Below are 107,261 nucleotides of genomic sequence, written 5' to 3'. Positions count from 1 at the left end.
TTCTCCTTGTTTCCAGGTTAAATCTCTCCTTGTTCAGTTTCCATCCATTATTCCTTGTCTGGCCTATAGGAGCTTTAGAAAATAAGGAGCTTTAGACCCCCTCCTCCCTGTGGCAGCCCCTCAAATATTGGAAGACCGCCATCATGTCTCCCCTGGTCCTTCTCTTCACTAGACTAGCCAAGCCCAGTTCCTGCAACCGTTCATTGTATGTTTTAGCCTCCAGTCCCCTAATCATCCTGGTTGCTCTTCTCTGTACTTTTTCTAGAGACTCAACATCTTTTTTATAATGTGGTGACCAAAACTGGATGCAGTACTCTAGGTGTGGTCTTACTAAGGCTTTATAGAGTGGTATTAGTACTTCCCTTGATTGTGACTGTATCCCTCTGTTAATACAACTTAGGATTGCATTAGCTTTTTTGGTGGCTGCTTGCTCATATTTAGCAAGTTGTCCACTAAGACTCCAAGATCCCTCTCACAGTTACTGCTATTGAGCCTGGTTTCACCCAGTCTATACATGTACTTTTGGTTTTTCTTGCCTAAGTGTAGGACTTTACTTTTCTCTATATTGAATTTCATTTTATTAGATATGGCCCAGTGTTCTAGTCTGTCACGATCCATCTGGATCTTGAGCCTATCTTCTTGGGTGTTAGCTATTCCTACCAGCTTAAGTATCATCTGCAAATTTGGTAAGTTCCCCTTCTAAGTTGTTAATGAAGATATTGAAGAGTACTTGGGCCTAAGAGGGAGCCTTATGGCACCCCACTGCTTACTTTCCTCCCTGTAGACTTAGACCCATTAAGAACTACTCATTGAGTACGATTTGCCAGCCAGTTGCGAGTCCATCTAGTGGCGGTGCTATCTATTCCACTTTTTTCTAGCTTACTAAGAAGTAGGTTGTGGTCTACTTTATCGAATGCCTTGCTGAAATCTAAATATATTATGTCCACAGTATTTTTCTGGTCTACTAATTTAGTCACTGTGTTGAAGAATGAAATAAGATTGGTTTGGCATGATCTGTTTTTAACAAACCCGTGCTGACTGCTAGTTATTACTTTACTTGTTTCTAGATGTTGGCAGATCTGTTTTTTTATTATCTTTTCCAGTATCTTCCTGGGTATTGATGTTAGGCTGATTGGTCTATAGTTTCCCGGGTCTGTTTTTTGTCCTTTTTTGAAGATGGGAACCACATCAGCTCTTTTCCAGTCCTCTGATAGTTCCCCGATGCTCCAGGATTTTTGAAAGATATGGTGCAGTGGTTCTGAGATGACCTCTGCCAGCTCTTTTAAAACTCCAGGATGTAATCCATCAGGCCTCGGTGATTTGTTTTCATCAAGATCGGACAAGTGTTCTCTTACTATTTTTTTGCTTATTTTAACTTTTATTTCTGGTCTGTCTTTTACAGTTATGGTTTTGGTGGGTTGAGCTATAGTTTCTTTTTGTGTGAAGATGAATGCAAAGAATGAGTTAAGTAGTTCTGCTTTCTCTCTGTTGCCTGTTACTTCCTTGCCTTGAATAGTCTTCCTGGAAGAAGGCAATGGCATCCCATAATACCAAAACACTTCTATAGTGCATCCAAGAAAGCAGCATACAGGTCACCCTAAACTTTTGACCACAATTGCGCCCAATGTTTATGTCCTTAAGCAAGACAGCTGTTAAATAGGTTTCATTTCTGATTGCTCTGCTCTCAAGGATTAACACTGCTGCTTCATGGAAAATTGTGCTGATTCAATACAGTTAGTCCTCAAGTTACGAATGGAATGGAGCCTGCCCATTCCATTCATAACCTGAGGATTCATGGGAGTGAATCTTGTACCTTGAATGGGATCACTCCCTCCTTTCACCCTAATCTAATGCGAGGGTTGTTAAGTGCACATGAGGTATTTTTTTTGCGGGGGAGGCTATGGCGGGGCGGGGGGACTAGTGATGGAAGAGGCCTGCTGCCTAAGACTACCCAAGGCTTCCCCGACCCTGAAATACATCGTGTTCTCCACAATTGCTCCCCCACAACTTGCTGCGCCAGGTCACTTAGCATGCAAAAATCTAGCAAGCAGTCTCCCCTCCAGCCTCTCAATCGATCCATCCCTCCAAACCTCCATTTTGGCCTGTAACATGAGGGAAAACTGCCACGATGCTGGAAGATTCGTTAGTTTCAGGACTTGTTCATAAACTCTAGGGGCTGCTTATCACGTAATTCCAAATGTTCACTAAGGGAACATTCGTAACCCAGGGATTACCTGCATTTGAGGAATAGGGCTTGCTGAAAATATTTATTTCAGGTCTGTTGAATGTTGTACTCAAACAAAGAAGGCCTTGGGATTTTGTAGATCAGGGGGGTCAACCTCGCCACGTCACATTGCCATCACGTGACATATTGCGACATTTTTCCCTTCATGGAGCTGGGGTGGGCATGGCCCGCACATAATGAATCCAGTCTATGGACTGCCAGTTTGACACCCCTGTTGTAGATGCTTAGGTCCTCAACAAAGTCTCAATTATGGTAAACGAGTAGCTTTGAAAGACATCTGGATCATCACTCTCCGCTAATGTTCCTTTGCTGGGGATTTCCTGTCATTTTTCATTTCCCCCTTTGATAAATACAGAGCGTCTACAAGAGCAGGTTAAGTCTCCATTTTCACCATAAGGGGGAACCATTGGCTTAGGAATGAAACAGCTGGTCATTGTGGGAATCCTATTCTCAATGTCTAAATGAATTTGGTCATTGCTGTTGCTACGGACATATTCCTTTCATGAAGAAAAAGATGCACAAATATAAACCAAAATTAAAAATGGCTGCTGTTTGAATTGCTACGAGTTCCCTACAATCTAAAGAAAAGAATTCTATCAGCAAAATATAAGTAGAGGGGGAAAAGAATGTTGGGTTTTTGCATAAAATTTGCCCTGTGGTTTAATTAGCTCAAGATGGGAAGGTAAAATCCCCAATGGAAAATAAAATTTGCTTTTCTACAGGGAAGGTATATCACAAAGGAGAGAAGCTGGAATGCTTTTTAAAATTTTGCTTAAAATACCCTCAGCCTTATGTGTACAAAGTACAGGAAATTTTCAGGTCCCAATTAGCCATTTTATTTGAATGGAGATTTCTATTGAAAAGACATAACCAAGGGAGATTGGGACACTCATCTTTTAAAAATCCTCTAAGATGTCATTGTTAAATGGCCATTCCTAATTTTCCTCCTAATTTTCTTCCTGGATTGATCATTCAATCATCACATAGAATCTGTATAATGTCATAATGCTAAACCATAAATTGGATTTGATCATGAAATGATGTCACCAATGGTAATTTAAAATAAGGCTAAATCAATAGCCATTTATTCTTTTTGAAGTAGCCCCAAAACTAGAAAATAAAAAATATTTTGGCACTGCCAAAAACGTTCACATAAGTACCACGTTGATTTGGCTATCCTTGGTTGATCCTATAGCCATTTATTCTTAACATAAGAAATGTTTATCCAGTAAATTTCAAGAACAAGCAGTTTCTGACTAACAAGCTATTCCATCCATTGTGCTATCATTGATTGGTAGCTGTCAACATTTATTAAGACAAATAGTTGATTGTTCACAATCAGCTTGAATGTCCAGGTTCAACCTTCTACAGCCCTAGGTATCTCTCAGTGTCCTTAATAATTCATCGTGTCTTGGGTAAATGTTGATGTTTAATCATTTATTGAATACAGGTTGTGGTTCTCGAGAGTTATCAGAAAGCCTGTTGGACATTGAGTTAATGGGCTTGCTTTGAATGCTTACCAACATGTCTTGGCAAGTAATAACATTCAACAGTAAATAATAATAACAAAATGAACCATGGAAGAGATGCATGTTTTATTTACTATGCCATTTATAGATTTTGCAGGTAGGGAGGGGTCCCCGCAGCAGGAAAAGGCAACCCTGTAGACTTGAATCTTGGATGGCCAAAGCCTGATGTTTTAGTGGATCCAGCCAGGCATTTCTGATCCCGCCTGGGAGCTTTTTCCATGCATTGATTTACAAGCCATATCACTTTATTGCTAAGTCTGGGAAGATAAAAATAAAGGAATGGAGGGAATTTTTTAAAAAGACAATTAAAAACTTAATGGAGTAATTAATTAAAGAGAGGGGTGAAATCCACAAAAATAGAAAATTGTATCTTTATACATTTATTCTCTGATTACTTTTCTCGTCTGTCTAGCTCTGTCTTTCCAGCTGTCCAAAGCACAATTGGAGAGGGACACTCGAGATCAGCCAATCCCAAAAGGGCAGGGGAGGGACTAGCCCTTGCCTCATTTTCAACACATGGTAAGTTGCAAAGACCCCAGGGATTTTCTGGGATCTAGATTCCTAGCCACTGATCTGGGAATAATTGAGTGGGAAAGAGGGAGAGGAGGAGGAGGACGAGGGGAAAAAGGAGGAGGGAGAGAAGAAGGGACAGGAGATACCTTGACCTTTCAACATCCAGAAGACAAGAAGGAGGAAAAAAAGAAGCTAGCAAATGAGAAGGAACAAGCTAACATAAAAAAAGATGCAGAGATGCCCAATTGCAATGTGGTAAGTTGTTTCTTTGCAAAGTCATGTAAAAAGTAATGTGTGATGCCGCAGAGGTTGACAGCAGTTTGCGAAGCATCATTGGACTTGGTATCCCACCCAAATGGGCCAATGTTGGAAATCTGGATATAGTAATAATGCAATAATAAGGTATGAAGCAGTTTGGAGCTAGGAAAGAAACAATGTTAATAGAATGTATAGACAGAATCAATTTTAGTAGATGCACCAGATAATAGGATGAAACAATTACATAGAAGCCAAAAGAAATTTATCTTTATTAGGTGAAACATTATGAGAGTGGTTAAAGAGGAAATAATCGATGTGATTGTGAGGGACAACCTAAAGAGCTGAATGTGTGAAATATGACAGGATGAGAATGATAAACTTTATTTGAGGAATAAAAATTTGCTCTTCTGATTGGGGACTTGGAGGGGCTCCAAAGACAAGAAGCTTTATGTTACACATTGCTTAACTTTAAGATGTAATTGGCCATTTATTGCTAATAGATTTATAGAGTTGAACTTGTTTTTTTCTATTGTAAAGTGGTCACCTGTTCAATTGGAATTACCTGGATTTTTAATGTATCTATTTTGTATGTTGCTCTATTCTAACTAAATTTATATTTTATTACTGTTTTGTGTTTAGTTCTAAATATAATATAAACGTTAATAATTGCATATTTATTAGCTATTAAAGTTCATTGCATAGTCAACCAGATCTATGGAGTTCTTTCCAAGGATCTGAAAGGCAGATGTTGTTTGATGGTGTTAAAAATGTCATCATAAAATTAATTTTATTAATAACTATTATTATTTGTATAGTCTGTAAGCATAATCACTAATATCAATCATTAAATATAAAATAATAATTAATAATAATTAATTTTATAACAATTATTATTAGAATTAGAGTAAATCAGAAAGTATCAAGATCTGAAAATTGAAGTTGAAAGATTATGGCATAAACCAGCCATGGTGGTCCTAAGTGGTTATTGGCACGCTGGATACCACACCAAAAAATCTGGGATAAGACTTTGAAAAATCTGTGTATTTACAAAATTTCCATCAGTCAATTGCAATAGGTCACGTTACTTGGTTCCACAGTATTCCATAAGGACATATTACAACTTTTTAAAATCTTGGGAAATACTTAGTGGAGATGAAGGCCAAAACCAGCTAAAGAATAGGATTTCACATTGTTGTGAATGGATAATAATAAAAACATTTAGAGATATATGTTTCTGAGTTTATTATGCATCTGGAAAGCAGATAGAGAAATACAATTCAGGGAGTGAGGAAGGAGAATAGAGAAAGCAACATTGAGTTGCATTTCAGAATAACAGAAATAACAGAGTTGGAAGTGACCTTGGAGGTCTTCTAGTCCAACCCCTTGCTATACCATTTCAGACAAATGATTGTCCAATCTCTTCTTAAAAACTTCCAGTGTTGGAGCATTTCATCCTGGTTTACAAAGATTAAGAGAAATTTGCACCCACTGCATTGCCATTGAAATGTTCCCATCTTAATTTGTTTTCGTCTTCTATATTCTTCTGCCGTGAGGCAGTATGTTATCTAAAGCTTCAGAAAAATGTTCTTGAAATTGTCCTTGCCTATTATCTAGAGACTTCAGTTATGGTGGCCTGGTGTACAATTTGCCAGATAATGTTGCTAATATTATCACTCTTGCTGTTATTTAATTTCTTAGCACAAGGTGACTGGTTTATTTTTATTGTATGATAAAATTTATCCCATCTTTTTGATGCATACTCATTACTCATTCCTCTAATGTTGCTATATGTTAGTTCCTGCCTTTAAACACCACCCCCAATCTCCAAGAGTTTAATCTTTCTGTATTCAAAACCACGCTTTCTCCTACACAAATCTGTCCAAATGCTGGATTATCCCTTCTCCATGGTCCTTCAAAGTTTGAAGTGTGACAGATGGCAATTGCCTCTTGTTTTGATACTCAGCTGCTGCATGCTCTCTCTGTGAAATTTCACCTGGCATTGGCTTTTTGATGCTAATTGCAGAACTGTTTCATTGCCCAGGCCATTAAGTTAATTAAAAAAAAATCTTTCAGGGCTGAGATTTCTCTGGTGCCGCAGTTTTCCTGCATTGGGTGCTAGCCAGGCTCTATTTTAAACTGCTAGCAGTTCTGACTAAAGAGAATGATAAAGAAATGTGTTTAATTCAGAAATGCAGTGATATCAAAGATCACCAGCATTTTCTATTCTAATCTATGGCCTACTTTAATTAGACAAATGGTCTTGATGCTATCCACAATTATGAATACAAGTAGAAGATTAGGAGTCCTATAAACTAAGGATCCCATGGGAGTAAAGCTTGAGGTATTCCTGTAGCCAGGGGCCAGACATGTCATTTTCCTGCCCAAGCGCAGGTGCTTAAGCTACCTTGTGGTTCTCAGATGTCAGATTTGATTCTCAGTTGTAACTAATTAGAAAAAGAAGAATTGCTTATTGCCCTTGGCAAGAACCATACAACCAGGGAGAAGAAAACTCAGAAGATGGACTTGATCTCATGTTAAATTTTGTTGCTGTGAAGAAATTTTTACTTCCTCTGGTTTATAAGATTGGATTCCTAGATGACCGGAAGTTGCTGAAAGAACTTGTGGTTCTGTTTATTTACCCAAGTCCTCTGGATTTATTTGCAGTCATCTAAGCAAAGGACTAGAAAGAACAATAAGATGCGGGATAAAGATGCTGTGTTTGATCAAGAGAATTAGTAGAATTGAATTGGATGACATTTGGATCCTCCTTGAATAAGAGTTCATTGGAATTACACACAAAACAGAACATTCAGGTTTCTGGTTTGTCAAGCCAATATTTTCAAACAGCTAAAAGTTATTTGTTTTCAAAATAAAACACATCTCTTCATTTTAGACTTTCTTGAAGTAGGCTTATGGATCTCAGTAATATATGTTTTGGCATTTTCTTACATCAGGTTTCAGAGTTCAGGACCAGTAGATGGCTATTCATCGTCCAGTTTCCTTAAATATTATCTCCAGGTCTATCAGTGGCAGATTAAGGCTCACTGGTGCCCTAAGCACTAACAAATCTTGGTGTCCCCCATTCTTTGTACATACAAGAATTTTTACAAATCTTCATTGTTTTTTTCTTTCTTTCTCAACTTTATGGTGCCCCCTTTGGGCCTGGAAAACATGTGCTTAGTCTGCTTAATGGTTAATACACCACTGCACGTCTTATAAGAAAGTCTGGAACAGTTGTTTTTGAATACCAACAGGTCCACTGATCGATCATAGAGATATTGTAGTTTATTTTCCACTTCTCAATCACTCAGTCTGACTTTCCATCACGGTCATTGAAAAGGTTAAACGACACTGTGAAACCTCTAAATTTGAAGGTTGAATTCCACTACAGGTGGTCCTTAGCTTATGACCGCAATTAAGCCAAAATTTATGTTGCTATGTGAGAAATTAGTTAAGTGAGTTTTGCCTCATTTTATGAATTTTCTCGTCACATTTGTTAACTGAATCACTGCAATTGTTAAATTAGTAGCATGGTTGTAAAGTGAACCTGGTTTCCCCATTGCTTGTCAGAAAATTGTAAAAAGTGATCGCATGACCTCATGACACTGCAACCATCATATATATGAGTCAGCTATCAAGCATCCAAATGTAAATCACACGACCATGGGGAAATTGCAACTGTCATAAGTGTGAAAAATAGTCATAAGTCACTTTTTCAGTGCCATTGTAACTTTGAACAGTCACTAAATGAACTGTTGCAAGTCGAGGACTTCCTGTAAATATCTGCTTCTAAATCTAGGGAATGATTTGTCATGGTCTGTCAACTTCCTAGGCTGATGTCATATTATCCTAGAGAAGAACTATCTATGTGGTACATAAGAGTGCTGCATTTTTTTAATGTACAGTGATGTCATCTGCTAATGCACCATGGTAATTTAGAATTTTTCTTTGTTCTGGTAAATTTTTTGGACTGGATTTTGTTATTGTTTTATCTACTTGTTGATATTTGTTTTAATACCCTCACAGAGAAAAATAGATGATTGGGGAAATAATTGTGAGACAATCATCTACTCTTTTTGTTTGTTCAGTCCTATTTCACTGGCTAATAATCTTTTGCTAACATTCAATAGAATTATTAAAAGCTAGCAGAATTAAGAGCAGGGATTCCAAGAATACCAAGGAGCCTAAAGGACATTTTTGAAATACTACCCACTGAGTTTTAGTCTAACTTGCTCCCCAAGATTTTAGTCAAAAATATTTTCATTGAATGCTTCTAATAATCTTGGCTTTACAAACTTACAAATTTTCAAGGGAGCTTGTTCCAGAAATGTATGTATGTATTGGAAATTTAATACTTTATCTAACTGGTCAGAAATGTAGATATAAAAATGAATTGATGTGGTCTGAAATAAATAGGATAACTCAAATAAATAGGATAACTCAAGGAAGAAGACTGTTATTGGGCTACCATCAAGGCATTTCCTCCTCCTATGTAAAAACTGTCCTCCACCCATCCTTGAATCAGTAGAAGACAATCCCAGTATAATCTTTGCTGCCCTTTGGTTGATCCCTGTCCTGCCTCCACAATCTCTGTTCTGGCTTTTGGTCAGCTGGTGATGTGTTCCTGATGCAGCTACATGATCGGTTAAGCGAAATGATTGGTTTAACCCCCTGGGCTTGCTGCCCTTCTTCTGAATGTCACCAACTGGCAGGAAAACATCTACTAAGCATAACAACACTCCTGGAAACAGACCTGTTTTCATGTCTGAAGTCTGACATCTTCAAGCTTTTACGCCCTTTCTCTCAACAGATGAAGGGTAAACACTGAATGTTGACCAGATTCACAAAATAACAGAATTGCACAAACATGCACAATCCCATAGGCACCCAAAACACACAAATGTAGATTTCATTTCACACTCTGGGCAAGAGATCCATTTGCCCAAACACTACCAAAACCTGGCCATCATCTAAGGTAACAGATGCTGGCAGGAATGGGTTAGGATAGAAGTATTAGTCTTCCCAATTATTCTTCTTGAGCTTTATTTTCTGATTGTGTTGCTCCATCGCCTATATGTGGTGGGCTGATGTCCTCCCGTATGTGAGAGAATATTGTCTTTTCACTAGTGCAAAATACCGTAACATTCAACTTCCTGTCAGGTGACAGGGATGTCTTCTTCTTTTTCTCTACTAGTGAGATGACTTGGGCAAGTCCAAATAGAGTAGTCCTTACAGCTCAACCTGGGTTTTATGAAGGAGGTATTCTTCCTTGTAACATCCCCCCCATAGGTCTTACTGGACCAAGAATACTACACCAGTATATTGACGAACTTTGTTGTCATAAAAAGAGATGATGGTCACTGTTTTAGATGGCTTTAAAATGGGATTAGACGATTAGCTATGCTGGCTGGAGGATTTTGTGAGTTGGAAGTCTTAGACAAATTCACAGAAATCTGTTAATAGTTGGAAAGCAAACAACCAATAGTGGCCCTGAGTTTTCCTCAATTTTTTTAAAATTTAATTTGCTTTTCTGGGGAACACAGTTCTCCAAGATCATATTACCAGATGCAAGAAAAATACTGTATGATCAGCGGTTTAGGCCTTACAGAAGCCACAAGTCCATACAAGGGATTCTGTAGTTATTTGCTCTCACATGACGGACAATGAAATATTACATCGGCCACTCTTGTGCTTATCTTATCATTTTGCATTTTGAAAAGATAATGATGGTAAACACAGCAGTATTACAGGGAAGAATATAGTCACTAATTCCAACAGGGCTTTCTTTGTTTTTCCTTAAAGATGTTTCACTTCTCCTCCAAGAACAGTTCAGAATTGAAGAAGCTTCTTGCAGGAGAAGCGAAACATCTTCCAGGAACAACAAAGAAAGCCCACTTGCCTTTTGAAGAAGTACATTTGGGACAACCATGATCTGGGTGGCTGAGAATCTCCATAGACAAAAAGCAAATTATGTCTGCAGTGCTGCTAAGAAAAGCTACGGAAATCTCAACTCAGGGGAAACTTTTAGCTTCATTTGAAAACCAGGGCTGACAAATGGATCTCTGTTCTACCGTTGATTTGATTTGGGAAAAGCCAGTTTTAACTCTTGATGAAACGCCCCATCAGGAGACCAAACATCTCTTCCAAATGCTAATTCATCTTAATCACTACCAACTGGGAAAGCATTGAACAGTACAAAAATAGACGGGAATTGAAAAAACATAGTAGGCTTCATTCAACTCAAATGAAAGGAATTCTAATTTGAGAAATAAATGCATTTTCATATGTGCAAATCATGCATAAAACAAGTGGTTCAAATGTGCAAATCATGAATTGCAAAGACCATTAAAAAGATAAAGAAATATTGACCAAGAGACGGCTGGTGAGATACCCCCTGGCTATCTGCACTAACGTGCCAATTTTCCAGTCTACTAAACTAGTTCTTACTATTACTATTAAAGACACCCCTGTTCTAAATTGGTAGTAGCATCCATATTTCTACAGAAGAACCTGTTGACCACAAGTCCTGGAGTTTATTCAGCTCCAAGAGACTTTGTGGTACTTTTATTCTGATACATGAAGTTCTTTTTGTAAGCTATCTTAAATTGTGTTCCCGCCTTTTCCTTTTTTCCTTTTTGTCCTAAAGCTAGAGACTTTATAGTCTCTATAGAGCTATTTTTATAAATATGTCCTCATATTTTCTCCACAAAAAGAACACTGTGAGGTGGGTTGGGCTGAGAGCGACTGGCCCAAAGGCACCCATCTGGTTTTCATAGATAAGGCAAGACTAGAACTCACAGTCTCCTGAAAAATGGTCCAAAATCACCCAGTCAGCTTACATGCATAAAGTGGGACTAGAACTTTCAGTCTCCTGGTGATTCACTCAAAATCACCTGGCCAGCATTCATGCCTACGTCGAGTCTAAAATTTGTGTATTTAGATGCTCATATGTGAAAATGAAGGTAAGTCTCAGGTATATTCTGAACAGCAGTTCCAGTCTTGACCTCTTTTTCAAAAGGAAAAAAACATCATTTGGTTGCTTATATCTATGTAGATAAATTAACTTAACTGCCGAATGTAAAGTACAAGTATTCATTGACATACAACAGTTCATTTAGTGACTATTCAAAGTTACTATGGCACTGAAAAAACTGACTTATGACTCTTTTTCATACTTAACAATCTTTGTAGCATCCCTAGGACCATGTGATTTAAATTCAGGTGCTTGGTAATTGGTTCATGTTTATGACAGTTGTGGTGTCCCACAGTCTTGTGATCACCTTTGGTGACCTTCTGACAAGCAAAGTCAATGGGGGAAACCAGATTCACTTAACAACCGTGTTACTAAATTATTAAAATACAGCGGTTCACTTACAGCTGTGGCATGAAAAGTCGTAAAATGGGGCAAAGCTCATTTAACAAATGTCTTACTTAACAAGAGAAATTTGGGGCTCAGTTGGTCATAAGTTGAGGACTACCTGTATAAATAGTGTGGGAAATAAGGGAGGTCAGGAGATCATCCTTGAATAAACGTCATAGATGAGGATGCTTGAAGCATTTTCTTATTTCCCTTATTTCTTGGTTAAGCACAGCCTTCTGGGTTGAGGTGGAGATATTCTGCTCCCGTGTCTCTGATTGGAGGCCAATACACACAACATGGAAGAATTGCTTAGCTAAGAACTGCTTAGCAGGTGGCTCATTGCACATCGGCTGCTTGGCAAGGGGCTGTGGACTTGATAAGGATCAGAGGTTGGAAATCTAGGGCTGGCACAAGAACAGAAGTCAAAGGTGCCAATTGTGAGACTCCCAATGATTCTAAAGCAAATTAATCCCCTCTTAGGAACGTTCGGTGAGTTTTTTTAAAAAAGCTTTTATTGTTATGACAGACAAGAAAAGAAATAGAAAAAAGAAGTAAAAGAGAGCAACACACACACACACACACACACACAGGTGTGTGTGTGTGAGTGAGTGAGTGAAGAATTGCCCAGATATAAAAACTAGATGTGAATTTACCAGATACTGAAAGAAAGAAAAATCACCATTATTCTTTCAAGGAAAATTGAACCAAATGAAATATTAGTTTAGTGTTCCAAGGGCTAAGATGAAAATCAGAAAAAAACAGTCATGATCCTCAGAATTAACAGACAAATGAATAAGAATATGATATACTTGTCTTGAGCAAGAAATTCGAACTAATCTGAGGCTGTACCTCTATGGCCAAACACAATGTAATATTTTAAAAACTTATGTCAAAAGAAATTGTGACAGAAATCTTTGAAATTATAGTCCATATATGGTTTCCAGATTGCATTAAAGTTAGCATCAAACCTATTTTTAGATAAGAATTTACTTTTGACATGGATTCATGCTCCCAAAAATTAATGTGCCATCTTTTAATTATTCCTCATTAAAAAGTGGCACATTAATTTTTGGGAATATGAATCAGTACTGATCAGCATGAGGTGTAGAATATCCTAAATCTATTATGTATAGAAACAAGTCAGAATATTTAGTAGGAATGAAACAAGGCTTGGTGATATTGTATTTAAATACTATAATATAGCATTTATTTAACCAAAAAATAGGCACCTATCAAGAATGAGAAGTAAATATTTAAATTTTGTTTGTTGCTCTGATGAATCATATTTCATACATACTTTGGCACTCAACACTGCAATTATATTCCAACAAAAAATCTTTTATCCATTTTTAATGTAATATTTATATTGAGTTTTATTTGTCTTCAGTGATATTCCTGTTGTTGTATATCAGTTGCATTGTTGATTTTTTTCTGCATCCATTCAAACTTGCAGTCTTTCAGTTATTCAGCTTCTGAATCAAATTTAATCACCAATGTATATAGAAGCCCTAACATACGTTCTACGTTTTGTGTCATACACATTTCAAATTCAAATTCATAGCCAAACCCCTAAGTATACCACTTATTTCAAGTTACTGAAACCAATTAGTTGTTTCTAACCATTTCAAGAAAAGAATCTAAAATATTTCACCTTTGTTTTATTAAAGGATAAATTTACACGAACCATTATTTCTCCGCTGATTAAATTGTGTATATGTTAGTGGTGGGATTCAGTTTTTTAATACTGGTTCTGTGGGCGTGGCTTGGTGGCTGTGGCTTGGTGGGCATGGCAGAGGAAGGATACTGTAAAATCTTCATTCCCACCCCACCCCACTAACCTGCTTTCCTGCTCCTTTCTTCTGTGCAGGACAACATAAGAAGACCCAGCTGATCAGCTGGGACTTGGGAGGCAGATGGGGGCAGGGCCAATCAGAGTTGGTATTTTCCGGTTCTCCAAACTACTCAAAATTTCTGCTACTGGTTCTCCAGAACTGGTCAGAACCTGCTGAATATCACCTCATATATGTTCACTTTCATGAAATGAAATATTTATATTGAAGCAAGAGGCAAGACACTAATTCTTTTTTTATATTTAGTCCATTGTTTATATACGTGATTTGTTTTTGAATGTATTTTTATGCCCCTAAAGTCTTCTATAAGAATCACAATAGAAATATTTATAAAATTCTTCTGGGAATCCTGCTCCTTCCATAGAAGTAAACCAATCAGAGGTGGTATTCAGCAGGTTCTGACCAGTTCTGGAGAACCGGTAGTGGACATTTTGAGTAGTTCTGACAATACCAAATACCACCCCTGACTGGAGATTTTACAGTATCCTTCCCCTGCCAGGCCCACCAAGCCACCCACAGAATTGTTTGTCCCCTGTCGATTAGATCCCATGTAAACAAGACCAACTGAGTCTGCTTCAACTGGTATCCTGTTACTACTACATACCTTATGCTGTTCTATAAGTTCCATTGTCAATTCTAATAAATTCTTCAGCTGAGTGCCCATGGGTTCATAATCAGCATATTAATTTTGATTTAGCCTCTTCACTTGATGAAATTTTACTCTCTTGCCACATCTTTGTTAGTGGTCTCACTTCTAATCAAAACAGAGAAGGAAAGAATTATCTTATCTTATCCCTTCCAAAATGGCACTTCTGGGGGCAAAACCCCATTTTCTTCTTTTTTGTTTATAAATACTCTTTTTCTCTGGGGAAAAATTTCAGCTTCAGTAAACTGCTTCAAGGTCATGAATATGAATATCAAAAGCTTTTTCCAGATCAAGAAAAATTATAACCCCTTTCTTATTTATTTTTCTGATTAATGTTGTCTGAGACATTCAAAATAGATTTGTTATTGTCTCTCCTGTGTTAGACAAATCCAGTTGGATCAGGGTGAAGAGATTAGTTAACCTCTTTGCAAGAATAGCCTTAAAAAGCTCCTAGCCTACATTCAAAATGCCTAGGAGATTCTTGATGAGTTGGGCCACTCCTCTCCTTATAAATCAAAGAAATGAATGTTTCTTGTCATGAAGAAAGAAATACTTGATTTCATTGTATAGTATCTCATTCATTACCTGACTTAATGGTTTTGTCAGCATTCCTTTGAAATTCTGCCTCTGGAGATTTATTCAGTCTAAACTTCTGCCTTCCTTTCTTTATTTCATCTTCTGTAAAGGTCTTGTTATTCATTTGTTATCTAGAAGACTTATTTGATTACCCATCTTTAGAAACACAACTCCAGGCACTTCACAACACTGATAAAAACAATAAAGTGAAAAATGTGGTGCCTCAACCATCCTTCTCCCAATATTCAACACCACCATCCCTGGGCTCCAACCTCACCTCTTCCTTTTTAAAAATCTAATTGTAGAAGCAGGATCATAAGAGCAAGTCTATATAGAGAAGATCAGAACTTACAGTATTATTTATATTTAGCTAGCAGGAGAGATACTTTGATCATGAAAGACATTTTTACCAGATGAAAATTTTCACAATGTAAGGCTCATCCACTGCACTCCGGGTGTACTTATCCCTCTGGGTTCCCCAGATGTAGGAAGCTCAACTGCATAATTTATGGTAGTATAGCTTTGCTTTTAATTATGGTTTATTAAATGTTTGATTGCGAGCCGACCAGAGTCATTTAAGGGTGATGGGTGTTGTAGACATTTGATAAATAAATATACTTCAGCAGAATGAACAGAAGTGGATGGTCAATGACATTTTGAAGGAAGACCCTTCCTCACTTAGGGAACTTCCATCTATCAGAATGTGTACCATATCTTATCTGACCTGGTAGAATACACTCATTCTGGTACCACATTTGGGTGAGAAAGAAGTACCCTGAGAATGAGTCCGAAAGCTCAGCACGAGTCCGAAAGCTCAGAAGACTAAATATCTGGTCTCAATGACCGACCCAGATTGGATCCTGCAACATTATCCTGGGGCATGTACGTTTGCCTTCATTCATGAAAACCCTTTGCCCCATTAATGGTAATCACGGAAGAATTGACATAGCTTGATTTGAGGAAGTGGGCACTGCTGTATATTCAGAATTTTCTCTGTGAGTTCTCAAAAATAGCTGCTTGTGGTTTTCTTTCTGGTCTTTGTTGGAGATTGATGAACCACAACAGTTATGATATTTGTCACATAGTATGGAGTGGAGTCAAGAATGAAGGGGAAGCCACTCCGCTTGCTGGCATCATATTCGGTATCACTGTTGTGTAGATAAATCATGAAAATTGTACCATCATCCCTAATGGGTGATAATGCCAGCGTTGACGCAGTGGGATCAAAGAAGGTTTCAAAATCAGCTGCTATTCAGTCTTGTCTCTTAAAACAAGCAAAAAAACAAAACTGTTGGCAGGGTAAATAACACCTGGCTTCAAATAAGAGGTTACAAAAGAGTAAATACATGTGTAAGACTCTTAATCAGGTGTATGTTAGGGCAAATTAAAATAAAAGGGCAGGGGAGGATGCCAGGAAAAAAAAAAAACAAGAACAGGGTCATGATGCACATAATAATTTTAGAAATGTAAAAAAAAAGTCATTTCACAATTCATACCAAATGCAGGTTGTATAAATAGCATGAAAATGCTGGCCAGAAAACGAAAGCTCCGTAGGCTCTGTCTTTTCTCAACCACTTCACCTTCTGTAAACTCTATTGTCTTGTGGCTTCTTTTTCTTTTTTCTTTTGATCAGCCCAAAGGCCATCTCTCAAAAGCGGCAATTTGTTTCTGAAAAGAGATCTCGGGATTCAAGCCTCACCTGTTAATCTGGTAATCAAGCACTGAAGTTTTGCTGCCTCCTGATTAGAAAATTGTGCATCAGCCATTGTTCCTTGGCTACCTGAACATACTAACCTGCTTCCAGTTACTGTTGAACATTTTCCTGACTCTGTCCTATTTTCCAAGATTTGAGGTCCAATCTGCACATTGCATTTTCTGAGATGAGATTTTGGAAAAGCCTTTTTTTTTTATTTAAGTTGCTTTTAGAAAGAAACGTACAAACGTTCTTACCACACTTGAGTTTCCCTGTAAATGTAACACTTTTCAGACAACCGTAAGCTTAAAGCTACACAATACATAATGGAGGCTCTAAATATGGTAAGTGAATTCCTTTGGGTCAGGCTCAACTTCTGGTGACTGCAGGACTACAATCTTACAGGATTTTTGATAGGTCGTTGTGTTCTGAGGTGTTTGCTTCAATTTCTAGCCTATTCTACAAATCTAATATTTTTTGAGAAATCTCAGCCAAGTACTGGCATGGCTTGACTCAGTGTAGCTTCTGGGCCTATCTTAAGGACGGGAAGAGGCTACTATCAAATATGATGTTTTCTTTTAAATCTGATATTGACCAGTACAATACTGTAAGCATTTTTCTGTAGTCTTCAAAATTTTGAAAATAATGTTTGATTGGCAATTATTTCCCTGGGGATCCTGGTTGTATATTCCTGAAAGAATGATAATTCAATCCCCAGAACCTGATCCACTAGTATATGTAGGGTATACTAATATATCTGTCAACCTGGAAAATAATTTCAGCTGAAGCTTTTCGCTCTCTCATGCTTACTCCTCTTTCGTTTCTTCGTTGCCATGGGGGGAGGAATGGGGAAACTTAGGGATGTGGTGCCTCAGCTGCAGTCAAAACATTTAACAGCCAGTGTGTGAACCAAGGCCATGCTATCAGACACCTGTCGGAGTTGAGTGGGAAGTTGTAGCTGGCATGGTTGGCCCATGTAATCTAATAAACACATAGGGGTGGGAAAATCCTATTCTTTTGACTATCTCTGAGCACGGGGACTATTTAGAGCTAGCTTCACCTTTCCAGGTGCTGAGATGATGTATTCAGTAAAGGGTTTTTTGAACCAGTGCACTGTGTCAGAGTCCTGACTTCCCTGGATTCATTACTCAGAACGATGACAATATCTGAGTATATCCTACAAAAGAGAAGCTATTTCAGATTCTGAATCATCTCCAGTTTTGGAGAGATGGATGCTCTACCAGATTCTGACCTTGAAAAGAATATTTTTCCTAAGCTTAAATAATGTATTCAGAGGCAATTTAAAACTTCCAACAGTGATTTGCTTTCTACTTCTGTGGATTAATTACAGATTAAAATATGGATTTAAAGATCAACTAGGGGTTTACCTGCATAGGGAAGTGAGCTTACTCTATTAATTTGGCAGGGGATTTGCTATAGGCGCTCAACTCTCTACTTAAAGCAAAAATGTAAAACAATGTGTGTTTCCAAATGTAGAGAGGAGGGAAAGAGAAAGGTCACAGCCAGATGGTCAGATTGAAATGCTTTCATCCACCCTGGGAGCCAGCTAAAAAGTACACTAGCATCCTAGTGCTGTTGTCATTGCAAGCTCTATTTTGCCAAGAAATTGTGCTACTGTGGTGCTTTAAGGAAAGACAAGTTAATGAAAGCAATTGACAGATTCCTTTGGCTTTCTTTCCCTCTTATCACTCCTGACAGGAATACCAACCATCAATTGGCCTTCATAATGTGTGGCTTGGTTAGATGAGATGGCTTGTCCACTTATTAGAGGTTCAAATGTCCAGAAATATCCACAGAATCCAGCAGCTTGATAAAAAAACAGCATTGTGCTGTGCTGATACAAATTCCACTCCTTTGGTAAATCCATGCAACATCACGACACATTATTATGGAAACAGACATCCTTGGCATTCTGTGTCTGAAGACAAAATGAATGGGCAGGGCAGTGTGTTGAGGTATTCCCTGTTAGGAGAATGAGTGTATTTAGGCAAACGTAGTGAGAGTGGTATTGAATAAAACACGACCAGCATACAGATACACTGAATAGTAAAATGTAGGTTTTACTTCCAGTAAACGGGTAAACAAAGTCCAACAAACAGTCCAAATCATACACGGTTAAAGCAGTTAGTATCAGTCCAGGGATAATCCAAAAACAAAGTCCAGTATCATAAGTTCAGTAAACGAAGTTTGCTAACAGTTGCAAGACTCACAGCAATCCAAGCAGAACGAGGATCAGGCAAAACGTCAAAACAGGAGATGCAAGAAGAGTGAAACCAGGTTTCAGCAAACCTCAGACCATCACAATTACAGCATTCTCTTAAAGATACAACAGTCTTAAATGACTATCCTGGTTTATATATTTCCAACCGAACTGTTAGGTGACTATCATTCCTAACACAGTGATTGATAGCCAGAGGGTCATGCCTTGTGGCAGCCTAAAATGGGCAGTAGGGGCTGCTGTGAAAATTCCAACCGTTGACCACCTCAACCATGAAGTGTGCTAGATTGGCCCAAAAAAACTGTTGAGAGAAGAGGGAAAATTCTATTTTCAAATTGGGACAGCTAAAGTCAACCTGTAGGTTGGGGCTGAGTTGAAAGGAACTTCAGGAGGGCATGACATAAGAATGACCACTATAGCATATGTCAAATTTATGTTCATGCTACGCTTAGGAGAGGAAGAGTTGAGTGTAATGTCTTCAATGTCATGACACTATTTGAGAAAGAAAGAAATATTTAAAAGACACTCCATCAATTAAATGTTTAATCTGTTACACATCCACTTACCATATTCACACAAGGTGAGTATGTATATGGGTACATGCTTGTGATGGAATGTAGTCTGGATTCCCAGGAGGTAGAGGCTGGCAGAGGAGAAAGTAAAATTTAGATGATTAATTGAGAGGAAGAGGATCCAGATAGATTCTCTCTAGACATACTTAGAGTGCAAGTAGTCCTCAACTTACAACCATTTGTTTAGTGAACATTCGAAGTTACAATGGCACTAAAAAAAGTGACTCACGATTTTCACACTTACAACTGTTGCAATATCCCTGTGCTCACATGATCCAAATTCAGACACTTGGCAATTGGTTTATATTTATGACAGTTGCATTGTCCCAGGCTTATATGATCACCTTTTGTGACCTTCTAACAAGCAAAGTCAATGGGGAAGACAGATTCACATAACAATTGTGTTACTAACTGAACAACAATGATTCACCTAATGTGACAAAAAAGACCCTTAAAGTGAGGCAAAACTCATTTAACAACTGTCTTGCTAAACAACAAAAATTTTGGGCTCAGTTGTGGTCGTAAGTCAAAGACTATCTTTAATGTTGCAAATAATTTGCTTTAGTTTGGCTAAAGGCGAGGAACAATAAAGGAAACTGCTTAAATGCAACCTTTATGTATTTGTTTTGGAGCCTGATATTGTCTGTCTGTGTATGTGTGTGTGTGTGTGTGTAAGTGTGCATCACTCACACACACTCTCTCTCACACACAAAGAAATTCCTGAGTAAGACTACAGCTTTAAAGAGCCACAACTGAAAATGTAAATCAACTCCACTGGGAAAAAAACCCACAGGGACAGATGATTTAAAAGTCTTTCTTGCAAAATCAACAAGACTGCAGTGTCTATCCAAAAGATAAATTACAATGGGAAATATTTTTACTGACCCAAGTAGGTTCCCCTGATTAATCAGTGAGCAATTTATATATTTATATGCAGTCACATCTAAGCTTGTGGGTACATAATCTATAATGAAAGTTGGCTGAATGTAGTCTCTGACTTAAGACCACAACTGAGCCCAAAATTTCAATTGCTAAGCAAGGCAGTTGTTAACTGAGCGGTGCCCATTTTTTGCCATAGTTATTAAGTGAGTCACTACAGTTGTTAAGCGAATCAGGTGGTTATTAAGTGAATCGGGCTTCCCCCATTGTCTTTGCTTGACAGACACTTCCTGGGAAGGTTGCAAATGAAAATCCCCGAAGCCTCGGATGCTACAACCATCAGAAATGCTGCTTGCCAAGCACCTGGAATTTGATCACATGTCTGTGGGGGTGATAAGACAGTCATTAGTGCAGGGGCTACTCATAAATCACTTTTTTTCAGTGCCATTATAACTTTGAACAGTTATTAAATGAATGGTTGTAAGGCAAGGACTGCCTGTAATTGCTCCAGTCCTGGGAATAAAGGTTCTTTTCTAACTACAGCATAATCATATCTAGTAGTTTTCATATCTTACTGGCCCTCATTAGTTTAACAATCAGCTACCTCAGGGAGTGGGGTTTGAGGGAAGATATACCCTTCACCAGTGGTGGGATTCAAAAAATTTTACTATTGGTTCTGTGGGCATGGCTTGGTGGGCATGGTAGGGGAAGGATACTACAAAATTTCCATTCCCTCCTCACTCCACTAACCTGCTTTCCAGCTCCGTTCTCCTGTGCAGGGCAACAAAAAAAGAGCCAGCCGATCAGCTGGGACTCAGGAGGCAGAGAATAGATGGGGGTAGAGTCAGTCAGAGCTGGTATTTGTGGGTTCTCTGAACTACTCAAAATTTCCTTTACTGGTTTCTCCAGAACTGGTCAGAACCTGCTGAAGATCACCTCTGCCCTTCACATCTTGAGACATGGCTGCTGAATTTCACCGCAGATCTCTGCATGCTGCATTCAGCCCAATCCTCACCCTTCCTATACACTGTAGCTCTAAATTTTAGATCCACCACAGATCAGAAGAGTGCCCTTTGCGCAACTGATCAAGGGCAGCTGGTCTCTGGCACCAGCAACAAGGTTTTACTTCAGCTTTCTGGCCCCAGTTATTAATCAGACCAGGAGCTTGTCATTAGGAGATAGACAGATGGTTCTCCCTCTCTTTCACACAGATACACAATGCAGAGGCACCAAGCAGATGAAATGCAATTCAATTAGCTTGAATGATAGAGTGGGAGAAATCCATAAAATCCTATATTTTAGGATAACTCTCTTGCTTCTAGATTTTATATCTGGAATACAAAAAGATTAGATACACGTGTACAGTCAGAAAGATTGCATGTAACTATGCATCAGAGTGCTTGTTTACCAGTAATTTATTAAATCATTTCCTTGGGTGGGTGGGTGGGGGGAAACTTTCTGAAATAAAAATAAATACAGCCTTAAAAAAAAGTAGCAAGTGTAGAAAGATGTTAATCAATAAAGAAACCAGCCGCACCAAAAATGGGAAGAAGGACAGAAAGGGAGGATAAATGTCTGAAATTAGTTTATTCTGTACTATGGCACGATTAATTTTAAATCCCAGATTTTGAGCATAGCAATTGTTATCCTAAATAAAACAGATCTTCAGAAAGATCCAAAGGTAACCAGGGACAACATATGGACAATAACATGTGCCACTGAGGTTTCTCCCAAAGAATATTTGATATAGATAATACTGTATTTACGAGAAAAATCCAGCTAAACATAAGTATCGTAAAATCCCATGAAATCGAAAAGACCGCAATATGCTCCCAAGGTGATTTCATAGATAGAATGCTGAATACATAAACATTAAGATCCAGCCAGAAATAAGTACTTGAAAGCAATGGCATATGATTCGATCTTATTAGATCTTATTGAAAATAGATGCAACTGTCTAACTGAAATGCAATTAAAATGAAAGAAGAGATCAATGGCACAACATTTTAGGCTATGATGTATGCATTATTCAGCATGCATTTCTATATACTGCACTATTTGGCAGAAATATTTTTTATTTCCAGATGGAAAGAGCTTTAGTTGCTGCCAGCCAAAAGACACTACTAATCCACTCTTTCTGTGGCAGCAAGAAAGAAAAGAAAAAAAATGCAAGTCCAAGATAGTAAAAAACAAAATATTTTTTATATCTTTATTTTTATCCTACCTTTATGGAGCCGTAGTAGTCCAGTGGTTAGAATGCAATAGTGCAGACTAATTCTGCTGACTGCTAGCAGTTCAATTCTCACTGGCTCAAGGTTGATTCCGTGGTCAGTAAATTGAGGACCCAGATTCCAGGGAAAATATGTTGATTTTGTAAACTGCTTAGAGATGGCTGTGAAGCACCGTAAAGTGATATATAGGTCGAAGTGCTATTACTATTTATCATTTTTAATTTCAATAGTTCAAGGTGATGAAAATAGCTAAATTCTTTCTTACTCCAATTTTCCCCACAATAGCCCTATGAGGTGGGTTGGGCTGAGAGAGAGTTACTGTCCCAAGGTCACCCAGCCAACTTTCATGCTTAAGGCGGAACAAGAACTCATGGTTTCCTGGTTTCTAGCCCAGTGCCTTAACCATAAACTAAACTAGCTAGGGGAGCTGATATCTGGACATTGTGGAGAATTAAGTGAATGTCTGCAATCAAAACCTCATCTAGAAGGACTACCTACTTCTCACAGATATTGGACATAGAGAAGGAACTCCTAAGATGTTAAAACATGGCAAGGTTCAAATGTTCTGGAAAATATCTGGTTGGGCAACTACCCACTAATGTTTAGATGGACAGGGAACTATTTACCCTATTTTCATTGTGTAATCTCCACCCGACTGAAGTTCTTGAAACAGATCAATAGAACATTTTTCCTTTGAGATGTCTAAAAGAAAGTAGGCAATCAGAATGTCTTACAAAAAGTGGACTTTTGTATATATTCTCTCCTATATGCCTCACTATTAAACTATTGCAAACTTTAGTTTACACAATTATCTGAGTGTTTGTGTCTTAACAATAATAATTTTGTGTCATCAAATCAGTCCTGACTGCTGATAACTACCTGGACAAGACCCTGTAGTTTTTTTAGCAATGTTTTTACAAGTGGTTTGCCATTGCCTTCTTCTTGGAGCTGAGCAAAAGAGATTGGCTCAAAGTCACTCAGCTGCTTTGTGCCTTAGGTGGGATTTCTGCTTTCTAGCATTGTCTCCTTAACCACAAATTTATATCTTAGCTATCATCATCAAAATTTAAAAATCCAGTTTCCAAATAATCTGTCAAAGATCTAAAAGCTACTTTGGGAGATTCAAACAGTTAAGCAGCCAAAGCTTTGGGTTTTGGTCCTAGTATTACAGGAAGCCGTTCTTGAGGGTTTTTTTAAACCACAAGACCAAAAATGATTTTAAGGTCTCATCTGACAGATATTAATGGTCCAAATTTACCTTGGACAGCCTCAAATGCTCAGCATACCTGGGGAAGACTTCTTGCCATTTGTAGATGGATGGATTGTGATTAGAGGCTCTCTTTGTCAACTTTTTTTCTCACACTCTTGCACGTAGGCACACCTGGGGCAAAATGTTCATCTGCTCAACACTCAATCAGATTTCTGACAGATGTGTCTTTGTTCTTTATCTCCTTGAGAGTGAACAATGAACCAAAAATGTAGACCTTACAATATTCTACCCAAGAGCTCTGCACATTGGCCGGTCTCAGAAAATGGAATAATGTCCACCTAACCTCAGCTGAGAAAGAAGAAACTGGAATTTGAAGAAAGAAAGATATTGGGGGGGGGGAGTGGAGCTGCAAGACCAGGTGATTTTATTTAAGCCCCAGGGGAATCCTTTTCTTGGAGTGTGAAAAACAGCAAGGGAAGTTGGGAATTATAAGCTACTTCTGTTGAGCCTTGAATGACTTCATCAGATATTAAGTCATTACCCATTTCCTGCAAACTCTATGGTTTGGATCCAGGGGAATATTGCACATTTAGACAAACTCTTCCAATTTCTCTGTTCCTCATTCTACATGATTCTAGATTCATTGTCAAGAGATTTTATTGAAATCCACCAAACTTAATTTAATGATCTTCTGCAGATCCTCACTCCTCAAAACAAGTTTCAATCCTTCACTGTAAATCCGTGACATCTGATATGAATGTGGTATCTTGGGAAAATCTGGAAATGCCTAAATGAGTATTTCTCTATCGTGGCAAATTTAAGATGTTTGGACTTCAACTACCAACTCCTCCTGGCTGGAGAATCCTAGGAGTTGAAGTCCTTAAAGTTGCCAAGATTGAGAAATACTGGTCTAAATGCATTCTACTTTCAATCTCAAATACATGTATAGGGCTAATTTGACCCTTAGAAAACATTCTCCGATCTTGAATGGGGTCGAGGAAAAAGTCTCTAAATGTTGTCGGGAAATAGCAATAGCACTTAGACTTATATACCGCTTTATAGTGCTTTATAGCCCTCTCTGAGCTGTTTACAGAGTCAACCTATTGCCCCCCACAATCTGTGTCCTCATTTTACTGACCTCAGAAGGATGGAAGGCTAAGTCAACCTTGATCCAGTTGAGAATCCAACTGCTGGCAATCAGTAGAGTTAGCCTGCAATACTGCATTCTAATTGCTGCACCAACACAGCTCAATGCTATGTTGTTGATAAGGTTGGTTAATATTTTGCAGTTCACATTTTAAAAGACAGTGTTTGAATTACAAAAACACATTCCAGTTAGGATTAAGGCCCCATCCAAACATAGATACATGTGGTAAGGTGAGGCAGTTGTCCTCCTTTTGGGAGGACAGTCCTTCTTTTGTAAGTTCTGTCCTCTCTCAAAAAGTGTCCTCCTACATGTCCTCCTTTCTGATATTTGAAGAATAATCTGTAAATCTCCATATTTGGTTGATGACTATCCGATCCATTGTGTGTGATGTGATGTATTTGTATGTGACATGGCGATTCGTCAAGATTCGGTACAGTGCGGCGAGATGCGATTATGAGGTGCATGTGCTCCACACAGGAGAATTGTTTTGAGAGAGTGTGCTGCACGCAAGAATGTGCTGTGCACAAAAGTGCACCACATGCAAGAGTGCGCCATGCACAAGAGTGCACGGCATGCAAGAGTGTGCCACGTGCAAGAGTGTGCCACACGCAAGAGTGCGCCATGCACAAGTGGCTTTGGTTTTTTTTCTTCAATTTATTTGTGTCCTCCTTCTCATTGTAAAAAAGTTGGTCACCTTAATGCAGACAAAGGGGGATCCTCTCTAAAATCCGTGCACATGTCTCTGTGTAGTTTTCATAACCTGAGCTGAAGAACTCCCTTTTTACACTTTTCAAATACTTGAAAGCATGTAGACAAGAGCGAACGCTCCAGTTGTTGCTCTGATAGTTATACCCAACCTGATGTCTTCGGTATGTATTCGGAATACAATTCCCAGTATTCTTCAGTAAAGAAGATCTTGATGGTTGCACTCACAATATGTCTACAGCATAGTAACATGTGGCAATGCAACTTAGCTGTAAAGCAGTGCAAATATACACAATCTTCAAGAATGCTGGTTTCCTGCAAAAGTCATAACCTCTCTGACTGCAAATGAATCATGGAAAACGAATGGGCCATCCTCTTCAGTCCAACCCGAACTCTCTTCTCTGCCTGATCCATCCTGACCTTCATACATTGCTATGAAGGTCTGAAAGATTTTCAGTCCTCTGCAGCAATTCTGCAGAATAACACTGATTTGTGCTCCAGCTGATAGCTATTTTGATAACATCAGAACATTTCAGTGCATTTGAGGTCTTCAGCCATTAACTCAGGTTCTACCAGCTCTTAAAAATAGGATTTTTTTAAAATTTCAGTGCTACAATGGGGGTAATTAGGCTAATTATGACATGTTCTAAGGATTGAATTGGTCCTGCTGTGAAATATGACTCCAAGGGTTGGCCCTATCTATATCTTTACCTCCAGCTAGTCTTTCCCAGCTATCATTACTTTAATCAGTTAGGTTTTCCTCTTCTTGCGGGATATGTTTATCACTTCTCTTACATCAAGTTATCTATGTGTGCAAACTAAAAGGCACAACATGTTTCCTTCTTGCCAATCAAGCAGTTGTGTCTCAGGCAAAAGGGCTATAATGGTATGAAACTTGTGTGCATATGTGTTTCTTTTTTCTTTCTCTCCAACACTATATTTTTCACCCATTCCCAAATCCTATGCTTTTTTGCAATGTTGCAAGAAATACATGCAGCTCTGAGTGTAGATCTATTTTCTTTTATCAGGAGCTTGATTGCATTCTAATCCCAAAGTTACTTTTTCTAAAAGGCAACTGGAGTTTCTTGGGTTTTTTCTTTGAAAACATTTTGCTTCTCATGCAAGAAGCAAAGCATTTTCAAAGAAAAAAAAAAACAAGACAGTGCAATTACTTTTTGGAAAAAAGCCCCTTTGGGGCAACCATGACCTAGATGATTGAGAAGTGGGGAGCCATGGTTCCTTTATGACTTGTGGACTTCAACTCCCAGAATTACTCAGCCAGCATGGCTCAGTCGTAAAAGGGCCATAGTCCCCATCCCTGCCATAGGCAGATATCCAACCAGCAAATAATAAAAGAGGAAAGGGAGGGAGGAAGAGTGAAAGAGACAAAAGTTGAGTTGTGGGACAGAAATATTGCCAAAGATTATATATTTCATTTGTTGTGAAGTTCTATTTATTTAAGCACTAAGCCCAGCATTGGCTACATCTGGAAGTATAAGCTTTCCACATGTGTGTGGTTGCCTGCAAAGAAAAACAAGACAAAATAATTGATGGAGCAAAAGTTGAAAGTTATAACATAATGGAAGCCTTGGAAGTCTTTTTTTCAAGTCATGTGAAGGTCACCTTCAAGAGTCATTTCATCTTTCCAACAGAAATCCAGGAGCCAGAAGAATACTTTTGATACACACAGAGTATGCTTAGTCACAGTACTAATAGGCAAATGTGTCCATCCATCTATCCATCTTTCACTATGACTGAAAAGAGATAGATCACATCCATTTTGAAAACAGACCGATCATATTCATATTGATATGGATGTTGCTAGTTAATACAGATACTCTCTGACCTATTATCAGTTGCTTAATGAAAATACAGTGAGCCTGGACGGGTGCTTTACAGCCTGAAACTTTCTGGGTGTTGTAAACTGTCATAGCATCTCCCCCTCTCATGCACCATTTCAGGCACTTGGCAACTGGTTCACCTTTATGACCAGTTGCAGCATCCCTCAATCACACAACCACAATTTTGCCACTTTCCAGCAAAAAATGCCCATTTGGAAGAATGGGTTCATACTTAGGAGGGTGGCATTCACTGAACAATTACAATGATTTGCTAAATCACCACTGCAAAAATCTTGTAAAATTGGGTCCAGTCATGGGGGCCTTGGCATACAACTGTAATGACTTACAACCATAAATCTAGTTCCAATTGCAGTCATAAAATCAAAGATTACCTGTAATCCAACAAGAATATCTGACAGTTCATCAATACTTTTATACTCCTTTTACCCCATCACGTACACAAAGGCAGTTAGTTACATGTGGTCACTACAAGAGCTGGGCAAGAGCAACTAAGATGTTTAATGGCCTGGAGACTAAAACATGTAAGCATACAGCTGCAGGAATAGTATATTTATTCATTATTTATTTAATTAATTAATTTATATTGCTGCCTATTCACCCATGGCAACTCAAGGCGGCTTACACAGTGTAAAACCATGTTTAAAACAAAAAAATAAAATAAAAATAAAAACAATAAAAACTAACAAAAAGAATCAAATAAATTAGTAAAGTACAATAGAACAAAATTTGGAAAAAAATTTTTTTAAAAAAATTAAAAACCAACTCCCACCCCGCTGCCCTGACAGCAACAGATCACACTAGCCATCTGATGGGCTCCATCCCTCTCTGGCAAAAGCAGGTCTTTCAGAAGAGTGCTAGAGTTGGGGCCATTTTAATCTCTGGGGGAATGATATTGCTAGTCTAGAGAAAAGAAGGAGTAGAGGTGACATGATAGCAATATTCCAATATTTGAAGGGTTGCCACAAAGAGGGGGTCAACTTATTTTCCAAAGCATCAGAAGGTAAGACAAGAAACAACGGATGGAAACTAATCAAAGAGAGTAGCAACCTGGAATTAAGGAGAGACTCCCTAACTGTGAGAACAATTAACCAGTGAAACAGCGTGCCTTCAGAAGTTGTAGGTGCTTCATCCCTGGAGGTTTTTAAGAAAAGACTAGACAGCCATCTGAAATGGTATGGGACTGGGGCTACAACCCTGGGCCGCAGCCCACTTCCTGCCATGGCCTGTTTGAAACTGGGCAGTGAGAGGAATGGGCAAGCATGCACATGTGAAGCTCCACTTGTATGATCAGAGGGTGCTTGCACTCGTGTGTGAAGCTTCATTTGCACAAGTGGAATTGCACAAGTGCAGAAGCTTCATGTGCAAACACAAGTGCCCTCTGCTTGTGTAAGTGGAGCTTTGCAGGCGAGCACAAGTGCCTGCCGTTCAAGAGATTGGAGCTTCATGTGCGAGTACAAGCACCCTCCGCTGATGCGCAAAGCTCCATCCATGCAAGTTGAGGGCACGTGTGTGCTGCTCACACAAATGGAGCTGTGCATGTGTGTATGAACATGCCACTCGCATGCCCCCCACTGCACTGGACTGGGATGCCAAGCTGGAAAGGTTGGGGACCACAGGTGTAGAGTCTTCTATTTAAGCAAGGGACTAGCAGACCTCCAAGGTCTATTCTGACTGATTGAACTTGATAAGGTTGTGGAGCACTGTCCTATATTATTCTCTCTCCATGATTTTCTTCTTAGATGTGAAATGGGCTGTCATGATCTGATCCTTGTCCTGTATTGCTTTACAAGTTTGCCTTCAGAAGTTGTGATTGTTTCATCACTGAAGGTTTTGAAGAAGAGTTTGGACAGACACTTGTCTGAAATGGTATAGGGCAGGGGTGTCCAACCTTGGCAACTTTAAGACTTGTGGACTTCAACTCCCAGAATTCCTCAGCCAGCAAATTCTGGGAGTTGAAGTCCACAAGTCTTAAAGTTGCCAAGGTTGGACACCCCTGGTATAGGGTCTCCTGCTTGAGCAGGAGGGTGGACTAGAAGACCTCCAAGGTCCCCTTCCAGTATTATTCTGATTGATCTATAGTAAGTGGATTTGATATAAAGGAGGAAGGGAAGCATCACTCATTGGAAAAAGAGAAAGCCTTATAGCGATTACCCAATGGATACATTCATGTCTTCTTGGCAGTAATACAGAAGTGATTTGCTTCTGTGTAGTCTCAACATGTTGTTTTGCTTCTCACTCTAGCCTACAATCCTGGTATTTCCAGATGGTGCATTCATGCCATCAGTGTGCATGGCACTTGATAATGCAGTCCAAAGCTGTTTTCAGGGAAATTAAGGCAGATGAAATTAGGGACAGAGTGAGAATCCACATTCAACTTTACTGTATGAGATTTTTACCCTGCCCTTCTTCAGAACCGCAACTCAGTATATCTCCTTTTAATCAACACAAGAATATTCTAGCTTCAAAGAGGAAGACTGATCCAATTTAAAACTATGACCCTGACGGTTAAATAGGGATTTTATTCTCAATCCATCCAGTCTTAGTCTATGCTAACCTCTTCTGGGTTATCCATACTTTGATTCAGTTTTCATAGGACATTGTTTCCAAAGTCTGATCTGGGGAAATCTCGATGTGTCTGACCATTTAGGAGAAGATTCGTAATGTTCAGGAAATAAATATTCCAGCAAAATGAATATTAGAATATACAAAGTGAATATTAGAATTGCTTTCCTTGCTCAGAATAGAAGGAATTTTTATGCAACTAAAATAGAAGTGAACAGATACACAAATTACTTTAAATCATCAAATCTGTCAAAACTTATACCTTCTCATATATTTCAATCGTTTTTAAAAATTCAAAATTGACTTATTTCTGGGATCCCAGGAGCATCTAAGAGGGGTCCCCAGTGTGCTGTGGTACCATCAAGTGCTACATGACTCAAAAGCTTTCAAAGACAAACTAGCATCTGCATAAACTAAAAAAAAATGGCTCATGTATTGCAGAGGCAGAATTGTAAGGAGTTGTTCAAATGCTTCACAGAAAAGGGAGGGTTAAGGAAAGATAGCAAGGCAGATTTTAAGAGGTCCGGGAGGCAAGGGACACAGTGAGGGAACAAGATGGAACTGATGACATTTGCTCGGGTAACTTAGAATATGAGAAGCAAAGGTCATGCAATCACAAAGAACTATTGGGATAAGAAGAATAGAGGTATATGAGGGCACAATAAGAACTGGATATCAATGAAATACAGGGCTACGCTTTAGATTTTTTAAAAGTTGGATCCAGCCAATCTCAACAGTACAAGCTCTCTGTTCCTTTCTTGAAAAAGAGAAAAAGAGCTTTTTAGAAAGATGAAATAGGCCATTTTTTTTCTAAGTGTGCAGGTAGTCCTCAACTTACAACATTCAGTCAGTGACTCTTTGTCACTGAACCATTCATTCAGTGACAACAGCACTGAAAAAAGGGACTTATGACTGGTCCTCACACTTATGACTGTCACAGCATCTGGTATCATGATCAGAATTCGGGCATTAGGAAACCAGCATGTATTTACAATGGGTGCTCTGTCCCTCAGTCATGCAATTGCCATTTGGGAAGAACTATAACAACTGCCATAACAACTGTACGATTCACTTAACAATCAACTTCCTTAGCAACAGAAATTCTGGTCCAGCTGAGGTTGTATGCTGTACTCAGGTTTTCTCTCAGACAAATTTTTATTTATTTGCAACCTTAGTTTCAATGGGTAAAATAACTATGTAATAACTCTGTAGGTTTACTGTTCTGTGAATGTACAAAATGACTTGCTACTTGCCCACCATTGCATAAATTTTTTATTAAATTTTTACTGATCACCAAACCAAGCAGCAGCAGCACTGTAATAGAACTATATGATGATTTTCAAAATTAAGCACTGGATTATCATGTTGCAGTGAAAATGAATAATCAGAGCGCAAATTGGCCAAAAAGCCACAATTTAATGGATCTTCTGCCTGCCATCTAATAATTTATGATATTTATTGTGATAATTTTCATACTCCAGTATCACATAAAATGTTCCTGCCCTAATTGTAACAGATTTATCTCAAGTAGAAGACTAAGACAAAATTAACAACTTTATTTTAAAAATGCTACCCCGCCATCATTATTTTCATTGGAATTCTGCCTATAATTCCCTGTGTATGTGGAACAGGACAGAGCAAATTATTTCCCTGAATGGGGTCAGTAGCTTCTCTGCTTCCCTCCGATAATTTTTCTCTCTTCTGAAGGAAATCAATTTGGTTTCCCTCCTTCCTGTTGCATTCTTCTTCCCTCAGGGTGCTGAATGTGGCTTTGGCTGGTTTCTTTGCCCTGAAGGATTAACAATTCATCTTGAAAGACTGTTGGCTGGAAAGTCTTTGAAGGCCTCACTCTTGAGGAAGAAGCCAATCCTATTGATGGGTCTGGCCACACCCTGGGCTTCCAGATAAATAAGCACAATATCCCTCACTTAACGCAAGCCACACTTTCTAGGCGAATACCCTTGTGCCTGCAACAGGAGCTAGGTAAAAGTCATTCCTTGGGGGCTTGAAGGCTTTCTTTGCTAATCCCATCTTCCCCAAAAAGGGAGAGAAGCTTAGGAGGAGAAATCAAGACATGCCAGATAAATCAGGTGAGTCCTGTAGAGGAGGAATATAAAGCACATTTTCCACCACAAAGCTTGTCCTCTACCGTAGGGAGATGATATTTTTGGACAAATCCATTTTCTGGATACAGTGGAGAACCCTTTGAAGTGAAGGAAAGTAGTATAAAAAAATCAGAATTGTGAAGTTGTGAGGAGCCATCCAGTCTAATCGTTACTCGGGTCAGTGCAGGAATCTGAATTAATGCATCCTGGAATGATGGCTGATCGGATGAAGGGAAGTCCTCACCATTTCTCTGAATAATTAATTCCACTGCCAAACTGCTCTTATTGTTAGATTGTTTCTTAGTTGGAACATTTAATGTGAGAAGAGAACCAGTTCTTTTTACACATATTGTGTTCTTTTTCATTGTTTATTTTATGGGCCTATTATTTTGATTCTGTTCTGTTTACACTCTTTTCATTTTCTTCCTTTTCATTATTGTAAACTGCCTAGAGTAGCCCCACAGCAAGATAAGTCAGCAACTAAATTTAACAAGGAAATAAATAAATATTATTCCCCCACCCCCATGCCTGTATTCTTAATAATTTGGGCAGCTTTCTGTAGAGGAAACTTCATCATTTCAACAGCATGACAAAATAATAACAATAACTTTCCCAAATTATCTTTTGTAGCTCTTGAAGAGAAACGTGTATATGTCATGTATTGTGTCTTCAAATCAGTGTTGATTCCTGGTGACTACCTAGGGCAGTCCTTGCAGTTTTCTTGTTTTTTACAGAAGTGGTTTGCTCTTTCCTCCTTCCTAGCGCTGAAAGAGAGTAATTAGCCCAAAATCATCCAACTGGCTTTGTACATAAGGCAGAACTAGAACTTATGGTCTTCCCATTTCTAGCCTGGTGCCTTAACCAAACTAGTAGAGAAGCTTTATTAGAAAGAAAGAAAAATAGCCATCGTTTTTTTCACTAAAAGATAATTGTATTGATGTATTGTGTATGTGCATTTGTATTTATATTCAGTGTGTCCATAAACATTTTGTATAGTTGTACATGTTCATATATGTGCAGTCACACTTATCTTTGTGTGCTCATCTACATACATTTTGCTGTGTTTTTCATTGACCTATTCTTAGATGCCTTGCATATTTGCATACATATATTTATATTTTAGTGTTGTTTTGCACTTCTGGATAGATGCTAACTGCATTTCGCTGCCTGTATCCATGGCAATGACAATAAAGTTGAATCTAATCTAATCTAATTCAGCTGAATAAGAATGGAAAATGAAAAAGAGGTTGAAAATCATTCTCATTGAAGCTATAAATAAATGTATTATGGTTAAATTGTCAGCTATAGAAACGTGGAGCATTTCAGATACGGAGAGGAAGGAATGGTGAATGCACTATTTTCTGAATGCTTTTTTCAATACTTAGTAGAAAACAACTGAAGATATAGATTGGAGATAGTAGAGCTGTTTGGTTTGAGGAATATATAACTGCATAGAAGGATAATATCATTGGAAGAACTGGCAAGGAAGCTTGTGAGTCCAATAAAATCATTCAAGAACATAGATGTTAAGAAACAAACACTAGGAGTTGATAGGAGGGAAGTTCAAAAGTAATGTTAGAAAGTATTACTTCACAAAAAATAATAAATTATTATTTATTAAATTTATCAGCTGCCCTGTTTACCATAGAGTAACTGGTAATGGAAGTTTTGAAACAACTTTCAGTGGAGGTAGTGGTCAGTCATCAGTAACTGATGCCTGGGATACACATGTGTCTATCAAATTAAAAATAAATAAATAATAACATAAATAAAATTATCTAAATATAAAAAATATCTAAAATATAAATACATAAATTAAGAGCAAACAAACTCAAAGGGCAGACTCAGTGGACCCCTGGGTCTTTTTCTGCTGTCTGGTTTCCTATGTTTCTATGTTTGTGAGAGCTCAGGGTGAGGAATCAAGGAAAGAAAAACATATTTTATTCTGAGACCTAACAAATTCTCAATACCTTATTTGTGACAGTTCTAAAATCAAATGAAAATGATGTTGGAAAGACTTTTGCTTTGATCCTATCTCATTCGCTCTCTGATTTATGGGGTTTATCCTCAGGCCAACATGCAGAAAATTGCAGCCTTAATGAGGTCAACCATGACAGCGGTAGACAGAAATAAGTGTGTGTGTGTGTGTGTGTGTGTAGTCTTTAGTGCTAACTGGGACTCATAAGAGTGAAAATTAATAAGACTGTTGTTATATTAGCAAAGCTAGAGATTGATTTTAAGTGATTCACTGGCAAGAGAATCAATGGAGAACCAGATGGGAAATGGCAGAGAGAATATTGATTGCCCAATAGGCAGTCACTCCCATTAAGTGCTAAAAAAGACAGCTTTCTGAATCCTAGCATTCCATTCCTACAGGTTCCAAAAGATTATTAAAACAAATGAAGGATGTTCACCTGAAAAGAAATAGGCTACAGTAAGCCAGAACATTGTGGAATTTTAAACTTAATTTGAGTGTCCTCCAAAACCGATTTAAAATGGAGACAAAAATCCTCAAATCACAATAGCATAATATTTGTGGCCAAAGGTCACAAAGCAATCAGGGCTTTTCACAGATGCTCATTTGCCAGTTTAATATATATATATATTTTCATCATATTAGGTCCAGTTAGCTTTGGCTGTTCAGAATTGCAATCCCATTTTATGCCTTAGCTTCAGCCTGGCACATGGCTTAGTGCACTTTGTGTTCTACCCTCTACATTTAATAGTTCCAGGCTTATCCCGAGGCTTGAAGTAATGTTGGTTTCTAGATAGGTTTGACTTCTGTCCTCTCTCTTTTTAGAAATTAGGGTTAGAATCATAATAAGCCACAATAAAATTATGCAAACTTTGAGACACTGAAAGAAAGTAGGCTCTCACTCTGTTAAAAAAAAAACTGTCTTCAATTTGAGATCCTGTAGGAAAGCAAAGTATCTTCTAAGACTAGAAGTATTTTACAAGCTAGGAAAATACACCTTTCAAAGGAATATGTTCAGTGACTAAAATGTTGAACAAATTTCTATCATTCAGCTTCCCACCATTCCTTTGAAAAATCAAGCATTGAAGTAAATGAACTTTTTTTTTTTTTGCATTTATGCCCATGTATAAACTGATTGTATGCATTGTCTCCTCTTTCCACTTCTAGGTTGACAAAAACTTATAAGGAACTCCTGCACCGTAGTCTCTCCTGTTAACACTTCCTGAGGATTGGCTTGTTTTGCACAGCATCCAGGCTGGGCCATCAATTCCCTCTAGTTGACCTCACCTTGGCCAAGGCAACACCCCATACCTCAGAGATGGGGGTAGCCAAAGTCATCCGGCACTTCAGTGGGGGCAGTGGGGAAGGAGAACTCCAAGAAGACGAGTCCGTGGAATCCCCCAAGAACTGCCACAATGGCAAACTTGTCACCATCCAGCCACGCAGCCGTTTTGTGAAGAAGGATGGCCACTGCAACGTGCAGTTTGTCAACATGAGTGAAAAGGGTCAGCGGTATCTCACCGATATCTTCACCACCTGTGTGGATATCCGCTGGCGCTGGATGTTCCTCATCTTCTGCCTTTCTTTTGTGCTCTCCTGGCTTCTCTTTGGCTTCACCTTCTGGCTCATTGCTGCACTTCATGGTGATCTTGCACCTGACCAACCTCCCAACTCAAGGCCTTGCTTCTCCGAGGTCACCAGTTTCATGGCTGCCTTCCTCTTCTCCTTGGAGACCCAGACATCCATTGGATATGGTTTCCGTAGTGTGACAGAGGAATGCCCCTCGGCTGTCCTGGCTGTGGTCTTGCAGTGCATTCTGGGATGCATCATTGATGCCTTCATCATTGGAGCCATTATGTCCAAGATAGCCAAGCCAAAGAAACGCAACGAAACCCTTGTTTTTAGTGAGACTGCTGTGGTGGCCATGAGAGATGGAAAGCTATGCCTTATGTGGCGTGTGGCTAACCTGAGGAAGAGTCATCTGGTAGAGGCCCATGTCCGTGCACAGCTGTTGCAGGTAAGGAGAATATTGGTTAGAAACCTATCAGTAACAGGGAAGAAGGCAGTAAGACATCTGGAAAAAATTTAAGATATAATCTTCTGTGATACCTGGGATACATATATAGGAAAGGATGAAAAGAATCTAGATTGGGAAGAGAGTGAGAGAGCAAGTTAGAGAAAATTTGGAGGAGACAAAGTTGGCTGGAAAACTAAGAGCAGCGGCTACAGGAATACTAATATTGGATGGATGGATGGATGCATGGATGGATGGATGCATGGATGGATGGATGGGTTTAAGAAGTGAGAAAGTGAATTATGATGGATCTGGAAGGACTGATGAATACAAGGTTGGTTTCTGAGTGGCATAGAGCATGTTCATAATATGCTGCTTAAGTTCTACATGCCATGTAACAATCATGCAATGAAACCTTGGGTTGATCTAGGCTGTACACTGAGAGAGCCAACAACTTCAATTACATTTTTTCCAATCATCAGAAATGGCAGTTGGCTCCACAAGATGGATTTTACGCCTTGTCCTATAACCTTTCCACCTTCCTTTGTTTCCTTTTCACACAGCCTCGTGTGACCCCCGAAGGCGAATACATTCCCCTGGATCACATCGATGTTAATGTGGGCTTTGATAGTGGCACTGATCGCATTTTTCTGGTCTCCCCTGTGACCATTGTGCATGTGATTGATGCAGAAAGCCCTCTGTACGAGTATGGTCCTATGGAGCTGGCCAACGCTGACTTTGAACTGGTGGTCATTTTGGAAGGTATGGTAGAAGCTACTGCCATGACCACTCAATGCCGTAGTTCCTATCTGCCAAGTGAACTGCTCTGGGGACACCGTTTTGAGCCTGTACTCTTTGAACGGCGTGGGCATTATGAGGTTGATTACCAGCACTTCCATCGTACATATGAGGTGCCTGGAACCCCAGCATGCAGTGCCAAGGAACTCAGCCAACATAAATACAGGGTCTCCCCTGTGGGAACCACTGCTGCTCGTTCTTCCTTCTGCTATGAGAATGAAGTGGCACTTACAACCTGTCATGAGGAAGAGGAGGAAGACGAAAGCCAGGGAAAACAGAGGGTGAGTGTGGAGAATGAAACAACCACTACCACGTGACGTGATCCATGTCCCTCAACTGAGGAGAGCTGAGGAAAGAAGGGGTAGCACCCACACCAGACTTCACATAGTTGGGCTGTTAAAACAATTGGCCAAAGGACCACATTTTCATACTTTGACTGACTGTCCCCCCCCCTCCCCCCAAAAAATTCAAGCATCTCAGTTTGGTCGTTGCTAGAAGAAATACTATGGAACAAATGGAAGACTTTTCTAGATCATTTGTCTCTGAGGACAGTTAAGGAGTTATTGATATAAAGTACGTCAATGTGAGGGGAAAGGGAAAGTTTAAGCACAGGGAAACTTGCAAGAAAGAATACCTATTTCATGGGCTTCAAAACTGCCCATGCTGATGTTTGTGAGAATACAAATTAAGTTAATAGTAGTTAGATAGAAGTCTGATGATACAATGTTTATTGTAAAGAGATTGAAAGCTCTGTAAGAAGATGCTTTATGATGCTGTACTAATGGCAATCCCATTGTAGTTGTCTCATTTATGAAGCTCCAGGAAGTAAATGGAGAAGAAACATTCTGTAAATAGTGAAAATGATGGTTAGATGAAATTCTACAGAACTGGAATATGTCTGGTCTATAATGAAAATGCAACAGAGGGAGGCAGTTCTGCAGAGTTTAAAAATGTGCATTTCTTTTCAAGGCCATTGAGATAGATACGATCACAGGGCAATAACCTAATCATGCACCCCAGGAATAACCCTTTCTCAAGATCCGATGTGGAAACCTTTTCCAATAGTCCTGCAAAAGTAACTGGAAATTCTTAACAAGACATATGCTGGGAAGTTTATTATTGTGGTCTAGTAATATTTGGAATAAAGGAGTCTTTATAAGAATGAATAATGTAGTGTACTGTATAACATAAATGTGGAACTACCAAAAAAAAGTGTTTGCATTAAAAATGCAATGTAACTTGTGATAGCCATATGAGTTTTTCACGCTTGTGGAATACATACTTATAAATTTTCATATTTCCATAGATATGAAAGGCTGCCTATTCTAAAAATTAATTTTTGAAAGGCAAACAAAGAGAACTATAGATTTAGAGTTAAGTATGTTCTGTTCTGCTCTCTTCCCCCTGTTGTACATGAGTGATAACAAAAATGGTCAATATTTCATCTTCTGCTAATGTACTCCATTGATTTCAGTGACAGATTAAAGCTTGTTAAATAGTTGTGGCACCTGGATCAGAACTTTTAAACTCCTATTTTGCTGAGCTCGGTACCTCTATCCACCCACTTGCTCTATAGCTAACTTTGAGGAACAGCCAGAAAAGAAAGGTAGATTGGGGAGGAAGGAAAGAAAGAAAGATTATCCTAGCATCACATTAAAAATCTCAATCGTCGTCTGCTCCACAAAGCTTGATGCATATCGGAGCTGTGAAAAATCCTGACACAAACAGCTGCTACCCAAGCTGGTGGATGGTAGCAACATAGGCTGAAGGTCAAAGAGGTGATAGCGGAGATTGGATTTGCCACTGGGAGCTCAGATTAATATGACACAGTTCCATCGCTAATCTCGTTTTATGCCAGTAACACGGGCGGGTAGAGGCAAACACATTGGGCTGTACCCTCTTCACAGTTTTCATTCCTCTCCTATCACCCTGGACCTCAAAGCACTGGCACCCAATCCTCATTTGGGTGCCAATAATGTGACAGAATGTCAAGAGCTCCTTGTCACCAACATAAGCAGATGACAAATTCATGTGATAAAGCATTCTCCTTAAACTTAAAATATCCTCTCATGGGTCTCTAATCTCCTGACCAAGGGCATATTTTAGATTGAAATGTGAAGGTTACCCTCAGATTGGGGCAGAGGTCAAATACGCATTTTTATCATGATTCTTTACTGATTGACCTATGGTCTACCTAAGGATACTTCCATACTGGTGATGTCCTCTATCCTGACCAGCCAACCTTGGTTTAAGATTTCATCCCAATTCTGTGTCTAGAAATAAAATAATAACTATCTGTACTTCATTCACCTTTAACATCACAGCTTATTCCCTTTCTTCTTCCATAGGTAGGAATATTTGGTGCATCTTGACAGGCATATTTTTGAGATACAATTATAGAAATGTAATTTATCAGTCATCATTATCATAAGCACCAGCATCTTACCACATGTTTATGTGTGGGGGGAAGGATCCTACCTGTATTTTTTTTCTGAGCTTCAGATTTGGGCTACCTCTTATACCAATAACTGGCTATGAATTATGTTATTTAACACATTTCTTATTATATCTAGAACATATATTTTCTTTAAGTTCAAGGCTCATAGATATGTGAAAATCTTCCCTCATTCCATCATACCTTTTATTATCGCATCAACCTTGGGTGAAGATTGGCTGAAAGAAACCAAGTAGTTCTTTAACAATCCTTAAAAACCAAGTAGAGATTGGAACCAAAGTCTTTTCATTCCTATTGTGATATGATCCATGCACTAGTATCTGTTCTAAGTTTCTTAAAGAAATTTTTGTCCCAATTCTTTATCCTTCATGATACAAAGAGGGTTCTGGTCTTTTTTTTTTTTTTTTTGCTTAAAGCCAAGTCTCCCCCTAATTTGTGACAACTCTAAAACCAGTCCATAGTCTAAAAACTACTTAAGTATCACAAATGAAAATGCACAAGACTAAGTTAATCTTTGAATAAAAGAAGATTTGTATTGGACAAATGAGAGCCATCCTCTTGAGATTCACATATAGGAGATTACCTCAGAAACGATCTCATCCCAATTATATCATCCCATCCCACCCAGTCAGGCAGAGAGGATTTGTAGTGAATCCCTTTAGTTACATTATTTTTAATGGTAGGATCCAGGATGAGAGTCTTCCCTGCTGTGGCCCTATCCTTTGGAACACCTTATTTCCAGAAGTGAGATGTGCCCCCATTTTTCTTGCCTTCAGAAAGAGTGCTGAGGCCAAGTTCTGCCAATTGGCATAATGTCAGGTGCAATAAATCAGGAGCCCAGAGTTCAAAAGCACTGTGAGTTTATTTCATGCAATCTGTATACAAGAATCTGATCTACTAATGGACAAAGAAAATTGGCAGCAGATAAGAGTCAACAGATTTCAAGGTGGGGGGGGTGGATTTAGATTTCTTATGGGGGCGTGGTGACTCCCATCTGATTATGCTTTTGATCCCGCCCTCGGCTCAGCCTAGTTATCTACACACAGGGTTGAAGCGTGTTCAACCTGGGGATGATTGGGGCCATGAGTATGCGATATCTCCCTTTTTAACACTTGATATTGTAACATTATAATTTGGGTTTTAATTTTGTTCTTATTTATGCTTTTATACTTTGCAACATTGTAAGTATTTTATTGTAAGCTATCCAGAATCACGTAGGTGAGGCAGGTAGTATAGAAATGTGACGATTGATTGATTGATTGAATGAATTGAATGAAATAAAGATGGAGCCAGGAAACAAAAAGGTGCCCACTAAAGAGGAGAAGCTCAATTGAGGAAGAAAGATGCCTGGGGTTAATTGGGAAGAAGTAGAAGATGACACAGCAACCACTAAAACCAACCAGAAAGCAAGGAGCTAACCCTATGGATTCCCAGCCTTTTACTTACTTTGGGGACCCAGAGGAAAAAAAGTAGAAATACTAACATTTCCACTCAAACCCTAGTACATGAACAGCTAACTTCTTGCACCTCTGCCACTCATGTTCTCCAAGCTGAAAAAATGTATTGATCAGGTCCTCATCCTGCTCAAATGCCTTGCATTCTCCTGGAAACCCCAAGGGAAGGTAAAGTTTTGAAAGGAGCTATTCTTCTCCTCTTTTAATACTTTCATATAAACTGAATTTGAAGATTGTTTGTGAAAGAACTGAGCAGAGATACAGATGCTTAAGGAAAAGGATACAGCAAAGTGTATCACATCTCCAAAGAAATATTTTAACAAGCTTCATAAACTCATGAAAAGAGCTAAGATTCACTGGAAATGGGCTATAGTAACATGGTCCATCTCTGTTCTGTATTAGCGCTAAATCTATCACTGGCCAACTTGCTTGGCCAATGGCCAACTGATGAGCATCCATAGAATAATTTGACATAGGTGATTCAGAAGCGACCCGTCCTCCTGCCCTGCCTCAGGCTCAAAAGTCAACACTCATACATTTTGCTATCTGAGAGAGCCTTTTTTTTTTTCTCAGCTCTGTCAGTCCCCCCATTGACAGCACTGCAGTTTATTGTCACCTCATCCATTCGTTTAACAGATTCTGGCAGAAGAAATGGAAGCTTCAAGCGAGATGATCAAATCCCACTCTCTACTGTCTATCACTCGAATTGCAAGCTTGCAACAGCACTGCATTGGGGGTTTTTTTATGCAAGAGTCTCATCAAGCTAACTCAGTCCTGTATCACTTTAACAAGTAAGAAACATTGTACACTAGACATCCAATAATTTTTTGTAGAGTTGATCAATTATTTCCAACATTTATGATCCAACAGATATTTCACCCAGACTGTAAGTCAGCAACTGTTTCTTTACATTTCTTTACATTTATCTCAGCAATAAAGAAATCTATGAAATATTATTCTGAGTTACAGCTGCATATACCCCTGTATTTGATGCAACCAAGTTTTATAATTCATGAGGAACATTACATGCATTTCTGTGCTGCAAGCGTTCAAAGCGCCATCAGATAGCAAAGAGTTTCAAAATTCTATATTTCGCTGCCTTCTAGTGATTGTCTGGATTTTTGCAGATAGAAATAGAGATGCTTTTTTTAAAAGGATGCACTGTATTCTAGATGCATTGGACAGCAGCTCCCAGGGATGTCCAAACATACACTTTTGAGGGGGGGAAGCATGCATCAGATTAGTGGGAGGCTATTCTAATACATCAGGTAAGATTAAGAGTGACTGCTAAAGCCTTACCTGGCAAATTGTTTTCTATGTAATTCTAAACAGGGCTGCTCTGAAGGATTGCATACAAATCCTTATTTGGAAAAGATTGTAAACCAATAAACAATTCTCCCTATCTGGCATTCATCTTCTTCTAAGTAGCAATTAAGTACATAAGTAAGATAACAGATAATTTTCTGCTACAAAGCTTTACAAAGATCACTGCACCTACTAATTAGTAAGGGGTCCTTAAGTGAATTACCAGGTAAGGATACAAGAAAGACAAGCAACTGTCTAGATCTCTCTGCTACTCCCTTTCTTGTCTGCTTTTGAGGCCAGCAAAATAACTTTCTGCCAACACAGCCAGGTGGTTGTATTAAAGGGCAACAGAAAAGAGGCCAGCTGCGATGCCCTGCCTTGAAAATCAAGCCCTTCTCTGCTTTAGTTACAAGGCCAGCAAATGGGCCCATCTTTGCTTTTAACACAGAACAAGACAAAGAAATCTCTGGCTTTGCTTCTCCAATTGCTCTCCCTTATAGGTGCATGTGGGGAGGGGGCAGAGTGGGACAAGTGGAGGAAACCATCTGGAATGGCAGTTTCACCAACAACCAAATTATCCCATTATCAGATGACAGGAGCAGAAAGGCTCTGTGACTTTCACCTGTCAAGTGAGCTATTTTGGAACATGGATCCAGCACTCTTCTAAAATAAAATGTAACACATGTCCCAAAAGAGCCCATGTCACAAATAACAAGACTGATGAGTAGTGCAAGTTAACACAAGGGAGGGAGCAGCATCTGATAATGAGCAATCTTTGTCCTTGACTGATTCTGCAAGGGAACAGCAGTTCTAGTTGTAGCAGCCACAACCAGCAACATCCAGAAAGAACCTGAGAAGTAGACAAAATCTGGCATTCCTTCCTCAACAAGCAATAGACCTTGCTGACAGAAACAGCAACAATCTTATATAGGTAATCCTGGCTAAAATATGGTAATTAGGGCCATGAATTCTGTCACTGCACAACATTAATAAAGCATGATGTCATATGACCATGCTGGCTTCTGATGGCAGTTATGGCGGTTCCAGTTGTCATTGTGTTGGAAGAATTATCCTTCTTGGTTCAGTCCCAAGTGGGGAAAAAGACACTGGAAACATGGAGGCTGTTTGAAAAGATGGTTTAATGGTGGACAGGACCACATGGCTTGGAGCTCTAAAATGAAAAGGATGATCACATGTTGCAAGATGTTGGGTGAAGGAAAAGAAGGGCCAAGATGCTGAGAGACCCTTATATACCCTCTGTTGGGTCCTACCTTAGTGTTTCCTGTTCCTGTGCAAGAAATGTATCCCATTGGCTGTCAGATTCCCGGAGGTGGGGGTCTTAGTTAACTTTGTAGTCTTTGTCTGGACCAGTGGTTGCCAACCGGTGGGCCGCAGCCCACTGGTGGGCCGCAGAGAAATCTCACCCCCAGAGCACACCCCAAAGCAATTAATCCAGGCTGCGCAAAAACACAAGCCTACGCCACCCACATGGCCCGTGGAAACCCTCCCTGCCAACTCACTCCTTACCCAGCAAACTTGCTATTTTTCCTTTTTCCAACCATCCGGTGTTCTGCTGTGTCGGGAGATTTAGATTAGCTAGTAAGCAGGAAATTGTTGGATTTCTTGCTTTCTAGCTAGTCTTTAAATCTTCAGCTCTGCTTTTAAGCAGGGCCGAACCTCCCTTAGGACTGAAGGTTCTCACGGCAAGCAAATTTGAGAGACTGAGCTAGTCAATGGCAGATAGATCACTGAATGATTTTGTGAGCAACTCAATCTGCCTGCCTGCTTCGCCTGATTTTGGATAAAAGTTGCTCTTGTTTTAATAAAAGATTCAATATTTATATAAACATTTATAATATTTACATACAAGCCATGCCCAGCCAGTCACATGACCACAAAGCCACACCCACAAATTAGGTCACGCCCACAGAACCAGTTAGTGGTCCCTGGGATTTAAAATTATGAGTTGGGTGATCCCTGAGGTCCAAAAGGTTGTCGACCCCTGGTCTGGACCACATGGCTTCACCTGAGTTCCAGGCTTGGTTGAGCCTTGCTGGATGATGATGCATTGAAAGGGCTTTTGGCAATTTCTATAGCTTTACCTGGAGATCTTTGTTATGTAAAGTATTCTGGCCCAGGCCATAATGGCCCACCCATTAACAAAGGTGGGGGTGAGCTTCTGCTTCTGAGGTGAGTTTCTGCTTCTGTGTTTCTACTCTTTTAGGGGAAATATTCTGCCTTTTTATTATTTCCTAGGATATTTCATTTTTCTAGGAGGGATGGGTGCTAACTTCCTACAATGGTTAACCAAATCCCATGTGATTGCAATATCATGTAATTCCTGTTTGCAATTTCCTGCTCGTTTCACCATTGACCTTGCTTGTCAGAAACAAGCAATGAAGGTCACAAATGGCAATCACATGACATTGTGATGTTCTAATTGCAAGGTATTTGCCAAGTGCCTGAATCGTTCTTACCTGACTGGGGGAATGTTGTGAAGGCCAAACGTTCAAGGGAAAGTTGCAAGTCTCAACATTTGCTATCATAATTGCAAACAATCGTTGAACAAATGGCGCTCATGGGGATAAAATCAGCAACACTTAGCTGGAGGTGCCTGTTTCTCCCAGTTGAAACTCATCTTTGTGCTTTGGGTTCAGTTCGGTAAACATGGGTCTAGTGTTAGCATTCAACCTGGGTTTCCAAGTGATGTGCTTGATAGTATCCAAAACACTGTCAAGAAAAAAGGAAATATGGGGTTTTAACAGCAGAATAGCAAGAGATGATTTAAGGCACCTCAGCGGCAGGATGGAGGGAATAAACGGTATAAAGCAGCAGGATAAAGGGAAAACCCTCAGTGATGTGGCAACTAAATGTACTAGTGGCCATGGAGACAACCACCCTATGATTCTGGCAGGCCTATGGAATTTGGGCTGCAAAAGTCTAGCTGACGACAAGATGGCAGCAAAGAGTCAACACAAAACTCAAACGTTTGTCAACCTGAGCAACCTGAAGACTTGTGGACTTCAATTCCCAGAATTCCCCAGCCAGCATATTCTGAGTATCTGGGAGCTGAAGGGAAACACGTCTCAGTTGCCCAGGCTGAAAAACCTTGTCCTCTGCCGCATCTCCTGACGAGCAGGATTTTTTTTTTTTTATTTTATTTTTGCAGTCCGTATACAGTAGCCGGTCTCGATTGGGTTGCTTACGCTTCCCTCATCTTGATTGACAGTTGTGGGATGAGGGCAGGGCTGGAAGAGTGACGTTTAAGACGTTCGGAATGCATAAACGTACAAATAGAAGAGGATGAGATTTGAATATAATTTGTTTTTCCTGGGACAGAGGCAAAATACCCCGCCCGTTTATGAGAATGGCAAGTTAGAATAATTGGAAATGAACTACAGGAGCAAAAATAGGAGCAGCTGCTGTTTGGATCGAAATCGCTGAATCAGACAAAGGAAATATGATCCTTCCCCAAGTCAGTTGAATAAAAACTCTAAAGGACTCTATACGATTTCTATATCTTCGTTGAAATGTGCACAGAACGAACCGGCTCAAAGTACGCCGAGTACAAGGCCACAAAAATGAGTGGGCTAGTGTAAGATTTCATTGAACAACTCACCTGTCAATATCATGCTGAGGATGCCTATTGGTTGCTACAATAGTGTACGAGTGTATATGTAATTTATAAGAATTTCCTCTCTATTGGCTGCTTCTCCTGGCTATTAGGTGGCTATTCTCGAGGTTTTTCTTTCCTATTGGCTACGCTTTTCATGAGAGGCGGAACGTTCCTTTCAGTTTAGAACCCGGCTGCTGTAGGAGGGCATTCCTGTTGCAGCACCGAAGAAAGGAGGCAAGGAGAAGCTGGGGTTCCCTTTGGCCTTGTTTGGGGTCACTCTGGTCGTCATGGAGGACGGTATCTATGGTAGGGCTCCCTAAAACTCTTCTATTGGGAACTTAGAGGGAAGATAAGAGGGGCAGATAGTGCCATTACGAGACCCGCCCAATAACTACAATAGGAAAAAGAGTGGGTGGACTGAGCCATTCAGTACCAGTTGCGTAGGGGGCGGGGCCGATCCTTACAAAGAGGGGTGAGGCTGGAGTAAACCATGCGAAATGGAAGGGGAATGCCGGGTTGGCCCGTTCCATAATAAGGAAAGGGGGAAATCTGGATTTTATTCATTTAACGATAAGGCGTGCGACGCGTTCCATCCACTAAGATATACCATTACATGAATCGGGCAGGGAGTAGGGTGGGATTTTTAGGCTCTACCATGACAAGAGGGAGGGTGGAATGCACCATTGTCTGTGACTTCAAATTAGATAAAATGGGATGGGGTCTGTTTAAGTGGTTCTCGAAAGAGATGGAGGAGGGTGAGAATTGGCAACCTACTTACTAAAGGAATTGATGAGACGGCTCTAAAAAGCACCGTTATAATTTAAATAGGAGGCTGTACCATTCCTCGGAGGGAAGGGGCAGTTTGTGGTTGGATCCAACCATGCTGCGAGGGGAAAGGGGCGAGAATTATATACTGTAAATCATAGACTCTCATCCTGTTTATTTTTAACATGTTACCCCTGCTACTAATATTACATCTTATTTATTAATATTATTTTAATAATAATTTTCTTCTTTAAATATATGTGAGCTGCCAAGGAATGGTTTAAAAAGAGTTAAAAACGGTGTTGGGCATAATTCGTTATAATAATCGTTTTTAATAAGGTGAATTGGCTGTTCAGAATTGCTCAGACTGTGAGATCAATAGCATATACATTTAATAAGTATAATATATATTAATATGTATTAGTATAGATTAGTGTATATTAATATTATAATATTTATTAATATATATTAATATTTCAGTTTTTCATTGCCTCTGGGCTCTTTCATTTTCAATAAAATAATTAAGCAACTCCCATTTCTTCTTTGAAACTGAATTAAAGTTTTTGTAACTCAAAAATATTTTGGCTATTATGTCCTTCCCCTAATTGCTTTTACAAACAAACATGAATTATTCAGAGGACTGTATGTGCATATGCCCACACCTGCAGGCTGTCTTCAGTATAAGTTCTTGTGGGAGTGCCTCTGAGCTGAAAGCTGGACATCTTAGACCTAGAGGAAGTGGCTTTTGCAAAGGTTTTTATTATTATGATTTTATATATCTTGCTTTCCTTTGCAACATACCTGATTCTCTACTCATCTCATTTCCTGCTTGTAACAACCCTGTGAAGTAGATCATGCCAGTGTTAATGACTCAAAGGCACTATCCAGAGATCAACATTTGGACCTGTGAACTTCAGGTTTTTTGACAGTTTGGTTCCTCTTACGCACACATTGTAAATGAATCTTGAATAACCACTTTAAAGCTTGCATCTGCTAACAAGATTGGAATTGTTTTAAGACGGTCACAAGTCCTAGCGAGAAGGAGGAGTTTGATGTAAATAATATGGACGATGAAAGAATGATAATAAACATTTATGTAACATTGAAGATTGGCATTGCATGGACTTGTCTTGCCCAAAGAAAGGATAGATTCCAACTGAATGCTAGGAAAAGTTCCTTATAGCGATTCAATAGTGAAATCAATTGTCAAACAAGACAAGGGGTTTCCCATCGCTGGATGTGTTCAGACAGTGACTTAATAGCCATCTGTAAGGGGTGCTTTTGTTTGGATGTGGGTATAGACTAATGTTTGTTGACCTCAGCAGCTTTAAGATGTATGGACTTTTCCCTTGCTGGGAAGGGAAGATAAACTGACAATAATAAAGTTGCTGAGATAAAGAAACACTAACATAAAAAGCTGAAAAGATAATTTTAAGGACACAGGTGAGATCATATATAAGCAAATAAGGTTGAAACATTCCTTAAGCTTTGAGAAGCAAGACAGTATTGGCAAGAGATTCAGGCAGGTTTGATACACTAGGATATAAGAGGGAGAAAAGGTAAAACACAGCAAGATGCAAGATTCTATTCTTAAGTCTATCTCAATAAAATATAGTTCTAAATTTTCTGTTTAATCTTTTTTTTTCTATTAATTTAATTGAAGTTTTTAATAAGCATAGTAAAAACCAATATAAACCAAATTGGAAGAAAAAGGAAAAGAAAAACTCAGAAGGTGCAGGAAAAATAAAATAAAAAGACAACAAAGACAATAATTAACTATCACATGCTAATATACTAACTTTCTTTTAAAGTTACAAATAAAAACAAAAGCTCACACCCTAACTTTTATTAATATGCAATCAAGAAATCTTCATCTTTTCAATCTTAGCTCAGAAAAAAAAAAGTCCACTAGGACTCAGTAAAAATATCAGAGTTTATCCCTGGTCAAATAGTCAACTTTATGTTCCTTCTTTTTTGCTCTCGGTAATCTTGACCTTTAAATCATTCGTACGGCATCTTAGATTTGATGATCACTTTTTGATATTTAAAAGTTTTCATAGTTTCCATTAGCCTACTTTGAAAATCCCATAAAGAGAATTCCAAGGATTTCTTGCCACAACTGTTCCAATTTCAGGTCCTTTTTAAAAATTTGTCTTAGATATTCCCATTTTGTTAATACCAGTTTTCTTATTTTCCATGACTTCAAACTCTATAATACATATGTTAAGTAAAGGGCTTTTAGAAAGTTTTTCTCATCATCTAAAAGTTTCTCCGTTAAAATTTGTATCTTTTCTGAGGTATTGGTTATTAATATTTCAGTTCATGCTTCAAAAATCTTTAAGATTTAAGTAATTTCTTCCTGGACTTTTATTTATTTATTTACGTTTATATGGCCTCTCATCTCATAAAAGTGACTCTGCCAGACTTACAGCAAACTGCCTCTAGTTTTCATTTGCAACCTTCATCAAGCCTCAGCTCCTAATATGGGTTTAATTTTGTATCAGTCATTTCCTATGAGTATATTATTTAATTTATAGACTTGTTTTCAAATCTTATAGCAGAAATAAACTCTGTGGCCTCCTATCTATTTAAAACTTTTTTTTTTTTGCTTTTTGCCAATAGTATATTATTTTAAATTCTCTGCTTAAAATTTCTTAAATCCAAAGAAGGTAAAACTCACCAGGTGTCAAATTAGAAATCAAAATTGCCATTTAGAAGGTCTCCAATATCCATAAAATGGTGAAATGAATGTAATTCCAAAGTGAATTTGATTAGCTTAATGTCTTTAGGAAAAATTCTGCTGCTACTTGAGAGTGCTCAAACTCAATGAGAGACCATTATTATATGGTCTCCTCATAAAGAATTCTTGTGGCCAAACTGAAGCTCTTGTTCTTCAGTGAGATTCGAAGAACTAGTCTACCCATTCTTTACATCCTTGTTCATGAACTTCAGTCAGCCATGACTAAAGAAGTCCTGTGGAATCTGATTCTGAACTGGTCTACCTTGATCAGATATATTACTTAAGACATAATATATATATTGATTGTTCTTCAACCATAATAGATCCTGCCCATTACGGTCATAAGTTGTGACAGTCATAAACCAGTCATCATGTGACCGGACCAATTTTATAACTCTTTTTTATTGCTGAAAACCAGAAGTAAATGTTGATTATCAACAAAATATCATAAATCGCAATGGGAGGGGGAGAACCAGCCACTGGAAATGGGTCATAAGTACCTTTTGGGGGGAGGTCCGTTGGGACTTTGAATAATTGCTAAGCAACTGCTCAAAAATCAAGAACCACCTGTATATTCCCTTTTGATTATGTGACACTGTCACAAATTCCTGAGATGGAGGCAAAATTTGGATTTGGACTCATTGGAAAAGACACCTCTGGTTTCTCTAATGATTCAAAGTGACAAGAAGAGTATGTTTTCTTCAGTCTGCTTCCTTCCTTCCATTGCAGTGCCTCCAGATCTGACACCAGAAGAGAGGCTAGAGTTGGAGAACATCCGGCGACGGAAGCAGGAGCTCTTGGTGGAAATCCAACGCTTGAGAGATGAACTCAGTGAAGCCATGAATGAGGTGGAGGGGCTGGAGGCCAATGAGGGAAGGTGAGGGATTCCTTCTCCCTAGAAAAGAATATCTAAAGCAGGGGTTTCCCTTGACAATTTCACAACTCCCAAAATTCCCTACCCAGCTATGCTGGCAGAGGAATTTTGAGAGTTGCCAAGATTGGGAACCACTGGTCTAAGGTCTGCTTTCCTCTGAAGACATTAAGGTTTCAGCACAGGCTTTTCTGAGACTGTTCCAGTCTTCTCTGAACATACGAGTCTCTGAGTCATCTCAGGATATGTCTGTTCTAATTATCTGCTGTTTCCTTGACTTCTGAGATTTTCTTTTAATATATAATACAAATAATGTGGCTTCCATTGATACTAGAGTATTTTTGAAATCTCTAAAATTTGTGTGCCTGTGTTTGAAGTCAGAATCTTTAATTTTTTAAAAGATGCTCTTCATTATTGAGCAACAGTTTTATATAAATGTCATTACAACCACAACTGGGACTAGCAACTCACTTGTTAAATGAAGTGGTTGCAAAGTGAAACCACAACTATGCTTACAGTCTTACTTCAACTTTCCTTTGCTTTACAGACCTGCAAAGGTTGTGAATCTGATGATTGGACATAAAACTACTTTTTCATCACTGTTGTAGCTGTATGAGACAGTTGTTAAGTGAGGACTATCTGTATCTTATGTATTCTGTTCTTACTTTGGAGACACCCTGTTTCTCCAACAATACGGCCTCCCCCAATAGGAAGTCCCAGCATGTTTTATAGGCATGAAATGAAATTAAGCCCCTCCCCCCAAATTAAGGCCTATATTAAAACATGGGGAATGGTGGGGGGCTTGCCGTTAGAAAGAACTTTTGTTGCACACCCGGATATGGTGCTGCCTGCGTTGACCCCAATATGAAGTGCTCCACTAACACCAAGGTCAACATCCAAGCCATTGCTGCCCGCCCAAAGATGCAAGGGGGGGGGGGGAATTAAGTCACCCCTGAAAAGACGGCCTAGCCATTTTTTCGGGGCTCAAAAAAAAAAAAAGACCTGGCCTTATTATATGAGAAACATGGTAGAAGGAATGTCCTTGTAGAAGAAATGATTTTATAAAGATAATGCCTATTACTATTTGTGTGAGCACAGATGAAACTCATTAAGTATACTACTTTCTTCAGCTGCATGATGTGTAATTATGCAGTTTTAATTGGTGGAAGTTAATCAGTCAAATGAAAATATAAGTCAATGACAAAAAGTTGTTTTGTAGGTTGCAGCCTTAATTGTAGGAAATATTAGTCTGAACTTCTTCCCTTGCCTTGGGGGAATCATGGTTTTTTTGTAAAGGCAGCTTTCTCTGTTCTGGATTTGGGAACTGAATTAAGTATACTCTTCATGGCTACTTGTATTATATTATGAGAACAAAGGGGTATTGTGAGATAGCATCATTCTTGAGAGACAGAAAATAAATGATTCCCAGAAAGGAGTTATTTATTTTAAATAGCAGCACAAAGCCTTTGTTGCTCTGCACTCTGATAGCCCTGCCATGCCCACCTAACCTTCACTTTCTTCTTCCTTCCACTGTTGATAAGGTGGGTTAGCCTTGCCCTGTGGGAGGCAGCTTCTGGCTATGCCAGGCCGCCTTCCCAAGGTCAAATATACCCTTCTCTAAATTTGGAGTGTCTGTCTTGCAAATGCTTCAGAAAACCTGAGTTGGGGCTGAAATAGAGGCCCAGTAGTGGCTGGCTGGGGCTACTGAAGGCCCCAGGCCCCTGCTTTATTTGCCTTTGTGCCACCACTGCCACCACCTCTGAGAAGTGTCACTGTGCAGGATGGCCAAAAGAGCAGAGATGGAGGGAGAAGATAGTCAATTGGGGAAGCTTTGAGGGGAGGCTACCCCCTACCTTCCAAGGCTCAGGGCTGGGAGAGACTAATCTGGGAATGGTTTGAATCAAGTGGGTCCTTGCCTAATGATCGGCAGGATTTTATTAAAGATGGCAACGGAGCCTGCTGGTCATGTATTGCCATGCTTAATTAGTGTGTTGCTTAGTGATGGAAATTGTGGTCCCAATTACTATAATTTACCGAGGTCTACCTGTGGATGTATTCAAAAACCTAAATGAGCTTAAAATGTTGCAGTTCCTCTCTCTAAGAGTCAAAGCTATGATTCTTTGTCTTGGACAGTAAAACACTACAAAGAAACCGGAAGATGGGGATGGGACGTAAGAAGTTCAACATGGATCCCAAAAAAGTAAGTGGGTGAAGGGTCTGCATGTTATGATATCGAAAGATTTGTCCAAGGAATTGCTGATACAGGAATTGCTGGGAATGAAGAATCATGATTCTTCTCCCCCCCCGCCCCTACCATCCTCCAGGACTGGTTAGGTTTACAGAATCAAATGATTGAGGGGCAGGAAACCCAGTTGAGAAACCCAGAAAGCCAGTTTGGTCTAATGATTAGGCATCAGGTTAGAAAGCAGGAGACTGAGTTCAAGTCCTGCCTTAGCCATGAAAACCAGCTGCAATATTTTGGGCCATTCATTCTCTCTCAGCCAAACCACTCTCCAGGTTTTTTGTTGTGGGGAAAATAGGAGAAGGAAGGTATTTGTAAAAAATCAAGATACACATACACACACGCACACACAAATAACAAACTAAATTTTCTGCGATATCTGAGCTAAAGATAATTTGAGGGTGGGAACATATTTGTGTCTGTTCTACATTTTTTCACTTCATTGCCTTTTCCAGGGAATACAATTCCTGGTAGAAAATGAACTTCTGCGCTCCACACCTGAGGACATTGCTCGCTTCCTCTACAAAGGGGAAGGCCTCAACAAGACAGCCATTGGGGACTACCTTGGCGAGAGGTGAGCAAGAACGGCAATGAGAGAAGCCAATGAGACAAAGATTGCAGCCATTGATAATACCATGCAGATTAAACTACAGTACAGAGCTTCCTGGGGCACTGGAAAAGAGCATAGATTCTGAAGTGTGGTAGATTAAATTTATTCAGAAAGGAGGGGTGTTGCCAATAAGAGAAGACCAAAATTGGTTGTTTTATAATGAATTCTGAGCAGATTTAAGAGGTCATGAGGAAAGAAAATAGGGTAAACATTTTAGTGAGTGGGATGATAGGAATAATTGTGCCTTCGAAGGAACAGGATTAATACAAACTCTTAATCTTTTATTCAGGGAGGAGTTTAATATTGGTGTGCTTCATGCCTTTGTTGATTTGCATGAATTTACTGACCTCAATCTAGTGCAAGCGCTCAGGTGAGTGGAAATCTTCAGCCATCCACTATATTTGAATCCTCATTAGCTACAGTCGTTTTCCAACAGTTTGACTGCAGTACCTCTCATTCCTATCCTTGGGGGGTGGGGTGGAGGGAATAAGAGCAAGAATTTACTGTTTCTCCTGCTAAAGGGGAAGCAGAGCTTGCCTGAAGTCGCCACTTCTGTTCCTGCCTCACCCAACTCACCCTGTAGATGAGTGGGCATCAATTCCCACAGCCCTTCCTTTAATTTTGTAAGAAATAAAATGCAATCCTTTGGCATTTGTCTCATTTATTATACTTCTCTATAGCAAATATATATGATAGTCTATAATCTATACTATGATTTATGTATGACACTATACCCCATTTCTTAACTTTGTCATGATATGTTTCTATATAGATGGGCAGAGGATCCTTTGGCTTTCCATATTTTGTTATACTTTATCTCCCAACTGCATACTGGTTGTTGTAGGTAATGAATCTCAGGTACAAAGGCTAATTATTGTTTATGGGACCAAACTATAAGAACAAATGCATAGAAAGTCAGAATTGAGAAGAAAACACAGACAGCCAATGCTGTCTCCTAGTTAGTTGCTGCAAGAAGATCACACAGATTGACTACAGACAGTGACACAACAATGTAGCAATAAAAAGCATTGGAATTTCTGCAAGAAATAGCCACTTGCCTGTAAGCCAGAATTATTGGGATCCCAAAATATACAAAGTAATAGAAAATTACTAGAAGCTGAAGTGCTCTGGGAGTTTGGCGTTCAAACAATCACCTGCCATGTAATTCTCCAAATTTAATATGCAATTAGAAAACAAAAAAGTCTGGGTAGTGAGCAGTGAAATAGCTGAAAGGAACAGAATAGAAAAGAAAGAATTGGAGAAAGACATAAAATTCTAAGACTTGCAAGTAGAAGTAGAGCAGCTGTGGCAAAAGAAAATAAAGATAGTACCCATAGTGATCGGCTCCTTGGGTGGAATCCCAAAACATCTGAAGCAGCACTTCAACCCCATAGGTGTTGACAAAATCACTATCAGTCAGTTGAAAAAGGCAGCTTTACTTGGAACAGCTTTTATCCTGCAACAATAGCTTTGATGCCATCAGACAATCACATCTACCTCTCACAGATCCTTGGGAACATCTGGCTGACTATAACGAACCACAATAATACATTAAATGTATATGTCACCTGACATATAAACAGCTTACAGTTGTCAAAACATACAAAAAAAAAAAGAACAGTAGAAAACCAAACATACAAAAAGAGAGGGAGGGAGGGAAGGAAGGAACGAAGAAGTGAATTTATTTGAATGAAGAATGCTGCACAGCATAAATTTGAATTTGTTTTCTAAACATGCAATATTTGTACTTCTAGATGGATTTAGAGATACTGGAGGGAAATTGAAGTGGTCTCTCATGCTGAGGAGCACGTCATCCTTTGCTAGATATAAGAAATGCTGAAAATAAAATGCAAAGAAATGAAAGGATAGAAACACTCAGAATGCCAAACATCCCAGCTATGGAATCAATTTGTAATGAGATCTGTAGGATCTCTAGTTTTCAAAATAAAGAACATATCCAATGCAGGTAGTCCTTGACTTACAACCACAATTAAGCCCAAAATTTCTAAGAAAGACAAGTGATTGCCCCACTTTATAACCTTTCTTGCCAGAGTTGTTAAGTGAATCACTCTGGTTGTTAAATTAGTAATATGGTTGTTAAGTGAATCTGTCTTTCCCATTGATGTTGCTTGTCAGAAGGTTGCAAAAGGTGATATGTGGGGTTTTTTTCAGAGTGTTTACTAAATGAGTGGCTGTAAATTGAGGACTACCTGTATTTCAGATCAGACAAATGAGAACTTCTCCTGTGTCTTAGTTCATGGCTTCCCATTCCTCTTTGCAGGCAGTTCCTGTGGAGTTTTCGATTACCAGGAGAAGCCCAGAAAATTGATCGTATGATGGAAGCTTTTGCTCAGCGGTACTGTCTGTGCAACCCAGGGGTCTTTCAGTCTACAGGTACAGCATTTCTTGAGAAAGAGAATGGGGTCTCTTTAGTTAAACTCAGGCCTCCTCTGAGTTAATGAAGAATGTGGGCAGTACCAGGACATTCCTGCCATTTATTTCCCCGGGAGTTCACTGATACTTGCTTCCAGAGCATATCTTTCCTGCTTACAAGAATTAAAGGTTCATCAATGTCTATAAAAGTACAAAGCTTCAAGAGAACAATTTTTTCGATGTGAGAGTCAAAGTCCCTCCCCAAAAACCTTATTAAATTGTAAGAGAAGTTCAGAAACATTGGTTGATCCTCTACTTTGTCACACATTTTGCATGCTCTATCAAACACATGTTCTTTGAATTAAAAAACAACCGATTCAATAACGGGAAGAGATGAGATCTCATTGTCCTAATAAAGGAGAATATTTGTAGCTAAGGCTTGAAACGAGGAATCCTTGGTGCTGTCTAAGCTTGGTTGTTTTCCTGCAGTCATTGCACTGATGATGTTGCCTGATGAAACATCTGCAAGAAAACAACCAAGATCAGAGAGCACCAAGGACACCTCATCTCATTATCTGTTATTGCATCGGTATGGTGCATTGTATCTGGGTTCTGGTGGGAAAATAGGAGTTGGGAAAGGCTATATACCAGAGGTCTCCAAACTTGGCAACTTTAAGATGTAGCTGATTGGAGAATTCTGGAGGTTGAAGTCCACAAGTCTTATTACCAAGTTTGGGGACCCCTGCTTATATACACTGCCTTGAACTTTAGATACCTCTTGTATGAAAGGGTAACTAAGCAATAAATGTTTATCTGAAAAGCGGGGTTTCAGGAAAGAAGAAAACTTTCATCTAGGCCTCAGTTGGCCAAATTCGTTCTGTAACCACAACTTGTTTACCCTGGAGCGGAGTGATCCTAAGTTTCAAGGGATCAATTTTACCCTGCAGAATCAGATTTCAGATTGCCTTAAATGGGGATCTTTGTTAGAATCGCAGCAAAGATGGTACTAGATCGTTCTGCATTGGACCACAGCCTACTTTAATCTATTTCTAAGTATAGTTACAGTTATCCTTTGATTCACATATCTGTTTATCTGAATCGTAAGCTCTTAAATATTCTAAAAACTACTTGTTAGAAATAGCTTGTGTAGAATAAGGTGAGAGTAGGAGAGTAAATTACAAACAAGTAATCCTCGTCTTACAGCATTTAGTGGCCATTCGAAGTTACAACAGAACTGAAAAAAGTGACATCTATTTTTCACATTTATGATTGTTGCAGTATCCTTACCATTACATGATCAAAATTCAGCCACTTGGCAGTTGACTTCCATTTATGACGGTTGCAGTGTCCCAGAGTCATGTGATCACCTTTTGCAAACTTGTGTCAAGCAAAGTCAATGGGGAAGCTTAACAATCGTGTTACTACCTTAACAACTATGGCAAGAAAGGTGATAAAATAGGGCAAAATTCACAACAAATATCTCGCTTAGCAACAAAAAGTTTGGGCTCAATTGTGGTTTTAGGCCTATATATGTTCGAATCATTATGTTTGAATATTTCCTTCAAATATTCCTTAAAAATACTTAAACACATTAGAGAAAAGCTTTGCATCACATTCTTTCCCTGAAACATGTAGGTTGCTTCATACAGGAAGTATTTCTAAAATATTTTCTCATGTAGCCTGTTAAGTAGTTCAGACCTGAAGCACAATTAGAACTGCTAACTATTTTTATTCTAAGGTTACATTAGCAGAACATTGCAAGCCTGGAAATAATTTCTCCAGTCATTTACTTTTATTCTGCAGAAAACTAGGGTGAATCCCTCCTTATAGATTTTCCACGTCCCCTTCGCTTCGATGGGGTGAGATAACTGTCTAGGCTGCGGCTCTTCCTTCTGTCTCCCAGGGTCATTGGCACATTCTATTATAGAGTAGTCTGAAATGGTCCTGTCTAAAGGCTCTATAATAAGGTACTCACAGCATTTCAGAGCAGCCCAAAAGATGAAACAAATGAGCTGAAGTTCCAAAACTTACGTCCCCTCAAGTATTTTTCCTATAGTAATGATTTTAATCCTCTAATGAGAACTTACAAGCAGAAAACCTGTACCTCACATCTACTCAGATGTGTAGAAGTAAGCTCTGAAATGCTTATTTAGTTCTTTGTTCCCCCAGATACATGTTATGTCCTCTCTTTCGCGGTCATCATGCTAAACACCAGCCTTCACAACCCCAATGTCCGAGACAAGCCCACGGTCGAGAGGTTCATCACTATGAACCGTGGTATCAATGATGGGGGCGACTTGCCGGAGGAGTTGCTGCGGGTGAGGAGTTAGCAAAGTGAATGCAAGGCTTGTTTTTTAGCTAGATGATTCTCTGGTTTAAAGGCTAGAGGGAGCCATACTGGGGAATTCTGCAGGGTTGAAGTTCACACATTTTAAAGTTGCCAAGGTTGGGAAGCCCTATTCTCATACCTTGTTTTAACATAATGCTATTACTGCGACTGCAGTTTCTTCTACATTTTAAATACTTTGCTTTCATTTGCAAGTGCGTTTTCTGAATTATTTTATCCACTCCATTGTATAGTTAACCAAGCATGGTCACTGTGCCATGGACATTCAAACATCTTTTTTCTTGCCAAATTGGAAAGGAATATAATCCTGCCTGTAATTCCTCTCCTTCCTCCCCTCCTGCTAGAATCTGTACGACAGCATCCGTAATGAGCCCTTCAAGATCCCAGAAGATGATGGGAACGACTTGACTCACACATTTTTTAACCCTGACCGTGAGGGCTGGCTCCTCAAGCTGGGTGAGAGGCACACCCCCTGTTTCCCCTTTAAACACTATGGCCTTTTCTCCCCTTCCCCTCTATCCTTCCCCCTGCCCTTTCCCACCACCCCACCCCATGATCTTTGCACGCCTCTGCACTCTCCTCTCTTCCCCCCCACCTGTTGTGTCATTTAAAGCATGACCTCTCTCTTCATCAGATCAAAGGGATCCTCCTGAAATCCACCCTGATGTCCCTCCCTTTCCCATTAACCAAAGATATATATCTGCCTATATATATAAAAATAAAAACCACGGGGATCCATTGAATTGCAGAGGTCTTCATTTTTCTCCCCACCTCCCAGTTGAGGTGGATCTTCTCTGACAGATGATGAGAGGGGTCTGCTGGGATTTTTGTGAATTGCCTTTAAAAGCAGGCAAGTAACCAAAACCCCAGTGTCAGGCCACTGAAAGCCATATCTCTGGCGTCTGATATTTCACCATTATTGATGGTACCTTTTCAAACCTATTGGATGCATCTATAAGTTGTGGGGAAGTTAAAACAATTAAAACAATGGAATATTCCAGTCTTAAATCTGGATTCATAGTCAGATGATGCAGTCTTTGCTTTTCCACACTACTTAGGGCAATTAGCAGAACTACTACCAGTTTAACTTCTGTCATAAAACATTTTTATTAGTGTAGATAAAAATGCATATTGTAGAGTACTGGTAATTCTCTACTCTTGGGCTACATTGTAAACCAGAGACAAAGAATTCCTCCTTGGAAAAGGAGCATACTGCTTTATGATGTCATTGTTAGCTTGAAGCAAAGTGGAATAGTACTCTTGACAAGAGTGAGGCACAAAATAGGTGAGCTTTAGGACCCTCAGGGAATCTTTCTCTCCCTCCAAAGTAAGCCAGGTGCAATATAAGGTCCAAAGCAGGCAAGGCCATGAGTGTAAAACTTCAGATCCAAACTAGAAGAAATCCAAAGCAACATCAGAGTCAAAAATGGTATAATCCTTGGGATCAGCTGTTTTAAGTGATTGGATGGGACTCTGGTCACTGAGTCCTGGTTTCCTACCAGGAGATTGAGATAGAATAGTACAGGTAATCCTTGACTTACAACTATTTGTTTAATAATCATTTGTAGTTACAACAGCACTGTAAAAAGTGACTTACAGATAGTCCTTGCATTTATGACTATTCCAGTGTCTCCTTAGTCATGTGTTGCCAGGGTCATGTGATCCAATTTTGGGTGCTTGGAAACCCACATGCATTTATCACGGTTGCAGCATCCCAAGTTCATGTGATTGCCTTTTGTGACCTTCCCAGTCAGCTTCCCACAAGCAAAGTCAAGGGGAAGCCACATTCACTTAACGACTGTGGTAAAAATGGTCATAAACCTGTGCATTTAATGACAAGTTGGAAATCCAGTTGTGGTTGTAAGTTGAGGACTACCTGTAACGGCTTTATTTTGCTCTTCTATCTTCTGGTTAGAACTTAAATCAGGGTAAATGTTCCTGTTGGTTCTTTTGCTCTTATAGTAAATCTTGGCTTCAGAGCAGAAAGCAAGTTAAGGAGTAAAAGCATATAAACGGAGGCGATTTCACACTTGCTGGTAAAAATAAACCACTTTTAAGTTCGTGGCTGTTTCCTATCACATCACCTTTCCTATGCTTTGGTCGAGCAACACTAGAATGTAGTGTTTGCTGTAGGTAAAATATTATTGCACGTCTTTTGTTGCCAAATTGAAATAGAGCAGGACAGAACGACAGTAAAAAGAAAAGGAGGATTGTGTGGCCCAAACATTGTATGTTCAAGGTGGAGGAAACAAGGAAAAAAGCAATATTTGGGCAAGGGAGGGGTGAGAATAGAAGTTAGCCCAGTCATTTTCCTCAGAGAATTAAATGGACCATGAATTAATTTTGAAGAGTTGTGCTTGGAATCAGAATTCTTGGCTTGATTAAGATGCAGCTTGCTGGACAAGCCAGAACTCTTGGTGATGTAATAATCTACCTGTAGAAATGAGTGATTAGCAAACTATTGTTGCAATCATTTTTGCCTCCCTGTGGAGGCCATTATGTAGCAAAGTTGGTTGCATCATGGTTTGTAAATGTCATCTAAATCTCTGAGCATTGATGTCCAACTTTGGCAATTTTAAGAGACCTGTGGACTCAAAAGTTGCCAAGATTGGACACTCCTGTGCTAGAGATATAACCTGTCAAAGGTTTAAAAGGCCTTGTCATTTAGCAAAGAAATGTCTATCCCATTTATACCCATCCCCATAAAATTTAAAACCTTCCTCCCTCTTCCTGTCCCATTTTCCTATCCCATTGCCCCCAAATGCCTATGTCTGTGTTGGAGGATTTTTGATTTGACCATGTACTTCTACCTTATGTTGATGTAACTTGTTCTCCTTTCTCTCTCTTCTTCTCTCTCTTCTTCTCTCTTTTTTTCTTCTCTCTCTCTCTTTCTCACCCCCATTTTCTCTATCCTGACTCCCCTGGTCCCTGCCTTCTCTTCTCTCTCTTTGCTCCCTTCTTTCCCCACCACTGCTACCCTACCCCCCTCTCTCCTCCACCATCCCACGGTGCGGACTACATTTGTTCTACTGTCTGAATACTGCCCCCAAACCAGGAGGTAGGTGAGAGGAGGGGGCCTTTTGCTTTGCAGCTGAGAGGTGGTTTGCCTGGCGCATCTTGGACTGGAAGTGGGTCTGCGGTTGGGCTTTAGGGCATGCAGGGGTGGGAAATGTTGTAATATCAGTTGTGACGGGTTCAGTGGATCCAAGATGAATGTGGAGGAGATGTAAGGAACTAGCATTCTCTTCACCCCTAGAATGGTACATGTCTTGATGCAGGGGCAAGCATCCATTTTCTGTTGAGTATTCTATCATTCCCTCAATGATCATCTGTTTGGGACCATTTGCTAATTAGAGGGTGGGGCTGCAGCAAAATCAGTGGGTTGGGGCACCCATTCTTTCTCTCTCTCTCTCTCTCTTTTTTTTTGACACTCCATTCTTCCCTTTCTGACACTTTCCCTTCTCTCTCAATCTGTTTCCCCCTCCCCATTGCAGCAAACCACCAGGTAATAGACACAGCTGTTGACAGAAGTCTGAATTGATCATGCTTATAGCTTTAGGGCAGGGCTGCATACAATGAAGCTGTGGTGCCACTGGAAGGGAAGGACAAAACATTAATGGATTGAGAGGCTGAGCATGTTTTGTGGGGTGGTGACAAAATTTCATCTCCCAAGGCTTTGCAGTTAACTCTCATACTTTCAGTCCTGTTACCACCATATTCGAACAGTACAATTGTTGGTATTTTGGGGAGGTATGCAGATAGATTGTGAATTGTCCACAATCTGCATGTCATAAATACTCCATCTATCTTAATGGATTACTGTTTAGAAAACTGATATATCCTTTTTCCCCCCCATTAAAGAAAGAGAGAGAAGGTGGCTGCCACAGAACATAGATTCTTGTACTTTTTAATACTCATGCAGATTTCAAGATGCAACCTGTTTGGCAGGGAGTATGTTATGGGTGTCAGCCTTCAGGCTGTCCTTAGCTTCCCAGAAGTATCTGGCTTGCAATTGTCCGAAGCAGCAAAAGACTGGGCTACGTGGATTATGGATTTTTGATGTGTCTTCAAAGAATATATTGGCATCTCATAGCTTTGTCCATTTCCATTTGAGAGGCTAAGTGCTCTTTGAAATTACCTTAATTGAGGACTGCAAAAAAAAGAAAGAAAGAGTTGAAATCCTTATCCAGTGATAAGCCAGATTTGCACCCATGCATATATACAGATTAGCTTTGCCTCAAGCTGGGAATGACTGTTGGCTTTGCAACGAATTTGAACTTGTATCTTGTTTCAAGCCTAGAGCAATTGCTTGCTTTGCATGCTAAAAGTACTGCTTTTTCTTAAAAATGTAGGTTGAGTTCAAAAGAATCAAGTGCTTATGCAAAAGTTCCCTCTGGAGTTGAGAACTTTGTTTAGAGAGGCTAGAAATTTCTCCCAGACTCTTCACAGTGATCTTGTTTAAAGGAGATTTGCTTCTGAGACACAGCTATGCTTTGTTGGAGTAGCTTGTCTTAAGTCAGGAGTATATTTGTTTTTAGAGTATCAATTTATGCTCAGTGATAACCTTGATATTTAGTTGCTAAAACACACACCCAAATTGTCCCAAAGGTCCTTTTTTCAACAGGCAACTGGACTTTTTTGTTTTTCTTTGAAGAAGTTATCCCCAAAAGCCTGAGCCTGTGTTCAACAGTTAAGGGGGATACAGGGCAGAAAACTTCCTGCAGAAATCACAGCTCCAGTTTCTCAATGACTCAGGTGACTCTGAGGATACAGATAAAATTCCAAGTGGCTTCAGTGACTCTAAAAAGAATGCAAATGACAAAAACTGTCTGCAAGGAATATCAGTCCTTCCTTTCCAAACCATCCAGTCAGTGCTGAAGAAGCTCCTTGGATGAGAAGCAAAACATCTTCAAAGAAAAACAAGAAAGTTCGGTTGCCTTTTGAAAAAGCACCTTTGGGATAACCTTCACCTGGATGACTGACAATCTCCATAGACACATGCTCAAATTAAAACTATCCCACTATTACGAGCTTCAGGACAACCTTACAAATCTTGGCATTAAAAAGTTCTTGAATCATATCCATTCTCATGTTTAAAAATATAGGACATGGTAATTGAAATCCTTCAGTGCTCATAAAATAAATCCACTGTTGGAAAAGGTACTATTTTGCAAACTCCTAGAACCTTTTCCAGCTGTGTTTCATTACTTTGACTTAGTTTTGTGCTCTTTTTGTCTTGTTCTTTCTTCCTTTTCCCCCTCTTGTGTCTTATATTGTTTTTGAATTCTTTATTGCATTGGCTTTGTTCATAAGCATGGCTTCCTACCCCAAAATATGAAGATAGAGAAAGTTTAGCAACCAAAGTAGACATAGATGTAAAATGAGAACGGTTTCCCCTTCTTGTTTTCAGGAGGACGAGTGAAGACCTGGAAGCGACGCTGGTTCATCTTGACTGACAACTGCCTCTATTACTTTGAATACACCACAGTTAGTACAGTTTCCCTCTCCCACCCATCCTGCGCTCCTCCTCTTAGCAAGTGGGAATCTTAAAGAGTCCTAGAGTGTGCAGTTCAGTGAATCAAATGGGCCAGATCAGCAAGGCAGCTTGCGAAAACAGGATGGTAGTCTAGGAACAGTGGCCCACTTGAAACAGAGAAGCTGCTCAAGAAATATTACATTTACAACAAATAAATAGGCAGAAAGAGGGTAAGATGCAGCAAACTGTTCCCCTAAATTTTGCACGATTAACAGCTGGCCCATAACTGCTCCCTCTATGGTTTTTACAATTGTAACCAAAATCAACAATAACTCAAACGCAGGAGCATCAGTGCTTTCCCAAGTCCTACAACCAAGTGCTGTAATAGATGAATATATTATGAGAAGCTAGGCAGAGAATGCCACCTAGTCTGTCACACTGGTGAAGAGCTGGTTTCTCTGGGTTAAGACTCTAATCTTAAAGATTAAATCTATATCATCTGAAGTCATCAGATATGATGATTGTAAGATTGAATCTGGTTCAGTCATCAGAACCAGAGATTTACTCTTCTGAGCTTTTCAGCCTTTGCTGGAGCCCATCCTCAGGGAACTTCTCCGTATTGGTATACATGCTTTGGGCTATTCTGTGAGTAATATTTATGTGGTGCCTTCCTAATGGCTGATTGATGTGTTGGTGGCTGGAGATTGGCTGAAGTGTCCTTGTGCTGACAGGCCCTCATGGAAGGGCCCTAAGCTGGTGGAAAATTAGCACTCCTGTTAACTGATAAGGGAACCATTTCCCAGACTTCAGTAATTTCCATCCAGCCAATGGGAACGCACCACATAAATGTGACTCAAAGAATAGCTCAATGCACCTATTCCAGTGGAGAGAAGATCCCTGATGACGGGCTCCAGCATAAGTCCAAAAGCTCAGAAGGGTAAATCTCTGGTCCTGGTGACCATCCCAGATATGACCTTGCAACATTATCCCGGGACATGTATATTTGCCTTCGTTGAGGTATGATTATCCTCACCCTTGATTTTATCTTCACAACTGCCTTAGGGAGCTTCGGCTGAAAAATAATAGCAATAGCACTTATACACTGCTTCATAGTGCTTTAAGCCCTCTCTAAGCAATTTACAGAGTCAGCATATTGCCCCCCCCAACAACCTGGGTCCTCATTGTACCAACATTGGAAGGCTGAGTCAATCTTGAGCCAGTTAAGATCGAACTCCTGGCAGTTGGCGTGGTCAGCCTGCAGTACTGCATTCTAACCACAAGGCCACCAGTGCTCACTAGAATCATCTAGTGAGACGGGCGTGTGTCCAACACTAAAACTACTATATCACAGCAGTGTTCATTCCTCAAACTATAGAAAAGGCCCCATTTTCTCAAATGTGTGCCCTCCAGTCACATTGAGAATATTGCTCTGAGAATTTCCAGCTAGATATTAGTTTATGGTTAAACATTTTAGGAGCTATAATCCCAAATTAGGGAGACTAATTAAACTTGGCTCTCCAAGGGATTTCCTGGAACAGATGCTTTCAATGCCCTACCTTTCCTACCTACCTAGATTATTGGGCCTGTTCTGTTTCATTCATATTTTTAAAATCCATTTTTAGGATAAAGAGCCAAGAGGCATCATCCCATTGGAAAACCTAAGCATTCGGGAAGTAGAAGACCCACGGAAACCAGTAAGTGATGCTACATTACGATTGCTTACAGCATTGCTAAAGTGGCTACTTGCTGGATATGATTCGTGGTTGGCCACTCTTTGTTTGCATAAAAATTTATATTTCACTTTTCTTCTGTTTATCTGCCTTTGACCAACTGTCCCCAACTAAAGCTTGTGCAGGCAGGCAAATAAAGCATACTTTGAAGACATTGGATGGTCAGAGTTAGCAAAAGCGTTTTTTAAAAAAATTCTAGGAGAGATCATTTCCATACTTCATTTACCTCTGTTTCATATGTTTCACAACCAAGCTCAGGGAGCTTCAAGGACTCTACAGTTCAACCCTGAATTACAAGTATTCCCTTTTATTTCTCTTCCCAAAATATTATCTTTTTATTTCCCTTCTTTGTACTCACAAATCTGCTGGAAGGCATTTTCATAAACCATTTGCAAAAGGCAGGCCTTTTAAAGGCTTTCTCTTCCTTTCATCACTCTTTTATTTTATTTTTGTAGAATTGTTTTGAGCTCTACATTCCCAATAACAAGGGCCAGCTAATCAAAGCCTGTAAGACTGAGGCGGATGGACGTGTGGTTGAGGGGAATCATATGGTCTACCGCATCTCGGCACCTACACAGGAAGAAAAAGACGAGTGGATTAAATCCATCAAGTGAGAATAAGAATTTATTTCTTTTTCAGGATTCTTGATTCCCAGCTCTAGCTCCTCATAATCCACTTTAAATTCCAAGACTATTTAGCAGAAAGCAACTGATTTAACTTCTGTGGAGATTAACCAAAACTTTGGCACAGAATCGTCAGAACATGTTATAGTGACCATTCCATAAATCTTGAAATCTCTCTGAAATTTGGCATCCCTACTCTGACTTAATAAGATTTGGGAGATATTCTTTAATAAAAGAAAAAATCTGTTCAATATTGGGAGACACAGACATTGTCTCAGGCAGGGGGGATCCCCAACCTGTAAGCCCAGGCACACTACTGAGCTGTGAGACATTTGCAACCGGGTTGTCAAAATGACCAAAGAGACTGCGCAGCCTCACTTGCACAAGCAATGAGTGAGCACGTGCATGTGTGCTCCATTTGGATGAGCGGTGGGTGCATATGCACACCACTCACAAATGGAACACGGGCAAGTGCACTTGTGAGAAACCATCCCCCCCCCCCAAAAAAAAAAACGGTCTACAAAACTGGAAACGTTGGGGAACTCTGGTCTTAGGGATATCTTTTTTCTTTTTCTTTTAATCCTGTCTGTTCTTCTCAGTTAATATCTGTCATGCAGAGATATTCTTAAATTAGAAAGATTTCTTTTGTCCAAGAAACCTTTGGTAACATAGTTCAGAAATGAAAAAGAAACTGATAGAATATTCTTAATATAGTCCTTAGAGATTTTGGAGCTACAGGAAGAAGAAGAGAAACTTGATTTGGTAATCTTAGAAGTGGTTCTGTTATATAAAGTACTGCTGGAAAGGCTCAGTTAAGGGTCCCAAGTTTTAATCTTTCCACATGCGTTAAGAATGAGAACAGCCCAGAGAGGCTTTCATGCAGTTTAGTAAAGGCTAAATGTTTTACTCAACGTTCTGAATAGGACATAAATTCAGAGTGGGGTTCTTGGAAAACCTAGAGCTAATAAGGCAAAAAATTAATGTTGTAGTGCCACTTCTTTGTAGTAAGTGGGTAATGCAACATCTGCAATCAAATAGCCCATAAAGCCTAGATATGTCCAGTTTGCTTCCTTCAAAAATAACTTAGCATGTAACCTACCGTATTAAAATATTTAGTCAAAACTTTCTCATCTTAATCTCTTGGTCTGAGGCTGCATTTCCTCATTGCAGTGCATATAGCAAGATTGCCTAAAGAGCACGCCTTTTGTTGTGACTTAACATGTCGACAAATATATATAGACATGTCATTTACTTCTTTTCTTCTCTCTCCTGGTTTTTCCCCCTCCTCATTTCCTTGTTAAGCATATGTTTAGACCACTGATTTGATTGAAGGGTTAGTTGGTATAACACAATGGGTGGAACTAATAGAGTTAAACTGAGCTAAAAAATATGGGAGCCCAACCACTATTTTAACATGTTCTGTGGAGCAAAGGGCATAATATAGCATAATTTTAGATTGTCGCTTGTCCTATGAACACAGAAATTCTCTGACATCAGGCAAGGCTTGGAATGTGCTGTGTTATATAAAAGCAACCATTATAATAATGGCTAAGCAGGATTTGCAATTTGTACTTCCAGATCTACCCACCAGCTAAGCTGCTTGAGGTTTAAATGGGGATAGAGGGAAACAGTCCTTTTCCCTCTTTTGTACCTGGCTCCTTAATGCTCCATATCACACTTTCTTCGCAGGGCTGCTGTAAGTGTGGATCCTTTTTACGAGATGTTGGCTGCCCGCAAGAAACGCATCTCAGTGAAGCAGAAACAGGAGCAGGCATGAGGTGGGGATTAGCTAGTTCCCACCCTTCCCCCTCTCTGTACATCTTCCTGTATCATCTCTCGGATCTTCTGACAAGCCCACCTGGGTTGAACTCCATGAAACCAACTATTCCTGTTGTGGGTCCACCACACTTCTTGGCCAGTCTAATGGCATGCCAGCATCCCACTGCCTCCACTCACTCATCTCCCCCCACCCCCGAGCTTCCTCTAGCCCTGTAGGGGTTTGCCAGTGGGACTTGAGCTTGGGAACTGCCATGGTGCGGTAACTTCAGGGAATGTGCATCCTTTGTGTTTTGAGGCAGCTTCTCCAAACTGAATTAATCTTCAGCCTTCATCAGACAGAGTCAGTTGGTTTCGAAGCCTCTCACTTAACCCCTCCACACCTTGACTAGGGGCAACCAACTTTGATCATGGTAAAAGAACATTTCCTATTTTGACTGGACTTCTTCGTTCTGCTTCCCAACATAACAGCTGGTCTGCATGTCTGAGAAGAAAAAAATTGAAAAACCCCTTCAGATTATTAGCAATTTAGAATGGGGAAGCCCTTGTTTTCACTCCCATCGCTACAGAAAAACCGCACCTTGCTCGCCTAAGCCAAGCACATCAGGGAGTAAGCTAGCATGTCTTTCAAATTGCTAGTTTTCGGTGTTTCAGGATCACTCAAGTCATTTAATTTCCCCAAACTGCTTCTTGATGCAAATAATCACATGAGCATTTTTGACATGCTTTTTCTCTGTAGGATGTCCCTTTGAGTTTGTTGCCAAACCAGCCATATTGTGCATCCAAGAAAACAGTATTCTGAGTCTGACACATTAATGTTTATATATACCCTATTCCCCATTATTTGGGCTTACAAAAGGAAGTAAACGCACCAACAACCAGCTGGGGCCAAAGAGCCAGATAACTAAAGTATATGCACTGACATAATTTTGAACACTATTTGTAGCCTTCAGCAGGAATAACTGACACACATTTATAACTGACAGCTTGTAATTCTTCATTGTTAGACTCAGAAATCATGGTTCCCAAACTTCTTTGACTGCCAAGCAAAAACTGACAATCTCCTCAATTACTTGTAGAGTCATTAGAACATTGACACTACCGCTAATTCTCCCTGCTCTTTCCTGCCTCAAGTGTAGCAGCAAATATACGTGGGGCTTCCTTCTGTAGTTAATTCAATATGTTTTTAATGTCATACAGAGGAATTCAAACGAGAACACTCCCACTGGCATGTCTCTGTATTGTCTTTTTCAGATTCAGATCTTTCTTAAAATTCTGGAAACTGTTTTCTTCAGTTATAATAAGTCACTATGCCATCAGGATGGTTAAAAAACTGTCTCTCCCATTTTTCCAGAACTGTTGATACTTACTTGCACATTCAGGGTTATTAGATCAGAGAACAATAAAGAAGAAAAAGAGAATTAGCTTACGAATTGGAAGAAAAATTAGTCTGTGTAATTCACTTTGGGGGTGGGGGGATCTTAAAAAATGCAAAAATAAGATAGTCCTTGATTTATGACCAGTCTCTTAGCAACCAAAATAAAAACATCCTCTCCTCCCAAGTACTTACAACCCAGATTCGAAGTTCCAGATCTAGGGCCCGACCCCAACCATGCAATGATTACATTGTGGGGGTTTGGCAATCATTTTGCATTATATGGGCATTTTCAGCTTTCCATGGTTACATGACCAAGTTTTTTGGAAAAAAACAACACCCTGACATTTACTTAACTGGCAAAAGTACACCCATTGCAAACATAGGCCCCGAAAATGTTGAAAATTCAGGTGGTTTGCGTGATGACCCATTTTAACAATTAGAAGAACGTATGACCATAATTCCAGGCTCAGTTATGTGAAGGTCAGCCTGTAGTTGTTGTGTTACCCTTTCCCCACCCTCTCCAAAACTTAAGTAGTTTGTTCTTCCCCATGATAGCCTCACCTCACTCCAAAGGCCGTCTCCTACTGCAGTGAGTGGGATATTGTACCACTCAGAGCTCTAAATCTTCCACCACTGCTTTTCCTCAGGTTGTCCCTTGGGTATAACCCTCGGAGCCTGAAGGCTTTATGAAACCCTGAGTTTGGCTTTCTAAACTGCCAAGCACTTTGTGGCACATCTCAGGCCTTCGTGAAGGAATAGTGCAAAGTCCTCAGGAGCTGCAAAGGTCTCTGGCTTAATATTATAGTACCTTCGTCCATGTGCATTTCAGCCTGATCAGCATCCCCTGCCCCAAGAAAAGCTACACTGACTGCAGCCAGTACAAATCCTGTTGGGTTTAAACTGAAAATATCTCCCCCCCAGGTTAGAAACGCTGTGGTCAGAATTAGGGGTTGTGTTTTATTCCATTTAGAAGAAAAGCATGAGGAAAAAGCAGCAAGTGAAAAGAAAGGGATTGATATTAATTTTCAGTCTTTGGTAAAAATAAAAGAAAATCCAGGATACTCTTTAAAGCAGCATTTTCCATCACAACCCATTAACAAGTTTGCTCAGAGCTGGCCCATCTGCTTTATACCTGCTCAAACCCATTGTAGGAAACCCCTTAATCCCTAATCCTAAAGGCTGGCTGGGGAATTCTGGGAGTGGAAGTCCACAGATCTTAAAAGTTGCCACGGTTGGACAGCTTTGCCCTAACTCATGACTCCTTTTCAACGTTAATTTAATTGCCTCCCCAAAGTGGCTAGCCTTTTTCCCTTTCTTAACTAAAGTTAAATTATATTTCAAATCCAAATGTGTAACATACATATTTTTATAAACAAGAGCTTCAGAAGAGGAAAACTAAAATTATTAATCTCATAGCTGGCAAAGAGGGAAAGATTGCCTTTTTTCCCAGCTGTTTGTCATAACCAAATTATTTCTCCCAAGTTATGATTTGTGTAGAGATGAGAGGCCGGGGAAAGCTCCCTTTATTTGTTTGAAGGATCACTTTTTACCAAGACTTCCTTTTCAGCTGCTTAATAATGATCAATTCCCCCCCCCCAATACACGCACACACACACACACACACACACACACACTTTCCACACTCAGTATTGCCCTTGGTTCTTTGACCTGCCTTCTGATTTTATATCTCTGGAAAAGCATCTTTGTACATAGGGACTGATTATTACTTGTTCTTCAGCAATACAAAATATTCCTTGTCTCTATTACTCTTTATTGTGGATTTTAATATCTGTCTTGTAGGAAGGAGGTATAACAATTTCCCCTCTCTCCTTGCTCCAGAAAACAAAAAAGAGAAAGACGGGCATTTTTCATTGAAAGAAACTATATGATATTTCCTTTGACAGTGATGTTTTTGATTTATTTGTTTTTAAAGAAAATGTTAACTATTATTTAAAAATTTAATGTATACATCTCTGGATGATATGTAAACACCACAAACTTACCTATGTTTTGGCTGATTCATTATTTTATTGTTATATTTATTAAGGACCTAAGCTGGCCAAAGGGGAGAAACTGAAGTTGTGAATTCACGAACATTTGCTTTCTTTTAGGTATCCTTTTTACTTAGAAAAAGGGAAAAGGAAACTCCACTTAAAAAACAGCATCTGAAAAATGCCAGAAAAGGATAGAAATTGCTTAAATATAACCTTTTCCCTCTACCAAAGGCTTTCCAGAAGCCAGGTTAGATCCTAGCATTGGACTCAGGGTCACCAAGGAATCCTTGAGGCTATTAATATACTGCTGATCTTGCATATCCCTCTCACTGCCAAGGAACCAGATGTAATACAGTAAATACCATTGATAATAAGATTGTGAACACATGAGTGATCTACCTGAGGAACAAACCTGAGTCCCTTTTCTCCCAAAATAAATGCTTAGTTTTCTCCTTCTGACGTCGAACATTTCCTGGCAGTCTGCAAATGCTACTATGAGTGCTACTTGTTTTATTTTATTTATATCCCACCTTTATTATTTTTGTAAGTAACTCCAGGTGACAAACATACTTCTCCCTCCTCCTACTTTCCTATTAATAACAGTTAATACTATTAATAACATATCCTACTCTGCTCTATGCCTGGGAGACATGATTACAGGAAATCTGATGTTTTATGTGTTATGTCAGCAAATACTCATTGAGTAATTTATCTGTTCAGTGGTCCCACCCGATAAGAGATGTTATTTAATATTAATAGCTCTGAAGAGATTACAGCTGTAATTTTATAAAATTTGCATAGGGAAGAAACAGAAATCGTTAAGTAAAAACTTTATTTCTGGATTAGACACCCATGTACTATAAGAGACATCTCCATAGCCAAAATATGCATGTTAGAACCAATTCCTTTTACAATGATACTTGGAGGATTTTTTTAAGCATTTAAAAACTTAAATCTGTCTCCTATTTGGGACATCTCTTAGTCTAAATGTATATTAAACATATTTAATTGATTTATTTGTTAGCAGTCAATAGCATGAAATTACATACAAAGGTTTACAGAATCCAGACATTGACTAAATCAGACTTCATTTCTGAAATCTAGAAGAATGGTCTTCAGATCAAGATTAAAAATGCGTATGTAAAATGGTTAACTTTTTATTAGTGCTTTTGTTCAAAATTCACAATGGATCATCAAGGAAAGGTGGCATCTTAGGTTTCTCACTATCCAGTCTCTCTAATTTAGCGCCTTCCAGACAATTGGGGAATAGAACTACAACTCCCAGAATTCCAAGTAAACAATGCTCAGGATAACAATGTTAAGTCCACATCATTTTTAACTAGACAATGAGCTTACTCTCCTAAAAATAAGCTCTGTTTTGGGGGCATGTGGGATGTGCTACTAAACTAGTAGCGAGGGTACTTATAAATAGAAAAAAGACACGTGGAGAAGGATTGTAGTTTCTTTGACAAGTTTATTGCAATCCAGTTGCTATAAGAACATTCAAGACAATTAAAATTGTGCATGCCCATCCTTGAATAAAATAACTACATTATCTCAAAGTGAGGCAGAAAACCTGTTATTTGCAAGCAAAATCTACAAAATAGAATTCTAGGCTAAAAAGATTGTGTGCTTTTGCAGATCTGTATACAAATGCAATGGAAATTTGATGCTTATTCAGAATGTCTTGCTGCTCCCCCAAGCTTTTTTTAAGATCCTCTCCATTTTAATCCAAAACAGATATAATACAGAGGATTGCTATGATCAATTTCTCATCAGTACAATTCATTTAGATTTCAGATTTAATGGTTTACTTTTTATTTCCTCTACCTTAAATAGTCATCTTTATTAAAATATCTGCCTCAAGGTAAGCTAGTACTGTAGCATTTGGAAGCTTTATTGCTTTTTTTTTCTTTAAACTAAAATTGTGCTCTGGCATCTTTATTGCTGCTGCTGCAAAACTAAACCAGATAATTGTATAACAGTTACATTTTACAGCATTTTCTAAGCAGGTTCAGGCACAGCAGTGCTGATCAAAATTGCGGTGCAAGGAGAATTCTGACATCACCTAGGAATATCCACAATGAATGCTGGATATATTTGTTTTTTTCTTTCAAGGGCTTAGATATTCCTCAATGAACCTTTGTCTTTGACCTCTCTCTATATAGTGCTGAAAACACCACCACCACAGAAATGTTTCCCCCTCCGCATATTAAGCAGTTCTATATATTCAGCACAGATTTCTATTGGGTGATGACTTCTCCAAAAATTTTGAGCCTTGCGATCAGTTTGCACAAATGATGTTATATTCATTTGTGCAATAGGAATTATGCTATACTGACTCAACCTTTCCATTTTCATAGGCTTCCTGGGCTTCCATAGTCACTTTTAACATAGGTTGGCTTAAACATCTAACACAACGATACACAACTGTTTTTGCTGTGATACAGCAAAATGCTGACCAACATGGTTTTTGCAATGATGCATAATAGCACTTTATGATACTTGCAAAATCTGACACAGGGCTTCTAGAGCTGGTTAACATGGCTTCTAATTTTGGATCAGGCCAGGTCCAGATCTACATCCAGGTTGTATTAGTTGATTCACGGTTGGAATGTTTTTTTTCAAGCTTGGCTTTATTCAAGTTTAAAAGATAGATATATACATACATACATATACATATATACACTATGTAAATACTATTTAAATTAATGGAGGGTGTGGGAAATGGAAAGAGGCAGAAAAACTGTGAACTCAGAGAAAATTAACTTAGATACTAAGAGATTAATCTAGAAGTATGTGTTTCATACTCTTCCTCTAGACTTGACTGGGTTTTTGGCAATGATTTCCTGAGAACAAGGTAAAGGTCTACTAAGCTGCTAGAAAATATCTAAACAGAAATGCTGTCATCATTCACTATTCTTGTGTGCAGAACTTACATGGTAGATGATTGATGAATGAATCTGAAAATCTTTTGAGATTGTGATTGGTTATTATAGTGCTCATCTCACATAATGACTAGGAAGCTTACATAAATAAAATACATAATACAAAAAAATTAAAGCAGATAACAGTCAGGCATTATCCAACCAATTTACCTGGTAAGGTATTGATCTATTTATCTAAAGAAAACATTCAGGAAAAAGATTCTGGAAAAAAATATTAACAAATTCTTTTTCCCATTCCTCTTGAATATCCAAAAAGTAGAAAACACCTAGTCAAAAAAAGGATTTTGACCTACCATAAGTATTTTCCTAGTGGATCAGTGTTACACATCAAGGCCTTGAGAATGAAGTGCCCTATTGGCCATATTGTTATCATGAGGAATTTTATATTTTGCTCCTGCTGCTACGTTAAGAAAATCCCAATACATAGGTTTATCATGTGGGAAATGTTTCTTAATTGAAAATAGTTCAGCTTCATAAAGCATTTATTCCAAACTATACTTCACTGTATTTCTGAATCTTAAGATTTTCCTGCCATTAGATGCTGCATACATAACCACTTTCTTTTTGTTGCACATTTGCCAAACATGAAGGACCGCCATTCTTTTGTCAAGGAACACAGAAATGTTGATTTCCCAACCCTTTCTATTACTGTATGAAATAAATCTTAAGATCCTCCCGTGCTTTGCCTTTAACCATTAGGTATCTTTCTCTCCGAGAGAATGTTATGTCCATGTTTCTTTGGTTGATTCTTAGTGGCAGGCATTATATGGTAGTTTGATCACTCCTCTATGAAGTTCTATAGTGTTTTCAGTCCAATTAATAAGATCACCGCCAATGGAGCTACTGCAGGTTGCCATCTTATAAATTTCAGCAGGTGTCACAATATAGCTCCACATGTTGAAATCTGACATTTCCCCAATGAAAGCTTGAGTGGCATCAAAGCGGCCACCAAGAGTGTCCTGTAGAAGAAGAGTGCAATAAATATGTATTCAGAAGAACCATGCACAAGAGTGACAGCAAACAAAATTGAGAGGCCTATTTACCTGCTCCTGGCCTAGTATGAAAACACCGCCAGGTTTCACAGGATGCCAAGGAGCCAGATTCTCCCCACTCCCTCTTTGGACACCATCCTGGTAAGATTTCCAGATGCCGTGCCGAGTTGACCACGTCACACAGATGTGGTGCCATTTGGCATCATTAACAGCCAATGGCAGGGTGGCAACCTGCAAAGCAAGGACAGAAGAGTTCAAATAAAAGAGAATGAGCAAACCTGGGAATTATAAATATGGCAAGGTACCGAATTTAACACTTTCAAATATATCTGCTGCACAAATAAACAATTATGAGACATTTCTCCTACCTTATCATTGATGAGCAACTCCATGGGGTTATTTCCCCATTGAATAAGCACTACTTCATTGGCTTGGTTGGGCACTGAGTAGGAGAAAGGTGTCCCTATCCCTGGGGATGAAGTTGACTTGAGCCAGAGACAGATGGAAAAGGCAAAGATTTCACGTTGTAGAGTGTGCTTGATCTTGATATACATGTAGTTTGTGCGAAGGGGGAAATCCACATGAAAATGTTCGGAATGCTTATCTGCCTTGTTCCCTGGAGGACAGAAGAAAGCAGAAACGTGGTACTGCACTGCAACACAGGGAAATAGAGAGGAAGTGGATTATCTATATACTGCCAACTGATCTGACCTATTAAGAATTGATTCTCCAGGCTTACTATGCTCTTTCCCAATAATGGAATCCCATGACCACAATCGAACAGGCCAAAGTTCATGAACTTTACCAAATTTTCTTGCTTTGGTCATCATGCCTCCATTTCATTATCTCTTGACACCTTTCTTGATTTAGATTTGGTGACGTAAGGATCATAAAGGAGAGCTCTCTTCTCTTATTCTTTATAAAGCACTATTGGCACATGAAAAATGGTAATATTCATCCATCTCATGTTGAGCTACCAAAACGCTGTCAGGCAGTTTCTATCACTATTCAAGCTCCTCTCTGCTGCACATCAGTCACATGTGGCTGGTTTTATGACTAAGCTATATTTTCAATCAACATTCCCCTTTTTTGTTTCATTCTGCCCATTGGTCTGTCTAACAGGATATTGCAATATTTCTCAAAATATCATTCTTTTTTAACCACCGAGGCCCATCTCTTTTCCTGCTGATTATGTGATCATACAGTATTCAGATTCTTCAGAAATGCAGAAGCAAATAAAATATTATTAAATTATTAACACCAAGTATTTGAATCTACATTTCTCATCCATTGAAATACTCATTAACATATTTACATAAATCTCTAATAGTTTTTTTTAATCAAGATTAATATAACCTATATACCTCTTGAAGTTCTGGGCTTAATATTTCTCATAATCCTTTGTCACTGGCTATATTAATTGAGTCTGAGGAGAATTAAAACCTAAAATGGGTTAGAGTGGGTCTATTTATATTCAGATTTCAGCATGATTGAGAAAATGCTTTGAGCCAGTCACTGTCTCTCGGCTTTAGCTGTCTCATAAAACCAGTTGTTAAGACAAGGAGAGTTTTTTGAGAGAAAATGAGATAGAAAAAGCAATATGCAAATGTTAAATCACTGAAGTTCTCCATTTGCCTCACATCTAATTATATCCTCCTGACAGCCTTCTCTGACCCATGCCCTATCCTACTAATCAAGCAGCATGGTCCAAAATCTAAAGTTTGGGAATTTGCGAATTGTAGTCTCTGATATCTGGAAGGCATCACTAGGAAAAACAATTTCTCATTTCTCCACAAACCTGGCAATAGTCACCTACACATCTGGTTTCTTCATTGTCCATTTACTTGTCATTAAACCCACCTCTTATTAATTCTTTTTATTTAGCAGTTTACTTAATTTACCTCCCTTCCATCTATCCATCCATTTTTACCCCATGTATGTGGACCAAAGTCTCCTTTCTCATTCTGGCAACACCACAATATCACAAGATTGTTTTGACTTGCAAGAGGATACCACCCTACCTGGAAGATCAAGTTTAGTCTCCATCGTGCGTCCATGTGAAACATGCTTCTGTCTCATCCCTTTTGATTTTGGTACACTGTGTGTCTGATGTTCTGAAGTGTTGGTTTTCTCATGGATCTGGTGCTCCAACAAGGTGATCTTTTCCTGAAGAGCATCCCACGTGGATGTAGAGAAGGTTGAACTATTCCAATTGTGCTGGAGAAGTCAGGGCAAATGCTCATGTTAATAAAACTCTGTCATTTCTTCAGACCTTTCTCCTAGACCACCTCTAATATGCAGCCTCTCTCCCTCCCTTAAAATTCCACCTTAAGACCATTATTAAGCATTTGGTCCAATTCCTGAGTTCCTATATGTTAGCCAAGCTGAATTTTAGATTGTATTTGCAAATAATTGTATGTTTTCTTCTTGCCTGAAATGGTGCCATCATCTATTTATGTTTTGTGCCTCATTATTGCCACCATTTAACCCATTTGCAGTGCAGTTCTATGCCTGTCTTCTTCAACGCAATGGGTCTTCCTTCCATGAAGTATGTAGAGGATGCCAAATTTAGCCACCTTCCTACACTAAATTTGTCACATAACAAAGAACCTCCTGAAGCTCCATGAAGATATTCTGCTAAATTCTGCTAAAAGTAGGGACTTTTGCTAGTTTTGCAATAGCCACTCTACATACAAAAAGACCATCTTGAATAAAACCATCTGAAACTTCAATGGAATCAGAATTGAAACCAAGCACCTTACACCCTGGGCATGTATAGGCATATGGATGTGAGTATATGTGTGTGTGCATCATGTTCCTTCATTTTTAGGTGAGTAAAGTTATGCCAATTGCAAAGCAAGGAATAAAAAATTAAATTAAAATATTAATTGACTTAAGGAAAAAAAGGAAATATAATGTCTATTTTATACAAATACCATTCACTATAGTTCTCCATACCTTTTCCTCTGGAAAGCTATCCCTCCTTCCATCCCATCTGTTTTTATTTTATTTCTTTTTTAAATCCCTCTGTGTCCACCTCCCTTTGCAAAGTGACTCCTGCCATTTTCTTCTTTGGATAGTGATTTTCTCAACGAAGATTTGCTATTGATGGTACAAGGGAGTTTAAATAATTACACAGGAGGAGGAGGAGGAGGAGGAGGAGGAGGAGGAGAAGGAGAAGAAGAAGAAGAAGAAGAAGAAGAAGAAGAAGAAGAAGAAGAAGAAGAAGAAGAAGAAGAAGAAGAAGAAGAAGAAGAAGAAGAAGAAGAAGAAGAAGAAGAAGAAGAAGAAGAAGAAGAAGAAGAAGAAGAAGAAGAAGATGATTTGTTGTGAGAAGTTAATTCTGGTAGAAATCTGAGTGTGTGGGGAGGTATTTAGTTTTTAAAGGGAAGGTAACAGCATTCCTTAAAATTGTATGCTTTGATCATATAAAACAGAACGAGGAAGAAGAAATGATTAAATGGAGGATCATACATGAAAACTGATGCAACAAGAATAAAAATGCTTGCAATAATTGCTCGCTGATCAGCACTTTGGACAAATTAAAAAATGATGGTATGAAGATTGTAAATGTGAAGATGAGGATTGTTGGATAATAAACAAGTAATTAAAAAAAAGGTAGTTTTGAGAAGATAGGTTAAGTGCATTGAGCAGGATAAGTTAAAAACTAATACCTGTAAATATTCCAGTCTCTCCTTCAGGGACTTCAGCATTCTCTCCATCTGATGTATTGCAGCAGATGCCTCATTGGGTGGATCTTCCACAGCATTAACTTGAGCAGATGTAGGTCCCTTGTGAGAAGAATCATGTGTGTTGTGCCTGACCCGTGGTTCGTGGTTCCCAGGTTGTGCAGTTTGATGATGCTCATTCTCATGGGCATGGTGGCCTTCATGAAGATCTTGATGGCCAGTGTCACGGTGTCCCCTATGGCCATCTTCATGGTGAGACTGGTGGGCATCTTCATGATGTCCCCTTTGACTATTATCATGATAGTCCCGATGCCCACCTTCGTGATGGCCATGCTTATGGTTATGATTCTCTTCCTGATGATTTCCATGGTGCTCACTATGCCTCCGGGAATGGGTTTCACAGCGGCTCAGTTTGGCTGTCAGTTCTCTCACAGTCTCTCTCTGGTCAAGGATCATTTCCTTTTGATGCACCACTGTCTCCCGCAGATGCAGGATGGTTTCCTTAGCTTCTTCTAGAGTCCCCACCCTATGGCCATTGCCTGCACCATTAGCTGCACCTCCATGTCGTTGATGGCCATTTGACTGGCAACCATTATCGATATCCAATGGCATAGGACTGCAGATAAATTTGGGTAAGCCATGTTCAGAAGCTATCCGTAGTGGGGAAAAGATGAGGCAAAGCAATGTCCAGTGCATTGCAATCATCAGAGATGGGATGTTTGGTGGATGGGAAAAGGGTAGGAATGGGGATGGAAATGGTCTAACAAATTCAGGATAAATTAGATAGCCACAGAAGTTGATGATAATTTCCAGAAAGGCCAAGTCTTTAGAGCTTGAAGAATCCTATTGTACAATAGATTTCAATCCTGTGTCCATCATCCAGATCTTCTCTTAGATGACCAAAAAAATTCCACCAGAAAGAAATTCAGCCTCTATGAAGAAGGATATGCAAAGGGCTTTGACAGAGGAGAAGATACTGTAGATGAAACTCTTCAAGTCATGTTTGGTTCACCAAGTTACCAAATCTTCAATACCCACAATGGCTCGTTCCATTGTCTCAGAAACTGAAGCTTTTCCTCCTTCCCAAATATCAATTTCTTGCTTCTCAGCAGAGCCAAACTGCCAGCAGACATCCAGGCACTATAGTCAGGTGGGTTTTGTTCTTTTTCTGCCTTTCCTTCCTGTCTAATTTGCCAAATCCACTGGTGATGAGGAACAAGGCATCGTTTCCCTTGGCGACTGAGAAATTAATGGGCTTAAAGTGTTACAGCAAAGCTTTTGCCTTTACCACTGCCTGCCATCTCCTCTCTGTTGCTAAGGCTTCTAGCCTGGTAGCCTATATATAACCCCTCCTGAGAAGCTAAAGCTTCACTCAGAAGAATTAAGGTATCAGCCAAGAAGAAATAAGCTAAATCCAAGCTATAAAATTATTCCTCATTTTCTCTTCTAATTACAGTTATTTACCCAGAGTATATCACTCCCAGCTGGAATTAGAGTATGTGGAACTCCCACAATAACAGGAAAGACAATTGTGTCAAGTAGATAAGACACACACACACACACACACACACACACACCTGTATAAAATAAACGTGCAGCTAGATCTGCAGACAGACCCTATCTTTCCACTCAAGGGCCTAATCAGATAATTTTAACTATATGAAAAACACAAAGCATTTTGAACCAAAATATAAACATTACACTCTCAATACTAAATTACTGATATATGTATCATTATGTATTCCACTGTCCCTTAGCAAATTCAGGACACTTCCAATATGATTTGTTTCCTTTGAAAGGAAGAGTTTTTAGAGTGTTTTTGATAAACGAGGAAAAATCCATATTTCAGCAGTCTGAGAATAGGATACCTGGCCCACAGATGAGTCTGTGCTTGCCAATAATCCTAATGACCATTGCAATGTAGACTTAGAAACTCTTCTACCAAGTTCTGATTTCTTCTAAATGAGACAGTTCATTCACCATATTGATAGTTTGATTTTTCCCTCTACAATTCCAAACTTTAGTAGAATAGATGATTGAATGCTAGAATTAATATAAGGCTGAAAGATTATTAATTCAATGGGTTTAATTCTTTCTAAATATAGATGTAAATTAGAGTCATATGCTGGCTTGTTTATAATGTTATTTATTTGATTGTAGGGCAAGGTAGTCCAATATGGATTGGGATACCCATCCATGAACGATGGAAAATATAATCCTTCAACCAGCCTCCCAGTTTAAAATGAAAAGACTCCCAATCTAGATTAGGCCATTGGGCATTTATAATGAAGAAAATGAAATATGCAGATTGGAATAGGGCAACACTTAATATGTGTTTCTTTAGTTTAATCTTTGTTTCCACTACAAAGAAATGACTAAACAGTATAACAGTATGAAAGAATATCTAGGAATCCAATTGCTTCTTTCTGGGACCTATGCCCAAATAAATCTCTGCAGCAGAGCAGGGTAAATTAAATCATGGTAATTTGCTTTCACTGAATGTAATGTGATTCAATTGTCACTAACTTAATCGGGACTTAATCCAGATTTAACATATAAGTACCCTCTTGGGATCAATTTAATATGTAAGATTAAATATACACCAGAAATAGGAATCATGAAGTACAATAAAAGAGTTATTCCTCTTTAAAAACTCATGCTTACCGGGCCATTCAAAGTGGAATCTTTTAATAAAATCCAACAGTAGTTCAGAATTTTGAATTTGTGACAAACAATGATCTCATTGTATTATTATGAATATAAATTTACTTTTGAGGATATTTAATTTAGTAGCTGGTACAATAAAGCAGTGGCCCCCAACCTTTTTTGTGCCATGGCCCGGTACCGGCATCACAAAATGATCCGCGGCCCGGTACCGACATCAGCATGCATGACAAGGCAAGGCGAGCCGAGCGACCGGCCAGCCAGCCGTCCCCCACTTCTCCCCGCCACCTTCAACTCCTCCTTTGTACCTTTTTTTGTGCTTTCTTAATCTCCTCCGTCATCGGGACGGCTCTTCGTTCAAAGCCGCCCCCCCACCCGATGAAACTAAGGCGCGAGGATTCCTTCAGGACCCAAACGCTGCTTTCCAACCGGAAAAGCTCACCCGGAAGCACTTTCTCGTCGAAACAAGATGGCAGCGCCCAGCAAACCGGCGGCCCAGTAGAAAATGATCCACGGACCAGTACCAGTCCGGAGCCTGGTGGTTGGGGACCCCTGCAATAAAGTGTATAATGGGCCAGAGAACATACGGTTGTAGCTGATTAGTTGAAGAGTGCTGGCTTGTGCATGAGGCAATCTACACTATGATTGGTTGCTCTGGGTGTAAAGGGGAGTTCCCTTTTTTCCCACCTTTTTTCTTCTGTGTGTTCTGGATGCTGTTTTGATTTACCTCATGATGCTCCTGTGTTCCTGACTATCTTGTCTGCTGAAAATATAAATGTTAAATATATCTATTTATATAAAACTACAACTTCATGTCTATATCTCTGAGTTCCTTTGGACACCTGCTGCTCAATTTGCTGACTGACTTTTAAAAAGAAACTTCCATTCTTATTCATGAAAAGAGTAATCTTTTGTATTTTATTCGCTCAATGTATTTTTTGTCAGAGTTGGGACCATAATTATGCATCTTACAAATCATCCTATATATGTATATACAAAGTATTATTTATTCTAGACAGCCAGGCTTAGAAAATACAGCATCCAACCTCAGCACTACCTATCAAGTTATTGTCTTTAAATTATTTTTAAAAAATAATGCTAAAATACACTGCTCAAAAAAATAAAGGGAACACAAAAATAAGACATCCTAGATCTGAATGAATGAAATATTCTTATTAAATACTTTGTTCATTACATAGTTGAATGTGCTGACAACAAAATCACACAAAAATTATCAATGGAAATCAAATTTAGCAACCCATGGAGGTCTGGATTTGGAGTTACACTCAAAATTAAAGTGGAAAAAAACACTACAGGCTGATCCAACTTTGATATAATGTCCTTAAAACAAGTCAAAATGAGGCTCAGTAGTGTGTGTGGCCTCCATGTGCCTGTATGACCTCCCTACAATGCCTGGGCATGCTCCTGATGAGGTGGCAGATGGTCTCCTGAAGGATCTCCTCCCACACCTGAACTAAAGCATCCCCCAACTCCTGGACAGTCTGTGATGCAACGTGGCGTTGATGGATGGAGTGAGACATGATGTCCCAGATGTGCTCAATTGGATTCAGGTCTGGAGAACGGGCGGGCCAGTCCATAGCATCAATGCCTTCATCTTGCAGGAACTGCTGACACACTCCAGCTACATGAGGTCTAGCATTGTTGTGTATTAGGAGGAACCCAGGGCCAACCGCACCAGCATATGGTCTCACAAGGGGTCTGAGGACCTCATTTCAGTACCTAATGGCAGTCAGGCTACCTCTGGCAAGCACATGGAGGGCTGTGTGGCCCCCTAAAGAAATGCCACCTCACACCATTACTGATCCACTGCCAAACCGGTCATGCTGGAGGATGTTGTAGGCAGCAGAATGTTCTCCACGGTGTCTCCACACCCTGTCACGTCTGTCATGTGCTCAGTGTGGACCTGCTTTCATCTGTGAAGAGCACAGGGCGCCAGTGGCGAATTTGCCAATCTTGGTGTTCTCTGGCAAATGCCAAACGTCCTGCACGGTGTTGGCTGTAAGCATAAGCCCCATCTGTGGCCGTCGGGCCCTCATACCACCCTCGTGGAGTCTGTTTCTGACCGTTTGAGCAGCCACATGCACATTTGTGGCCCTCTGGAGGTCATTTTGCAGGGCTCTGGCAGTGATCCACCTGTCCCTCCTTGCACAAAGGCGGAGGTAGCGATCCTGATACTGGGTTGTTGCCCTCCTACGGCCTCCTCCACATCTCCTGATGTACTGGCCTGTCTCCTGGTAGCGCCTCCATGCTCTGGACACTATGCTGACAGACACAGCAAACCTTCTTGCCACAGCTCACATTGATGTGCCATCCTGGATGAGCTGTACTACCTGAGGAACTTGTGTGGGCTGTAGACTCCGTCTCATGCTACCACTAGAGTGAAAGCACCGCCGACATTCAAAAGTGACCAAACCATCAGTCAGAAAGCATAAGAACTGAGAAGTGGTCTGTGGTCACCACCTGCAGAACCACTCCTTTATTGGGGATATCTTGCTAACTGCCTCTGCTTTCCACCTGTTGTCTATTCCATTTGTGCAACAGCTTGTGAAATTGATTGTCAATCAGTGTCGTTACCTAAGTGGACAGTTTGATTTCACAGAAGTGTGACTGACTTGGAGTTACATTGTGTTGTTTAAGTGTTCCCTTTATTTTTTTGAGCAGTGTATAATCATAGCCATGTTCTTCCTGGTTTTAGTTACTCAGTTACAGTGAACAGTGCGACATTTTCTTGTCTCTCAAAGCATAAGGCCCCACACAATTTGGTCCAAAATACATGTTCATCCTCAGGATCTTCAGGCCAAGTAAGGTAGCTCTCTTGTTTAATTAGTTTCCTTAGGCGATGATAAGGAGACAACCTAGAAAATAACCAAAGGATTGAAATTTTTTATTTCCCCCTATTTCAGACACAAGAACAGACATAAAGTAGTGTGTAAGGAAATGACAATCTGGACCACCCCCAAGCTAACTGTGGAGGAGACTTCTAAACTTAGCAGGAAATCAACTGCTCTCTTCTATTGTTCTTCAGCAACTGATAGTGAGTGGGATGCCATCTTGAATAGATACTGTAGACCAGTATTTCTCAAACTGCAACTTTAAAACATTTGGACTTCAGCTCCCAGAATACCCCAGCCAGAATGCTGGCTAGGGTATTCTGGGAATTGAAGTCCACATTTCTTAAGTTGCAGCATTTGAGAAACGCCACATAAATTTTCTTCCACCACCCCCCACCCCCACAAATAGACATATTTACCTCTCTTCTAAAATCATCTCCGAACTGGTTATTATCACCCTCGGATCAGGTGGAACCAAAAAAAACCTCTATAAATTAATGATCACCTGGGTACAGATTTTCGTTGTCATCCTCAATCACTTCCAATCACTTGGTGACTGCAAGTTCTAGTGTAGTCTCTCAAGTAAACGCTTTTCTGTTGTACTTGGGCTGTTAACTCCCAGGATTCTTGGGTACAAATCTGAGGAGTGCCAGGTGGAGAATCTGAGCTACGAGAAAATCTCTGCCTAGTTTCTCTGCAATATCCTCTTTCCATCTATAATCAGAACAATGAGGATTGACCAGAAACCATCCCGAATAATCCAACTCCCTGCCCAAGGCAGGAATCATATAGACCTCTTTTTCCATTATGGAAAAAGTTATCTCCTACTCATTCTTCCTTATTCCAACCTTCTGCATCCTGATTATATTCCTCATTTCACAAATCTTTTCTTCCCACTAAAATTTAAGTAGATGAAACCCCTGCTTTATCAATCTTTTTAAGACCTCCTTCATGAGGATCAAATGTTCCCACTCACCTGTAGTTCGGGATTTCTTCCTTAAAGACCACCACCAAAGGGTCATATCCATGATAGTAGATATTGGAACAGGCAAGTTGAATTTCTAAAGAACACCATTCATCCTCCAAGTAATTTCTGCTTACCAGACACAAGGTCTTACGGCTTCTGCTTATTCCATTCTGCACATTATCTATATAGTATTGTCCAGGGGCAAAATCTCTAGGCCCAAAACATAACCGGAAGCAAGGTTCATATTGTTTTTCCAGCTTTTCCAGGATATTATCAATCACCCATTTGTAGTCATGACTACAGCAGGAAATGTAAGCATCATATTGGTAGTCCCGTCCTTTGGGGCACAGTTGTTTGTAGCCCCATCCTCTGAGGAGATAAAAAGCATATCGGAAAGTCCAGCCGAACTTGGCATAGATCAAAGATGGAAGCAGGAACAGGAGGACAGTAACTGTGGTGGCAATAAATAAATACATTTCCCAGTTCTCAAAGCAGAAGGATAAGTCTTCATCAGCAAAAGGACGATTAGTCAATCCAGGACCAAAGCAATAATAGCTATCCAGCAAGGCCACTTGAACATTTGGCACAGATATTGACCAGTTTTGGAACCATGCATTCTCACAAGAGCATATCAGTGGATTTTCAGAAACATCCAAATACTTTAGAGAGGAAAGTCGACCAAATGTTTCTTGACTGAAGTTCTTCAAATCATTGTTGCTTAGGTCCAGCTCTTCCAAAGAGGTCAAACCAGAAAAGATTTCTTCGGGTAGATCCGGGATGGCACTATCTTCTAACCAGAGATTATGTAGGTTAGTTAATCCTTGAAAAAAATGTGAACAGAGTTCCCAAGAGCCACGTTTCCCTGGCTGGATTTCAGAGAGGTCTAGGGATTCGAGATTGGTAAGATTGATAAATGAAAGGTGGGAGAGCACACTGCTAGGATTTCCTTTCAAAGACAGAAACTTTAGATTCTCCAGCCCTTGAAAAAATTTATCTGAAGAGTGGATTGGTAATTTAGGTGTCTGAAAACTAATATCCAGTTTCACAAGGGAGCGGAGATCCTGAAAAGGGCTTGGAGTATCATATTTGTTGTAAGTAAAGAGATGGTTATAACTGAGATCTAATGTTATCAGCTGCTTCAGGGGTTTAAAGACTGACTTAGAAAACTTATATATGAAATTTTGATCCAAGGCAAGATATTTTAGAGAACCGAGATTCCGAAAAGCAGAGCTCTGAACAGTCAAAATTCTGTTTCCTGAAAGCAAGAGAGTCTTCATATGCACCAGGCGTGAAAAGGCATAATCCTTGATTCGTGTAATGCTGTTAAAACTCAAATCTAAAAACTCCATCTTACGAGCGTAGGTGAAAGTGTTGCGGGTTACAGCTGTGATCTGGCAGGAATGAAGAATAAGTGTCCGCAATGCTGCCATGCCAAAAAAAGATTGTGTTTGTAGATTAGTCAGGCGGTTCTTTGATAAGTCCAAATAGCTTAAATTCTTCAAAGCAGCAAAAGCAAATTCATCTAATTTATTAATGTCATTTCTACTCAGGATCAGGGTTTGCAATGGTAACCCCTTCCCCCAGGTATTAGAACTGAGTTTCAATATCTTGCACTTATCCATAGAAAGATACTTTAAGTTCTGAAATGTTTCAAATGTTTTATTTTCCAGGTACCTAAACTGAGAGGTAGACAGAGTCAACCAGGTGAGGTTAGTGCAAGAACCCAACTGTCTCAACTGCGTATTTCTAAACTTGGAACGTTTGATGTCCAAAGAAATTAAGGATGGAAGACTTCGGAAGACAGAGCAAGCTACTGATACATTTGTGCTTAATGATGGATGCATACTGGATAAATGCAACATAGTCAGGTTAGGAAGGGATATGTTGATAAGCTCAGAGACCTTTAGAGAGTTCGAATCTAAAGACAGCTCTGTCAAAGCAGGTGTGGCTTGAAAGGGTCCAGCTTTCAGTTCTGACATGTTATTAATACTTAGGTCCAGTTGTTGCAAGCTAGGAAAGGAACAATTGGACAAGTCCAGACTGTGAATGACATTTCTATTCAAACTGAGATTCCTCAGGAAGGGGAAAGTGAGCAAGGAAGGACCAACACATGGGGCAGAGATGCTATTGTTACCGAGATCCAGAATGGCAAGCTGGGACAAGTTTTTTACACCTATAGCAATCTCTTGAAAACTAGAGAGTTTATTGGTGGAAAGAATAAGTTCCCGAAGAGCAAACTGGAACATGAATGAACTTGGATGCACTGTAGCAATTTTGTTATTGTTCAAATGCAATACACAGAGACATTTCAAGTTAGCTAGCAAAGCAGGGCCTATAACAGTCAGTTGGTTCCAACTCAAATCTAGAACTTCAAGGCCTTCCAGACTTTGAAAGGTGTTGGGTTCAATGTGTGATATGTTGTTATGATCCAGATAAAGATTTAGTAAAGCAGGAAGATGGGAAAAAGTGGTAGAATTCAGCATTTCAACTAAGTTGTGGGAGGCATTGAGCCAATAAGTCACATTTGGCAGAGAAGCAATGGCAGAATTCAGGTTAACGATGGCATGGCCAGCACAAATGGCGAGGCCAGGTCTGTTAGGGGAAAGGACACAATTCTTGAAACCAAAACAATCCACATTCCATTGTATCCATGTGAAGAGGACTAGCAGTGAACAAAGTTTCAAGGGAATCTGGTTCAAAGCAGGCATAATGATAAAAGCATTTGGCATATGTGCTGGCTTTAGGTTTACTGTGGGCTTCATCAGTGATCATGAAACAACTTCATAGGTCCTGAAACAAGAACATAAAATACTTCTGTTAATTAAAAAGAAAGTGGAGAATAGACATGCTGGTGCATAAGCAGTGACCTGAATTCAGCCATTTTATATATAACCTTTATTAGATACGGGAGTTTAACTCCTACTTACTTCCAGATGATTGTTATTCTAACTGAATAACAGAATAACAGAATTGGAAGGTAACCATGAAGATCTTTTATTCCAACCTTTCTGCTTGCCCCTCACACGTGGGGCTGTGGTCATGTATACACTCTAGCCCACCACTTACACAGCCCGGTTGCGAATAGCCATGGCCCAGTAGTAGGCCACGGCCCGCAGTTTGGGACCCCCGGTCTAATCCAACCCTCAATTCAGGCAGGAAACCCTATACCATTTCAGACAAACGGTTGTCCATTCTTCTTAAAAAACAGCTGGATCCATATTGAGTGGGACTTAAAACTAAGTCAAATTAATGCTAATAAAGTCAAAACTAAGTCAAAGCTAATGAAATCACAGTCAAAATCTCACTGATTTCAATGGCTGCACAGGTAGGTCTCAATCTGAGTGCAACAGTGTCCTGAAATGGCAGATATGTACCATTCATACAGACGTTATAGTCACCTGGGAAATAATTTAGACTTTTGCTACATTTCAAAACATGTCACTTTCTGACCAGATATTATTTGCTTAAGTGAATAGTTCCTGATGTTTGTTGTCTCGTTATTAGAGATTGTAAGGATTAGAGCTTTAACAGATGACATCCATGCCAACCTCTGAAGAAGATGAACTGATGGAAACTTGCATTGTAGAACTACCAGAGTGCATACTGGAAGTGGAAAAGAGTTAGATAAAGATACAGCAAATATGATTCATTCTAGCCTAAGGGTCTAATATGAGATTTTAGAACAGATAGCTTCTTTAGAGTCTTAGCTCTTTCTATATTGTACAGGTAGACCTCGACCTAACAAGAGTTCATTTAGTGACTGGTCAAATTACTACAGCGCTGAAAGAAGTGACCTATGACCATTTTTCATACATACTGAACAGTTTTTTACTTTGCTAAGAGATAATATAAATGGAATCAGAATTTAAGGATTAGAATTAATCAGTACCATTAATAATAATTGCACCCATAAATACATATGGCTTAAGAAGGAATAGGGACTATATAGATGCCCTTCCCCAAGCAGTATAGTTTCTGGGAAAGACAAATTTATGTAAGTTGCTTAATTTGAAAGAAAATAACTTTGTGGCTTTATTTCTTCTCTGGAGAAAGATAAATATGGAATAAAGACTTAAGGAATAAATAAATTATCATTAAAACTAGCTTAAATGGCAGTTTCATTCTCGGCCTCTGCTTAAATGATGTATTTTTCTAATATCTCTACTTGTTACAGCCATCTGATCATCAAAGCTATTATGGCTAGGTTAGTACAGGTAGTCCTCAACTTATGACCACAACTGAGCCCAAAATGTTTGTTGCTAGGCAAGGCAGATGTTAAGTGAATTGTGCTTCAGTTTATGACCTTTTTGCCATCACTGTTAAACAAATCACTGCAGTAATTAAATAAACCATGTGGTCATTAAGCGAATCCAGCTTCCTCTACTGACTTTGATTGTTGGAACTGGCTGGAAAGGTTACAAATGGTGATCATATGACCCTGGGACAGGTCATAAATACTGTCATAAATACATGCCAGTTTGCCAAGTGCCTGAATTTGAATCATAGGACGATGGATATGCTACCATGGGTTGTAAGAGTAAAAACGATCATAACTTGTAACTTTGAACAGTCACTAAACAAACAGTAAGTCAAGGACAAATCACTGAAAATCTATGTTTTAAATTTAAGATAATACCTACAATTAGTAGGTATTATTAGAATGACTATGGCAAAAGAAAGCAAAGATACCATCAATAATAATAGGCACCTTGGGTGAAATCCCAAATCATCTGAAGCATCACTAGCATTGTCAAAATCACTATCAACCAATTACAAAAGGCAGTTTTACTTGGAACACTTTACATTCTGCAAATTTTAACACCCTCATATAGCATCTGCTTATCCTAGGTTCTTTGGAAAGATTTGATTGGTAGATAAAAATTCCAAATCCAGTCTAAACATCTGAATGACTATGTAACCAATCATAATAATAAAGAGCAACAACAACAAAATCCCCGCAACATCAACCAAAGCAAAAACCAGAAGCAGGAACCACAATGGTGAGAAGCACAATATGAAATATCGTTCAGCTAAAAAAAAACAGAAAAAAAATAAAGTTCTAAAAACATTTCAATGGGTTTCAAAATAACTGAACGCATAAACAGGGCTACTGCTTGGCTGAAAGGACCATACAATAACATAGGCGGCCTGCAAGTCTCTTTGGGGACAGCAATCAATATATAACCAAATAACCATTCTTTTTAAGGGCATTTGCAACACTTCTCTGTTATACAAGGCATTGCTTTGGAGAACGTAGAACCTCCCTCACCTTAGCAGGGCAAATGTTGGTTGATGAGCATGAGTAGAACTCAACTACATTCAGGGCAATGTAGTTGAGTGAATTCAGAAGAGTCACATACCAGAGACCGACATAAGTCCTGTAGTTGGTGTCTTCAGTCAACCCAGAATGGCCTGCAGATTGTTGGTTAATAATCCCATAGATTTCAGAAATCACAGGCTGGTAAGGATTCTCTGACAGCAATTGTCCCAGGACCCAAAAATCCTGTCTTTCCAGTAATGGCTGTACAAACTACCATGCAGGGTTTAAAACAAAAAAACTTTGCTTTAGCCTCCCTATTTCCTCCTCCTTACCAACTGAACCTGCGTAACACCAAACTTCAGGTCTAAGCCAGGCTCTGCAAAATGATTGGCAATCTGGACCTGTCTGTCCTTAGACCCGGATCTTCTTTGGTCTTTTTTGTAGTAGCAGTGAAACACTTTCCTCTCTCGTCTTCTGTATTCACTCTGTCATTCAGAGTGAAGTTCTCCTTTAGAAATAGTTTCAGTTGACTGGCTTGGAAAGTGAAACTACAAACACGCACACACAAAAACCCCTTCTGTTGATCAGAGGAGAGAGAAGGAAATGGCACATACTTTTTTTTTCTTATGGTCGGGAATAACCCTGAGTTGTTTTGTTTTTATTCCTCCTTTAGTTCCTCCCAGATAATCCGAGTTACTGATTATTTGGTGATTAAAGCAAAGCTGCACATCTTAGTAGAATAGCCAATAAAAAGTTGAAGCCCTGCAAGAGAGTAAGGTGCTTATATTCATGTGGGGAAAGGGCAGTCTGTAAGCATGGAATTTCAGATAGAAGAGAGACAGACAGACAGACAGACAGGGAGACAGAGACAGGCAGAGATTGGGGCATAGAGATAAGGAGGTTTTCAACAGAACAAAGGTTGGCACTAAGAAGAAAAAAGAATAAGAAATAAATGAACAAGACAGGAAAAGATATTAAAAAGAAAGAAAAAATGTATAAAGAAGTGGCTTTTCGTCTTTCTAAGAGCAGTTATAAATGCGTTCGTACTTTCTCTCTGAAATTGCATGATAATTTCTTCCTTTCCATAATTTACCCTAATAATCAAATCCATAAATCACTTGGGTTTTCCCCCCTTTGTTTAGCAAAAAGTCCAGAAGGAGTTTCCAGTTATTAATAAATTCAGAAATCAAATTTTCTCTAATTTTGCCCTCTCTTAGTGCCGTTATTTTCACTGACCATTTCTCTATTGTGAATATTTCAAAACCTTCCTCTTTTTGTGCATACAGTGATCTCACGGCAGAGATCATTTATAAAAAAGTAATCTTCCATGTCTCTTTTCTAAACTGTCTGTCCATTAATCCCAACAAGAAGAGTTCTGATTTTATTAAAATTCTTTGTATTGTTATATGTATTTGAATCCCAAATTTCCTGGCATTTTTTTTATAAATCCTGTTAAGCATGGGGTTTCTCTCAATGTTGCCACTCAAACTCTCAAGAATATACTACAGTTTTTTTTCTTTTCATGTCAAATGCTCCAATTTTTCCAACTTACGTGGCTCTTTAAGTTTTTTACAGTGTGCGCTTTTTAAAAAAAACCAACTGCAACCAGGGATAATCTTATTTTTTTTTTTTTTGAGTTCTCCGTCTCCAATGGTACTTTGTTCCTATTTTTGATCTTTTAAGAATTCTTTCTCACGGTAAGCCATTCAATTTGCTGCTATTCTGTCGGGTTAAATGTGATCTTGCTAGAGTTTCTAAAAGTGAATATTCTGAGCAGATTAATGGCATTAATTTTGTGTTTTTATAAATAAACTAAAAAATAGAATGGCATGGTTTATATGCAAACTATCAGACTGATCATAATGTAAGTAGCTATGAAAGATGAGCAGCTGTACAAATATGATAAATGAATAAACTTTATTACATTAACGTTATGTTTGTTCTGCATCAGAGCCTACCACTTTATTTCTTTATACTGTTGGAAGATAAGAGACCAAATGATACACATACGCTCAGCAAGATCATCTCTGATTCATTGACAAACTTCAAATAAAAGATACTTCTTTTATCCTCTTTCTGCTTGCCTTTGACATTCTGGCTGCAGCTGATTAAATGCATCTCTCTAGGAATCAGCCAACCTCAGCAAACAAACAAGCATAAAAGAGAATTCCTCTCAAGATAAGGGATCTCAAGACTGAACACTGAATTTTAAGATCCCTCTTAAACTTCCACATCAAAGAAGAGTTTATACGTCTAAGGTCACACACATCCAGGATGAGGAATGGATCTTCTCCTGGACTTCACATGTCCTCAAGGGTGGTGTACACATTTAAGGTACTGTACATCAAAGTTCAATATTCCATGATCAAAGCTCTTTGTTCCTATACAGGTGAAACTTGAAAAATTAGAATATCGTGCAAAAGTTCATTTATTTCAGTAATGCAACTTAAAAGATGAAACTAATAATATATGAGATACATGCAAAGCAAGATAGTTCAAACCATGATTTGTCATAATTGTGATGATTATGGATTACAGCTCATGAAAACCCCAAATCCACAATCTCAGAAAATTAGAATATTACATGCAATCAATAAAATAAGGATTGTACATAGAACAATATTGGACCTCTGAAAAGTATAAGCATGCATATGTATTCAGTACTTGGATTGGGCCCCTTTTGCAGCAATTACTGCCTCAATGCAGTGTGGCATGGAAGCTGTCAGCCTGTGGCACTGCTGAGGTGTTATGGAAGACCAGGATGCTTCAATAACGCCCTTCAGCTCTTCTGCATTGTTCGGTCTCATGTCTCTCATCTTTCTCTTGACAATGCCCCATAGATTCTCTATGGGGTTCAGGTCAGGGGAGTTTGCTGGCCAATCAAGCACAGTAATCCCATGGTCATTGATGCTTTTAGCAGTGTGGGTAGGTGCCAAGTCCTGCTGGAAAATGAAGTCAGCATCCCCATAAAGCTCATCTGTGGAAGGAAGCATGAAGTGCTCCAAAATCTCCTGGTAGATGGCTGCATTGACCCTGGACTTAATGAAGCACAGTGGACCAACACCAGCAGATAACATGGCTCCCCAAATCAACACAGACTGTGGAAACTTCACACTGGACTTCAAGCATCTTGCAGTGTGTGCCTCTCCATTCTTCCTCCAGACTCTGGGTCCTTGGTTTCCAAATGAGATGCAAAAGTTGCTCTCATCAGAAAAGAGGACTTTGGACCACTGAGCAACAGACCAGTTCTGTTTTTCTTTAGCCCAGGTAAGACGCTTCTGACATTGTTTGTTGTTCAGGAGCGGCTTGATAAGAGGAATACGACATTTGTAGCCCATGTCCAGGCTCCGTCTGTGTGTGGTGGCTCTTGATGCACTGACTCCAGCCTCAGTCCACTCCTTGTGAAGGTCCCCAACACTTTTGAATGGCCTTTTCCTGACAATCCTCTCCAGGCTGCGGTCATCCCTGCTGCTTGTGCACCTTTTTCTTCCACACTTTTCCCTTCCACAGCACTTTGGGAACATCCAACTTCTTCTGCAATTACCTTTTGAGGCCTTCCCTCCTTAGAGAGGGTGTCAATGATGGTTTTCTGCACAACTTTCAGGTCAGCAGTCTTTCCCATGATTGTGATTCCTACTGAACCAGACTGAGAGACTATTTAAAGGCTCAGGAACCCTGTGCAGGCGTTATGGCTTAATTAGCTGATTAGAGTGGGACACTTTGAGCCTAGAATATTGAACCTTTTCACAATATTCTAATTTTCTGAGATTGTGGATTTGGGAAGCCCTCTGGAAGCCAGAAACAGGCCCATTTCGCAGCTTCCAGTTTTTCTGGGAGGACCGTTTTTCGCCATCCCAAGGGTCCGGAGGCCTCCCCCAGGCCTCTAGGAGGGCGTAAACAGCCTCCCCCAGGCTCTGGAGGCCCTCCGGAAGCTGGAAAAAGGCTCATTTCTGGATGTCCGGAAGGCCCGTTTCCCCCCCTCCCACAGCCTCTGCATGGATCCCGGACTTACCTCCATAGAGCATGGACCACGTGGAGACCCCTGGAAGGGGTGGGTAGGGAGGGCTGAGCCAGCCCGTCAGTTGAAATACTGGTTCGGTGAACTAGATGTAACTTTAACCTCCGGTTCGTCCGAACTGATCTGAACCAGTAGAATCCCACCCCTGTTAAGTTGGTAACAGAGTTTTAAGTGAATCTGGCTTCCCCATTAAGCTTGCTGGTCAGAAAGTCACAAAAGGGGATCGTATGACCCCAGGACACGGCAACCATGATAAATATGAGTCAATTGTCAAGCATCTGAATTTTGATCACATGACCATGGGGATGTTGCAAAAGTTGTAAGTGTGGAAAATGGTCATAAGTCGTTTTTTCAGTGCCACTGTACCTTTGAACAATCACTAAATGAACTGTTGTAAGTCAAGAATTAACTGTACTACCCTCCTTAGCTTCCTAATCTTGTAGTCTACCTTCAAAACTGAATTATGTATTCATTTTTGCTGTCGAATAAATTTAACCTTATTTAAATTTAAAATAAATAAAACTTCAAGCAAGCATTCTATGCTCATTTGCCTGGCCATGGAATAGACTGGGTTTTTTTTTTCCTAATAATACTTTTATTTCTAGCATTGATAGGTATGCTTTGTGGAGAATTGATGGCAATCTGTTGGTTTTTTAGAATGTGCTTGGTGTATGTGTAGGAGAGACAAAAGAAAAAATGGTGTGCATAAAAATGTAGTCCAGTTCAGGGGTCTCCGACCTTGGCAACTTTAAGATTTGTGGATTTCAACTCCCAGAATTCTGGGAGAGGAATTCAACAGCTGGCTGAGGAATTCTGCGAGTTGAAGTCCACAAATCTTAAAGTTGCCAAGGTTGGAGACCCTTGGTCTTGTTGCAGAAAAGATAGTCCTTAACAAACAAACATCTGTTTAGTAACCACTTTAAGTTCTAACAGCACTGAGAAAAGTGCCCCATTGAGGGCTGTTGCCCTAACAACCATTGCAAGTATGGTAGCTACTTCCCAGTTAACCAGACATCTCAGAAGTGGTTTGGTTTTGCAAGACCATTGGATTTTTGCTCATACAAAGTCATGCACAAGCATGACAAATTCCCTCGGTTCCTCAATTGAGAGGAAGTGTGTGCAATGGTGTCCAGATTGATTTTCCACTGGGGAAAAGCCACAGTTTGAAAATCGGCCTCAGGGTGCAAACCAAGACAATTTCTCAGTTTGAAGGAGGAATATGATCAATCTTGTTTGGCCTTTAAATTAGTACTGGAGGCAGGGAAGGGAACTGTGGAAAAGCAATAGAACTGGAAAGTTATTCCCTCAGCAGATTTGATGAAACTGGTGTGTTCCATTCACACAACATGCTTAACTTGACTGAAAAGCAGTGGTGGGATTAAAAAAAATTCATTACCAGTTCTGTGTGTGTGGCTTGGGGATGTGTGGCTTGGGGGACATGGCAGGGGAAGGTTACTGCAAAATTCCCTTTCCCTCCCCACCCCACTAACCTGCTTTCCAGCTCTGCTCTCCTGTGCAGGGCAACCAAAGAAGACCCAACAATTGGGACTCAATGTGTTATATATGACCAAATATGGCCAAAGAGTGGAGTCAGCTAATAGACTTCGTTCCTTGGCCCAGCCGCTGGTGGGAAAAACAAAGTCCCGTCAGTGGCTAAAGCTTTGGACAGCACCGGCTATAAAAGCTGGCGCCTTTTTTGAACTGGCTTCAAATAAAGTCTGCTTCCCAGTCCTGCTGTGTCCTGCCTCTCCTTTCCCGTGCGGACCCATCTAACACTGGCGATGAAGGTGGGATCCTGAACTGAGGAGAGAACAAGGGACACCTCGTGGGTTTCAGCTGCCGCGCCACCAAGAACAATCACGACCGCCAGATGACATGGCGCAATGCACAACCAGCCTGCCCTACCGCCCGATGGCCATCCCTTATGATCCCGCAAAGGAAAAATGGTCATCCTACACGGGCCATTTCAACCTGTATCTAGAGGTCAATGGACTCCAAGCAGCCCCCGATGCACATAAAAGGGCACTCTTTCTAACATACTACGATATTGAAATCTATGAAATAGCCAATGTCCTGGTCGCGGACAATCTATAGACTGTGTCCTGGGATGAACTCCAGCGTGCCTTCTGGAGTCACTACAGCCTGTCTCCTTCCTTTCTGGTCAGCCGCTATGACTTTTACACGTGGAGCCAGAGAGAGGGAGAGATGATCAGCTCGTTCGTGGCAGATCTACGGAGAATCGCAAAGTACTGCAGATTCCCAGACACTGAGGGAATGATCCACTCCTGGATCATCCTAGGAACCAAGGATCCCGTGCTGCAAAAGAAACTCCTGGCCCATGAGGACGTCTCCTTCCAAGAAGCCGTCGACGAGGCCAGAGCTGCCAAATCATCTGACAACTCAGCGGCACGGATCCGAGGGACCAGGAAAATCCACGCAACTGGGACCGATCACCTGCCGCAGCCCAGCAAGTTTGCCTTCGAGACTGGCGATGAATGGAGATGTGCATAAGCTGAGATCCGGTAAGCCAAGCAGGAAACCGGGAACTTGAGAGTGCGGCAACTGCGGTGGAAACCACAACTGATCAGCGTGCCATTTCAGAGACATCGTATGCTGGAGATGCGAGCGTAGAGGCCAGATCGTGGCAGTATGTTGAGCAAGCAAGGCCGACAAGCCACATCGCTCACGAAACAACATGGCCGCCAAGGGGGGGCAGAAGAACCCTGGTGGGAGATTCAAAATGAGGGAAGACACCAGGAAAGAGGAAGCCCATTTCACGTTCGTGGGCTATGCACAAACCAGAGTGAGACACACCAATGCTTTCGAAGCAAACAAAATAATGGCCACGGTCGGAATTGAGGGCAAGCTTTGCTGTATGGAAGTGGACTCAGGGTCCTACATATCAATGATATTGTGGGACACCCTTAAAAAACTCCTACCCAAGCAACAGTGCAACCAGTTGGAACCACAAGCCATTATTTTGAGACACTACCAGGGCCGCTGCATACTGGGCCTGGGAAAAAAGACTGCACGCATGGAGTGTGGCACCTTTAGCAGAAACCTATCACTCATGATAATACACCGGAGCCTACCCAGTCTGCTCGGCAGAGAATGGTTTTCACCACTCCAAATAAGCGTCACCGGCATCCATGCAACAGCAACCTCCCCCCCAGCCCGACGGGAGACATCGCAGAGTTGGAACGGAAGTTCAGCGACATTTTCGACGACAAACTGGGCAAGTACACAGGGACCCCTATATCATTTGAGACCCCAATATTGCCCTGGTCCGTCCCAAGCCACGGCGAGTCCCGTTCGCCCTCCAACCAAAAGTCAAGGAACAACTGGACAAATTAATAGCCCAAGGGGTCCTAGAACCGGTGGACCATGCTAAATGGGAAACCCCAATTGTGATCCCAGTTAAGCCAGATGGGTCGATAAGAATCTGTGCTGTCTATAAAACGACCCTGAATAAAGCTCTTCAGCAAAGCACCTACCCAGTGCCTATAGTCCAGCACCTTCTACACTCCCTGGGCGAGAGGACTAAATTCACTAAATTGGACTTAGCCCAGGGCTATCAGCAACTGTCCGTCGACCGAGGCTACTGTTGAGGCACAAACCATCATCATGCATAGGGGGGCATTCAAGTGCAAGAGACTCCAATTCGGTGTAAGAATAGCCCCAGGCCTGTTCCAAAGTATCATGGAACAGTTGCTGCACAACATCAATGGAGTCATACCCTACTTCAATGATGTAATCGTCTCAGCCACCAGCAGGGACCAATTGATGGAACGGCTAAGGGCAGTCCTGGGAAGATTCCAGGAGGCAGGATTGAAATTAAAGAGGAACAAATGCCACATAGCAATTCCGCAAGTAGAATTTTTGGGGTTTCTAATTGACGCCACAGGCATCAGACCCACAAACGGGAAGCTTAAAGCCATACGGGAAGCCCCCATGCCACAAAACAAAGTGGAACTGAAAGCGTTCCTAGGGTTGCTGAACTTTTACAATGTGTTTCTGCCATAGAAAGTGACTATCGCGGAACTGCTCCACAGGCTGCTTGATAAGACGGCGAGCTGGACTTGGGAACAGTGCGAGGCTGACACATTCAAAAAACTAAAAAGCATCTTAATATCGGACAGCGTTCTCATCCAATACAGCGAGATGTTGCCACTAACACTAACATGTGATGCCTCCCCCTATGGCATCAAAGCAGTCCTCAGCCACAAACTACTCAATGGGACTGAAGCCCCCATCGCATATTTCTCAAAAACACTATCAAAAACACAAAGAAATTACAGCCAGATCGACAAGGAAGCGCTTGCCATGGTCGCGGGGGTAAAGCACTTCCACGAGTACCTGTACGGCAGGCAGTTCGACCTCATCACTGACCATAAACCCTTACTGGGCATCCTCACCGCCGACAAACCCACACCAAACATCCTGTCACCCAGGATGTTGAGATGGACAGTATTCCTGGCGGCCTACAGCTACACCACCGGCCAGGAAAAAACATCATCCATGCCGACGCTCTCAGCCGTTGCCCCCTCCCATACAAGCTGAAGACCCAGTACCATCCACAACAGTTCTGCTAATAGAGAACATACAATGTGGGATGATGACGTCCTCAGAGATCGCGAGGCTCACCGCTCATAACAAAACCATGGTGCAGATTTCAAACTGGGTGTGGAGGGGATGGCCGGAGGCAACATAGGGGGAGGAATACAAGCCATACCAAAATAGGCAAGCCGAGCTGTCAGTACTAAAGGGCTGTTTACTGTGGGGGGACCAAGTAGTTATCCCCCCCATTAAGAAATAAAATATTAGAAACACTTCACAAGGGCCACCCCAGAATGGTCTGGATGAAAGCCCTAGCCAGAAACTATGTATGGTGGCCAGGAATGGACAAGGAGATAGAAACCTTGGTCACCACTTGCACTCCCTGCCAAGAATCTAGGCCAGCACCCCTGGCCACGAGACCCAGGAAATGGGAGATATCTACAACACCATGTGCCAGAATACATGTCGACTTCTCTGGGCCCTACCAAGGACAGACATTCCTTATAATTGTCAATGTGTACTCCAGTGGCTGGAAGTAATTTTAATGCAATCCACCACATCGGAGGCAACAATAAAGGTACGCAAGCGCCTATTCACCACCCATGGACTACCAGACGTCCTCGTCTCAGACAACGGCCACAGTTCACCTTGAAATCGTTCGAGGCCTTCCTAGCCGGACTGGGGGTCAGACATGCTCTGTCAGTGCCTGCTCACCCGGCCATGAATGGCCAAGTGGAAATAATGGTTCAATCCACTAAGAAAATGCTCCAGCAAATGAGCCAAGGGGACTGGCAGGAGAGGATCGACAGCATGCTCTTTGCCCAGCACATTATACCCCACACGATAACACATCACAACCCAGCAGAACTGGTAATGGGTCAGAGGCTGCAGACTGCACTAGACAGGGTCCATCCCAACTACATCACAGAAACATCCCCGGACTCCATGGGGAAATGCAGACAATTCACCATAGGGGACCTGGTCTATGCACACAATTACACTGGGGGACCAATGTAGGTGCCAATTAGGGTAATCGAAAGCACAGGGCCCTGTTCCTACAAAGTAGAGACTGAGAAAGGGAAGCTATGGGAGCGACACATCGATCAGCTACGGGGAGAGTCCCAAACGCGGACAACCAGTCAAACACCCAACACGCAATAACTGAACAACACAGATCACGAACACCAACCCCGCAGACACAAACCACCAAACAACAACAGCGGAGACACTTATCTTGCGAAGAGGGAGTCCCACGGTGTCCTTCTGAGGCCTCAGGCTCGACGGTCCCTGCTGCGCCAGCAGCAAGTTTCGAGACAGTTCCACTGGCGGGGACTGGAGCAGCGACGGACCTGTCCACTCGGGCCGCTGCCCCAGGAGCAAGTGAGGTACGCAGGTCCAGTCACACCCATCAAAGCCCCGCCTACTTATGTTATATACAGTAGGTGAGCGCCAATTGGAGGAACACTAACTAGGAGGGGAGGGGTGTTATATATGACCAAATATGGCCAAAGAGTGGAGTCAGCTAATAGACTCTACTCATTGGCCCAGCCGCTGGTAGGAAAAATGAAGTCCCATCAGTGGCTGAAGCTTTGAACAGCACCAGCTATAAAAGCTGGCGCCTGCTGCGGTTGAGCGACTTTTTAGAACTGGCTTCAAATAAAGTCTGCCTCCCAGTCCTGCTATGTCCTGCCTCTCCTTTCCCACGCAGACCCATCTAACACAATGGGAGGCAGAGAAGAGATGGGGGCGGGGGCAACTAGAGGTGGTATTTGCCGGTTTTCTGAACTATTCAAAATTTCCGCTACTGGTTCTCCAGAACTTGCCAAAACTGACTGAATTCCACCTCTGCTGAAAAGGATTAGGCAGTTGGGATTCAGCATACAGTGAGAACGCAGGCCAGCATGTTCAGAAGTAATAGTGGTTGTTTGAATGTAGCTTGTTGTGGGAATATAATCATTGCAGGGTTTTTTTTAATCTGGAAGCAGTATAAATAATGCTCAAATTACAATTAGTGACCATTTGAAGTTACAATGGCACAGAAAAAAGTGACATGACTGGTCCTTTCACTTAAGACTGTCATAACATTCCCAAGAACACATAATTAAAATTCAGATGCTGTCAATTGGCATGTATCCTGGGTCATATTTGCAACCTTTCTAGTTGGCTTCCGGCAAGCAAAGCCAAGGGGTGGAGATGAGGGAGCTAAATTCGCTTAACATATTCACTTAATTGCAGTGATTAACAACCGTGTCAAAAACAATTGTAAAATCAGGCATGACTCACTTAACAACCAACACAAATTCTGCTCCCAATTTTGGTTGACTACCTGTATTGTGGGGCCACCATTTTGGCTTCTCTGTCTGTCCTTCTGACTCAGCCAGTATTTGTGGAGTCTTCTGAGCTTAGCTGTTTCTTTGCAGACATTTGATTACCCCATTAAATAACCTCATCAGTGTGAGGGAGGGTGGGATCTGTTGCTTGTTTATATAAAATAGTTTGCTCAGTTGTTTTGGTGGAGGTATGTTTTTCTTCTTGATTAGAGTACAGGTAATCCTCGAGATATGACCATAACTGAGCCCAAAATTTACATTGCTAAGTGAAACATTTGTTAAGTGAGTTTTGCTCAATTTTATGACCTTTCTTGCAACAATTGTTAAGTGAATCATTGCAGTTCATAAGTTAGTAACACGGTTGTTAAGTGAATCTGGCTTTTCAGTGGCGTATTAACCATTAAGCAGACTAAGCACGTGCTTAGAGCACCAGGCCCACAAAGTTGAGAATATGGCTTCGTTTGTACAGTATGCACAAAGGCAGGGAGGCACCAAGATTTGTCAGTGCTTAGTGAGCCTTAATCCGCCACTGCTGGCTTCCCTAATGAGTTTACTTGTCAGAAAGTTTCAAAAGCTGATCACATGACCCTACGACATTGCAACCGTCATAAGTATGAGCCAATTGCCAAGCCTCTGAATTTTGATCATGTGACCATGGGGATGCTGCAGTGGTCGTAAGTGTGAAAAATGATCATGTCACATTTTTAGTGCCATTGTAACTGTGAACGGTCACCAAGGGAATTGTTGTAAGTCAAGGACTACCTGTACTGTATTGCTGTCTGCCTGATTGTTTGTCTGCTGATAACCCCTGCTTCTCTGAATATGGATTGCTGGAAGAGATGTGTTTAGTCTTTTTATTTTCTTCCTAAGTTTTTTATTACCTCTGTTGAACGGTAAATGTAGTTTATCTCTTATGTGTCTATTGAGGGATGATTTATTTGAACCCCAAGCTTCCAGAAGTTCATTGGCATTTCTAATTTGGCTTTATCTAAAATGCTTGTGGTTACCTAGTTGAAATTGAGGCTAAGTCTGTCCACGTGTTGTGAGATTAAGCCATTTTTCCCATGTCTTCAGCAGGAGGTTTATTCACCCTTCCCTACAACTGCAATTGCTTGTTGCAACCAGCAGAGGGCAGGCCAAACCTCAGCCACACACAATCGCCTCTGGCTAGATACAGGCAGCTCCACTACTACAAGTTTGAAGATCAGCAGTTGAAAAGTTTGAGGCCCTGGACTGGCACGCTACAGGGGTCCTGGACTGAATCCCGTGGGAAAAAAATGAGTTGCCCAGAGCTGGCACTGCATGGCTGGGAATCACGCCAGCCCCACAAAGCAACAAAGGGAGCTACAGCCCAGCCAAACCCCCTGCTAGCAGAGCCAATGTTGTTAGTGCCCAACATCCAGTAGGGTGGCTGCTGTAGTAAACCATGTTGGGAATCTGTCTCTGTATTAATCTCATCTCTAATTTAGCTCTGCTGACCAACAACCTCTGTTCCTTAGGTCTCTCTTTCCCAACCTCGGCAACTTTGAGATGTATGGATTTCAAGTCCCAGAATTCCCCAGACTGGCTAGAAAATTCTGGGAGTTGAAGTCCACACATCACAAAATTGCTGAGGACGGGAAACATGGCGTTGGCTCCTCCAACAATTGCATTCAAAGGCTACCTCTTCTGCAATGCCCAGGTATGTGTATATGGGTGGACAAAATAAAAACTGCAGTTGTGATCACACATTGGAAGCCTCATTTCTACATCGATGCATTAAGAATTGGGAGCTTTGATCCTATGACCATGGCTATCAACGTTTTTTGTGGGTGGTCAGTGTAACAGTTCTAGAAGTGGATTTTCACAATGGGAAACTCAGGTTTGCTATCCTCATCCCACCCGAAAAAGAAACCTGCATCTAGAACTAAGTAGGATTTATGCAGCTAGAACATTTGATTTTGGAGGAATTACTTATGTATTTGTACATTTCTCATTGTGCAAATCTAAAAGTGGTTTACAATGATGGTGAAAAGAGTGTAGCATGTAAGACTAGGAGATCCTTGTTCAGAGGCAGCTTCAACTATCAGCGCTTATCAATAACTTTGGCCAGTTGCTATCTCTTAAGTGGCCCATTTCACAAGGTTGTTAGGAGGTAAAATATTAAAGAAAAAAGTACTATATCTTCCTGGAGGAAAGGTGTACCCTCAAAGCAATAAATAATGAATAAAACGTGTTGACAAAGGACATTTTTTTCACTAGGAACTAATTGCTGAGCATCTTCACAACAGCATCCTTCAGCCATCACTGAAATAATATTTACACACACACACACACACACACACACACACACACATGATTTTTTTAAAAAATCCAACCTTTATAAATAACTCAAAGTGGAGTACTCATCTCTTTTCTTGCAGTATTTCCGCACAACAATGTGAGGTGAGAGAGCAAGAGAGTAACCATTTGTTTGCTTGTTTGTTTATCTTGTCTTTATTTTTATAAGTAACTCACAGTGGTAAACGTATTTAATACTCCTTCCTATTCCTATTTTCCTCACAACAATCTAGCCTGGTGCCTGAAACATTAGATCAAATTATATACTTAGAAATACTATTTATTTATAACTATATAAAGTTGATTCTTATTACTATTCTTTTGATCCAGGGATGATTGGATGGCTTTAGAAAATGGTCTTAGACATTTTCAGATTGTGAGAAGTGCTAGTTAAACCCAAACCAAGCCTCAGACTATTTTGTTCAAAAGGCAAAGCCATAATAAAAGGGAAAAAAAGTTGCCTAAATCTGTCATGCAACCCCATCAAATTCTCAAATTTCTTACTTCATTTCTAAAAAATGTTCTTACCTTGAAAAAAAATTGTTCCAGATGTCACTGTAATTAGAAATGACAAAAGGCCTTGGTTAATAATTGCTAATAATTGCTGGGTGCAATGCCTGTAAATAGGCAATCAGATTTTCTCTCTGCTTTCTTATCAGTCCTCCTTTGCTTAGAAATTGAGGCGGAGCTGGATAATTTGGGGAGCTGAAGGACACTCCCAAATGCCAGCTATTAACACCCCACCCTGATTTATGGAGCTAATTTCAAACATGTCAATATTCCTTGCAACCAACCACGTCTGGTGTTATTATCTAGGTATGGAAAACCAGAGGGGAAGTTGTGGCTTTGTAGCTTATCTACACCCACTCAAGCAAATTAGAGCTCAAGGAAAAACTTAAGCTGAACTACCTTCATAGATGTTTCAGAGGGGGAGGCGGTATTTTAAACCTTCCAAAAGTTTCCCACTGCAGGTAGTCCTTCACTTATAGCCACAACTGGGACTGGAAAATTTGTTCCTAAGTGATGTTGTCATTAAGTGAGCCATCACAGGATCACACCCAGTTTTACAATCTTTTTTGCCAAAGTCATTGATCGGGATATCAAGGGATAATGACTTGCAACTTCCTGCATTGACTTCACTTATTGGAAGCCAGCTGAGGAGGTTTCAAATAGCAATTATGAGACCTTGGGATACTGCAATCATCATATAAATACTTGCCACTTGCCAGGCACCCAAATTGCAATCAGATGACCTCAGGGATGCTGCACTAGTCATAAGTGTGAGAAGTGGTTGTAAATCATTTTTTTCAGCATCATTGTAACTTGGAATTGTTGTTAAATAAATGTTCAAAAGTCAGAGACTATAATGCATGATATTAGGACAAGCTGCTATCAATCCACTCTAATTGATCCAGAATCCCTTTGTCTAGCCACACAGAAGTCTCCACCTTTGGAAAACCAAAACTACTTCTTCAGCCAGTGTTAGAAAAAGAGAAAGAAAAATATTTTGGATCTTCCTGACCAACCCCAGAAATGCAGAATTTCACAAATCTTGGGCTAATCCGGAATTACAAGGTGTAACTGGGTGACCATGCTGTTTTGCACATGGGGATATGAGAAAATCCTTCTTAAGCCAAGGAAGCCAAATCTGAAAACACATGAAAAACATTTGCACGCCAAGAATTCCAATAAAATCAAGAGAGTTAAACTGATCAAATTAGTTATTTATTGCTGCCTAGAAGGAAAACTTGGATTTAGGCACATCAGAGAAGATGGCTGGAGACAAATGCTTTAGAGTTTAGTTCTTCCTTCTTGGCCTTGCTGTGTTGCAGCCTTTGAACATTTCTTTTGCATGTTATAGAAAGCATATCAGAACCAAAAGATAGCCAGTGCTTTGCTCCATCAAGAAAACTAGAAAATATCTAACAGCTAAACCCATCCTCTTAACAATAATGAAATTATAAAGCAGCAATCGGGTTTTAGACATTATCTAAATAAATTGGATTACACTGGTGGGCTCCCTTTAGGAGAACCAAGTTGAATTCTATCTATCCAGATCCTTATGGTACCATACCAAAACCAAGAGTTGGTCACAAAGTCCAAACTACACATTACATTCTACAGAGGAATTATTGAGTCTGTCATCTGCATCTCTATAACTGTCTGGTTTGGTTCTGCAGCCCAACAGGACAGACACAGACTTCAGAGGATAATTAGGACTGCAGAAAAAACAATTGCTACCCACCTGCCTTCAGTCGAGGACCTGTATACTGCAGGAGTCAAAAAGAGGGCTGTGAAAATATTTACAGACCCCTCACATCCCGGACATAAACTGTTTCAACTCCTTCCCTCAAAACGACTCTATAGAGCACTGCACACCAGAACAACTAGACACAAGAACAGTTTTTTCCCGAAAGCCATCACTTTGCTAAACAAATAATTTCCTCAACACTGTTCAACTATTACAAAGTCTGCACTACTATTACTGTTAATCTCATCATTCCTTATCACCGATCCTCCCACTTGTGAATGTAGGACTGTAACTTTGTCGCTTGTATCCTTACGATTTATATTGACTGTTTCCTAGTATGATTTGATTGCTGATTGTATCCTATGACTATCATTAAGTGTTGTATGTTATGATTCTTGGTTCTTAATGAATGTATCTTTTCTTTATGTATACTGAGAGTATTTACCCCAAGACAAATTCCTTGTGTGTCCAATCACACTTAGTCAATAAAGTATTCTATTCTATTCTATTCTATTCTATCCTATCCTATCCTATCCTATCCTATCCTATCCTATCCTATCCTATCCTATTACTGCAGACAATTCAGGAAAGTGGTCTCAACTGCCTTTAACTAAATGTAACTTTGTGTTGGAAATTTGGGACTATAGAATTGTTTGATGGGAGAAAGAGGTTGAGAATTGGAGGTATTTGACTGCCTCGCTTTCCTTGCAGGCGAAACACATAAGTGATTATTTACAAAGATAGCACAAGTGCTCCATCCTTAGCTACACCATTCCTTGGACCAGCCCAAATTATCTTCTAACTGAGACAAAATAAAAAATAATGACCTCTCAAAGTCATTGAGTGTAGTGCATAAGCCATTTTTTCCCCCAAGAAGCTTATTAAGATTACTGTGCTATAAAATACAAATTAAAATAACAATAATAGGAAAATGAGGAAGGGAAAGAAAGGAGAAAGAAAGGTGTAGCGTAAAGGTGGAAAGGGGAAAAAAAAGCACTGACTTCCAACATTTTTCAGCACAGCAAAATGCAATTATAGCCTCAACCTTTTATTTTACCAACTTAACAGGTACTGGCAATTTCTGTAACAACAAACTACAGGTAGTCCTTGACTTATAGCCATTTGTTTAGTGACAAACAGCACTGAAAAAAATGACATATGACTGTTTTTCACACTTATGACCATTACAAGCATCCCTACAGTCATGTGATCAAATTTCAGGCACTTGGCAACTGGCATCTATTCACACAACCTGGGGCCACGTGATCACCATTTGCAACCTTCCCAGCTGCTTTCCAATAAGCAAGGCCAAGGTGGGAAGCCAGATTTGCTTAATATCCACATGATTCACATAACAACTACAATGATTCACTTAATAACTGTGGCAAACAAGGTTGTAAAATCGGGCAAAACTGAACTTAAAAATTGCTTTGCTTAGCAACAGAAATTTTAGGCTTCAATTTTATGTTAATTTTAAGAATCTGTTGCATTATAACATGGACATGAGTCCAATATTTCTTTACTAAATTTCAGGAATCATTTACCCAGTGGTGGGATTCAAATTTTTTTTACTGCCAGTTCTGTGGGCGTGGCTTGGTGGGTGTGGCAGGGGAAAAATAATGTAAAATCTCCAGTCAGAGGTGGTATTTGCGGGTTCTCCGAACTACTCAAAATTTCCGCTGACGGTTCT

At 39.9% G+C, this 107,261-nt stretch overlaps 4 protein-coding genes across 6 annotated transcripts; 2 read left to right on the top strand and 2 right to left on the bottom strand.

The window, feature by feature from the left end:
* Positions 1-4,312: 4,312 nt before the first annotated feature.
* On the top strand, positions 4,313-39,340 carry KCNJ14 (potassium inwardly rectifying channel subfamily J member 14). The gene is made up of 3 exons (XM_026711873.2): positions 4,313-4,542; positions 35,325-36,174; positions 36,735-39,340. Exons 2-3 carry the CDS (start codon positions 35,476-35,478, stop codon positions 37,284-37,286), a joined length of 1,251 nt encoding a protein of 416 aa, XP_026567658.1. The 5' UTR covers positions 4,313-4,542; positions 35,325-35,475; the 3' UTR covers positions 37,287-39,340.
* Positions 39,341-45,962: 6,622 nt separating this feature from the next.
* On the top strand, positions 45,963-71,872 carry CYTH2 (cytohesin 2). Of its 2 annotated transcripts, XM_026711746.2 has the most exons (12): positions 45,963-46,105; positions 50,034-50,181; positions 52,309-52,375; positions 52,873-52,991; positions 53,317-53,397; positions 55,309-55,421; positions 57,570-57,718; positions 58,092-58,203; positions 63,158-63,234; positions 64,846-64,917; positions 65,409-65,563; positions 67,266-71,872. In XM_026711746.2, exons 1-12 carry the CDS (start codon positions 46,087-46,089, stop codon positions 67,351-67,353), a joined length of 1,200 nt encoding a protein of 399 aa, XP_026567531.1. In that variant the 5' UTR covers positions 45,963-46,086; the 3' UTR covers positions 67,354-71,872. The 2 variants fall into 2 exon arrangements, with proteins under 2 accessions (XP_026567531.1, XP_026567530.2); XM_026711745.2 differs by lacking the exon at positions 65,409-65,563.
* A 1,214-nt stretch (positions 71,873-73,086) lies between these two features.
* On the bottom strand, positions 73,087-79,647 carry LOC113443489 (neuronal pentraxin-1-like). The gene is made up of 5 exons (XM_026711744.2): positions 78,339-79,647; positions 76,686-76,881; positions 75,033-75,280; positions 74,716-74,895; positions 73,087-74,631 (listed from the first exon to the last, which is right to left on the bottom strand). Exons 1-5 carry the CDS (start codon positions 79,056-79,058, stop codon positions 74,422-74,424), a joined length of 1,554 nt encoding a protein of 517 aa, XP_026567529.1. The 5' UTR covers positions 79,059-79,647; the 3' UTR covers positions 73,087-74,421.
* A 2,255-nt stretch (positions 79,648-81,902) lies between these two features.
* On the bottom strand, positions 81,903-90,646 carry LOC113443679 (uncharacterized). 2 transcript variants are annotated; one of them, XM_026712057.2, is made up of 3 exons: positions 90,106-90,646; positions 84,846-87,626; positions 81,903-83,893 (listed from the first exon to the last, which is right to left on the bottom strand). In XM_026712057.2, the coding sequence occupies exons 2-3, from the start codon at positions 87,596-87,598 to the stop codon at positions 83,734-83,736; spliced, it is 2,913 nt and encodes a 970-aa protein (XP_026567842.1). In that variant the 5' UTR covers positions 87,599-87,626; positions 90,106-90,646; the 3' UTR covers positions 81,903-83,733. The 2 variants fall into 2 exon arrangements, with proteins under 2 accessions (XP_026567842.1, XP_026567843.1); XM_026712058.2 differs by having other exon boundaries at positions 90,197-90,637.
* Positions 90,647-107,261: the final 16,615 nt, after the last annotated feature.

The sequence above is a fragment of the Pseudonaja textilis genome, chromosome Z (genome assembly GCF_049901715.1).
Source record: "Pseudonaja textilis isolate UNSWEBS1 chromosome Z, rPseTex1.2, whole genome shotgun sequence".
NCBI lineage: Eukaryota > Metazoa > Chordata > Lepidosauria > Squamata > Elapidae > Pseudonaja > Pseudonaja textilis.
This window is presented reverse-complemented; position numbering and strand designations above follow the sequence as displayed.

Bases quoted from the DNA above. Each gene is read 5' to 3' on its own strand.
- KCNJ14 (XM_026711873.2), top strand. From the start codon at position 35,476: ATGGGGGTAGCCAAAGTCATCCGGCACTTCAGTGGGGGCAGTGGGGAA. The intron at 36,175-36,734 runs GTAAGGAGAATA...CTTTTCACACAG, and splicing joins TCCGTGCACAGCTGTTGCAG to CCTCGTGTGACCCCCGAAGG.
- CYTH2 (XM_026711745.2), top strand. The intron at 52,992-53,316 runs GTGAGCAAGAAC...TCTTTTATTCAG, and splicing joins GGGGACTACCTTGGCGAGAG to GGAGGAGTTTAATATTGGTG. The intron at 58,204-63,157 runs GTGAGAGGCACA...TCTTGTTTTCAG, and splicing joins GGGCTGGCTCCTCAAGCTGG to GAGGACGAGTGAAGACCTGG.
- LOC113443489 (XM_026711744.2), bottom strand. From the start codon at position 79,058: ATGATTGCAATGCACTGGACATTGCTTTGCCTCATCTTTTCCCCACTA. The intron at 76,882-78,338 runs GTATTAGTTTTT...TGACTTCTCCAG, and splicing joins AGAGACTGGAATATTTACAG to CACAATTGGAATAGTTCAAC. The intron at 75,281-76,685 runs GTAGGGTGGTAT...TCTGTCCTCCAG, and splicing joins GACTAAACTTGATCTTCCAG to GGAACAAGGCAGATAAGCAT.
- LOC113443679 (XM_026712057.2), bottom strand. From the start codon at position 87,598: ATGAAGCCCACAGTAAACCTAAAGCCAGCACATATGCCAAATGCTTTT. The intron at 83,894-84,845 runs GTGAGTGGGAAC...GTTATTTTCTAG, and splicing joins GAAGAAATCCCGAACTACAG to GTTGTCTCCTTATCATCGCC.